Source organism: Durio zibethinus, chromosome 13, assembly GCF_047325235.1.
Source record: "Durio zibethinus cultivar Kanyao isolate XHJ-2024 chromosome 13, ASM4732523v1, whole genome shotgun sequence".
Taxonomy (NCBI): Eukaryota; Viridiplantae; Streptophyta; class Magnoliopsida; order Malvales; family Malvaceae; genus Durio; species Durio zibethinus.
Genome location: NC_143174.1, coordinates 5,237,391 through 5,368,117, shown reverse-complemented (window position 1 = coordinate 5,368,117; position 130,727 = coordinate 5,237,391). Strand labels below are relative to the sequence as shown.

Sequence of the window (130,727 nt, the reverse complement as noted above, 5' to 3'; positions counted from 1 at the left end):
TTTTGCTAAAATTTTAAATCTTGTTTTTTTTCTTGTCTTTTTTCATATCTTGCTATCAATTCGTATTTAAAATTGTCAAATTTTGTCATTGACTTGCCATGAAGTTCTTTAGTACTGGTCTTTTTTGTTATCATTAATGAGAAAAATATTTACACCAATGAATTGTTATCTCATTGATATTGAAGTTAGCTTCAAAATTAAAAGTGTTGAGTTCGAACTAGGATCACAACTTAAAAGTTAAAAAAAAATTTAATTTAGAAATGGAATTATGTTCTTAAATTTGATGGGGGAATATAAACAATTCAATATCATCAGTTATTTGGTATAGTAATGAATTCTTAATTTCAATAATTAAAATTCAATTCATGAAAATATCAAATATTAAAAATTATTATAACTATGAAAATTTTTTATTAATAATTGGAATATTGTTTTAGAACAAATAACTACTTGTATCAATACTATTATATTAAAGCTATCCTTATTGAATCTAAAGCTTTCATTTGGATTTTTTAGCTTTAATTTTTAAACAAATAACATTTGTCATGAATAATGATTTGAAGGTTAAGTAAGGTACAAAATTATATGAGTTGAGTTGAATTTGACTATGTTATTATCTTTATGTTTTTTTGTTTTTTTTATAGATATTTAATTTTGTCTGGGTATGTTCTAGCCAATTGTGATACTTTTAAGGTTGAGCTCAGTCCATATCCAATATTTCTTAAAGATTTAGGAATTTTAAAATTGAATTTTAGCTTAAGATGACCAAAATGCACTATGGTCAAACATGGTCAAAAGAGGTCAAACAATGTCAAATTTAGTCGAATTTGGGTCAACCCTCAAAATTCATAATTGAATAGGAATATTAAGGCTTGAGATTAATAAAATTATGATTTAGATTCTTAATAATCTTGATTGCACCTCATGAGGGTAAAATGCCCTTTAAGGATATTTTCTTTATTTGATTATCTCAAGATTAGTTTTTTACGAAAAGCTCCAGATCAAGCTTTAATATTATTCCATGAATTTTTATGCATTAAAAGCCTTGATTGCACCTTTGAAATAGTAAAATTATCAAAATGCCCTTTAAGGATATTTTTATAATTTGACTTTTTTTAGATTGATTTTTCGTAAAAAGCTTTAGATCATCCTTTGATATTACTCCATGAATTTTTATACATTAAAATTTTTTATTGCACCTCAAAAATAATGAAATTACTTAAATACCCTTTAAAAGTATTTTCGTAATTTGGCCTTTTCGAAGTAGTTTTGTACAAAAAACTTTAAATCATAGTTAGGTATTATTTTATCATTTTTAGTCCATTAAAATCATGAAAATAAATATTGAATCATAAGATTTTAAGAAAATCATGAAAAAGCTTAAAAACACGAATAAAGGTAAAATGGTCTTTTCTCATTATAATAGCTGCATTATAGGCTAAGATGGATGCTGTATTTTTTCAAAGCCATTAATCTTAAAAGGTTTACATCCTATGGTCAAGATTGCTTTCCTTGGTCACCAAGCTTAAACAAAAAAAAAGATAAAATAACTATAACTTTTAGATGAAATTGATTCAAGGGTTAAGAAAAAGGGTCTTGGTCCTTAAAATGTCATATAAGGCTAAAAAAAGGGAGAGGCAGCTAGAAGTGGGTGAAAAAACTAAAAAAAAAGGGAAAAATAAAAAAAAATTTGGAAAAGCTTTGTAAGATAGTCATTTTCTCACCCTTATCATGCATTTTTCATCTTCATTCAATGTAGTTCTTAGTTATTCTCCATATAGTTCTTCATTCCAAGAACCTCATCCAACTTTTTAATGATTTACATGCTTTGATTTATATTTAGATGTGCTTTTAATGATTTGGTCTTGTGATTATCTTGTTTGCATGGTTTGATTATATATTTCTGTTTAGTCTTCTTGAATACAAATGTTAGATTGTTGATTTACCTTTTGTTAGTTTTTTAAGTGTTTGATAAAAGTTTCATTTGAATAAATAATGGTTCTTTAATTGCTTGATGTGTGCTTGATATGTGTTAGTTTTGGATTTGTTTTCAATGCTTATAATATTTGTTAGGTGTTTGAATAAATTTACAAAGTTAGAAAGCTTTTGTTCATGGTGTATTAAAATTGTCAAATAAATAAAAATGTAAGTTTTCAATAGTTTTTCAAGTGTTTGATTAAATGGCTACGTGACATTTTTTAGTCTTTGATCATTTGCTTATACCATGCATCATGCATTAAGCATTTGTCATCTATTACTTACATATTAAAATCTTAATTAGAGAATAAAATTATGGTTTTTTGGCTTGTTTCGAAAGTCTACCTAGAAATTAAAAATTTTTGAAGAAATTCATAAAAACTATGGAAACTCTAAAAGCCAACCCTAGACCCATTCTTATGCATTTGCATTTCATTTCAATAAATTGTTTCATGCATTAGCATTCTTGAATTGTTTTAATATTACAAATCACATTTTAATATTATTTCATCAATTTTGATGCATTGAAAACCTGATTGCACATTCAAAAGGTTAAAATTATTGAAATGCCTTTTAGAGACTATCTTAAAGTCAGTTTTTCATGAAAAACTCTAAATCAAATATTAATATTATTTTATAAATTTTGATGCATTAAAAACCTTGAGTGCACCTCCGAAAGAATGAAATTATCAAAATACCTTTTAAAAGTATTTTTGTAATTTAATCTTTTTATATTGATTTTTTACAAAAAGCTCTAGATCATGCTTTTATATTTCTCCGTGAATTTTTATGCATTAAAAATTTTTATTGCACCTCAAAAAGAGTGAAATTACCTAAATGCCCTTTAGGTGTATTTCATAATTTAAACTTTTCGAGGTCTATCTTTCACAAAAAGCTCAAAATCATAGTTGTCATAACGTATAGATCCGTAAACCTACTGCTAGACATGGTTTAATGGGAGTCACCATCAATTTTTTTTATTTAGGTGTGATTAGCCACTTGATCAAATTTGTCCCTTTTAAAAAAAAGCTCCAAGATTGATTTAGGTATTTTTAAATAGTATATTTTGATCCACGAAACTAAATTTTAAGTTTCAGAGTACAGTTTACGTATGAAAAAAGTTATAGCACCCTCATAATGCCCATCAAAAGATGGTACCAGTTTGATTTCAAATTATCTAAGCCTTAAACATGTTTGCAATTTACTAAAATATTTAATATCAAAAATTAGTCTTAAAATTACCCCAATAGTTTAGTAGCAATTTAAGATAATTCTCTCACCTCATGAGTATTTTATGAAAATTAGTCTCACACCCTAAAAAGGCTCCGTTGTCAAATTTATTACTATATTTTATTCAAAAAAATTAGTAATGTCCTCCAATAGTTTGGTAGGATTTACTTTGAGGCATATTTCTTAATAGTTTGGTGAAATTTTATTTGAAAATATTTATAAAGATTTTATTCTTTTAAGAAAGTTCATTAAATTTTCTAATAGTTTGGTAAGACCTAGTTTAGTAAACAATCCTTCAATAGTTTAGACGATAAAAAAAAAATTAAAATTTTTTTTTATGAAATTTTTCAATAGTTTACTGGATTTCATTAAATTTAAATCCATAAAAATCCCTCAATAGTTTGATAAGATTCATAAACTTATTTGAAAAGATTTTTTTTATTATTTTTTTATTTTCTAGAAAAAAAAAGAATTTTTTTGTGAAATATTTAATAATAAGTTAATCAATAAAAGTCAGTAAAATGAATAAAATTAAAAAATTAAAAATAAAATGAAAACTCAAAGTATAAAATAAATAAAAATAAAATAAAATAAAAACCTACGATCAGGTCGGGTCAAAGCGCGAATCCGCAAGCAGGTCAAAGAGTCTATGTACAGGTCTGGAACCTTCAAAACGGTATCATTTTAGCACTGTATAAAAGCCACACCCCTTAGTTTTTTTTCAGAAGTTTCATGCTCTCTCTCTAGCCCCGATTCTCTCTCTCTTGTCTCTAAAATGTTTCAAGAACACCAACCAAAAACTAAAAATCTTCATCGATTTATGAAAAAGTCACCTAAAACTCGTCAAAAAATTTAAACCCTAATAGAAAACTTGTCAAAAAATTTAAATATTCAACCCAAAAAACCTAGATTTTCCAAAAAATTTTCAAAAATTTTAGAAATTTTCAAAATTTAAATTCCAGTCCCCGAATCAAAATCTTCAACACTTCCAAACTAAACCAGAAACTTCTAACTAAATTTAGAATCTATAAATCCAAAACCTTCAAACCTAGAAACTAAACCAAAGTATTTTCAAAAATTTCACAGAGCCTTTTCTTCCTCGCCAAAATTCACAGTTTTATTCCTCTGGTCCTTTGTTCAATATATAGGCATCCTTAGAAGATATTTTTGGGATCGAATAGAACTAACCTAGGCTTGAATTCTGAGATTGAATTTTGTTTGAACTTGATTTTAGATCTGCATTCTTGTTGATTTTTTTGGAGTGAACAAAAATCCTTTGATTTGGTTTTGATTGACTCTTTGACCAAGTAGATTGAATTCCTTTGATTCAATCAATTTCAAATTTCAGTTTCCTAATTCTATGATCATAGATTGAAAAAAATAAAGGAAAGAAAAAATAAAATAAAAACAAATAATAATAATATAATAAATATATTATATTATATTATATTATAATATTATACTATACTAATATAATATACTATAATAATAAAAATAATAATATAATATAATATAATCACACTATAATATAATATACTATACTATAGTAATATAATACCAGTAACAAAAAATAAAATTGGCCCGATTGACTTCGAACGCAAATGGGTGTTTACAATAGTTAGGTATTATTTTATGATTTTAGTCCATTAAAATCATGAAAATAAATATTGAATCATAAGATTTTAGGAAAATCATGAAAAAGTTTAAAAAAACACTAATAAGGGTAAAATGATCTTTTTTTATTATGATAGCTGCACTAGGCCAAGATGGATGTTGCATTTTTTCAAAGCCATTAATCTTGAAAGGTTTGCATCCTATGGTCAAGATTTCTTTCCTTGGTCACCAAGCTTAAAAGAAAAAGACAAAATAACTACAACCCTTATATGAAATTAATCAAAGGGCTAAGAAAAAGGGCATTGGTCTTTAAACATATCATATAAGGCTAGAAAAGGGGAGAGAAAGCTAGAAGTGGGGGAAAAAACCACAAAAGAAAAGGAAAAATCAAAAAAAAAATTGAAAAAGCTTTGCAAGGTAGTCATTTTCTCACGCTTATCATGCATTTTTCATCTCCATTCCATGTAATTCTTAGTTTTTCTTCATGTAGTTCTTCATTCCAAGAGCCTTTTCCAAAATTTTAATGATTTAAATGCTTTGATATATATTTATATGTGTTTTTAATGATTTGGTCTTGTGATTATCTTGTTTGCATGGTTTGATTATATATTTTTGTTTAGTCTTCTTGAATATATGTTAGATTGTTGATTTGTCTTTTGTTAGTTTTCTAAGTGTTTGATAAAAGTTTTATTTTGAACAAATGATGGTTCTTTAATTGCATGATGTGTGCTTGATATGTATTAGTTTTTGGATTTGTTTTCGATGTTTATAATGTTTGTTAGGGGTTTGAATAAATTTATAAAGTTAGAAAGTTTTTGTTCATGGTGTATTAAAATTGTCGAATAAATAAAATGTAAGATTTCAATAGTTTTTCAAGTGTTTGATGAAAGGGCTATGTGACATTTTTTAGTGTTTGATCATTTGCCCATACAATGCATTATGCATTAAGCATTTGTCATACATTACTTTCATATTAAACCCTTAATTAGAGAATAAAATCATAGCTTTTTGATTTGTTTCAAAAGTTCATTTAGATATTAAGGATTTTTAAATAAATTCATAAAAATCATGAAAACTCTAAAAGCTAAACCTAAACCCATTCTCATGCATTTGTATTTCATTTCAATATATTGTTCCATGCATTAGCATTCTTGAATTTTCATTTTCATCCATGCATTTATATTTGTCATTCACATTTTAATTGTCATCTATATATTATAATTAGTTACACTCATACATTTCATTCATATGTTTTTAAAATAATTTTTTTTAAAAGGGAAAAGAAATTTAAAAAATTAGGTGATATTTTAAGTAAAAATAATTCTTGAGATCTAGCCTAAATATAAGGAAATTTTCAATAATTATCATTTATGAGAAATATTATCTTAGTTTTATAGGACATTATGAAAAGTTTTAAAGTAAAGCGATATTTTGAGAATTCCACTTAAATAGAGGAGAATGAAAAAAAAATGTTTTAATGCTAAATATTTTTCATCTAAATCCAAAATAATTAGATTTGGTTTTAAATTTTCAAAAATAAAATAATTTGTTTTCAAAATATAAAATTCAAAATGATTTGATTTCAGAAAAAATGATTTTTGAGGGAATAAATCTTCAAATATTAATGTTAGGACCATTTTTATTAAAACTTAAAGATAACATATAATCAAGTGATATTGATTTTGATGAATGTTGTAGTGGTGCTAAATTTTTCCTTACACATAACCAACTCTGAACCCATCACTATTTTCATAAACTAAAATATCTTTTTAATAAATCTTAAACTCATTTTATTATTTTATTAAAAGATAAACTTTTATTGGTGGCGAACCTCCCTATTTTGAAACTTTTAATATTTAAGTCTAGTGGTCCTCAAAACTGTTATAAGATTTCTTATATTAGAAATTAAAAAAAAAAGAAAGAATTTTATGAAAAAATTATTATTATGCAATCGTATTTATTATGTAATTTATAATAATTAATTAATTTGCATAAATAATGAAATTTAATTATATTAATAATATATATTAAAAATAAAAAATTAACAATTAACATTTAATTTGATTTAATTTAAAATTATTTTTAAAATACTAATTAAACAAATAAATATTTAAAAAAAATCCTCGACAAAGTGAGGGCTATATTCTAGTTTAAATTAAACAAGATAATAAGGTCATGTCTTAATGACAAAGAAAAATTTTGAAATTTTTAAACCATAGGTTCAAGCATAGTTTCATCATGTTTTGTCCAATTACATATTAGTTTTGTTGGTTATTTTGTTGAGCTTGTTCATTGACTTTTTCTTTTTGACATATACTAAAGTTCATTTGATTATAATTATAATTTTTAATAATACATGTAATTTTATAAATAAAAAAAAGACCAATAATTAGCATATCTTTTATTCAAACAAAGAGTCTAATTTGTTCAAACAATAAAAAAATTTCATGTAATATAAGTTTGGAAGATTATCTGTCATATCATGTAGGATTTACTGTCAATTTAAATAATTTAGCAGATGAAAAGACCATATTGATATAAGTTTGGATAATTGAGGACTTGATTAAAATTTTTTAAAATTTAAAGATTAATATAAAATATTATCTATAGTTTAGGAACCATGTGTACTATTAACTTATGTAAAAATAAAAATTTTAGTTGTTCAAATATATATATATATATAATTTAAGACATCCTAAAGAAAGAGAGACAAAGAAAATGAAAAGAAAAAAGTATAAATTAAAGCATTGAACCAAATTTAAAAGATAATATTTCATAAATCTATGATTTAAATTTTAATATTTATAATTTTTTCTTATTTTCATCCTCAAACTGCATTTTTTTTTTTGTAAATAAAAAGGCAATAATATTTGTTTAAAAAAATCACTAATATTTATTTGCTTGTTATGTATTATGGTTTGTTTGCATGATTTTTAAATTTTTATTTATACATGGGGAGATGATTAGCTTAGTACATCTCTCTCTAAAATTTAATTTTAGATCTCCAAAATGAAATTTTAAGTTTCAATAGTTAATATAACTAAAAAATGTTTCAATTGTTGAAATACCCCCTTTAGAACTAATTAATTTAAATTATATTGTAATGATGTTGAGATAGATTTATTGCAAACTAACTAACTAAAAAAGAAATATTAAGATTTTACAAGATAAATGATAGGGGTATTTTTAAGATTAAAGGGTAAAATTATCTTTTTTTTCATTAGAGATAGTTAATAAAACAATCAAAAGTATTTATGATTTTTAAAAAAATTTGATATGTCAAATTGATTTGATATCTATATTATTACATCAAATCGACTATCTCACCAACCTATCCAAAATATTTTTTTTTATGTTGACTTATCACTTCTTGAATGAATGATTGACATTCACATCAACCTGTTTATTAAGTCATTTGATTACAGGGTTAACTATGGACAGTTCAACTTATCCTAAAACTCTTTATCCTCAATTATAAAAAGTATTTTTCAAATATTATTTAGAAATCATATACTTTTCTATTTTTTTATTCTCCTTCTTATTTTGTTTTATGTCTGATTTTGATTTGAATATCATACTATAAATATTAAAAAAGCTTTTGATTTTTATTTTTAATCATTCTTTTTTTTATGTTATATTTTTAAAATTTTACCTCTCCGATCGTATTTCTCGACACCAACAATAAAATTTATGATTCTAATTGTTAGTAGTTACGTTAATATAATTCTATTATCATTGTAATAAATAGGGTAAACTACAATGGAAAGTATCTCTCTACTTAATTAAATAAACCTATTATTTGACCTTTTTATTTTTTATTATAAATTTACCATCAACTAACTGTTTTTACTTTTAATTAAAATTTTATATTTATATAAAAAATCACTATCGAGTTCAATTATACTTTATTTGGTTAAAATTATTAACCATCTTTGCCAGCTCAGATAAGATTGTTCTGTAGTATGAATGATGTGACATAAACAATCAAAAGAGTAAAAAAGTAAAACTCACGTGCGTGAAATTAAATTTTTAAACGACGCCTTTATTTTTTTGTCTAGTCAAAGTCAACTCATACTCAAAACAGCTAGCCAAATTGTACAGTCGAGAGCATGCAATCCAAACTGACAGCAAATTGTAAGGTCCAGATCGATTTCTCAGTCCCCACCGTATCTAATAATATCGCGAGTGACGAGATATTGGAGTTTGGTGAGCTTTATGTATCGGCTTAGTCACGTGAACACGTGGGGCTTCAATTAATGGTATTTTCTCTCTCTCCTTCTCTTTTTTTTTTTTTTTTAAAGAAGTTTTAGAGAAAATACGAAGCTTTTGCTATCAATTTTATGTGGGAATGTCTGTTTCTTTAGTGAATGAATTACTTCGAATATAACATTTCTTTAAAAACAATTTCATCCTACTTTTAAAAATATATATTTTAAAATTTTTGAATGATTATATATTTTTATCATATTTATTTTACATTAAATACATATAAAATATATAATTTATTATATTATAATTCTTATTAGTATATAAAATATAAAATATTATTTTATAAAATTTATATGATTATTATTTAAAATTTAAAATTTTTATATATTTTTTATTATATTTAAAATTATCATGTATATTTTTAAATACAAAAAATAAATTATTTTTTTAAAACATAAATAAATGCTTTTTATAATATGAAAATTGGTTTTAAATATTAAAATAAAATCCCTCATTGGTTGACAGCCTTTAATTCTCTGTCTTGTGAAAACAATAAAATAATGAATGACAGCAACGTAAAATTAAATACAAAAGGTTAAAATCGAAAAATGGACGGTACAGAGGACTGGTAACCTTTATTTGTGAGCACAGCTGGAATTACCGGAAGACAGCTGGCATTTTGTACGGAACAAAATTTGCAGCTACCCTCGCCGTTTTTCTCTTTTTTTTTTTTTTTTTTTTGTTTTTCTATGACTGAGGGGCAACCCCACCCTTTTGAATGGTCTCTTTTTCTTTTTCTTCGGGTACTAATTTCAGACAATCAAAATCCAAGGCATCCTTTCATTTTTCATCCCTTTTTTGTGTTTACTGTTTTGCCCTTCTTTTAGTACTTAATGGCAAGTGGGTCCTCTCATATCTATGTGGGATTTTGTCCGACTTTTGATGATTTGGGTGTTTTGTCCTGGTAGATTTGGAGTTTGCCTTTCTTATTATTTTTTTTTTATATTAAGAGAATAAAATTTTAAATAAAATTTTAATAAAATTAAATTTGATTCAAAATTAAATTTTTAATATATTTTCAATCATCTTTAATCATTAAGTCAAAAGCTTGGGACGCCTTTTCCATCTTACTTGAATGCATCGCCCCTTTTTCTTTTTATGGGGAGGAAGAAACCAGAAAGAAAATCTATTGATCCTGAAGTATGAAATTTTTTTTTAAAATAATTATAAATTTTATATGTCTTCTGTTAGTTTACAATCAAACATATTTGAAAAAAATAAATTCAGATAAAATTTGAAAATACTCTAAATGATATTATATATAAAAAATTAATTCAAAAGTTAATTTAATTAATTTATAATATCACTTTTTAAAGAAATAATATTTAATAAATTTAAATTTTAAATGCTAACATTGCAACTGCTTCCTCTATCATTAAATTGTAATTTTTTTTATATAAAAAATAATCAGAAAAAGAGTAATGTATTCAATATGAAAATTTTAAGAATAGGATAATGTTTTGAAATTTCAATTTGAAAATTTTGGGTTATAATTTTATTATATAATATAAGTGGTAAAATTTCATAAACTTTAATAATTTTAATTTCAAAAGAACTTCAATTTTTTCAGTTGAATTGATCACGCAATCTTAGGTGCAAATCAACGTTGGGTGGTAGTTTCTAACCAACAGTATTAGGAGTGCAGTTCATCTTTATTACGACAAATTGCTTTGCACACTTTTGAAATTCAACATGTTTGGCAAAGGACAGGTTGTCCATTGAAAATGGAACACCAGGTTCATAGGAACGACTTGCTTCTTAAAATTGTTCATGATGTCACTTTACTAAAGCTTATTTGCTAACCAAAATTTAAAAATAAAAAAAAACCCTCAAAAATGGGGGATATATAAAATGGTTTGGGACTTGCTTGTGAAATTTTAAAAAATAAATAATTACTTTACTTAATTTTGAATATATTTAAAACTATTTAAATATTAATATAAAATATATTATATATCAATTATAAATATAATTACATGGATGGATGAATGAGTTTAAATTTTAAAGATATCAATTAATTTGATTTATGAACACTCTTTTATATATAATTAATTAAAAATTAATTACTTTTACATTATTTTTTAGGAGAATTTTGAAGTTATACAATAAAAAGTAATTTTTTTTCTTATATTCATTTTATATGTTTGGATATGAAGAAATACCTTAAAAATTATTGTGATAATCATAATAACTGTGCATTGAACATTGCATTTTATGGGTTTTTTGTCCATAAAATATGATTAAGAACTAAGACATATCGTGATGTTTACAAAAACTTGAAACAATTTTGACAACATCAAAATAGATGTGAGTGCCTTCAAATTATTTGCCGTTGAGAAACTTTTTGAAAGGAGAAACTTTCTTTTTTTTTTTTTTTGGTAAGATAAATATGAGGATATTAATCCATCAGATCATACAAAATATGTCGTATTTAATAGCTTAAGATAAGTAATTGTAAGTTTGTATTTGAAATGATCTTAACAAAAAATCACAACAAAACTTGAATCCGAAATCTCTTCGTAAAAAATGACGAATCTTAACAAATTGAGTCAATCACTTGTTAATCTTTTTGAAAGGATTTAGAGAATAAAAAAAGCATACTCTTAGATTCCTGCTAATAATATATATTAATCAAAATTTAAGACTTGGATATATTCTTTTAGAGTTTGAGGTTTGTCTTTGAGAATAATTGTGGATACAGGTATAGTTTAAGATAATTTAATATTAGTAATGAGAGAATTGCACAATGGTTTTATTTGATTAAAGTGGTTTGACAATGACAATTCAATAGTTTTGTATGGTTTGTAACGTTATTTAGTATGCAGGTTTTACAAGCAAGGAGGAAAAATATAGAAGGATTGAGTCCAATTCCAACCTGTTCTTTCCTTTACGCCACAAAATTATTATCGATTTAACCAAAATTGACACTTATCGAAAAAGAAAGGAAAGACAGAGAGTTCAAAGCTACGTGGAAATTACTTCGAGATTTTTCTTTCCTTTACGCCACAAAATTATTGTCGATTTAACCAAAATTGACACTTATCGAAAAAGAAAGGAAAGACAGAGAATTCAAAGCTATGTGGAAATTATTTTGAGATTTAATATTAGTTGGCCAAAAAAAAATTTTATATTTAAGGATATTAAAATTTGAATCTTGATTATTGAGATTTAAAGTATAGGATTCTACCACAAAAAAACTTATTTTACTGCTAAGTAATTTTGCAATATTTGACCTACAAATGGCCATAACTATGTTTTTAACTAAAAAACAAAATGTATTATTACTGTTTGCAAAGTGCAAGATTTTGTAGGTCAACACTGCTCAGTTCTTAGGATGCTGTCACTTCTATTTAAATGTAAATTGCACATCTTAAATAGATTCATGAAAAAGTGATAGTACATAAACTATGAGTATGTTTTTAATACATTGTAAATGGAATTTTTAAATTTTAAATTGAAAAGTACATATATATATATATATTATAACATGCATAATTACTAGATAATAATTATTTATGTGGATGCTTATATGGACAGCTTATTTTTTCAACATGTAAAATAATTTTTAAAATTTCTCGTTATGATAATAGATAAGATATTTATTAATTTTAAATTATTTATAAAAGTATATTTTAAAATTTATTAAATTATCTAAAATTTTAAATTTTAATAAAAAATCAGTTTAAATTTTAATGAAATTTCTTTCTGTTATACATCACTCATCTTAATTTAAAATTAATTTAAAAATAATTTACCTTGTCTAATTTATTTGAAGTTAACATAAGATTTAAATTTATCATAACTTTTAAAAATATTATTTAATATTTTTAATATTTTTTATAAATAATCCTTACATTATCTTCAGCTTTTAAATATATTTCACAAAAAAAATGTGAAAAATATATATATAAATACCAAAACAACTTTAAAAAAGTTTTTTATATACATCACCTTATCTCAATTTAAAACAAATTTTAAAGTAATTTATCTACAATGAACAAATATTTAAATTTATCACAACTTTTAAAATTATTATTTAATATCTTTAATATTTTTTAAAAATAATCCTTACATTACTTCAGTTTTTGAAATATATTTTACAAAGAAAATATGAAAAAATATATAAATACAAAAACAATTTCAAAAAAGTTTCTAATGTACATCAAGTTTTTTTTTTTTTTTGTACATCACCTTATCTTAATTTTAAAGTAATTTATTTTTTTCAATTATTTGCGGTTAACATGAATATTTAAAGTTATCACAACTTTTAAAAATACTTTTAATATCCTTAATATTTTTTTTATAAATAATCTTTATATTATCTTCAACTTTTAAATACATTTCACAAAGAAAACGTGAAAATATATATATAAATACTAGAACAGCTTTAGGAAAACCCTCATTATTAGTAGTTCTTAATTATATAGCTTTCTCAATATCCCACTGAGCTAAACGTATTTTTTTCTTCTATTAATTTAATCTCTCTTTTTATTAATCTATTTTTGCTATAAGAACTAATATGCTTTTTCTATGATAGGTATTATTTCATTAAACATACTATTCACTTCATATGTGAGATGTACTATTTTACTAAACATATTATTCACTCCATCAAGAATGATTTTTTTTTCAAATTAGCTGTAATAATTTTTTAACTGTAATATTTTTTTTTCAAAAACCACAAAAACTACAAAAAACAAATATATTCTCATATTCTTATCGATATTATCTTTAGACCTTTTATTCGCGGATTCTTCGCAATCAGGTAATATGTTTTGTCTTCTAACTGATTATTTATTCAATATTTTTCATTCATATAAAATAAAAATAATGCTTTGATTAATTGATATAATAGAGTTAGGTGCCCTAAATAAAAACTTATGTGCTAGTTATACATTCAAAAAGTGAATAATTTCTCAACTCATATCCCCATTGTGAAACATGTAACATAATTTCAAATCAAGTTATTATTTTTCATAAAAAAAATAAAATTGAAAAGAAATAATTTAAAGATAGTCTCATCGGTAGTATTAATTTCAAGTTCATTTATATCTTAGCTTAAAAAACCTCATAAACATAAAAGATTTCCCTAAAGTTCCTAAAAAAAAGATATAAATCTTATGATAACTCTGCAACTATGGAACAGAAAATTTCTTATAGCTTTCAACATAATTTAAAAAGAAAACCTTATTTTTATTATGATTTAATTTTTAATTATATTGTTTATATGTTACATATATTTTGAATATATAAATAATTTAATAATATTAATTTTTATTTTTATTTAAATTTAAATAAAATAAAAATAATTCATGCATCACATGAATAGCAAACTAGTTTTTTTATTATAAATTACTTAATTTAAAAATAATGATACGGTTTTCAAATAATATAAATTTTAAAAATAAGTATTTAATGTATCATGTTCCCACTATTTAGAGTTTAAACTAATAACTTTATCGAATTCTTTAGTATTTTTCAAGAATAAATCCCTTTAAAAATTAATAATTTCAATAGACATAAGACTATAGTGAAAGAAAATATTCCAATACTATAATAGCCTTTTTCAAGACAATCGGTGAGTAGTGATCCTGATTAGGATGATATTTACCAAAAAAAATTGTAATTAGTGCATTTATTTTCTCTTGATGAAAATAATGCATTAAATACAAAAAAAAAAAATCCTTTTGGAAGGGAATATTGGCTCAATTACATTATGCAACATGTAGAAGTTTAAGTTGGGCATTAATGCATATATTCATCTTGTATATATTTGATTTATGTATTTAATATTACACCCACAAAGCATTTCAAATGATTTTTTTATTTAATTTAAATAGCTTCTTTTGATTAGGAATGGTAGCAAGTGGGGACGGGATGAGTTTTTTTTCACTTCGAACCTAATTCGATTTTATATTCATAATACTTGAACCTAATCTGATAAATTTTTTTTTATTTTTTATATCCGAATTTGACTCGACTCAATATTGTATAAAATTGTATTCAATCTAATCTAATTCGAAATTAATAAAATATTATATTTTAATGTAAATATAAAATTAAAAAAATAATTTTAATATAAATATCAGGTTGGATTGGAATGGGTTACCTAAAATTCAATCTAACTTTTATCACTATTATATGACTCAACCCAAAATTCGATAAAAAAAATTAACTTTATGAAATCAGGTTGAGTAAAAATCCATCAGGGATGAATTGGACTGCTATCTCTACTTTTGATCGATTCAAATAATATTATTTATATCAAATTTAACAAATTCATGAAAAATATATTTAAGACATTAATTAACAAATAACAACCCTTTGTAATAATGATTATTAGTAAGTGTGGTGATGTTTTCAGCTTATGTAGCGCATACCCATGTTTCACTATTCATTCTCTTACATTTTATTGTTTTAGGAATAATGTTGGGCAATTTTGTCTTCTTCCTAACATTTTTGCTTTATGAAATTCTCCTTTTACTCCACATCATCTAATTTTACTTTGTTAAGAAAAATGTGAGAAAAAAATAGAAAAAAATTAGTTTTTGTCATTATGTTTGATACAAAGGACGAAAAATAAAGAGATTATGCATAAAATTGTTTTAATTTGTAAATTTGATCATTCTTATTCTTTTCTTAATGTAATGAACTAATGATTAGTGTGTAATTTATAGGTCTAAAGTCAAAGGATAAGCAATTTTTTTTTTTTTTAATTTAGGATGTCAACTTTAAAATAATAGTAGTATTTTATTGGTTAGCTACTTAACTTTTTAATTCCACTATCATCAAGGTTTAAAATTTTAAATAGGTTTTTGATTAGATTGTTAAATATAAGGTATTCTAAATATGTAGATTGTAAATAGTTTATTAATTTGTGAATTTGCTCCAATTATCAAATAGTTAATTGATAGATTCATAAAGAATTATCATTAGGTTTGGCTATGCAAAAGAAAAAAAAATGAATTTGGAGAACAATTCTAAGTTAGATCCCTTACTATCTTTTTACCAATAAAAAAATAAATCAAATAAAGAATTATCATTAGGTTAAACTACTTTTAATTTTTTTTGGCTAAAAGAATTCCTAAGTTTAATTATGTAAAAATATCATTATTTTTGTTAAAATTCAAAATTCAAACTTACATATGGTAATATGCTATTCACTTATTGTATATAAATCTCATAAACTAAAAATATAAATATAAACCCACTTATAGTAGATGAGGAAACTCCTAATGCTTGTTAATAATATTTACTAGTAATCAGTTAGAAGTTAGATATCAAAACAATGAATAGAACCATGCTAAATGATAAAAAAAAAAAAAAAAAAAAAAACCCACATTTCCGAACAAGTTAATACACACAAAAATTATAAGATTTGGCTTTTTTCATTTACTTTTCTATCCACTATTTTAAGGTATTTTTAATTGGACTCAAACTATAAATTATAGAATTCATTCATAATTAAAATGGTATCCAAAAGTGTTGATTAACCTTTGGATAAATTAATACAAAATTAGAGGCGATGTTTGGAGATGCGTTTTCAAAAAAATTGATGCACGTAATATTTTTTTTAATTAAGTAAATATAACGATAGGGAATTTAAAAGTATATTAAAAATAAAAAAAATGCATTGAGTGGTAATAAATCAAAATTTATAAGCAATGTCACTATTTTTTGGTAGTAAGAAATATAAAAAGAATTGCAAGTATTTGGATTTAATCAATAAATTAGTTTTAAGTTCGTGCAATACACATGTATACAATTATATATTAAAAAATTAATTGTAATATAACTAATAATCTTTATATGAAAATAAAATTTTTGATGTAAAATAAATAAAAAATAAATATTATAGATCAATATGTAACTAAAATAATATTTTAAAAAGATTTTGTAATAAAATTATTTATTATATTTACATGCAGATGTGTGTTAAGTACCATAATTAGTATAAAGTTTATAAAGATAATAAGTCATGATCCCAACTTTATTTAAAATTTTTTTGGTAAGTATGTTCTTTTACTTCTTATATATAAAGAATGCATTATAATCAAAATTTAATAATTTTGATCTTAAAAAAAAAAACTCTCAAAACTATAAAAGCATGAATTGTACATGAAAATAATTTTTTGCTTATGCTTGATTGTATATTTGTATTATTTTAATGAAAAAGAAATTAGATCAATAAAAAATAATTAAGTAATAGATCAAGTTTTGGACAATGTCATGTTAAAAACCAATAAAGTAGCAATAAATGCAATTCATGCTAATTAAACCAATAAAGAAATAGAAACTAATCTAGAAAAGAAAATTAGGATATATATAATTGTAACATTAATCAAGACAAAATTGAACAAAAATGGTAGTTAATTTGAAAATTTTGATTCTTTTTGTAATCAAAATGAAAACATTTATATTATTAAATAAAATCATGATCAATGTGATCATGATTTTAATTCTCTTATAATGGAAAGTGATTTATTAATAATTATTTTTGAAATCACAATGACAGATTATACACATCATGAGATAAGGATTTTTGATATGCTGAATTTGATTTCATCTCGTACATCTTGTAAGTTCATTCATGCCAAAAGAATTGTTTATTTTTTACCACACCACGAAACTAAGATTAAGTACGAGATTAGCAACCAATATACCTCATTGGAATGACTTCCAAGCTTGATTTCTAGACTTATACTTATTGGTGTTAATGAAAGTTATTTTTTTTCCATAAAAAATTGAGTGAATAAAAGAGAAATAATACCAACTACAAAATGTGATAAAAGGAAAGCATTTATGAATCCACAAGCTAAAAAAAATTAACTTGGTGATCAATATTCAACATTGTTATTAGTATAATGAATAGTAATTGATAAACTAAAATAATAATATAACTTGATGAAAATACAACAATGAAAAAAATTAAAATAAAAATAATTCATTGTCATACAAAATTAATATAATTCTATGACAAAAATTTATCTAATCACAAATTGATACATTTGGAAAGTAGCCTTCTAACATTCTTAATTTGTATGATTCTTTATTTACAATAAGAATTATAAAACCTCTTATAAATTAATTAAGAGTAATTTATGCAGAGTAATTATAATGAGTTATTAGAGAATACATTTTGATATAGTAAAATATGTTGATAAATATGTGTGATTGTAATTAATACTTATATAGAAAGAAATATAAAAATTATGTTTGCAATTGATTAGGCCATTTATTTTAGGTTTAAATTTTTAGCATTATATGACTTATATTCATTACATAAAATTTTTTAATTAAATACTAAAATTATGGATATCAAACCGTCAATACTTTTAAAGCATATATTTTTTTATTTATAGTGTTCATGTTTAGTGTTTAAAATTAAGAACTTAATTTATTTGAAAGTGATTTAAGATAATTGAATTGTAACGTAATTATAAGAGGCAATAATATTTGAGATTTGTAAGAAAATAAATATAATTAATTTAGTCAAAATAAATATCTTTTAAATTAATAAAATTATATGAAAACAAATCAAATAATTAATGCATGATATATGATGATTGTTCAAAGCCATCCACATATCAAAATAGTAGATCATCCACATTGAATTTTTTTTCTTTTTTGTTAAAAGCTTTGCTTTTTATATATTTATATAAAATAAGATAAGATTAATTGAAAGGAACTTATGTAGAGTAATTACAATGAGTTATTAGAGAATATATTTTGAAATAGTAAATTATATTGGTAAATATTTGTGATTGTGATTAATGCCTATATAGAAAGAAATATAAAAAAATATGTTTGCAATTAATTAAGCCTTTTATTTTAGGTTTGAGTTCTTAACATTATATGACTTATATATTCATTACATAAACTATTTCTTAATTAATACTAAAATTATGGATATCAAATAGTCAATGCTTTTAAAATATATTTTTTTATTTATAGTATTCATGTTTAGTATTTAAATTTAAAAATTAAATTTATTTGAAAGTGATTTAAGATAATTGAGTTGTAATGTAATTATGAAAAGATAATAATATTTTATATTTATAAGAAGATAAATATACTTAATTTAGTCAAAAAAAATATATTTTAAATTAATAAAATTTATATGAAAACAAATTTAAATAATTAATATGATCATATTATGATTGTTTAAAACCGTTCATATATCAAAAAAATAAATCATCTACATTAGATTTTTTTTTGTTAAAAAATTTTGATTTTTATATATTTATATAAGATTTGTTGAATGTCGATTTTTAAACTTTAAATTTATTAAATATCAATTTATAAAAATACATATGAACCAATTATACTAAATTTCATATTTAACATCATTTTCCATAGTGAACCTAATTTTCAAACTTCCATATATCTTGCTTTTCTTAAACATTGAAAAAAAAAAAAAAAAAGGAAAGAGAATGGTTTATTAATAACTGCCATCGTTTTGCAGTAAAAAATCTCAAATTGAATTCAATGTTTTAAATTCCATATTTGATCTTACCATCTGCATTCAAAAGCAAAATATAAAAAGAATTATACCCAAAGAGGTCCACTAAATTGTGCATGAATTAAAAGTCGCAATAAAAAAAATTAATACAAATTCTAAGCCCATAAGTAACTCTCTTTCTAAAATCTAAACAAGTCAAGAGAGAGAAAATGGTTGAATGAAGAAACGTGTTCAAAATGTCTTAATCAAAAGTAATCAACTACACCTTTCCGACCAACCTAAAACCGTAATTATCACCAACTTTAATGGCAAAATATTTTTGTCAAAAAACAAGACAAAAAGTCAAAATTCCCATTAAATTTAAATCAAATCTTTCATCAAGTAAAATAATTACCCCATTAACAAATCCGTCATTTTGGAAAATCCCCGAGCCCAAACCCGTCATTTTCTCTCATACAAAAGTACCCTTCGCTTTCCAAAGCAACTAATTGCAGAAAAAAGAACATCCATTTTTTTTTCTGCTCTCTTTAAAAAGCTCTCTTTTATGTTTTTTTTTTTTCCAATCAAGTCATCTTCAAGAAAACAAGGGAATTCTTTCCGTCTTCGTGTTTCTTAAAAAGACTTAACCGGCGATTCTCGCCGGAAAAAATCACCCGCAAAAAGACTGTAAATTTAACCATCAAAAGAACACCCCAAAAAGAGGGTTTTTTTGTGGTTCTGATTTCTGGGTTTTTGGTGAAGAAAATTTAAAAGCAAAGAGAGAGAAAAAAGACCCAGATGTTAAAACGTTGGCGTTTCACCGTTAGATTGATCAAAGCTAAAAAAAAAAATTTGTATTTTGATGGAGCAAGGGATGCGAGGGTGGATACTTTAATAGATATATAAAGGTGGGTAGTGATATTGTTAGCGTTGTTAATTGATGGGGAAGGTGGTTTTGGGCGTGGCAGTGGGGGTGGCGGTGGCGGCTTGTGCGGTGGCGGCGTTGGTAGTAGGAAAGAGAGTAAGGAGTAGGAGGAAGTGGAAGAGAGCAGTTGGAGTTTTGAAAGAGTTGGAAGAAAATTGTGAAACCACAGTTGGGAGGTTAAGGCAAGTAGTGGATGCTATGGCTGTTGAGATGCATGCTGGTTTAGCTTCTGAAGGAGGATCCAAGCTCAAAATGTTGCTCACTTTTGTTGATAATCTCCCTTCTGGGTAATCAAAACTCATCTTTTTTATTCTTTTTTTTTTTTAATTTTGTTGCTTTTAATTTAATTGGTTCTTTTTGGTTATTATGGTGAATATAATTTTTAGTTTTTTTGTGAGATTAAAGATATGTTCATATAGGTTCGATTATTGATGCATTGTTCAGATTGGTTTTTGGGATGGCATATGCTTGTTGGAGTGTAGTAACATTGGTGCTTTTGGAATTATATTTTTGTGTGAGATTAAAAATGGTTTTTTATTGGTTTGGTTATTGGTTCACTGTAATGCAGTGTATTGGGTCCGTGTTGTTGATTGAATAGTTCACTCTCTAAATTTATTTATTTGATTTTGTTTGGAAAAATTGATTTACCTTTTTTATATTTATTGGGTTGTCAAAGTTTCCACTCAATAGTTAAATTGAGAAAAGGAAAAAATTGGTTTCTTCAATGATTAGTTCCTATTTATTTTTTTGTTATAACTTATTATTACTTTTTCCTGTTGCATTTGTTTTTGTTTCTCATCTTATGCCAGAGTTTTCCAATTTTAAGACAGTATTCCGTGATAGTCAGTGGTGTTTCCCCTATTTGTTATTTTGGAATGGTGTTTGAGTTTTTGTCTTGTTGCAAGTTGGCCACACTTTCTGTGAGTTGGTTTTGCTTTCTGCCCCCTTACTGAATTTGTCAAGTTAAGTGTTTTCTTTTTTCCACTTAGGTTTGCCTTTTTTTTGGTTTTGATTTGATATTTGTTTGTTCATTTTGATTCTTTCTTTCTGATATAATATGCACTATTTTTGTTGCCTTTTGGCGTGTTTATTTCAGATGGAGTATTAACAATATATGATTTCTGGAATTGGTATCTCTTACAAATGGTTTTTACTTTTGAAGTTCAATAATATTGAGATAGTGTTATCTGTTGTTTTCACATTCAACATTCCACTGCTTTGAGTAGGGAATCTAATTTTGTCTTAAAACTTAATGTTTGTAGCTCATATAATCTTGGGGGCTTCTGCTTCTATTCCTCACTCTTGGCATGTAGGTGTATAAGAACCATTTTAGGTATTATTGGGTATAAACTACATTAGTGGATGGAATCTATTGGTTCCTATATCAAATGTGGTCTGGGGTTGTGTAGATCAAATAAAGGAAATGGATCTGACATTTCTTTTTTTATTAAAATTTGAAACTTCTGATTTAGCTTGGAATTTAGGTGTATGCTATAGGTTGGGTTGATGATAATTTGCCTTTAACGTCTTTATATAGAAGATGTTTGCTCTGTGCTTGCTTTTGTGTTGATTAGTTAGTTAGGCTTGTGAATGATTTTATTGTCTGGTCATGTAATATGTATATTTATTTATTTTTCTTCTTGCATTAGGTATGTTAGTAAATAAGTATATATATTTTTTCATCAGGAGTGAGAAAGGAACTTTTTATGCTCTAGATCTTGGAGATACTAATTTTAGGGTCTTACGGGTTGAACTAGGAGGTCAAAGATCCTCTTTGCATCCAGATGTGGAGCGATTTGTTAGTTAGGCTTGTGAATGATTTTATTGTCTGGTCATGTAATATGTATATTTATTTATTTTTCTTCTTGCATTAGTTATGTTAGTAAATAAGTATATATTTTTTTTCATCAGGAGTGAGAAAGGAACTTTTTATGCTCTAGATCTTGGAGATACTAATTTTAGGGTCTTACGGGTTGAACTAGGAGGTCAAAGATCCTCTTTGCATCCAGATGTGGAGCGATTTGTTAGTTAGGTTTGTGAATGATTTTATTGTCTGGTCATGTAATATGTATATTTATTTATTTTTCTTCTTGCATTAGTTATGTTAGTAAATAAGTATATATTTTTTTTCATCAGGAGTGAGAAAGGAACCTTTTTATGCTCTAGATCTTGGAGATACTAATTTTAGGGTCTTACGGGTTGAACTAGGAGGTCAAAGATCCTCTTTGCATCCAGATGTGGAGCGATTTGTTAGTTAGGCTTGTGAATGATTTTATTGTCTGGTCATGTAATATGTATATTTATTTATTTTTTTTCTTGCATAAGTTATGTTAGTAAATAAGTATATAATTTTTTTCATCAGGAGTGAGAAAGGAACTTTTTATGCTCTAGATCTTGGAGATACTAATTTTAGGGTCTTACGGGTTGAACTAGGAGGTCAAAGATCCTCTTTGCATCCAGATGTGGAGCAACACCCCATTCCTAACCTGTTGATGAGTGGCAGAAGTGAGGTAACAAAGTTTCTGACTCGCCAATCCTTGGCAAACATATGGAATCTTATTATCTATTGATTCAAATTGAAGTTAGTAACATGTTTCACTTTCATGCAGGACCTTTTTGATTTTATAGCTTCATCATTACATCAGTTTATTGAAAAAGGAAATGATTCTGAGCAATCTCCAATTACAAAAGAACTTGGATTTACATTCTCTTTTCCTGTGAATCAGACATCTGTTTCATCAGGCATTTTAATCAAATGGACAAAAGGATTAGCAATCAAAGACATGGTTAGTGTTTTATTTTTGAATACGAGTGCTTTTAAACTGCTGGGATAATAGGCAATGTCACTTAGTAATGCCTGCATATTTATAAAATAATAATTTGAACCCAAAGGCTTGTTTGTTGGAGGATCATATTGCATGCACTATATGAAGGCTTAAATTTTCTCAACTAGCAGTTGTTTATGACTATCATAGAATCTCTATAATTGTTGGAAGCTATGTCTAATTTATTATGACTATCAAAGAATCTCTAGAATTGTTGGAAGCTATGTTTAATTTAAGGCAAGCCTAATATTTTTGTTCAATATGTGGCATGAATGATTGTAGGTTGGAAAAGAGGTTGCTGGCAGTTTACAACAAGCACTGGCTAGGAAAGGTTTAAATATGCAAGTTACTGTGCTGGTGAGCTCTAATTCTTCGTTTAACGTTTAATTTTGTGTTTCTCAATTTAAGGAATCACTTGGATGGAACTTTTGCAACTTGCGCTCATTGTGCAGTTAATTTATTTTAATGGTTTATGTAGTTTGCTGTTGTCAGTGGAAGATTGAATGAAGCAAGAAATAAATGACTAAAGTTTTGTGTCTTTAGTAGTTGTAGTAACATGGTTGTAGGCATGATTTACAGCTTAGTCTTTAGACAGTGGATTTTGCAGTTCATTGTGATGGCTTCTTAGATATTTTTAATGTATTTATGCCAAATTAAAGGAGCTTAATGACTTGGTTACTACCCCATAACTGCATCCCAATAGTGTAAGATGCTAGGATTTAATAAGTTTGTCTAATGATTCATAATTTCACCTACCTGACTAGAAAGTCAGATCTCTACATCTTTTGGGAAAATAATTAATCTTTGTAGCTGTGTTTTTTTCTTCTGCACCTGTCTATCTAGAAGTAAAGTTTTTGTTGCTTCCAGTTGCATAACCGTATGATAACTTTAATCAATATATGTTGAACTCAGATGTCTTCCCTATGTCTTTTGGGAAAATAATTCTAATCATCATAGCTGTGTGCTTTCTGTTGTGCATTTTCTTTCTTGAAGAAAATTTTGTTACGGATAATCACACAAAAGTACATTCATAACTTTTGGGAAAATCTGATGCATCAGCATCAGATTTTTTGTCTGATTCATTTTGTGTCTTGTTTGATAATTTCTGAGGCATGTTTGTAAAGAGGCAGATGTGCCTTCATCATTCAGTAGATATTTTATAATGAATGCTTTGATTACTCATGAGATAAGTAATAAACTGAGAGGGCTTTCCTAATAACCCACATATATATGTATATATCTTCGTACTTAATTTTAGTTACATTATCGGATAAATTTCATGCATTTTTGAAGCAGGTGAATGATACTGTTGGAACATTAGCTCTTGGACATTATCATGATGCAGACACTGTTGCTGCAGTGATAATTGGAACAGGTACAAATGCCTGCTATTGGGAGCGGACAGATGCTATCATTAAGTGTCAAGGACGTCTTACAACTTCTGGAGGCATGGTATATTTTCTTTCTGTTGCCTATGGCTTTTATTTTACTTTATATGAGGAAGGTAGTCAATTGCATATATCTCTGTTCACATTAGTTCATTTGTCTCGTGACTAGGTTGTCAATATGGAGTGGGGAAATTTTTGGTCAGCTCATCTGCCAAGAACTTCATATGATATTGAATTAGATGCTGAGAGTCCAAATCCAAATGATCAGGTAGGATTAGGTTTAACAACACTTTTTCTTCTTAGATGATAATGAAGGACCAGATCTGATTTCTTGTAATTTGCCGTAGGGTTTTGAGAAAATGATATCAGGCATGTATCTTGGTGACATTGTTAGGAGAGTGATACTAAGGATGTGGGAAGAGTCAGATATTTTTGTATCTGTTTCTTCTAAATCATCAATGCCCTTTGCCTTAAGGTATGCATCTATTAATATTTTATGTGTCTGATTTGTTTAATAAAGTTAACCATTTCCATATCCAATTTCAGGATGCCTTCAATGGCTGCAATGCATGCGGATGACTCCCCAGAATTGACAGAAGTAGCAAGAATCTTAAAAGATGATCTCGATGTAATTGAGTACAACATTAACTCCCTCCTTGTTCAGTCTTTGGCCATGAGCTTAGTGGATTATATTAGGCTGACATTTAGCTTTGCAGATTCCAGATGTTCCCTTGAAGGCAAGGAAGCTTGTTGTGAAGGTATGTGATGTGGTAACCTGCAGGGCTGCTAGATTGGCAGCTGCTGGTATTGTTGGGATCTTGAAGAAGATTGGCCGGGATGGAAGTGGTGGCATCACGGGTGGAAGAAGTAGAAGCGATATCAAGATGCGAAGAACGGTGGTGGCAGTTGAGGGAAGTTTATTCACACAATACACAATGTTTAGAGAGTACTTGCAAGGAGCATTGCATGAAATATTGGGAGAAGATGTCGCAAGGCATGTCATTCTTATGGACACAGAAGACGGATCAGGGACTGGAGCAGCGCTCCTTGCGGCTTCATATTAATCCAAAAGTGTCGATAACTTACAGCAGCTATAAATATATATTACTTTATATACATATAGCCCCTGTAAATGTAGAATTCAATTCCATATCTTTCATATATAAAAAGAAAGGTTTGTTCATTACTTTCCACTTTGTCAAAGTTTATCTTCTAAGAGTATCCTTAATCTTCATTTTCCCCTCTCAAGGTTATTGTATATTGATGCTTGGCAATTTGAAAATGATGTCTATTTAGGAAAACAATGTCATGGTTTTTTTGAATTTTTTTAATTTACCCTAGAAATCTTCTGTACTCAATTTACTTGTTTATTTTCGGGAAAGGCATTATGTCTATCAGTATCAAAAGCATTACGTCTTCGTCTCGACTCATGAACGCTTGTTAAGTCCCTTCTCAAGTCTCGAATCATGAGCACCTCTCAAGTGTAGAACCATGAACACCTCACGTGTAGCGGATTATATCTTGAATCGGGATCATGTAAGTGTAGCAACGTTACGTCTTGAATTGCGACTTATTTATTTGTGTTAATGGCATTACACGAAGGCATTATGTCTATCTGCATAAAAAACATTACATCTTGAACCTTAGCTTACTTATTTGCATGAAGAACATTACGCCTTGAAATATGAATATCTATCAAGTGTAACAGATTACATATTGCATTGGAATGACCTTTTTTAATTGTAGTAACATTGCATCTTACAATATAATTGATTATGTTGTGAATTGTGATTACTTTTTTAGGTGTAGCGATACTACGCATACAATTGTGACTTATTTGCTTGTACTATTACATGAATGATATTATATTTCAAATCATAATTATCTCTCAAATATAATAGATTACGTCTCGAACTGTGATCACTTCTTTAAATACTGTAAATCTCATGCTAATCTCAAGATATAATCTCTTGCACTTAGGAGATTGGCATGAGATTTGCAGCATTTAGAGCGGTAAATGGCATTACACCTCATCATGAAGGGCACTATGTCTTAAATCATGATTAATTTATCTACATGAAAAGTATTATGTCTCAAACTGCAATTTATTTACTTGCATGAAGAATATTATGTCTTAAGTCATGAACATCTTTCAAGTACAACAAATTACGTATTAAATCATGATTATCTCTTTTAATTATAATAACATCACATTTTAAACTCTGATTGATTATACATATTTTTTTTAAGTGTAACAATATTACACCTTCAATTATAACATATTTACTTACATCACTGCATGAATGATGTTACATTTCGAATCATGATCACCTCTCAAATGCAATAAATTACATCTCGAACTGTAATCACTTCTCTAAATACAACAAATCTCATGTCAACCTCCTAAATACAAGAAATTACATCTTGAATAGTAATCACGTTTCAAGTGCAGCAAATCTCATATCATTTGAGCCAAACATGGTTGGTGAGAGAATGTCATAACGTTCATTTAAATATCATGATGTAAAGTAGGAAAAAATGCTGCCTTTTTACAAAGGAAAGAGGTTGCTATGGGGACCATGTATCTGTGTGGTCATCCCTTAGTTTATGATTATCTGCAGTTTTCCAGTTAAACCTTTCTTTCTTTGGGCAACTCCATTAATTTTTATTGGTTGGTTTTGCTTTTTAAACCATTCCGCACCATTAGATTTCAGTATAAGAATGCTTTCTTTCACATCAGACCGCCCTAACCATTTGTTTTCACCAACATATGAAATGTCATTTTACTAACATTTTTGTCTTTGTTGTCTTAATCATAGCTGGTTAACCCTTGTTTATTCTAGTTGACCTCCCATCCTCCACCGAGAGTGCTCTCAGATTTTAATTGGCTGAAAGTAAGCTTGGTGAACCTATCTTCCATATTCTCTTTCCAAGAATGTTTCTTTCTTGTGTATTTTGTTTGATTTGATTTGATTGACAATTTTTTCCTATTTATGTATGTCAATTTTCGTTGGTTCGGTGCCATTGCCGAGGTGTTTATTTATACGAGATTTGCACCAATGTGCAACAGAGAAAATATATAGTCATTCCAAAATTATGCATAATGGTAAATATTTATATTGAGCCTAGTAAATTTATGAAAAATTATTTTTATAATTTTTTAACATATTCAAATTCAAACAATTAAGAGAAAAAATAAACTCCTTTTATTATTTAAGACAATATGAAACCATTTAATCAACAAAATTTTTAATATCATAATTATAAAAATACTTGCATTTATATAAATTCAGTAAGTGTATATGCATATAAAGTAGCCAAAATTTGATTTTAAAGTTACAAAGTTTGTATTAATACAAATAATTCGAAATTTGAACTAATTTGGGACATATATTTAAAATTCATAAAATAAAAACTAGTTGTAAAAAGAAAAATCCATCAAGGAGATGCCCAATATACTAATTAAGGCAAACCCAGCCCGATATAACAAATGAAAGAGCTAACATTCGAATCGTGCATGAATATATATATATATATATATATATATATATATTAAATTTTATTAGATGTAATGTCACGTGGTTCCTTGCTAGCACCTAAATAAAAAAAACGTGATGGAAAAGAAATGGAAGATGATAAAAAAACATATAAACCTACTTAGTAAGTTTGACAAAGGGGGTATAGCTATGTAGGAGAAATGACAGCCATCATGGGAGGAAAGACAACTGTTACAATAGCTTGTGAGCAAAGTGAAGGACGTCGGAAGTTGCTTGCTTGGCTTTTTTGCAGCAGTGTGGTTCAGAGCACTTATCTATGCCATCACATAATATCGATTGGCTCAACTTCAATTATCAAGTACACAAAAGTCTGAAAGGTTGAGCCAAACATGCACTTCAAACATGCTAGATAACGCCCATAAAGAAAATGCTATTGTTTACATGTTGCAACAGAATCATATATGTCATTGATAATTGTCATATATGATTAAGCAATTCTAGCTTTGTTATGATTTTGAATATATAAAATCCACATCTCTGACTTATTTTTTTTTTCTATGGACTCTATTCACTAACACAACTCAAAGTCTGCAAGTGATATTCACTAGTTGAAAGGGAAAAAAATAGTGCTATGAGATAAAGGTGTTGGCGAAATATAATCATCTATGAACTTTTACCAAAACTCCTGTAACCCCTTTGATTTCTCAAATTATGCATGAGGAGAGTGGTACAACTTCTCAACCATCTTCCTATATTCTGCAAAATACAAACAAAAAATTTTCAGACCATTTTCATCACAAACAAAGATCTGCGAATAAAAACATTAAGTGAAACAAGATACCTTCTTGATTGCTCCAAAGTTGTGCTGCTTGGGTGTTTAAAGGTGACCTAATGTTTGGTTCTGCATATCAGATTCACCAAATGATAAAAACTATTAAAAAGGGCTTCTCATTGTAGCTCTAGTGTTTAAAAACAAGGGAAAAAAACATTTTTGTACCTCCAACCAGACTCGCGATAGATAGCAGTATGGTTCTTACATCAAAAGAAGATGACCATTTATCCTACACAACAAATAATGCATCATCAAAATCATGTCCAGAGACAGACAATTTTTGTTCTTTTTTACGCAATTTTGGACAGTAAAAAAAAGAAAGATTTTGCCTGAAGAATGTCCAAGCAAATGTTGCCATAGACATCAACATTGGGATGAAAGCAGCCAGTCTCAAACTTAACATTTGGAGGCTTAAAAGGGTAATCATTGGGGAATGCCATAGATAGCCTGTATTCTGTTCCTTCAAACACAGTGTCTTTGCTTCCTGTAACTGTTCCTTTCCAGAAAAATATGTTTTCCTCTTCAGGGAATGCTGATATCCCAAAATCTCCACTCATCTATCATTAATAATTTAAACAGAAAACGTTTATGACAAACCACTAAAAAAGAATGTGCTAATATCTTTGTCCTTGAGAAGCAAAATTATCAAAAACAGTAAAGGCAATAGAGTTTATACCATCAAAGCCATCAATTCAGATTGCAACCTGTTGACAAGAAAAAAAAATAAAAGAGTGAGAGAGATTTAGAAATCCACACATTAAAAAAAAAAAAAAGATATGGATAAATATCAACATAAAAAATAATTCAATTAAGTAATGCTTGAAGGTAACTGTCTAGTTTAACAAAATTAATTTTTTTTGGCCAAAAACAAAATTAATTCAATCCAGACAATTTTAATTATCATTTTTATTTTAACAATTTATTTTCCAGCAGTCCTGTTTTTCTTGGAAGAGTTCAAGTGTAGTCTTGGGTAAATTGTTTTAATTTTAGTGATAAAATTCAATCAGTCACAAGGGGATTCTATTTTTATTTAAAAAATAATAATTAACCAAAAAAAAAAAACTATCGATCCGTTGCAACTTCAAAAAAAAAATTATAGCAGACTAGGCCAAAAAAATAGAAGAAAAGAACCCATCTAGCTATACGTTCCACCTAGTTAAGAAATAAAATCCAATGAAAACGAAAATTACAAAAAGGCAAAAAAAACAAAAAACAAAAATGCGTAGTGAAGAAAAGAGAGAAAAAGAAACCTTTTAAGAACAGATAGAGAATCAACAGTCTTAGCAGTGGGGGGCAGGCTGTTTTTTGCAGTGCTAGTGGCCACTGGTGTGTTTCCTTGATACTCATTAACGGTTGCCATTTCCTTCTTTTTTTTTTTATTATTGATTCAGCCAAAAAAAAAAAAGAAAGGAAGATTTTGAAGCACCTAAATTAAAGGAGTTAATAAGCAAATGTGTATAAGAAGAAGAGATCCAAAAATGGGTTTTCTGACCGTTGCAACGACGGCCTGTGCATTAGATTCCAGCTGCCTTTCTGTCAACCCTAACGGTTAGCTCAAGTTTCTCATTTTTCCCTTTTTTGCCCCTTCTTTCTTATTTTTTCCTTTCCTTTTTTTTTTTTTGGTAAGTACAATGTCCTCCATTACTTTGAAAAACAGCCTTCCACCACTATGAATTTTGATAAAAAAAAAAATACACTCACCCTTTTTTTTAAAAATATGTTAATTACTAAGTTAATTTTAAATGAAAAGACAAACATACCCTTGTTAATTATTAATTAGTTATATTTTCCTTTTCCCTAAGACTTTTTTTAACCACAAAATTAAGATATCTATACTTATATATGACTTAATTAGTTTCTATGAAATTAAATTTCAATTAAGTTATATTATAATTCAAATACATTTATTAATTTTATAGTTAAAATTTTGCATAAAAAATAAAAGAGAAAATTAAATAATTAATAACTAGCAAAAGGCATATTTGTCTGTCCATTTAAAATTAACATGGTGTGTATCTTAGGTGATAAGTGTATATTTTATCAAAACTCAAGAAAGTAAGAGGATGCTTTTTATATTAAAGGGAGTAAATGTATTTTCTATCAAATCTCATGGGCTCTTTGTATATATTTTTTTCATTATTATTATTATTATTATTATTATTATTATTTACCTATAGAATTATTAATTGTTTTCACTAATAATAGAGTTTTTAAACTCCACAAATAAATTTATACAATTGACATATTTTTGTTTAATATTATATACGAATATTTGACTCAATAATATCTGCATATATCCCTTTATTAAAAAAAAGTTAAAATTTTTTTTCTCAAAATCAAATACGTATATGAGTATATATTATCAAGAGATATCAAATTACATATGTATAAGTTTTACTTTTTTTTACTCTTACATCAAAATATTAAGATTAAAAATATTATTTTAATGCAAATTAGTCATGAATTTAACTTTGATCCTAAAATTTTTTAAAAATATAAATTTTACTATTATATCTAAAACTAAATTAATTTCCAACCTTTTCATGCAAGTTTTAAGCTTATTTTCTCAATTTTGTTTTTCCCGCTCTTATCATACATGGATCTTTTATTTGAATTTTTTACGAACCAAAATAATTGACCATCATTGATTAAGATTATTCATTGTTTATGTTTTAAGATCACTACTAAAATTAGAAAATTTTTAAAATTTATGGTTTAAAAAACTTTAGAATACATTTTTAACGTAATTTTTGTTCTTTTTATTTTATAAAATTTATATTTATATTATTCTTTAATTAAAATTTAAATTATTGAATGTAATAAGGTATTATTTTATTTTTAATAATGTACAAAAAAAAGTAATTTTATCTTTCATGAAAGAATGTTGCTCATGGTTAGGTTGGGAAAAGACAAAAAGAAGAGTAATAGAGGAAGAAACATATATATAAAATGCTAAAAAGAAAGCAAAAGCAAAAAACAAAAAAAAAAAGAAATGTTGGTGAAGTATTTTAAATTAAATTAAATTAAATTAAAGTCAAACTAGGACAATTGATAATTAATTTGTAACAACGTTTGGATTGGTTTGATTTGGTTTTAATCGGATTAAAAGTTTTCTTTTTTAGTTCAATTAGTTGATTATTTAATTATTTTCACTTAAAAACAACTTAACACACATACCCTAATTTTATCATTATTCAAATTAATAATATATCTAAGTTGCATTTGGGAAGTTGAATTTTAGAAAGGGATTTGAGTTTTAAATTTAGTATAAATTGTGTGATAAAGCACATGTAAATATGATTTATATGATTATTTTTAAATTCATGAATTTGTTAGATTCTTATTTCGTCAAAAATTTAAAATTTATTTTTTATGTGCTATTAAATATAAAGCACATGAAATTTTAATGAAATTTTATATGTGCTTGTATTTTATTGTTACAATTTATATAATAAATTAAAATTAAAATTAAAATTAAAATTATTCTTTTAAATTTATCTTTTCAAATATAATAATTTAAAAAACAAACTGACACCAAGCACGAATAAATTGCAAGTATTAAAATTAAATATAAGAACTCATTAATTATCGATAGTATTTGAAAAACTAAATCCATAAATAAATATAAAATTTAAATAAACAAATGGAATCATGAAGTCTATACAATTTCCACTACACATGATTCGTGAGCAATTTTATATGCAATTTTTCAAAGATGGTAAGCACAAGGTGCTTCGAGGTTTGAAGTTCGTTTCCTAAAAGGCAAGCAAAGAATATTATTATTTCATATCACTCTTTTGTTACTAAAATAAGAAATTTTTTTTTATCCGAAAATAAGGACATGATATCATATATAAATCGTCCTATTACCATCCAAAACCACATGAAATCCTCAATATTATAAGACTCGAAATTGATGGAACTTATATTCCTTCCTTATTGTCACGCTTACCCTTTAATCATATTTTTGATGTTCAGAAATCATATATATATATATATAGTTATATTCTAGTGACCATGTAAGCAGCATTTTCATACATTGCTTCAAGACAGATAATTATTTGTCAATGGCCATGTCATCGTTCATGTAATATAAGAGGGAGAATTAAGTCAGACATGTAACATTCTCAGTTCTAAATTCTCTTGAATCTTTTATGCTATCTTTTTTTCTCTTTTTTTTTTATTAGAAATTTGATTAATTTAAATGTTGGAATGCATCCCGAAATATTAATTTTGTTGCCCTCTAATCTTCTTCTCTATGATAGGTCCGATATAATTTTTAACTTAATCTCCAACTAATTAATTTTACTATCAACAAATAAGCAATTACATCAAACACATATACACATATATACGAGGGATTCATTTAATAGGAATAAGGATTCAAATCTCATAAAAAATTTGTTTGAGATTAGTTGAATGTTACTTGATGAAAAAAAAAAAAAACTTGTAAAAGAAAAATTTTAAGCGAAGAAAGGATTCTTGATAGGTAAAGTATGCTTATAAATAGTGGCTCTCTCAATAAGGTTATGTATAAGAAAAATATATAAAAGAGTTATTAGGTTTTATTAGATAAATAGACCATAAAATTAAAAGAGATTGAGAGGGTTCATATAGGTTTATATTCGAATGTTTGAGGTAATAATACTTCATAAGATTAGAGGAGACTGATGAAGTGCATGTTTGAATGCTTGGTGTGAAAACATTCTATAAAATTAGAGAAGACAGGATCTATATGGGTATGTGTGTTAATGTTTGGATTGAGATGATTAGAGATAAGATTGAGATTGATTTGATTATATGTTTATAATTTTTCACAACTAATAGATTTTTTCTCCAATCCATGAAGGTAGACAAGTTGAGTGTTGAATTATGTTAAAATTATTATCTCTTGCATGAATGATTTATGATTTGATTATGCTTTCACTTAGATAATTAATTTATTATAGGCTTTGTGCCTAACATTGCCTAATACCAATGTAAATGTTGTATTTTTTATTCTTGGATCAAAATCAAAATAAATATTTTAAATTTTAGTCATTTTTATTCAAAGGTAAAGAATATAACACCTACATTAAGTGAATCTCGATATATATATATATATATATATATGTATATATATATTATAATCTCCATATATACATATATATATATATATTAATTATATATATAATATCTTTCTAGCTAGCAGCAGCTACCCCATTTATGAATCATCTTCATGTAAAATTTTTGGTTAATGATCATTAATATTAAAAAGAAAAGGGCAATATTTGGGCTTTTTAATGATATGATATGTTTTAATTCTCTTACTTTCAAACCGAGTAATGCTATTTGTCACAATACTTTGATTTCAATTATTTATGTTGCCTAACTTGGCAAAAATTCATTAATGAACGCATATGAATCCCAATAAAAGAGGTATAATTTCTTCATGTCTCTTAACTCCAAGTAATTCAATCTTTTTTAAACATATAATAGTTTAGCTATTAGCGTAACTGACTCACTAACTCATGCCTAAAATTAATTATAATAAAAACTCGGAATTTACTCAAAAAGTTATTTTCAATTTAAAAATTATTGGATGAACAGCTTAATTGATTTTTTTTAAATTGATGTTATTAATTATTGAACCATGACCATTAAAATTAAAATTTTGATATTTTTTAACAGATTATATTGTTGTTAGCATAAAATTTTTAAAAATTTTTAATCTACCTTTAATTCTTCTCACTCTTTTAACTTAACTCATATAAAAATATTACGTATTTAAATCTTCTCGAACTTGCAAGCTTTAAGAACTAACTATTATAAGTGTCATTTAAACAAATACTCTATTAAAAACTAATAGTGCAACCTAATTAATAATTGCACATAATTATGAATCATTTTTAAGAATTATGTTATGTCTTATGGGTGTCACAAAATTAAGTGGCCTCCATAAATGGTAGCAATGATCAATAGCCAAACTAATCTAATTAATGCATGTGTACCAAACTAATTAATTTAGTTAGAATGTTTATATTTATATATATATATATAAATTATATTAGTGGACCGATAGTATTCTTTTCTTTATATATAATATTTTATTACTTAATACATTGATAAAATTAAATATAAAAAATATCCCTGGTGAAATTTTTTTCTGTTAAAAATAAAACATAATTTTAGATGCAAAAATGACGTAAACATTACTGTTGACCCCAAAATCACAAGGTTTTCAGATAAAAAACTTTACCAAAAATGTGCGTCTATTTTCTAATATATATTTGGATTTTTTCAACGTAATTATTATGTAGAATTCTAGATAGGGTTGGCATTGGGTCGGCTTCGGGGTAGGTTTTGTTCGCTCCGAACCTGACTTGATTTAATGCTTTAATAAATTCGAATCTGATCTTATTCAAAATTTTTTTTGTTTTTTTATACCCGAACCTGATCAAATCGGACATTATATAAATCGTACCCGATCCGACCCGAAATTAATAAAATATTATTTTTTAAAATATAAAATATTATTTTTTAAATATAAATATTTAAAAATATCATTATATAAATATATATAATTAAAAAAATAAAAAATTATTTATATATATCGGGTCGGGTAGGATCGAGTTTGCCTAAAACTCAACCTTGACCCGACTCTGACTTTGTCTTCATGCTATCCGATCCGACTCGACATCCAATTTTATTTTAAAAAAATTAACCTTAAAAAATTAGATTGGATCAAAACTCATCGAATACGAATTTTTTTACCTTCTCTAATTTTAGATGAGATCCACTTACTAATTAATAACTATAATTAATTTGTGTGAGAGAAAAAAATAAACCGGTAAATTAAGAGAACCATAAACAAAAATTTATAAATGGTACTTGCTTGTCAAATCTCTTAATTTAGCAGCAAACTTTTGACTTTATAAAATTTTTCAAAGTAACGACAAAATGGTTTATTTGTGAATCTGTGCTTAATTTAAATGATTTATTATTTTATTAATTATTTTGAAGATTAAGAGCTTACATTTAGATATTATAGATTTATAAGAGTTTAGATGCATAATATTATTTTTAATTAAATATGTAATAAGATAAAAAGTTTAAGGATAGATTAAAAATTTATTTATTTTTAGAAGGTAAGTTTCTTGCCTAACACTTATAATTTTTAATTTTTTTATCATTCAATATCTTTTATAAAAAAATTGTGATGTTCTCATTGAATCAAAAATTTAATTTAATTGATTAATATAATTATTTTTTAAAAAATAATATTAAAAAATATTTATAAATTAAATTAATTATAAGTTAGATTTATATTTGATACTAATAATTTATATGTTTATTTAAATCTAACCTAATTCGATATTTAAGATTTTAAATTTTTTTAAATCCATTAAAATTAAAAAATAAATGTTAAATTCAATTCTTAAGCTCAATTTATATAATAAAAAATAAATTTTTTTTAAAATAAAATATTAAAATAAAAATTTAAATAAATTTAAAAGTTATATTTAAATTTATTTAATGGATCTTAATTTTTTATATAAATTCTCTCAAAATTTAGGCAAATTTTTAAATTTAAATAAAAATTCAACCTTTAAATAAATCTAATAACATATAATAAATTTAAAAATCAAAATTCAATAGATACATCCCTTTCATCTTTTGTAAATTTTTTTCAAGTTAAAAACAATTTAAAAGCAAAATTCCCAACCTACCCTTTGTTTATCTTAAATGAACTGTTCTGTTCCTGTAGGCTGTAACTGACCTTCTTTGACCAAGGTCACCCCTGACGCCTCTCTCGCATGCACAGCCAAAAACTTCTTTTTCATTATTAATAAATCCCCATTTTTTATTGGCCTTTTAAAAAAAATTAATTATAGGTATTGGCTGACTTAATTATTTAATTATGTATTAATTAGTGATAATTTATAATTTTGATGTGAAACCTATGCAACGGATCCACATGGCTTAGCTGGACAAAAGGCAGATATCTGTAATCTCAAAGGTTATCAAATTAAGAAACATAGAAAAGATTCTCCTTACTGTTAGTAATGGATTATACAAATGAAAATTATATTTATCAAATATATAATGGGGCCAATTGCTTTATTCAAACTCAAGTGTTCAATTTTTTTTTATGTTTATCAAATAAAATTTTTTTCATAGTTCATTTGAAGTTAAATATACTTTAGAGAATATTAACTAAACAAAACTTTCACTTAAAAAGAGATTCTATGCAACTAAGTTCTAGAAAACCAATGAGTGTGTTCCAAGGCAAAGGGTCCCACATGAATGCATGTGGGAAGCGTTTGGTTTCAGAGCTGCCATTATTAATACCCTATATTATTCAGTTATTTATTTTATTTTTCATGCTTTGGTTATCTTTATTGCATTTCTATATAGTAGCAATCATCATCATGGCTTTGAAAAGCTTCAAAGGCAATGAATTATTATCATTTCTATAGGCTATTACCGGAAAAAAAAAGCACACTAAAAAACCTAACTTACTGAAGTCTTTTGTTTTGTTTTGTTTTTTACTTTTGTAAGGTATTGAGTAGTTTTTGGTCCTTTGCTTTCAAACTTTGGAATTTTCTTGGTGTGGGTTTTTATGGGTTTTTAGGGGCTGATAAAAAAATTAGTAGCAGAAAGTTTTATTCATTTGGGCTGGTGAGTTTTTGTTTTGAAAGGCTAAGAATTGGAGGAGTTGACCTAAAAAGCTAACTTCAAATTGCTGTTTGATTAGGGGAGTCTCTGGTTTTAGGCAGGGATTTGAAGGTGTTTTTGAAGTGGGTTTGGGAGCCTTTTTGTGAATGGGATACATTGAACGAATCTGGTGATGAATTTAAAGCAAGTTTCTTTGAAATATTTAGTGGGGTTTTTGTGATCTACATGTTCAAGAAGAAACTACATTTTGATTATTTTCAAGGTTTGACTTTTGAGAAAAAGCTGGTTTGAGCAATTTAGTTGGAGTTTTTTGGTGTGAGGATTGTGGTTTAAGGGGTTAAAGTAAAGCTGGGTTTTCGTTTTAGATTTAGAAAGAGCCCTGTTTTGAGGCCCGTTACTGGTATATCGCCATAAACAAAGAGGTTCTTGAGTTTCCGGTTTTGATACAGGGTTAAAGGATTTGTCGTTGGGATTCTGGAGTAGCCTGTTTGGAGTTCTGCTGCTGAAGGTATTTCTTCCACTGCGAGAAAATGGCTTGCATGAAACTGGGATCCAAAACTGATGCATTTCAAAGGCAAGGGCAGGCGTGGTATGTACCTGGTCTCTTCAATTCAACTACATCTCCATCTCTCTCTGCCTACATATGTTCTTTCATTTACTATTTTAAGATTATTTTTATTATTTTTTCTTTAGCTCTACTGCGTTTTAATCTTCTCGTGGATGTGTGAAGTGTGCTCTTTTTCTCTCATTTTAGCATTTAGTTTTAGTTAAAATTGTTAGAGATACTTCTATGTTTGAATTTGCATGTATATGCATCAAGAGACACACTTATATATGCATGTTTTGGTGCTGATTCGGGCGACTAAGTTAGTTTTGCTTGATAAGGAAAGCTCACCTGCACTTATATTGCTTTTGGTCCACAATTTTGTGTTTCATACTCCTTGTCTGAAAGTCAAGTTTTCATACTAAAATCAATTAATTGTTTAGGACTTCATTAGGTTGGTACAAATACTGTTAAAAAGTTGTTTACTCAACTGAACTTTGTGAAGTTAGTATAAGGTTAATAGACTTCATTAAGCTAATTGGTTTTTTGTTGAAGTAACTTCACTTGATTAATGCTTCAATTTATAGAAGATGAGTAGCTTGCCCATCATCAACAATCTTGTAACTCACGAATAATTTATTTTTGACTCTTTCATGAATGTAACATAGATGATAAGTCTTGTCCTACTAATGCACTCTTTTATTTTTGGGATTTGAGGTTGTCAGAATTTGAACCCTGACCACTGGTACTAAGAGTCTAGCATTCTACCAACTGACCACATTTCTGTTGGCTAATTAAAAAAAGCTACACTTTGTTTCTTAAGCATTTTAACATAAAGTAGTTATGATTGAGGTTGTCATGTGAATGTACTGGGTAAACAATCAACAAAAGGGGGGATGTACATGTGATAGGAGACCTTCATACTTACATTAAACCTTTATCTAATCTTATCCTTTTTGTTTATATTTCCTTACGTTTACATGTAGAATGTTATATTATGCATTTAGTGGAATATAATAGAATAAGTGACTTGGTATGACCACCGGACTAGGCCAGTGTAATACCATGTTTAGGTTAATAGTACCAAGTTTATAAAAGATCATTTACTTTTTTTTTTCTTTATTTTTTCCTTCCTAAAGGACCAGTTTAATATCATGTCTATTTTCAATGTTCATATTCCATTTCAGAAGTAATAGATCTGACATTTTTTATCAATATTGAAAGCTTGCTAACAATAATGGCATCAATCAAAATGAGAATGTTGTATTATTTCTCATCCTGGTGATTGTAAATGTGGCAAGCCCAGCATTTAGATGAGGACACTCTTGAAAAAGTGATTCATTAATGCCCAATAAATTGGGTTATTAGTATCTCATGTGTATGATAGATGGAACCATTTTCATATTACTTTACATTTTTATTAAGGATGAATGATGGATGACTTTTCTCTAATAAGAATATTTTATAATAGGGGACCCAGCTTCTCTAGTTTGATCCTAAGCACCTTGCATCCCTCTGTGCATGTTAGATTCTTATTATATTTCTCTCTATATTGAGCTTAATATACATGTATTTTTTATAGGTTCTGCACAACTGGACTTCCTAGTGATATTGTTGTTGAAGTTGGAGAAATGTCCTTTCACCTTCACAAGGTAATTTTCCCTTATTCATATATATACTGCATTGGTGTGTGCTTGCTGGTCAATTACCCTCTTGTATTTGTTGAAATTCACTGAATTTAGTATGTATAAAATCTTCCCTTTTACTTTACAGCTTCTGCAAAAATAAAGATAAAAATTCTCTTGCCATGCCCTGCACCATCTTTCTGAGACCACATATATTGGTTTCTCATGAGTTGAGATGTCACTTTTCCTCTGTTTCCATGCTTTTCCTTTTAAGGACGAGCACTAAAGTCCTTTGCTTGAACTTGTACCTTTTGCCCTGTGCATGGTGAAATGAAGTTTCTATTGTCAAATAACTGTACATCATTAAGTTCTTACTCATCTTAACTATCATTTGGTGCAGTTCCCATTACTCTCCAGAAGTGGGGTTATGGAAAGATTAATTGCAGAAGCATCTGAACAAGAAGAAGAAAAAAGTTCCATATGCCTTCCTGACATTCCTGGAGGGGCTAAAACTTTTGAACTTGTGGCAAAGTTCTGCTATGGCGTGAAACTTGAACTCACTGCTTCAAATGTTGTGTACCTTCGATGTGCTGCGAAGCATCTAGAAATGACTGAGGAATATGGGGAAGGTAATCTTATTACACAGACTGAAACCTTTCTTAATCAAGTAGTCCTCCGAAATTGGAAAGATTCTCTAGGAGCACTTCAAAAATGTGATGATATTATCGCTTTTGCTGATGAACTGAACATTACAAAAAGGTGCATTGAATCATTAGCCATGAAGGCATCTACTGACCCCAACCTATTTGGGTGGCCTATAATGGAGCATGGTGGTCCTATGCAGAGTCCTGGCGGAAGTGTGTTGTGGAATGGGATAAGTACAGGGGCTAGACCAAAAAATACAAGTTCAGATTGGTGGTATGAGGATGCATCAACTTTAAGTTTACGTCTCTATAAGAGATTGATTGCAGTTATGGAGTCTCGTGGTATCAGACAGGAGATTATTGCTGGGTCTCTTACTTTTTATGGAAAAAAATACCTACCTGGTTTGAACAGGCGTCAGGGTGCTAATGATTCTAATTCTAGTGCCCGTCTTGCACCTCTGGCCTTAGGGGCTTCTCCATCAGAAGAAGAGCAGAAGCTTTTGCTGGAGGAGATTGACAGGTTACTTCCTATTCAGAAGGGCCTTGTCCCAACCAAGTTTCTCTTTGGACTGCTTCGAATAGCCATGATTCTTCGAGCAAGCCCCTCTTGTATGTCTAACTTTGAGAAAAGGATTGGGTTGCAGCTTGATCAAGCAACTCTGGATGATCTACTGATGCCTAATTTCTCTTATTCCATGGAAACACTCTACAATGTTGACTGCATCCAGCGAATTCTTGAGCATTTTCTTTCCATGGACCAGATCACTGGTGAAGCCTCTCCATGTTCGGTTGATGATGGTCAGATTATTGGCTCACCTTCATTAACACCAATTACAATGGTAGCCAAGCTAATTGATGGGTACCTTGCTGAGGTTGCCCCTGACATTAATTTAAAGGTCCCCAAGTTTCAGGCTCTTGCTGCTTCTGTTCCTGACTATGCCAGGCCCTTGGATGATGGTCTATATCGTGCAATAGACATTTATCTGAAGGTACTATCCTTAATGCATATAATTGCTACTAATGTTGTTTTTGTTCTGTTTGATATGCTGCATCTGGTTCACTAATCCAAGAACCCTGCAGCAGTTGTGCTCAAATGCAACATTCATATGTTTTAACCTCCATCCAAGTTGACCTTACAGTCTCTCTTAAGATGTTTTGAGAATGATGTGATAGCTTTAACTTAGGTTAGGATTCCCCATTATTTCAAGAGATAAAAGTTCTCAATGCGAGATGTTTCTATCCTTGGTTCTTTGTCTGGGTAATTTAATTTGGCATTTTAACCTAAGTTGCTTCTATTTGCTTGAAACAAAGTTAATGGGCCAAAAATCCAAACCTTATATGCATGGAATATCCTTGTTCTTAAAATCAATTGTTGTATCTTAGAGAAAGTAATTTTAAAAGAAAAAAAATAACAAAAAAGAATTGCTATAAATTTTGTTAAAACTTGTTAATGTTCCTATGTTTATTAAACTTGCAGTCACATCCATGGTTGTCAGAATCTGACAGAGAACAACTATGTCGTCTGATGGACTGCCAGAAGCTCTCCTTGGAAGCATGTACCCATGCTGCACAGAATGAGAGACTTCCACTAAGAATAATTGTGCAAGTCCTGTTCTTTGAGCAGCTTCAGCTTAAGACTTCAATTGCTGGTTGCTTTTTGGTTTCTGATAATCTTGATGGATCGCGACAGTTAAGAAGCGGGTTTGCAGGGTCTACTGAAGGAGGCTGGGCCTCAGCTGTGAGAGAAAATCAGGTTTTGAAGGTAGGCATGGATAACATGAGAATGCGGGTTTCTGAGCTTGAGAAGGAATGCTCGAACATGAGGCAAGAAATTGAGAAGCTAGGCAGGGTAAAAGGTTCTAGTACTTGGGGAAATGTCTCAAAGAAATTTGGGTTTAAGTTGAAGTCTCAAATGTGCAGTGCTCAAGAGGGTTCTGTCAGCAACCATAATAACGGAAGTGGAAAGGTAGAGAAAGTGAATGACAGGCAAGGAAAGCACAAGAAAAACTCAAGTCCAGATGGGTAACACTATTGGTTTTCTCTTTTATCTCTTGACCCTTTTGTCTCATTGTTTATTGAGTTCTTGTTATTTAGTTGTACTTTTAAACATTGGTAAACTAGCTTCTCACCATTTGATCCCACTTTAACTGCGTGCCATACCCACATTCTCAATTATGTAATGGAGTGTCATGGAAGAAACTCAAGAAAGTGTAATTTAATTTGTTTCATGTAAGAATCCTGAAGAGCCCTCTCTCCCTCTCCAACGTGCTCCAGGCACTTGCCCCACTGTTATATATTTCAGATTAGTAAGCACCATTGAAATTATTCTTTCTGATTATTGGTTGGATTGTTCAATATTTGATGTTGTTCATTAAGAAAACGATGCAATGGTTGTTGCCTGAAGGATATACCCTTATCTGCTAAAAAACAGCATTGGCAGATTGCACCCAGACTAAATTGATCTCAACCTGATTGCAACCAAGGTAGAGCTAAGGCCATGAAGAAGATGAGAGTGGCTGGCTACTGTTTGAAGAGCAATGTAATCCAAGGCATTTTTTGAGATTGAGAAGTGATGGGATTGATCAATTCTACCCTTTTTTGGTAGTGGAGTTTTTAAATTTCACAAATAAAATTAATAAAATAACACATATTTTATAAAATATATTAAAAATATAAAATATGTGTCAATCTCTTAATCATAAACTCTAAAAATAAACGCTTATTTTTTTGGAACATACTTAAATTAATTTGTTTAGAGCACAAACATTTAATGTAAGTTAGGAGAGCAATTTAGTTAAAAAAAATTACACATTTTGCCAAATCAAATAAATAGTTAACTACTAATTACATATAATATATGTAATTTAAGTGATTTTATTAAATTAAATGAAATTTGTACTAAAATTGCTTTGATTTGAGGTTCAACCTTGAAATGCATTTTTAAGTCAAGTAAGTAATTTTCTAATGTTATATTTAAACTTATTAAAAAATAATTTTAATTATCAAATAAAAAATAACAAAAATAGAAAATAGAAAAGAATTTGACTAAGTTCTAGGATATAACTGTCTTCGGCAAACAATATTCACATTACATTGACCAAACCGTATAACTTTTTCTTTTGATCAAGCTTCTTCTTTTTTTTTTTTTTTTTGATAAATTAAAATTAAATTCTAAAAGAATATATTTTAAAATTTGATATTTGAAAAGCTTATTTTAGTATTAAATTTGATTAAAAAAATAATAACTTCTTTCCACATGACAACCCGTATTTATAATTTTATTACAAGTGAAATATCTATATCAAATTTTATGCTTTATTCAAAATTTATTTAGATATATTAAGAGATTATTTTACGAAATATTTTATTTTCATTAGCTTTAATTCAAAAATAATAAAAATGAAAATACAATGGTAAATTTCAATGAAAAATGAAAGTATAGTAACAAAATTCAATGAAATCAAAATAAGAGTGACAAAATTCAATATTAATTATAGTAGTAAGAGTCCGGAGGACTCCATTAAAAATACATAAAAGTTAGAGAAATAAACAGAACATTGAATAAAAGTTTGGAATGGAAAATCCAACTTTTTTGCCAAAAATGTAAAAAGGTACATGTTTTATAAGTATTGAGTACTTGATTATGCAGAAACAGTTTAGTTTACTATCATCATAAACCAATTCAAGAAAGGTAGGCAAACAAGAAAAAAACTTCGGATGATTTCATTGTAATCACTTTCTGCAACAATGAAGAATAATCAGTTTGTTTTATGACAGAACATACAAGGGAAAGATGTTAGAGAACACAAAAATGCAGACAAGATTCAATGAGTTTTCTTGGTCTGATTTTGGCAGGAAACAAAGTATACGGACTCACAATTGAGTTGATTATAAACATCATGAATTGGTGAAAGCTGATAACGCTTCCGAATCATGAACTTTTCAAAGCAGATAATGCTTCCTTTGTTGTAGCTGAGATGACAGCATCTGAAGCATTTGGCAAGTAATAATACTTCCCTAAAAGATCAAAACAATGACAGTATTTTATTACATTCCACATGCATAAAAGAATAGAAGTTTCAGTATGCGCACCTTGAGCTACTCTTGCAATTTCTTTTGCAAAACCAGTTGAAACAAACTTGTTTTCTGTGTCAATGACAAGAAGGGACATTCCTGCTTTGTATATTTTCCCAGCCACTTCAAGAATCTCATCCTGCAATATTTATATACATAAAATGCACGAAGTTCATTTGGTCAAAAACTAGATAACATGCAGAAACCGTAATGTTTGTCTTTCAGCTCATATCACTAATAAATAAGAATAATATATGGTCTTTTCGCTTGTAGGGATGGTCATATATTGCTACCATGTCCAATTAAAGCCTAAAACAGTGGGTATATTATCATTGTAGAAATTATATTTGGCTAAATAGTAGAATATCAGGTTTCTTACCTACAGTCATCATGCTATGTACCTAGTTATAGTGCCATAATTTACCTTCAACTCTTGTGCTGAGGGTCTAGGGGCATCAGAAGCAGCAGCTTCTGGGTCAGTGGATTTTTTCAATGATATATTGGCTCTTCCATCAGTTATTGCAACGATCATTACACGTCCCACATCACCACTTTTCTCTGCATTTAGCCCAACCCTGACAGCCTGACGATATCAAAGTGTATGAAGTAATTAGAAAAGGAAACTGTGAATTTGTATCCAAATATGCACCTAAAAGAATTGCATTGAAAAGCTTAGAAAAACATAGAGTTATCATTCAGAAAAGAAGCATTTCAGAATAAGGAGGCAACAATATTACAACCAGCCATGTTGTAAAAGTCATTAGCTACAAGTAGTAACGACAGATAGCAGATGCAGAATAATAAGGCAAGGGCAGCCATTAAGTATCAATGTATGTCATTAACTACAAGTTACAGAGAATCATTTTGTTAAAATCTGTGCCACAAATTGAGGGATTCACTATAAATACTTACCATGCTTAAACCATGAGCTAGGGGAGAGCCACCACCGCATGGAAGTCTCTCAAGACGTTTTCTTGCCATTGCAATTGATCTGGAAGGAGGCAGAAGGACTTGGGCAGCATCTCCACGGAAAGGTATGATGGAGACCTATTCAACATTACCAATAAATATAAACAAATTACTTACCTGAAATGTACATGATGGTTTCTTTACATCAGCTTTAGTAGTTTTGTTTTTGCAGAACAGTTATGTGCATTAACTGAGCCCTTAATATGAATTAATAACTAGCAAGGTTTGTATGCTTGAAAGTTCAGAACAAATTTGTCTCTAGTTTACCTGATCTCTGCTTGTATAACTCTCAGCCAGCAACTTAAGTGCTGCGCCTTTAGCATTTTGCATTCGGTTCAATGCCATGCTCCCACTTGCATCAACCACAAATATTACCTGAAATGAAATATATTTGTATGAACCCAAGCATAAGAAAACTTCACCAGTACTTCAATGGGGTTTTTTTACTCTCTTTGACAGATCACAGTTAAACCAATTTGCTCAAATAATCATTTCCACATTAATTTTACGCCAATCCTTATGTCTAAACAATTTGCAGGCATTTAGCATCTTAAAAAATGATTCTGTTATGTTTCATGGTATATGGTAAACTTCTGTGTTAATTGATCATGCCAATGGAAGTTCAGAAATTTCTATCATCAAAATTCCTGTAAGAGTATATACTACAATAAATATAACCTGAGGTGAAAAGAACACTCAAATACATAGAACCAATTGAAGGTATTTCTTGATAAATAAATATAATAATATTAACAGATTTAAGCAATAGAAGTAGCTCATCAATACCAATGCTCCCGCTTTTCTTGCCATTCTTTTAGCCCTCATGTCCGTTTTCTCCACAAAAACCTTCCTACTTTTTTGAATGTCTCTCTCCCTACGCAACTTTTGATATGGTGCAGCAGCTCTAAGTGTTGCATCAACAGCTAGTCTCTTCACGGGGCCCTGTGGGAAAAACACCGCAGCTTATTCCAAAAATGAAGTTAAAAGAGGGCAAAATTAGTGTACAAAAGATTGGAAAGAGTGAAGAAGATTGCTAAGTCACCGGCTCATTTTGAGATTTCAATGCCCAACTGACAAAGCAATATATTCAATTGAAAGAGGAAAACACTATACATGAAAAAGGTAGAATTTAACAGGACGTATAGAAATGTAATACACTTCATAGGGGACACAGAATATAATGGAAGTTCAGTTTGCAAAATATAATATCTTGACGGTCATTATATACTTCAAAAATATTTTTAATTATGAATCAGGAGGTTTTGGAAGCTAGTGCCAACTATTCCCTTTATCCAAACTTGCATGGTTCAGGGAAGGACAGGACTAACCTTCGGGAGCATTGGTTTTATATATCGGCCTCTATCCTCTGAGTATATAACATTCTTTGCTCTTCCAGCTTTCCCCCGGTGCCTCCGTGCTTGTTGTGCAAAGAAAAGTAATTTCTCATCCACCAAACCCCCTTCTGCATCAAAGATAAATTCCTCAGGTATTTGCTCCTGTTGTTGCTCATTCTCCTGATCACTGTCATCCTGGTTGAGAACATACTTGAACGTTAAGTAGGCTTAATTCATCAGTAAAATAGTTAATTTTTAAATAGAAGAAAACATGGTGACCAAGTCCTCAATGATAAGGACTTTGGCAGATTTTAGTTGATTATAAATAACAATTCCTGCAAAGGAATAACAAAATTTACTAAGAAACTGCAAAGTTTGGTCCTTAATGTTGAAATGTTAATGTTAACATACCTCTTGATCTTCCTCCTCGTTCTGCTCCTCCCCAGATTCTTCATTTTGTGGAGGGGGAGGTGGAGGTGGAGGCTGTTGGTTTTGTTGATCTGGTGGATTTTCAGTAATGATTGAACGAGGGAGGATGACAAGCTCCACCTGTATTATACAATACATCAACACAAATTTATTTGTATTCTGCTTTCATGATGCAGACAAAAACCAGTAGCTATGTCTAAGGTAGATACTTTTTCCTTTTTAACTTCGATATTTCTCCCCAACCAATCACCAAAAGAATTAATAAAAATAAGTGGAGAACAGGTGGAAGTATATACATTATTCTCCAAAATAAAAGTAATAGAATCAAGCAGATATGTAACCAGTGATTAGCAGATATTTCAACAAAACCTGCAATCATAAATATCATGTCCCTCAATCTGAAACAAAAATATGCTCAAAAGTTGGCTGCGACTAGGAAATGGCAGAAGTAACAAGAACAACATATTCTATAAAATGTAATTAAGCAATCACAGGCAAGATTGATTAAAAAATTTAGACAGCAACAAGAAACATATAAACAGGTCAGGGGTCGAATTGCTGTGACAATTTGTTGCGTATGGTTGCAAAATCATAGTAAGAATACTTAACGGCTTTTTTCAGGTCATCTACATTAACTCTTTCACGTCCTTCCAAAGCAGCCAAGCATTTTGCAACCCGGGCAGCATATAGCTCAGCTCTGTGTCCCTGTAAATTGTTTGAGTATTAATTAATTTTCAATTCCATGATTGCATAATATCTTAAAATCCATCAATGATCTTCAATTAGAAAAAATCAGTGAATTGTGCATTACGCCTTTTCTTTTATGGGGAAGGGAGAATCGGATCCAGCTCTTTGAGTAGGGGATACATGCATTTACCACTGAGCTAAAAGCTCAGGTGCCAAATATCATCCCTCCTTTTTTGCTTAAGAATGGCTTGCATCGGTCACTGAAAGCAACATATGCCCCTTTTTAATGGTTTCTGTTCCAAAAAGATAATCCCCTAGTGAGATAGTCCTCTCCTTATTCTTTGCTAGTCTATGTCAGATGTTTCATTGAGTTGTTTTCTCTTTTTCCATCTTTTGTTCTTGAACATCCTATGTTTGATAACAACCCCCCCCCCCCCACAAATCTCTACCAACAAGAAAATATTTGTGATGTTTGTTTCTCAAAATATGATCACTCCAAAGAATTTCCCAGTGATGCCATGTCAGTTTTGGAAATTTTGAGCTACATAAATTAATATGAAGCAGGAAAGTAGTAGCTTCCATGTCCCTGGTAAGAATTTAAGCAGCAGTATTTATAATCATAAGTAAAATATTACTATCTTGACAAAACTTAAATATATTTGCTCAATAAAATATTACTAAATCCTTGTTCCCAGGATGGAACTGGACAGGAAAGAACTATTTGTCTAAAGCTTTGGGATTGGAGACTTGATGGCTTCAGCTCAGTTAGTTTATAGGCATGTGCGATGCTGATTCCTCATCAAACTCTCAGAATTTTTAGCGTACAGCATAAGAGGATTGATAAGGGACAAATTAAGAGTAATTTTTGTTATCTATAGTGGTTGAAGAATAAAAACCATACACTAATGTTAAAACTAGGATTTCAATCTCAGCACCTGGCAACCACCTCGAAGGGCTTCCATAACCAAGTACTTTAATTGTTCTCGGCTAATTGTAACATCCCTCAAATACTCTCTTGCTAAAATGATCTGCAAATAAATGAACAAGAGAAATAACGTTCATCTTTCTACATAAAAAAGTTTGAGAAGAACAAAAGACAGATACACATTGAATAAATAAAACTTATAATGGAGAAGCAAATTCAACTAGTATCACAGGTTAATGGTAAACATGCAGCTGAACTGCTGAATGGATAAGGTGATATCAAAGTTGTCAAACTTTACTAGCAAAATGAGTTGACATTTCAACCACTTAGAGTACATTTTAGGATGAATTGCCCCATTTCTAAAAAAATTCGAAACCTGACCAGAGGACTTCTAAGGGGTTTGTATTTCACTAGCAACAACTATTTGAACAACAAAAAAGTCAAGCCCACAAATATCATAGAGACTTTCTTAAAATGAATGACAAAGAAATTTATACTCTTCTTTTTCCTCATTTAACTTTTACAAAAAGATCCCTTGAACTCTTTTCTATATAATTATGAGGTCAATGTTTGTCAACATTAAGAAAGGTCGATTTAGTTTTATACAGTGGAAAACAGTGCTTGAATGTTCTTGGGTACTATTTATAATTAAAAGATGATGATCAAGCAAGTGACATTACATCAGCAGAAAACTCTACATCTTAAGCATTTTCTGGTCTATGAACAATATGTTGAATTTAAGCACCATGTTAGGCACACAAGCTTTTTGGGAAGAAATGGAAGAAGTAAATACATCAAAGCAAACGATTTTCTTATGTATAAATTTCATTAAAGTCAACCCTCAAAGTTTATGCATTCATCTCTCATCTTACTGGAAGGTGGGTTTTCAGAAGGCTCATTGTATTTACAAGATTCAAAATCTGACTTATAACACGCCATCTATGCATGGTTACCTGAGTCTTTGCGTACTCTGTTTCTTCCTCAACCATTTTAAAAACTTCATTGCTAGCTTCCTGAAATTTTGTTGCAATTCCAACTGCTGCAACACGATCTTCAAAATTCATTGGAAGATCTGCACTGCAGAGGAAGTGTGCCATTAATAGAATGGGAAAGATGTGTAAAAACTAATAAACTCATTCCATCATCTTAAAACAAGGTCTGTACCTCAAGTTAATTGCAATACGATCTAATAAATGTTCCCGTACAGCACCCTCTTCTGGATTATAAGTGGCAATCAAGAGCGGTTTGCAAGGGTGCTTGAAGCTGATTCCCTCTCTTTCCACAATATTAACTCCTTCGGTCAGTACATTCAGAAGCAAATTACTAATACCTTCATCCAGAAGATTAATTTCATCAACATATAGTACACCTCTATGTGCTTCAGCCAGAAGGCCTGGTTGAAAAACAGTTGTTCCCGCTTTCACAGACTCCTCAACATCAACAGATCCAATGAGTCTGTCTTCTGTGACTCCAAGTGGAATCTGGAACAAAAGCGGACAAGGGTATTTAGACAATAAAAACAAAACTCAATAACAAAGAATTTCTTGAATTAAATGTACCTGAACAAAAGGAGATCTGACAACTTGAGTCTTCACATTACCATCAGAATCATACTCGGCTTGCTGACCTAAACCATCTTCCCACCTTCAGAAATTATGATGACCAGGTCACTATCTTGAAAGGAATAAATGCATAAACTATTGTTGAATCAGTTATTTCACATATCGAAAATCACAAAAATAAAGCAAGCTTTTAGCTTAAGTAAGAAGTTCTAGATTAATCGTTCTAGCCCCACAACACACATTAAGGCTCAAATATGTTCTCAATAGGGACTGCAGCAGCAAAAATTTGGAAAAACAACAAAAAAATTAATATCACTCTTGTTTAGACTTTCCATTCTGTCTCACGCCATGTGTTTTGCTTCATGACCCTAACAATATAACGTACAAATCTATGTTCTATTAGAGGCGAAAAACTCATGCAATTTAGAAAAATCAAAGTACTAATGTAATTATAACAGGTAAGAGTTCACAGTTCATACTCCTCCCGGCAGGCTGGATCTGCATTTGCTATTGAACCAACAACTACATCAATGGGTGGCAAAATTGCATGCAACCCACGTGCCATTACAGTCTTGGCTGTTCCTCGCCTCCCAGAGATAGCAATCCCTCCAATCTCACGATCAATTGCCCCAAGTAAAAGTGCAGTTTTAATGGCATCCTGCGATAACGGTTAATCAAGAATCAGATATGCGTATGCATTTGACATGACGATATTCATTTATTTTGTTCAAACCCATTTCTACTTTTAAGACATTAAAATGAAGAATCAAAGTAATTGAGCCAGATAGTTAACAAATATATACAAAATTAATGACCCATTTTTGTACTACTTCTAAAGCATTTCCTTTCCTTCCATATATAAAAAAGGAGAGAGAGAGAGACCTGGCCAACAACAGCAGCTAAAGGGAAGTACTGTCTTCCATAAGAAGAAGAGTGATGCTCAAAGTCAGAGGCAATGACTGCCCCATTGCTTGAGTCGACGGCAGCATTTGAAGTAGTAAGAACACGACGGAAGCGAGTGGTGGTGTGACTTTGAAACCGTTTCTTTGGGTTCAAACGAGGAGAAGAAGGGAAGAAGGGAAAAGGGTATGGCTTAAATATGAGAGAAGATGATTGAAGCTGAAGCTGAAGCTGAGATAGAGAAAGAGAAGAAGAATTCGTAGCAAAAACTGAAAATGCCATTGATTCCAACATCCAAGCAGTGATTTCTTTTTCTTACTCTGTTTCTTCTTATCTGTTACATAATCTCCTAATAGATTCTTTCTGTTCTATTCTTCCAGTCTCCTTTTTAACTGTTCCCTTGCTGCTACGGCTCTTTCTCTACCACGCGCTATGTTACGCGCGTACCAAGCACATTCCAACCTTTTTATTTTTTCAATAAATAAACATATTGCAACCACAAGTTTTCATATTTCTACGCAGAGCGTGGCAGAAATATTTTCACAAATATACTTTTTATTTAAAATTTGTACTCAGCTAACATGTAATTGAATTTACGATTTAGCTGTACAATAATAGCATTATCATGTAACGAACAAATAATTAAATTAAAATAATAATAATAATAGACGCATGTTTATCTTACTTTAAAAAATTAAATTCAAATTGCTCCTCTCAAATAAGTAAATAAATAATTAGAACCCCAAACTTAATTTAATCTGTTAAGATAATCATCTTAAAAAATAATATTTAACAAACCTAAAATTCAAATTATGGCAAAATTTTTTCTTAAATTTTAATCACATGATTGAATTAGGGATTATATGTATACAGTATCTTTCTCCAAACCAAACCAATGGAAAGGATATTAACATTGAGCTGGAGACAATGGAGCTTCAAATTTAGTAACACCTTTAAACAATGTTTAAGTTAAGATGAAATAAAACGGAAAACAATGTAAAATTTGTGCTACCCTCAGAAATAATATAACAATAACGGTAACTCTGGCTTTTGTTGAACTTTCATTCACTGTCTCAGCTTCCTTCTCTTGAATTAACAGCCCAAAGCATGAACTTCTCTGCCCACCTATTCAAGGAAAAAGAAAAGGAAAAGGAAAAGGAAAACTTTTAACCCATTATTGCATTTCTGAAGTATTGCCTGAATTGTTGATACCTACCTAAGATCAAGGTTGCAATGAAGTCGCTGCAGCCTCATCATGGTAAACTTTATCCGCCTTGGCAATGGCACCTACAAGAAACACAAGATTCAGATTCATACAAGATTTAAGAAAAGCAAAATGCCCAAAGATCCTAGTTTTACCAGAAAAGGAGGGAGATGGAACATAGTGAGGGGCTATAAATCTCTCATGTTCTACATTTTGTCTTCTAAACAACCCCCCCTCCCCTTTTCTTTCTAAAAGAGAAAAAATCTTCCAACTACGCAGTAGGTAATACAAGTTGCAGACAAGATAAAGCTCATTGCTGACTAGTACCGGCCACTAATCAGGCTATCACACATCGGCGGGTTGTTCTTTGCTACAGTGCTAACTTAGGGAACTTATGACACCAGAGAAATCATGCAATAAAAAAAGTAGCCCCTTCCCATAAAAATAAGTACAATAATAACGAATCTAAGGAAATTAAACTAGCTTCTAGGATCTGCATTACTGGTGATAACATAAATAAAATGTTCTACAAGGCAATCAGCTACAACATCAACTACAATCAAATACTAATCATCGTATAACAGAGCAAGATAAAATGACAACTTGAGAGAAGCAAACCTTGCAAGAGAGTTTCTACAAAACTTTAAATTAAAAAAAGAAAAAATGCACCATCACTATCAGCACCTGCAACAACAAACTAAGCCAATTTCCGCTATTTTTGGCCAGTTATAAGGATTATATTGCATGACTGTACTCTATTTAAGACCATACATAGCTAAGTGTACTGCAAGTGAGAGAGAATAAAAAGAGGTACAGCAAAAATTTATAATCAATGATCTGACATTAATCAGAATTCAAAACTAAACATAGAAGACAACAACCAATTAGCAATAATACACCACCAAATGCAGAACTCCTCTTGCAAGACCAAAAATACTGACAATAACAACAATAAGATAAGGAGTTAAAAGGTAACAATCACCTGCATTTTAAGGGCAGGGCAACCTGGCAACCAACCGGTTCTGGAGGAATAAAAGTAAAGTTATCAAGACCGGCCTCTAGATAACCCATCAACTTGCATACTGTGGGGTTGTAAATTGCCAGAAAAGCTGGCCAGGAGCTCTCATAGCCTCTATCAGACATGCCTCCTGTCGCTTTTTTCAACTTTAAATCCAATGCAATAAGTGAAGAAATCTTCATATGGATCAGCGCATTATGATTCATAGGCACAAATAAGCATTTTATTTTTCTGTTGGAAATGAATCATTCCCATGTACTGTTTAAAAATCTTCCATGATTTCAACAACAGAAAATTTACATGTAATTCTAGTCCTACAAACAAATCTAGCCCCTACACTAATCCCAGTCTACTTGCACCAATTAAATGTTAAACTGCAAATCTAACCTAAGTTGTTTTTGCTCCATCATCTCTGGTTGAAACTCAGCCGAGGCTCCAACTGCTACTGAATTTGGAATGTTCGTTGTGTTCACCAGATCATCCTGGGCTCTGTTACGACCCAAGGAAGCCAATTTAGTTTCAAATTAAACCATCAGAACATCATGGGAAGAGCACTCTGCCTCCTCAGCTACAGTTGCAGGAGCATCATGTCCTGAATTGGTTCTACTATTTTCCAACATAACTTTCTCTTCAGATGTTAGTCTGTTCAGTTTCAGTTCATTGTTAGAAATTTGTCGCGCATCTATAATCAGATTCTCTTCAAATATGGTAGTCCCATTTGATTCCAATTTATATCCCAAGATGGGAGCCCAAGTAGTATTCAAACTGGTACCTAATTGCTCCTTATGCAAGCACTCGTCATTAGCCAATGAACCTTGATGAGTTTCACTTGAAGGAGACTCAGTTTTTGAATTTACATGACATGGAGAAAGGAAGGCGCCATTTACTTCCTCAGAAGATTCAGTCCTAACACTATTTTGCATCTCAGCCAATTGAGATTCATCAATTCTTGTAGCCACCATATTAGGACAGACAGGAGGGCTCTTCTTACGGCAGACATGACACCTAAATCCAATAATCTTGCTTTTGTTCTCTGAATTAAGTCCATAAGCATCTCCATGAAACCATTCTGCATAAATTATTCGAAAAGAATATTATGAAAAAATATAAAGAAGGAAATTTTTATGCATCAACAGTCAGTGTTTACAATAATAGGAAGGCTGAAAATTAATTACCTTCACAAATTTCACATGCAACATAGTTTGAATTTGATGCATATCCAGCTTCACAGCAAAGATGACATTTCGGTTGATTGGGGGAGACAGTCATATGTTCAGAAAGGGGAAAAAGCTTTTTTCTTTGAAATTGCATCACCCGTTCATCGTCTGGCTTACTAGACAACCGAAGACCATTAAGCCAGTAACTATGATAAGCCCTTGTTCTCTTCTTCTGCCAAGAAGTACTTTTCTTTGTTTTCTTAGGTGCTTTCTTTGATTTCTGTTTGCCTTTCTTGCACCCGCCAGGCTTTTTCTTTTGGACAGAAATATATTTTATTTTCCTGGGTGAACGACGCAGTGGCACAGCAGCAGCAACCTTTTTATCCTTCTGTGACCGCAGTGATATTCGTACTGCCAGTGACTTTTTATTGTCTTTTGACCGCACTGACTTGCAACTTGTGGAGGCCTTTTTACCTTTTTGTGGAAGTTTTTTTGCACATTTTATGTTGGTCTTCCCCCCCTTTGTGACACCTTTACCTCGTTTTGTGTCATTTCCCCCTCTTTTTGAATTAAAATTAAATTTGCAATCTTGGCATCGATGGCATGTATACGTGCACTCAGCAATGATTGCTCCAGCAGATTTTCTAACATGCCTCTTATGAAAAAATCCTGAAATTATATCAAGCTAGTCAGAAATGTGAAAAATATGAAAAGAATAGCATGTGTGAAGTGAGATGCTTATAAAAGCAATACCATGAAGCACACAGAGAATCACTTTGTAAAAGCAAATCACGCATTTAAGCACAAGACAGATACACTTTATTATAGTAGAGAACCACTTACCTTTACAATACTGACAGCAAACGGCTTCCCTGCCAATTTGATTAAAGAAACACAGTCAAAAACATAGTTAATTCAAAAAATGGTATTCAATGAACAACAACCCATTAATGGTTAGGCCTTTAACTATGAAAATGTATATGCTTCAACATATATTCAAACCAAAAACTGATCTCTAGCTCTGTTCATTAATGACCCTTTTTTGGAAGAAATGACACATTAAATTTTGTTCTATTCTAAAATTGTCCTTTTAGAACTTTTCATACTATTAAGTTCAAGAAAAATCCTAGCAAAATTATTTTAATCGGTCATGTATTCTTAATTACATTACTTATTGCTTTGGTTGAGAGATAGCTTTCACTTTTCATATATTACTATATTGCAATTTTGTATATAAAACACGGATGTCTACAAAGCAATTTTTGGATGAAACGAAACATTAAGTTTTTTTATTCCTAAGTCATCCTTTTATAACATTCAATATCATTGAGCTCAACATAAATCCTAGCAAAATCATTTTAGTTGGTTATCCTAATTACATATTACTTATTGCATCAATTGAGAATCATTAAGATAGTTTTAGTTTATCTTACTTATTCTAGTGCTTTTGTTTTGGAAGATCCACTATTTAATTTAAAGAATTCTCACTGGAAAAGGTTAAAAAAAAAAAAAAAAAAACATAGAATCTCTTCTTGAGAAGAAAGTTAATAATAAATTTAAGAATATAATCCTAAAACATTATATTCTTAAATTTATTATTAAGTCGCTTAAATTTTAAAAATAAAAATGTTCAATTATTTATAATCTAAAAAAAGTGAACGAAAGCAAAAATATTTAGATACGATGCATGCGACTGAATTTTAGACAAACTAGTGCGACATCCTATGACAATTTTACTATTTTCTTCTTTCAAAGATCACATCAACCAATTTGTTTTCAATTTTTACTCATGCTAGCAACAAAGAAATATCAAGATCCCTAAACATTAAAGTTTTCAGTCATTTCTTAATGAAGCGATTATTACTAGTCTTTCCTCAGCATTTCCCTTATTAGTGCTTGAGTAACAAATGGGTCGACTAAATAATTCTATTCCACTAAGGAAAAATACAATCCATCCCAAATTTAATCAGCACCATTATCGTGAAAAAGAATAGAAAAATAATGTTAAAACATCAACTTTTTTAGCATGCTCTACTATCCAACACGACATACTTTTTGAAGTTCTTTTTCCTTTTCAATCTTCTTAATTATCAGCAATTTTGAAAATGACTGAAATTATATTTGGACAGGGAATGTTAGAAATGCATGTTCTGTTATTACTTTCCTCCAATAACATCGAAACTAAGGCACTATTTAAAATGATAAAGAACTCAAAAGTAACAGAATGATTGTTTCTACCTGATGAGGACATCTTTGTTACAGTGCCCACACTGATAATACTTGGACCTTTCAGCTTTAGAGAAGAGATAGGAGAACCCCCTATTATTTGATGACTTCTTTGCCACCCTACTGATCTCAGAAGCTTTTCCAGAAATCATCTTATTAGACTTACGGGCAATTCTCTTCTCTTCAAAACTTTTCAAGAGATGCAAAGGCACATAAGATTCATTCAACCAATATTTCTTTCTTTCACTTGAAGATTCTTCAACCACAGAGCCATATCTCATGACAATGTCAGGAATGATTCTCCTCTTCCCAAAATCAAGAAGATACTTCACCTCATCTCCCTCTATGGATTTTCGGCGCACAACACATTTCTTGAACAGTCTGATTGATTTCTTAAAATCCTTATCTAATGTAGGGAGAGCATGAGTGTTTTCAATGTCATCCCACCTAATGTTCGAATCGAGTTCTCTTACCTGAAAATATAACAAATGAAAAGTGAGCTAGCATTCAAAAGAGTGTTTGGTTCACAAAAATTTTGACAGACTTAATTATAAACATATGACTGAAAATGCAAATAATCAAGGCAAGCACTCAACCATGTAGGGCCAATTGCAAAACATTACAGACTGCCTAGTGTCTACTTATGACATTTATAAATAAATATATATGGCTAAAAGAAAAGAACCGAAACAGATAGGGACTAAATAACGTAAGAACATGCCTTGCATGCATATCCAGTATGGGCAAGAAAAAGTGGAAAAACACAAGCCAGCATCTAAAGTTGAACCTTATTGGACTTCAAGGGAAAAAAGTAACGTCTTAAATAGCCAGACCTTTTCATGCCAACTAATCCTGGCTTCTTGTCAAACCATCATCTAATTGCCTATATGGCTTGACCAGAGATGAAGGATGACAATCTCTTTCATCTAATAAGCAATATATGAATTGGCCTTTCAATGTAACATGATCATCCCCTCTCATTTTTTCAATCTATTGCCCTTGGCCTGTTCAGCTGGTTTCTGGATAAAATATACTAATCTCCATTCTATAGCAAAACTTCAAACTCATTGGGTTCATATCTAATCTTTACTATATAGCCTCATGAGAAGGACATCGATATTTCAATAAAAAATAAAACAAAAAACCTTTAAAGCACATGATATTGTGTCTAGACAGAGTGCAATTAGCTGGGATTAATGAAGAAATGATTGTAAAACTGCATGAAGGTGCAAGTCAATAGCTTATCGCTTGTTTACAATTCAATCAATATACACAGCAGTAAGACTGGCATCAATATTTTCCCTCCACATTTCCAGCAACTGCTCCCTATCACAAATAAGACATGAGGGCCATAAGGAATCATACCTGGAAAGCAAGTTGTTCTACACTAGTTGATGACTCAACAGCAGCTCGCCATGCAACAGATTTGCTTCTCTTTGCAAAATCAGGACTCTCAGGATAAAGTATGCCTGGTAGCTTTTTGCCTCCTGCTGCAGAATTTAAACTTCAAAGAAATTCAGAATCATTGTTTAGTTTAAAAAACAAAATATTAACAACCCCAACCAGAAAACTTAAATGAAAAAGAGGAAAAATGCAGACCTTGCCTAGCAGCCTTAGAAACCAAAGAGCGGGGTAAAACCTTCCAGTTGAACAACTGACGAGAAACCTTACCACCCCTCCACCAACAAATACTTGGTCCAACAACAGGATTAGAAGTAGTGTTACCCTCACCATCATTGCACATGCCCCTTTTTCTTGCAATCCCATGCTTGGCAGATCCACGACTTGAAGCAGTCACAATATGAGAAGCTGAACCCATGGTGACAGCAGAATCAACAGGTTTCATCCAGTCTGATGAGAGTGCAAGGCGATGCAGATTTGCCTCTAACTGCATCATACCCGTTAAAACATGAATAATGTCAGAAACGAGAGACTAAGATCAAAGTGATATATATTAGATTATTGATCAAAGTTATATACATGAAGAAGTTATAGTTGATAGATGACTAGAGTACCTAGTCTCACTGACCCATTCCAAAGAGCTAAGAATGTGAAGCTGAGGTGGTAAAACCTAATATAACCAAAAACAACCCATCTAACCTTCTAAAAAACTATACAGAACCAATCAGAATTCACTAAAAAAGTTAAATGTTCAGAATTGACTCTAACCCAAACTCCAAATTACCAGAACCTTATTACTTTTTGCTTTCACACAATAATGTGGAAAAGTTTACAGAAACCAAAATGACCTGCCCAACCTCACCCAGCCAAATTTAAATCTAAAATATCAATTATCTAAGTGCAAAACTGTCCAAAAAAGTCAAATTCTGAAAATTGTAATAACCCAAGACCTAACCAATTACTGCCCCTAGAAATAACAACTTTGAACAAATATCATTTTCACAGCAACCAGGTTATACATGTGGGTATATTTATTTCAAGAAAATAAATAACAATTTGTGAAAATAGACCATACAAAGAAGAAATTTGAAAGGGATTGAATTGGACTTAGCAGTAACATGTTAAACAGATTATTTGTAGGGTATTAGCTTTAAACATTTAGTTGGTCAGATCTTAGGATGATGCCAAATAAACTGATAAGTTGAATCCTTAAAAACCATAGTGAAAAAAAATTTTAAGTTATGTGGAAAATAAATGGAAAATAAATGGAAAATACTTACCATTAGCAATAAATGTCTAACAGATGCAATATCACATGCCTTAAGAATGCTTTTACGCCAGATATTGATGTATTGTTGATTCAGCCATGGACCCAACAGAAGCCCACGCAAACGACTTTCAATGAAAAGTATATGGCATATGACATGAATAACATGGCCCTCTCTGTTCCACTTTGACTCAAGGTCAACCATCTCACCTTTTGAAACTTCCTGAACACAACCCAAAGTAATTTTAAACAAGCAATCTGTATCATTTGTAGGATATCTACAGGAGAAGCACCACCCACAATTTTCTTTGTGTGCATCTACATATAGATTATGAATATCTGGCCAATGAAACCTGTCGGATTTTTTCAAAATAACCTTCATCTGCATTGCAATTATCTCCTCAACAGAGTTTAGGGAGTCTTCATTTGTCTTTTCTGATGGCTTATGCATTAACTCTCCTACAACTAATGAGGCAGTTTGGGCAAAACTGTAGTAGTTCAAGTAGCCAGTCCCAGGCTGTGTTTCTGATGCATCACCTCTTTTTGCATTTACTGCAAATGGAGTTTGATCTAACTTTGTCTTGCTTTCTTGTTTAGTATCTAAACCATTAGATATTAAAGAACGGTCTTCAAGAGTTGAGGATTTTCCTGGAATCTCAGATTGATTCGAGAACTCAACAGAACCTTGTTTCTGAAAGTTATGAATGACAGAACCCGATTGTATTGTTTCAGCCGGGACTTCAGAACTTATATATGGGATTTCTGTTCCAGCGAACAAATCCAACAAGTTAGCAGACTCTGTAACCTCAATATCAAGATGACCAGAATTTTCAGCAACTTCCTTCTCTTCTGGTTTTCCATCATCAACAGTCTCAATTTTTATCGCACATACTTCTATAGAAGCCACATGTGGCAGCGATGTGTTAACAGTTGGAATTTGCCCCTTGGTAAGTGTCTTTGAACAAACAGAATTCAGAGAGTACAAGTTACTACTAGCACCATTTGAGCCAACAGCAACATCCCACTGCTTGCAAATTGCTTTTATTAAGTCACTATACAAAATATCTGAAGATTTTAGCACATCAAGTACAAGATTAAGGTCATCTCTGTGGTAGTAATTCAATGAGTGCTCAGCATCACATGAATCTAACCTGCAATTTCAACAATACAATGTCAAAGTAACAGCAGAAGCAATAGCATATTGAAAGAGAATTGTTAACCCTGAAATTAGTAATCTTTTCCATTTAAAAATAAATAAATAAATATATATATATATATATACACACATTAAAATACAAATCTTCTATGTTAATACAGAACTGAAAAGTTTAACCAAGAAACAAGAAGTAAACCCATCAGAGCCTAAATAATAGAGAAGATAAAGAATCTGAAGGAAATTCTCATTTTAAACCTTCCAGTTTCCCCAACATTTCTACATGAAGCCTTAATTTATTGATTTGCTATATCTAGTGCCTTGAATTTTCAAATTAATACAATATAAGCCTTTCATCCAGATCTTTGAATAATGGAATGGAAAGTATAATACCTACAAATTTTACCTTAACTATAATTTTCTTACAGAAACCTTATGAGTCAAGCATAAAATAAGAACAGAGCACAATTTCCATAATCATTCCAAAATATTTGGAAGAAGAGCTGAAATTGCCAAAATTTCAAATTTCAAATTTCAAACATGCCAGTTGTGCAAGGGAGAAGATGTTATGTCAGGGGCACCCAACATTTTCATATAATGACAAGGAACAAACATGAAAGGAAATACATGTTTGTATCTTGCTTAAAACACAATGGAGGTTGAGCAAAACGAAGATTGGGAAAATAAATGACAAAACTTTCAGGAATGAAGCAGAAACACAGATAGAAACCATTTCATTTGGTGTAATAAACCAAGGGAACTCAAACTCCACTATATGACCCGATCAAATACTCCTCCATTAAATTAGTTGATTAGAAAGAAATATATTTCATCATGGATGAGGAAAAAAAATCTAACAATAACTGTTTTTTGGACATAATCCCTTGGAGTTGGTGAAAACAATTATTTTACTATAAAAAGTCACAAACTCTTGAAGTTGCCCTCTTCCTGCTGTGTGATTCATAAAAACTTAAAATCTAGGATGAGAAATTAGGTTTTACCTTTTTCTGGATATCTCTCTAATTTAAATTATACAAAAAAAAAAGCTATGTTATTATAATTCAAATAGAACTATACAACAATAATTTTCAGTGAAAATTTGTGCAAATAATATCATTCAAAACAGAATCATGATTAAAATATATAGAAGCATGCTAAGCATCAATCAAAGGATTTTGTTTTGACATCAGCAATTCCGAAAAAGATCATAATCATGTCAAATAAAATAATCCATCTACATGTTGGTGCAACATGAAGTTTTTTGATGAATGGTGGAGATGGATGTTAAAGGCTGTGTAATTGATGTCTCCATATCATGTGCCATAACTAACAAGACCTTTATGAAGATAATGACAGGAAGATTCCACAGTTAAAGAATTAAATTTATAAAAAAAAAAAAAGGTTTTTGCCTTATTCGCAAAATAGGTTTAAAAATTGCTATTAAGTAAATGTTAAAATAATATATGACAAAATAAGGATTTGAAGGGAAATAAATCAGTCAACAAGGGTAAGATGATAAGGAATTTTATGCACTCTTCAACATTCAACCAGAACAGTATTTCCCACACATGCATTCATTAACAATTATATAGTACTAGAAGTCATCAGTTAATAACCCATTTCTACAGGTTGAGCAAAACAAACTTACACTAACAAATAACCACAGCTGTTATAATATAACCGACCATGAGGATCAACGCCCAAAAGCTCTGCTCCTCTAGGTGATTTACGAAGTTTCACCCATGGCTTATGTCTTTCAATTGCACACTCAGGGCAGTACCAGTCACCTTCTGGCAAAAGAGCATTGACAATACCTACACACTTTGAATGGTAAGCAGCAGGACAGCCATCACAGCATATTAAACTTCCATCCATCTTGCAAAGGCAGCAATCATCACTATTCCAGTCTGTAGTGTCATCAACTGTCTCCTCACTTATGCCAGATCCACCTAACACATCCATAGCAGCTTTTCTTTTCTTGTAAACCTCAATGTTCATATTTTGATCAAAATCCATGTCAGTCTCAGATGCCAATGACCTTTTATTAAGTTCAGATCTTATGGCTTCAACCTCAATCATATCATCACACAAACACTTAAGTATCTCAACCTTAACATATGCAGGTTGTTTATAATAGTCAATTCTGAATAGTTTCAAACCACTAAGATAAAAACCACAATTCAATCCTGAACCATGAATGAATAGATACTCGACCATGAAAATTGGCCATGTAATGGAGTCCAAGAAACCCCAATTAAGGCTCCTACATTGTAAGATAACAAGAATATTAAACACTGATAACTGGAAAACAAAAACAATATTGACATGGCAAGGGCAGGAGAGGAAAAAGAATGGAAAGAATAAAAATACCTCAAACATTCAGAAGCAGATTCAGAACCTTCATTAGAAAGGTATTCCAAATGCTTTTTCAGAGTTTGCAAAATGGAAACATGAATACAATCAAATAATGAGCTGGGAGACTGGCACTTCAGTGCAGCCACAAAATCCTCCAACTCAAAGGGACTCAAAAATAATAAAGTACTAAATGACCTCAAACAAGCATAAATAGAAAAAATATCAAGTAGAGCAATCCCGTCCAAGTTCAAGTTCTGGGAAGATGGTGGTAATTGCAGCTTTGGAGGAAGAATAATAGGCTCTTCAAACACTTTACGACTTGACGTAACCGGCTTTCTGCCTGTAACTGCAATAACTGAAGGGGATGTTGACAAATTGCCAACCACACACTTTGTGGGTGGTGGTGTGCTTGATACATGATTTTTAGCTGACCCTCTCCGAGCACTTCTTCTCAACACCCTTTCTCTTGAAGAATCCAAGTCATTTGAAACTTTTCTTCTCTTTCTCCGCCCACTAGCTTGTTTGTATGAACTTCCGATATCGGCTTGGTGCCTATTAATTACTGCAGTCTTGATAACATCTGTATCCATAACACCACCATTCTCAAGGAATCCTTCAATAGATCCTAAGCTTGATCGATCTTCCTTCAAATCCTTGCTAGAAACATCCTCTTCCACATCATTTTGCTCCATTTTCTGTGTTTCTTGAACTATCTCAGCACAAGGGGTAGATTCTCTCACTTGCACATGCCCTCCACAGTTAGCATTAATACCATCCTTGCTAATCTCCTCATCAGCCCCTAAATTCAAATCAAAACCACATTCCCTCCTTTGGGTTTCGCAATTAGCATTAATATTGTCATCCAAATCCCAATTTGCGTCCAAATTCAAATCAATACACCCTATCTTCTTCACACTCTCTCCCCCACCATAACAATTACCATTATCGTTTAAATAATTATAACCATAACAAGTATCATTCAGATTTAAATCAAACCCATAAGAATTCAAATCAATCCCATTTTTCATTTCAATATCCCCATTATTATTGAAATTCAAATTCAAATCTCTTCGAGACCCAATTCCCTTCTCATCTACGATTTCATTCCAATTACCATCAAAACCCTCATTTTCCTTCAAATTCCCACCAAACTGTTCATTCAAATCAACATTTCTAATCAAATTCCCATTCGTATTACTCTCTAGGGTTTCCTTGTCTACATTACCTGGACAAACAAGAATTTTCCTCTCAACACGGCGTCGTTTCCTGGGCCTTCCAACCCTCCGCTTCTCACGGACAACAGCTAACCCCGGGTCGGGCCTGGGCTCGTGGGTTGGGTTAGAATCATCAGCCATGACAAGAGAAGCAACTTGGTCGAAGTTGAGTTCCTCGGAATCGCCGTCGTTGTAAACGATCTCGAAAAACCCAGACGAAGAATTAAAGGAATTAACAGTTCCCGAGAAACAACCAAATCCTTTGAACTTTTTATTCACGGATTTGCCCACAAACTCCATTTCCTCTGTTTTTTTTCTCTATTTCTTTTCGGGTTTTTGAAAATTAAAATATTTGTGAATGCTAAAAGGGGAGAGGACAAAAAAGAAAACCCAGATAGGAAATGTTGATTTAAGCTCAAGAGTAGAAGGTTTGGAGGGGTTTTAGAGAAATTGAAGAAAGAACAAAAAAAGCAATCTGTTGGTTTTTTTCTCTCACACAGAGAAATGCTTTTAAAGTGCAAAGAACTAGAGAATCAAATCAAACATGAATTGACTTTCTCTCTTTTTTTTTCTTTATGAAGAAATGGATCTTGAAAGAGAGAAAAAAGTGGTGAAGTTGGGAAGGAGAGATGTTACGTGCGAATCAGATGCAGGGAAGAAAAAAAAAGTGAAATATTTATAATTTTTTATACCAAAAACCAAAAAAATATATTTTTTTAGATTTTTTTAAGGAATTTTTTCGAGTTCGTACTCCATATTTTATCGTGACTAGTCAAAAGTGCTGGAATTTTGTTTTTTTGTTTTTTGTTTTTCTATTTTTGGGATAGTTTCATGGTTGTATAACTCTGCTACACAGTGGCTCGCAAAGAAGATTTGACACAGAATAGTCAGTTTAGGTCGGTATACGTTATATTTATTTAAATTATATTATATAATTGCATATTTTTAAAAAATTATATATTATAATAATTATTAATAAATTTATTAAAATAAATATTTATCATTTAATTATAATATGATATATAACAAACAGTTAACTTTTTAAAATATAATTATATAATATAATTTAATGAAAATAATACATATTAATATGAAATAATCATTTTATATAAATCTTATATAAATATATAAAAGTAAAAATTTTTAGCATAAAAGAAAATAATCTTATGTGGATAAGTTATATTTTTTACATATGAAATGTCATAAGTAAATGTCACATGTTATATAATTAATGAATTTGATTATATAATTAATTTTAAAATAATTTATTATGGTTAAATTAATTATGTTTAAATATCAATATTCTTACTCCTTATAAATTAGTGATAATTAATTTAATCATTAATTCAAAAAATTTAAATTTAAATAAAAACTAATTAATCATGAATAATTTTGTATATTTACTAATTGTTATTTATGACTATACAAACATATTAATTTGCTAGAATAATCTAACATATATATATATGCACATAAAAGATAACTTCAATATATTAACTTGAAAAAAAAAAAAAACAAAATAAGTGTATATATGTAGGCTAATTTCTTATGCATGAATAATATCTAATGATGTCATGTGTTTAGATTATAATCAACAATTCAAATTTCAAAATTAAAATTACAAACTAATTTAATCTTTAATATTTTTTCAATTATTGTCCAAAAAATATTGTTAACTATTCCATAGCTTTAATTTTAGTTTTTTTTTAATTTAAGTTTGAATATTTCTTTCTAGTTTTTTACAATAAAAGTCTTATTGGCCATGCATTCAATAGTTTTTGTTTTGAATTCTCTAAAATTTTGTATACTTGAACTTCTTTAATTTTGGGTGTTTGATTTCAAAAATAGAAAAAGCTTATATGCCAAATTATGTATTTAAAATTTAAACTATAATAATATGCAATTGGAGGAGATAAATTTTTTTTTTATAATAATTTGTAATTGATTAATAGCTTAATCCTTGATATTCACATTTATAAGTATGTATGTTGTTGATATTGGTAGTTTAAAATGTGATATATCCCACATTTGATAGAAAAATTTAATATTGATGAGTAAAGTTAATTTTTATATTTATTTTATTTATTTTTTTAATAATTATGTTCGAACAAAAATAATTATCATATGATAAATGGTCATAACTATTTGAATATAAATATATTATTATTCATAAAGGTCATAATTATACAAAATATTATAATCATTTGAATAAAAGTTCATGTCTGTTCATTTATTATAAATAAATCTTTCAGTATAACCATTTTTATTATTTCTGATTAAGGAATTTGAGGTTTTGTTATATCCTAAAGACATAATTACTTTTAAGAAAGTATTTTTCAAGCTTCAAAGCCAAATTTTTTTTTATTATTTCTCTTCTCTTATTTATTTTTTCGAACAATTTAAAAAAAATTATATTTCGCACAAAGAAGATACAAGGAAAAGTAATTTGCATAATTTGGAGATCAATATTAGAGAATGCTCAAGGTGTCAAAAGATTAATATTTCCATTGACCAAAATATTAATTTTCATAAAAATCTATATTAAAGATATGTATTTTATTTTTTTGCATAATTACAGATAAGAAGATTAACTGAATGAGATAAATACGTTAATAATTAATTTTATTAGTGTGTAAAGTCAAAACACAATATGCAAAATATTGATTACATTGCATAAGTTTATGCATATACTGAAATTAGCTCCACAATTGGGTTTAATAAATCATATTATATCTATTTGAAAAATTAATACTTATAAAGACTGGCATGAAAAATAGCCTGAAAACATAAAAGAGAAATATATGAATTGATCTACAACCAAAAGAATTATCACTTATTATCAAGTAAGAAATTAAACTGGGTTCTAATGGAATGACTAATTGTTTAATTGTCATGTCTTAGTTATATATAGAATAGGCAAATTGTCCTATAGTTTCCATGAAAATAATAAAAAATAGGTAAAAGAATTTACCATAAAAAAATAGATATAAATAGAGAATATATGCAGAAAAAAAATTTGACTGCAAGATTAGTTTTATTTTTAAATTATGGCACCAAAATTACGATGATAAGTTGAGTCAAGCTATTTGTATGGTTCTATCTTTGTTGGTCATTTATAGATTAAAGGTTGATTTTTTTTTAATTTATTATTGGTCAAATTTTGACTAATGTTCAATTTTCATGAAAATTAATTAAAATTAAATTGATGTATGTGAATAATTATATTAAAATATGGTGTTTCATGGATTAATTGGTGGATAATAAACCAAATACTTATTATTATAAAAAACATAGGCAGTGTAACATGTATTTCATCTATTGGTATATTATACTAGTAGTGATTTTACAAAATAAAATTTTACTATGAACAATCACAAAGAAAAAATCATAAATAGCTGTTAAATAATTATCAATGGTTACACAAAAGTATTGTTGCTTTTCGTATATAGGATATTGATTAAAAGAAAAGGTATGTTATTAAAAAATATTGAAGCATTTGTTGGTTACTAGCATTTTGAAGGATACTCATCAATGTCTAAATTAGTTATGTTTATAAATTAGAAAAAAAATACAAATTTGATGTTCCAAAGGCATCGATACATTCATGTGTTTAATTCTATTTTGTGATGGCATAAAGAACATTGGTACACATTGCCATATATTATGAAAATGAAATGAATGGAATGGAATTTTCTTTCTTATATGTTAAAAAAGATATGGACTATGGAGACAGAATGTCATCATCAAATTAATATTTTATTGGTCAAAGACAATGAGGACATTTTTGCTTTTTGTACTTGGAAAAATGACTTTTGCAGGTTGTTATAATGAAAAATGAACAAGTTTGCAAGATTTTCAATAGTTTCATGACAATGGCAATGATGTGGCTAGTTATACACCAAATTAACATATGGGCTTAGATAATAATATTAGTTTTTCAAAGCCATAAACCTTGAAGTTAGCCAATTAATGATTTAATCAATGCAAATTCATCACGAGTTTTTGCATGAAATATGAGTAAAACTCATATTATAGTTATTTTTTATACTATTTTATGAAAATGATTCTTTGGATTCATGTTTCATGACTTGTGTTGATATGGTGATCTAAATATGAACATATTGATCACAAAATGATTGTGAAAATATTTGAAATTAAAGTTAAATATATTATGGACTCTTATTGTACATAGGCATATTGGTTTTATGAGTAAAGTTTGAATTTATTATACATCCGAAAATGTTATGACTAATTAAAAGTGGTAAATAATAGAAATATATAGGCTACACAATGGTGGAGAAATAAAGTTCTCATAAAATTTTAAAATCAAGTTTAGAGGTTTCAATAGTCATGAACTTGGAATTGGCCATTGGGCAATTAATATATGCATTCAAAACTCCTAATAACATTTCAGATAGTTGGTTTTCACCAAAATTCATCACTATAAATGAGATAACTTCAATAACAAATATACATGATTTGTAGGTATGATGTAGATTATTATGGTTGGCTTAGAATAGCCATAAGTCAAAATTGATGCCACTATCTTAATCACGTTATGGTAATTTTTTATTATGTATATAGTTTAATTCATGGATTGTACAAATGATTTGTCATATATGGTTTTATATAATAAAATTTTAAAATATATTTACTTTGGAAGCCATGAATGATTCAAAGATCTTGTGAATATGAAAACTTTTATAATAGCAAAAAGAATGTTATTTGATCAACTTGGGTGATGGAAATGGCTTTGTTCATGATAATAAGAACTATTAATAGTGTCTATGATGAAATAGATTTATATAAGTATTTATGAATTGACATAAAAAATTTTAAAAAGACACTATAAAAACATGATTATATTTGAAATCTGCTAATTGATATAAACTCTTATATTGAGTTAAAATATAAAAGTTTTTGAACTTTTATAGAAATATGAAGATATTTGCTAGTTATCTTTCACTAAAGGTGGATTTGGAGGCTTTCTATTAAAAAAAATCATTAAATAGTGAAAAGATAAATGAATTGACAACCTGATTAAATATATATGATATCTTAACAATTGAATGAAACATTTTTTAATAAAATAATGCATACTTGCAAATGGTAAGGGTGATAAGAATAAAAAAATTAAAAAAATAAAAATTATCATCATAGTGTTGTAAGATTTTAGTATAATTTTATGAGCAAATTATACAAACTAATAAGTTTAGACACTTATTAAAGTAAAATCATAAAAAGGTCCTTAAAAATATTAAAAGGATTAAAATGGTTTGGTTTATTCATTGAGTTTTTTTAATTGTACTAGAAGTATAATTGTATTAAAGATGTATAAAAGTATGAAAATAGAATGGTTGAAAGTTATGAGTATAGAGTAGTGGCCATAACCAAAACTAACTATTTCTTAAAATGATAAAAATGAGGCAATAATGTCTGGAGCATATAAATAATATGTAAAATAAAAAAGTTTAGACATATTAGCTTGAAGTGATTATATTAGAGATTTAATCTCAAGTATGTATAATTACCATAAAACAAAATTGAATTCCAAGATATTTGCTTAGTAGTACTACAAGTAGAATGGATTTAAACCATTACTATTAGATACCAATAATGAAAATCTAACGTTGAATTAGTAATCTCTAATTAAAGTTTAATGGGTAAAAATAAGTTATTGTTATGTGTTTGTTAAGTACTGTAAAATTCATTCAAAATTTAGAAACTAGTGTGATCCATTGCATGCAGAGGATAAGTTTTTATACTCTTAATGGAGTTTTAAATGTCTAAAGCAATGGAGACATAATTAAAACTCTACACATAAAAACATAGGAGTGGTACCGCTTCAATAAGAAGAATTAGAGTCTCTCTTGTAAATGTTTATGAATAAGATAAGCACATGGTTATAGTAGTGCTAAAAGTGATTATAAACCTCTGATAAAAAATAAATAAGTATTATATGTGTTATATTTTCAATTTTAACATTACGAGTTGAGGTTTGATCTATGAATACCATCAACTTTGTTAGAATTCTAAGATATATATATATATATACTAATTGAATGTTTAAATTGAGAGATACATTCTTATATGTTTAATATTTATTTGTGTGAAATGTTAAAGATTAGTACCAATATTTCAAACTAGTGAGGGATTATTGGTAGTTTAGAATACAATGCATCCCACATTGGATAAAAATATTTAACTATTGATAAGTAAAGTTAATTTTTATATTAATTTTATTCATATTTTTAATAATTATGTTTGAACAAAAATAATTATCATATGACAAATGGTTATAACTATTTGAATATAAATAGATTATTATTCATAAAGGTCATGATTATACAAAAGGTCATAGCCATTTGAATAAAAATTTATGTCTATTTATTCATTATAAATAAATCTTTCAGTATTACCATTTTCACTACTTTTGATTAGAGAGTTTGAGATTTTGTTATATCATTTTATTTATTTATTCTAACAGTTGATATATATAATAATAATATGATGAAGTTGACATATACAACAATTGTTGTCAAAAAAATTTCATTTGTATTCTTTTATTCTTTTTTTCCCTTGATACATTGTTTAAATAATGGTACAACTTTTTGATATTTTACATCAATTTTCTACATTTTATAATAAGCTCTAAAGGAGTGTCTATAACTTTGCGAGTATTATTATTTTTTGTGACATGTTCTTTTATTTTTTTTATCTAGTATTATATTTTTGTAAATATATTTTCCTTGACTATTCAAGTTAGAATTACTAAATTAATCTTAATTATGATTATTTGATTTTTTTTCTTTTTATTTCAATTTTGGTTTAGTGTTCTTGAATATTTTACTATAAAAATTAATTGATAATTATTTTTTTCTTTTCAATTTTACATTGTAAGGTTTTCATATTAAAATAAAAAGTTATAATGTTAAAAAAGAATATGAATAATGATAAATATCTTTTATCAAAAGTTTAATTTTGTTTATAAAGCTCTTTGAATAATTTAATTTGTTCCATTTATATATATTAATTTTTTATTTATTATTAATATTTGTTACTTATGTGTTTCTATCTTTTTTATGAATTTATTATTAAACTTTGAATCAAATCACATACAAAAAAAAAAAGAATAAAATTGTAAATAAAAATAAATGAAGAATAGTCTCTCTATACTCATTACAAATAAAATACTTAATAATCAAATAAAAAATGAGAAAAGTATTTTATTTGATTATTAAGTATTTTATTTGTAATGAGTATAGAGAGACTATTCTTCATTTATTTTTATTTACAATTTTATTCTTTTTTTTTTTTGTATGTGATTCGATACAAAGTTTAACCAATGATATTATTTGAATTTATATTGTGTTTTCAACTCAAAGTTCATATATTTATAATAAATCTTTGGCTTTTTCTTTTGCACACATATATAGTAAGTTTTTATTTCTTTTTTTTCTCAAACATATATAATAAATCTTTGGTTCAGCATATAACTTAGTATATAATTATTCTTTTCCAAAAAACATATCTTACAATATCTTAAATTATTAAAATTTCAAGTTTCAATAGCAATATAATTTTTTTTTAATGATATGATTTTATAACTAAAATATGCATATTCAAATTAATAAAAGGACAAATAATTATTTAAAGGAATCATGCATTTCCTTTAATTGATTTAAAAAGTAAGTGAAATCAAGTTGAAATCCTAAATTAATTAAGGCAATTTTGATCACACCTATAGAAAACTATTTAATTTGATTTTTTTCATTTAATTTTTTTAATTACATACAGTATCTATATGATAATGAATTACTCTTAGATATCATTTGGATATATGCATATGTAAATTTAATTAAGTGTTAAATAATATTATTTATTGAATGTTTGAATATTTTAAAAGTATTGTTTTCTTAGGTATCATTTGGATATATGAATGGTAATATAAAAAAAAAAATCAGTGCATTTCCAAAAAACATATATAATTATATAGTTTTTAAAGGATTTTTTCCATTTAACATTTATTATGAGTGCCTGAAATGCATATATGATAACATGAGCATAAGTTAAATGATGCAAGTAATTATTTTTTTAGTATATTTTTATTCTTGAAAGCAATGGCATTTTTAATGTTAAAAAATATTTATTTTCATTTATTTTTATTTATATATTTTTAATTCCCAATATCTAGGTGGAATTAAAAATAAATTTTTTATTAGTGAAATTCACATTTATATATTTTTAAAAAAACTAAAATAATATTTCTATGCAAAAATAATTATTTGAATTTTCTCCAATTTCTAGGTAGGGAGTCCAAAATCATATTTTTACTTAAAAATATCATCTTGTTTTTTAGTTCCAAAAAAATTGAAATGACTTATATACTTATCAATATCTTAAAAAGGAAATAAAAATACTTGTAAGAATCAATAACATATATCCAAAGCTATAGAAAAAAAATACCTTAATTAGACTTTAAATTAAAGTCCAAAAAATCAAGTGACCTAAACAAATGAAGCTTTAGGGTCAAAAAAATGTCGATCGAGCCTGTGCATAAGTCAGGCTTAAACATAGGTCAAGTCAATTAGTCTAGTAGGTTTGACCCCGTTTATTTTTTTTTTTAGGTTTAACTTTTCAAACTATTTTTTTCTTTATTTCTTTTTCTTTTTTTTTTCTCACTTCTTATTCTCTCATTCTTCTCGTAAACACTGATCGAACCTTTTCCCATCTTTTTTGTTTCTTCCTTTTCTCTTTTTTTTTTTCTTTTTTCTTTTAGTCAAATGACATATCCTTCTTCCTTTTTTTTACTGACATCAAGCTTTTTACATCCCCTTTTTTTTTCCATTCATCTTCTTATTTTTTTTCTTTTTTTCCCTATTTTTTTGTTGCCAAACTAAAACAATTCACCAAAATTTTTTCAATTATCTATTAAGTTTTTCACCGATTAGTGAAGATTATAGTTTGATCCTCTTTTTTTTTTGTGATTTTTCAAAAAAATGAAAGGGATTTTTTTTATTCTTGTGTTGGATTTTCTGTTAAAAAATTTTAGATGATATTCTTTTGGTTTTTCGATTAGTATTGGGATTGTCAATAGGTGATTTTTTTTTACAGAGGTGGTCTGGTGATGAAGGCTTGAGTAGTTAGGTTCTCTATATGCTGGTTGCTTAAAATGATTGTTAGTAGTGTGGGGTTAATGGTAGATTGTTTCTAATGGGATTATAGGGATGGGTTTTCAACAGTGGTTATGATTTTAGATGTAGAGGCAGTATTGTGGATGATGGGTTTAAGGGTGTCTTAGTGGGTAGTGGCATATTGGGTTATAAAGCTAGTGGTCAGGGAAGATTGTGTTGGTGAGAGTGGGGTTTTGGTATATGCAGAATGATAGTGCCAGAAATCGTTGTGTTCTAAGCTATGCTTATGACTACGAAATGGGAGCCTTTTTTTTTTCAATTTCGTGTTTTTTTCTTGAAACCTTCTCTTTTTTGTGAAATTGCCAAGGTTTTATACTGTAAGAATAGCATACTAACTTGGTCTAATTTGAAACTTTTAGAGCTTTATTACTACAATGGTGACTAGTTTTGTCACCTAGTTGTTTTTTTTTTTAGTCGTAGTGTCTTTCCTGAATTTATCTATAAGTCAAAAGTTAAAACTAGTGGTAAAAAAAAGGAATGGCTAGGAATGGTGAGACAAATTAGACGAAAGGAAAGCTGAGTTTGGGAAAGAAGGAAAGTAAAGAAGTTGTTGCTGACAGTTGACCTTATTGTCTGTTTTTCTTTTTTTTTTAAAAAAATGCATTTGAGCTTGTAAAAATAAATGTGGGAATTTATTGGCTTTTGGGCTTCTAAGCCCATATCATGGCTTAAACCAAAATTGAATTGGGCTTCAAGATCAAATTTGGGCTTAGAAATGAACCTTAGGCTTTTATTGGGCCTTAAGCCCAATTGATTCAAAATTGGATTGATCGAGCCTTAACCCACATAAGGAAGTCCTAATATGTAATACGAAATAAAAAATAAACCTAGTAAAATTAAAATATTTGAATCGTTTAAAATTGATATGTTTGATCCAAAATCAAAATCTAACATGATTAAATTATTTTGAACAAAATTAAGTGTCTACAGTTGCTTCTCTTTATATATTATTGAAAATCAAGAATAGGGTAAAGACATAGATAACAATTTTGTCTGGAATCAACAATTCACAGATTTTTCAAAAGTTTGTTTTTAATTTTTTGAACTTTTTAATTTTTTTGAGAATTTTTTGAACTTTTTTTAAATTTTTTGCTTTCTTTTTTTTGTTTTTTGATTTTTTGAAATTTTCTTAACTTTGGTTTTTTTTATTTTCTTAATTTTTGAATTTTTTGGATTTTTTGTCTTGTTTTTTTTTTTTTTTTAATTTTTGAAAAACTCCTCTCATTAAAAACTCCATAACTTTTGAAAATAAATTTAAAAACTCTTCTCATAAGAGGCTCCATAACTTGAAAAAATAGATTTAAAAACTTATCTCATCAGAGATTTCATAACTTTAAAAATGAACCTATAAACTTATCGGAAGCTCCACAACTTTGGAAATGAATTTAAAAACTCTTTTCATTAGAAGCTCCACAATTTTAAAAATAGATCATGATAACTCGAAGACTATACCCGAAGGTTTTATAAATCGAGACATTAAATCAGATTCGGTTACGAAAACTTACAAATCTTGCCTAGAGGACTTGAAAATTATGTCTGGAGGTCTTATAAATCATAATGCTAAAACATACTCTGTTTGAAAGACTTACAAATTTTACTTTGAAGTTTTACAAATCTCATCAGTAAAACAAATTTAACTCGAAAGACTTATAAATCTTACTTGTAAAACTTAAAATTTTCTTATCTAGGAAGTCTTAAAAAAATCCCAACATTTTCATTTAAAAAAAATAATGCTTTTAACTAATACCACATTTATTTTCAAATTTCTTTAACAACTTTTTTGGGATTAAGCTTAGAGGTCTTACAAATCCCAACAGATTTTGCTTGGAAGATTTTTGAATCCTACCTAAAGGACTAAAAAATATCGATACTCAAATAGATTTAGCTTAAAATACTTATGAATCTTACCTAGATAACTTATAGATTATGTCTAAATGTCTTACAAATCTTGACACCTATGAATGCTTCTTTCATTAGAGGCTCCACAACTTTGAATTTACAAATCTCGCACAAAATACTTAGAGATTATACCTAGAGGTCTTATAAATCTTAACACATATGAATTCTTCTTTTATTAAAGATTTCACAATTTTTTTTGCTTAGAAGACTTAAAAATTCATTCTGATTTTTGTCTTAAGGCCTAGTAACAAATTTCTAATCTTGATGCTTAAAGGTCTTAAGGATAACTTTCTCATCTTGATGCTAGGATGTCTTGAAAGGGTAAATTTCTTATTTTTATGCTCGGAAGTTTTCAAAATTTTTTAATCTTGAACATTTTAAAAGTTTTTAACATTTTTCTTTTTTAAAAATGTTATAAATCTTGCCTGAAAGACTTAGATTATACCTAAAGGTCTTATATATCTTGACACTATAAATACTCCTTTAAACAAAGGCTCTACAACTTCTAAAAATCTCATCATTTTTCATTTACCAAATCATCTCATCATCAAGGTCAAAGCCATTTTTTCAAAACGATTCCTTTTTCAGTTTGAAACTCTTTGCATTTCAAAATTCCTATCTCATCAGTTTTATCTCAAGAAATTTTCTTTCAAACCTTTCAATCATCTTAATATTTCATCCCTTAAATTGTTTTTTAATTTTTATTTTTAATCCATTATTTCAAAATTTTCTTTTTTATGATCATTTTAAATTCCAAATAAACATCTTTTCTTTCATTTTTCAGAAAGTTTGCACATTGACAAATGCAGTGATTGATTGCAATTATGCAAATGCAAATCTATAAATGCCTATTTCAATGATGTAAATGCAAATGATCTTATCAAGATACAGATGCAAATACACTTTACAAAAACGTAAATCTAACCATTAAATTTTATGCAAATGCTCATTGGATGATGCAAATGCATGATCTAAAGATGATACAGATGCTTTCTTAATGATGCAAACACAAATATTCTCACCAATGATGAAAATGGTATGCCTCTTACGAATGCAAATGCAAAATTTCTTACCATGGATGCGAATGCTTAAAAAAATCCTTCTTTTCATTTGTAAAATTTTTTTCTTTTTAATCCCTAATCACTCAATTATCAAATCATCTTTAATTTCTTTCCAAAAAATTTTCCTTTCCATTATCTTTCTTTGTTCTCTTTACATATTCACTTTTTATTCACATTTTCAAACCCAATCATACAACATGCATGAGATCAATACCAACTATATATCCTGTGGCAAATTCAAAAAAATAAATTGCCATGTTCTTGCTATTCTTTGAGTGCACTTTGAGGTAACATGTCTTTTCATTTCACAAAAAAATGCTTTTTTTCACATTTCTTTTTACCTCAATATCACACGTACACCCATACACATATTATTGTCCTTTTTATTGGAAAATGATCTCATTTATTCTCACCAAAGTTGATTTTTCCTTTTTTTAAAAAAAAAAATTCAATTTTTTCAAAAAGATTGATTTTTCAGTAAAAAATATTTTATTTCATAAATCAAAACTCTTACCACGAGTAATTTCTTTTTTACACCAAAATTGAGCTCTTTATTATTTATAGAAACGCCTAACAATTGACACAAAATTGACCACCAAAATTGCCTCACATAACTAAATCTCATGATCAAATAAAATGAAATATTTCAAAAAAAGATTTTCAAGTCTCTCGAGAATTGGCATTCACTATTATGGATGAAAGAGGTGACAATTTCCATTTTTAAATAGATTGATTGTTTATCACATCATGATTTTCAGTTCATTTAATAAGACTTCACCACTTAAAGGGAATAAAATATATGTATACTTTTCCATTTAGACTCATAAATGAAATCTAAATTTTTTAAAAAAACATGAATCCTTTAAAAACAAACATGTTTAACACTCTTTTTAATATCTAGATACGACATTTTGATAAATGTCAAGGGCAGTTGTGATTGACTAAAAATTTTGAAAGGGTATTTAAAAATGAGAGAAAATGGCACAAATTTTCAAAATCAATCATTTTAACAGTTTTCAAACTTTTAAGGCCTTGTATTCTTGGATTTTTCAAAGGTCTGAGTTGCTTCTTATTGACCTTTATTATTTTGCTTGGCATTAGGAGTAGCTTTAAAGTTTTTCAAGTTTGCTCTAAACTACCTATTTTTAGGGTTTTCACCTTAGAGCCATATCCTTTTTTTCTTTTTTACTTTTTTTTCTCTTTTTGATTATTACACCATGCACTTAAAAATTTAAACTTATCCAAAATGAGTTAATGGTCTAAATGGTAATTAGGTAATAAAGAAAGATAAAAAAGTTCATAGGTTTTTGGTTGTTCCTTAAAAAGAAGCTCCTTAATTTAAGCATCTATGATTAATCCAAATAAAGCTTTTTAAAGACGTAACGTAGGTCAAGGTTCGAGGTTTTTGAAGAAAATGATAAATGTTTAGGGTAATTAAATCAAAGATCATTCTTTCTCATTTGAAGAATTCACTTTGCGGCATATGTCCTTTCATTTTCACATACTTTTTGCTCAATCATTTTATGTCTTTTTTTTCCCTTTTATTTCCTTATATTCTTTTGTTCTTTTTTATTTTCTTTTTCATTTCTTATTTTCTCATTCTTTCGCTTTTTCTTTTCATTTTCTTTGAGTGGATTCATAATTTTTTATAACTTTTTATTAGACATATGCCCCAACCTATAAGGTTTCTTTTTGGATTTCACCATATTGAACCCTTAAATACACTTTTTTTTGCTCCCCAATGAAGAGAGTGATCCTTGATCATGGTTTATCTAGAAAAATTTTATTAGGCTTAAAGGGGTAGCAAGGGATAAAGTTCTTTATTTATGAAAGGATGATAAAATATGGCTATTTGTCATCTTAAACACAATCACTTAAGCTAAAGAGTAATAAAAGATGGCAATTTGTCATATTAAACATAATCACTTAAACTAAAGGGTAATCCTTTAGGTTAAAAAAAGTTTTTCAAAATTTTCCTTTTTTATTTTGGATTTTGCTGTTTTCCTAACTTTACTTTACCTTTTGAGTTATATGGTTTTTTTTTTGTCTAGTTTCTTTAAAAATTTTAGGCTTTTTCAGATTTTTCAAGTTTTTGTTTGAACTTATTTGAAATTTTCAAAATGTATGATTTCTTTTTTTTTTTTCACATGCTTTCATAACTTATACTTTAATTTGCTTCACCAAGATCACCATGCATGGAAAATGTTCACATTTTAACATGCCACCTCTAATGAACTCGTTTAGGATCTCAACTTTTTGTTTCACTCCATAAATGAAAACGATTGATCAAAACTTAAGTTATTTTAAAGGTAATAAACGATCTTATTTTTTAGTCAATGTATCATAAGACATAGAGCTACGGTAATTTCTGGTAAAGAATTGAATAACTGATGTGTTTAAACTCATTTGAAAAAATTCGAGTGGGTGGCTATCACAATTAAAGTTCTAGAATAATCTTGATAGATATTAAATTACCAGCATTTAGAACTTAAAAAAGTTAAGTTTACTTAATTTTCAAAAAATCCATCAGGAAAAATCTCAAAATAATTGCTTTAATTGTTCATTGCCTAGGTAAAAATGATCATTCTTTTTGTTATGGTATAATCAAATGAAGGCATAGTTTTGGGAATATAAATGTATATTCCTTGAAATATTAAGGATCTAAGTGATTTTCATTCACATGGGCTTGGCCATGAAATAGTTGAAGGAAAAGTGAGATTGGTCTATAATGATTACCAATTCTTTTGAGACTTCTTTTATTATTTAAAAAAATTTTCATTTTTCATTTTTTTTCATTTTTTTTGTAACTCTTTTATTTTGTGAATTCATCATGTGGGGTTTTATTATGAACAATTGCATAAAAATAAATTTCATAAAAAAATTCCAAAGTATTCATTTTTTAAAAAATAAAGTCCAACAATATTAATTCAAATATCTCTTGATAACACCATATGCATGGCATGCACAAAATAAAAGTTTAAAGGTTTAGAACAAAATTATCCTCTTTTGATCATTCAAAACTTGAAACTCTTTCTTATATCTCAGTTTCTCAAATTTCATGATTGAACAAATTCAACTTTCATTGTTTCATAAGTTTTAGAGTCAAAATACCGCTCTTAATGAAATCCCCAACTCTTTTTTTCAACTACTTGTATTTTTTGATCGAATGGTCAATTGTCCCCAAATGATAATCACACTTATTATTAAGATCACAACTCCTTGTTAATGGATTTGAAGTTATTTTCAAAGGCATAAGAGTGAGGTACTAGCCCTTTATTAGAAAAAGCAAAAGATAAGAAATAGGGATTAAAAGTTTTTATTGGCCATTTCTTGATCTTATTTGGCTTATTGTTGGTTAGGTGTAGGCCCCGGTGTAGGAATAGGATAGCAAGTGGCCATTGGAGGATAGAGATTTACTTGAAAGCCTAACTGCTTTGTCGGTTGACAAAAATATAAACTTTGAGAGATATTCCCTATGATCAAAAAATAAGGTTAATGAAAAAGATTAAGATTGTATGGGATAAAGTTATTGATAAATGCCCTTCAAATGTGGCTGCTTGCATCTCCCCTTCATTCTTTTTTGATGTGCTACCTTTTTCAACATCAATTACATTTTTCATTTCAAGCCTACCATTCTTGATTGTATTTTTTATTATTTTCTCAAAGATCACCATATCAACAAAATTTTTAGTGACATTCCCAATCATTTTTTCATAATAGAAAGAATTTAAAATGCTGATAAAAAGAACAATGATTTTTTTCTCTATAAGAGGTGATTATACTTGAGTAGCCATGTCTTTTCATGTTTGGTGTACTTTTTAAAGCTTACATTGGCTCTCTTTCTCATGTTTTGTAAAGATAATTTATCAAGAGCCAAGTCAACCATATGTTTGTACTAAACAATAAAAGCCCGTGCAAAAGTCATCCATAAACATATTTAACTTTTATCTAATTAGGTATACCATTTAGCTACTGCTTGTTAGGCTGTCTTATAATCAGTGAATCAGAAGCTATCATCGTAGGTATAACCTATTATCTTTTGGTAAAATATCATGAAATGAGTGAACGAGCACTTAGTTTCATCATCTTTTTTAAAATATGACACTTTGAATTTTACAAAAAAGATCAGGTCGGGGACTAAACTGAGCTGATTTGCTTCAACATTCCTAAAAATATTTTTTTTACTCGAAGTTTTTCATCTAGTAGTTCATACTTGTTTTGTATTTTCATGTTCTCAACTGGCTTCAGCATGTTTTCAACTTCTCTTATTCCCTAGAATCATCTAAGTTTGATATTAAGATAAGATCAACAAAATTAGATCCTGGGTTAGTGTGTCCATGAATCGGTGGTTGATTAGCAAAAAGACCCTTATAGGTATAAGGCTACCCTTTTATTGGCTATTGGTATATGCCTTAGAAAACTTATACATAGGGAATAGTGAATTTTGGTCGGTATAATAGTTCTTTAACATTGACATATTCTTTTGGTTTGGATGTATCAATGACTTTACCTTTCGACGAGCCTAATAATAGTCATTTTAGTTCCATCATTTGTTTATGCACACTCTCTTGCATCTCATCCATTCTTTTTCTAATATCCTCCCGAGCTTTTTTATCCTTTTAATTCTAGCCCTTTGATTGCCCATGTTGTGAACATAACTCCTTTCAAAATATTTAACAAAAAATTAACATTATTGAACCCTTATTATTGAAAAATACGAGATTAAATCTATTTTACATGATGGTTAATGTGCATGATATGATCATGGATATATGAGTGGTGCAAAATGCAATTGAGGCGCATGATGCTTGAAAGATGAATATTTACATACATATGATGCCTAAATGATAAAAAATCATACCACTTATGTAAATATGTATGCATGAGACACAATATCATGTTACAATGGTGGTGAGATGTGTTTACATAAAATGTAATTTGTACAATGTATATTTTATTAGAATCATATCATTTGTGAATTTACACGATTAAAACATAATGCCATACTTCATGAATAATGAGATGTATACATATAATGATGAAACATATTTAAATGAAATGTACTAATATATTATATGCATGACAAAATGTATTTACAAAAAGTGCAATGCATGTACTATGCAGATTTAATGAAACAGAGACTATTATTCAAGTGTGTGTGAAAAGAAGTATGTGTACAACCTTATTATTTTCAAATATGAAAAATGATGAAAATGACCATAAAAAGGATCAAATGATATACAATGAGCAAAATGACACTCAAAGTTGAAAATTTCTTTTCTTTTGTCTTTTTCTTAAAATAAAAATTCATGAAAATTTTTCTTATGGAAAAACAAGCACATAAAATGACCAAAATCTAAAGATTTTTTAATTCATATTTCATGCTTCTACTTCTTATTTAATCAATAATTAAATAATTAAAAAACCCCCTTTTTTGAAAAATTTTGTTTTTGTTTGTTGGAACATACAAAGAAAAAATCACTTTTTAAAAAAAAAAACATTTTTTAAAGATGTAACTTTTGAACAACACTAGACAAATCGAACTGCATGTCAAGAAAATTTATTAAAAGAATATTTTTCATTTATTCATCTTTTTTCTCTTTTTTTTTTTTCAAAATCTTAGTTTTATTTGCACTAATATTATACTTAAATACAGATTGTATCAAAGTGTTTTTCACATGTCCTAATTTGGGTAATTTCTATGAAAATGTCGACATGGCTCTACCTAAGGATGGTCTTTTAAGGTTCACTATATGCTAGGTTGAGATTTATATGTGTAAAAGTTCTTAAATTATTTTTCACATCATCGTCCATTACAAACTAGTAAGGCATCTTGATCCTCACCCATGATAAATTACAAATGAAAAAAGTTTAATCTAAGTGGGAGTATTTTGCTAGCCATTACAGAGGTATTCATCATAGGAGAACATAAGTACTTCACTCTTTCCTTAAAAGGTAAGAGATCGGGTATAGAGCTCATGCATACACTGTTGATGTGATTATATGCAAAGAAACATGTCAACACTTTATAACATTACAACCTTATCCTAAAAGCCCAAATATTTATTAAAAACAGTATATAAAAACATAATAAAAAATATAAATAAATTATGTAATCAAATTATAGATGCAATGTAAAACATTTTTTTTAGAAAATCAAAATTAAAGAAACCAAATTTAAATATTAACTAAGACCATTAAATCAAAACTTAAGATAAAATATGATCATTTTCTGGCCTGACTCTCTAAAAAAAATGACAATTTTTTAGTAGAGTCGTCAAGCTATCATAATGGTTTTGGAGACTACTAGATAAAAATTTTAAAATTTTCAAACTTTCAGGGGGAGTCACAATCAATCTTTTTTGGCTAGATATAATTGATCACTTAAAAAACTTATCTTTTTAATAAAAGTTTAAAGTTAATTAAAACTTATTAAAAAGATATGTTTTTTGTCTACGAAAAATAAAAATCGAGTTTAGGAATACGATTATGTATGGAGAAGGATTACAGTGCCCATTTAAAAAAAATGTTACAGACTAATCATGTGTTATCCTTAATATTTATAAAAATGGTCTTAATTTTAATATTCAAAATAATTTCACTTAAAATTTATTTTTTGCAAAAATCTTTTCTTTTAAACATTTGTTTAGGAATAAAATGAAAATCTTTAATTTCGAAGAAAATTTTTTAAATTCCCCAATAGTTAGATGAAATTTCAAAAAATACTTCTCCACTTGAATTCTCATAATAATCCTTAAAATCTAACTTAATATTACTTTGTAAAAAGTAATTATTGAGAAGTCTTTCAATATCTAGGTAAGGTCCTAAAATTATCTTTATTTAGGAATATTAGTTTTTTATTTGAAACAAATTTTCAAAATCTCCATTTATATATTTTCAAAAATAATAAAATGTAAATGATGTAACATAAAGCGACTGAATGATGCAAGTACAAAATAAAATGCATATGATCAATTTGATCTCACTTAATTTTATTTTGTTTATTTTTCATCATTTATTTTAAAAACTTTTAGTGATAAAAGAAAAATTATTTATCATTATTGTTATGTTAGAAAAATCTCTTTAATTCTCCAGGTAGAATTTAAAAAAATTAATCATTCGCTTAAGAAATGTTCACAATTAATTTTTAATAAAATTGATAATGATACTTCTAAGAAAAAAATTATTCGAATTCCTTCTAATATTTAGACAAGGTGTTCAAAATCCTTTTTTCTTTAGGTATTTTATTCTATATATTTTTTAAAGAAATTTTGCCATTTCACAATTATTATAAATGCTTGAAATGCATATGTGATAATATGAGCATAAATTAAATTATATATGTAATTATTTTTTTAGTAGATTTTTATTCATAAAAGCAATGGCATTTTTAATCTTAAAACATATTTATTTTTATTTATATATTTTTAGTTTTTCAATAATTAGGTGGCATTAAAAAATAAAATTTTTATTGGTGAAATTCGTATTTATATATTTTAAAAAATAAGATAATATTTCTTTGAAAAAATAATTATTTGAATTTCCTACAATATCTAAGTAGGGAGTCCAAAATCATATTTTTACTTAAAAATATCATCTTATTTTTTATTTTCAAAAAAATTATGTGACTTCTATACTCACCAATATCTTAAAAATGAAAGAAAAATATATGCAATAATTGATAACATATATCTTTAGCTATAGAAGAAGGGGGAAAAAAAAACCTTAATTTGACTTTAAATTGAAGTCCAAAAAATCAAGTGGCCTAAACAAGGAAAGCTTCTGGGTCAAGAGGATGTGGATCGAACATAGGTCTAGTCAATTAGTCAAGTCAGTTTGATTTGTCAGTCTTTTTTTCAGGTTAGACTTTTCAAACTATTTTTTCTTTTTTTTTTCTTTTTCTCTTTCTTTTGTTCTTTTTTTCTTTGTCCCTTCTTCTCTCAAACACTGACTGAACCTCTTCCCCTTTTTTTTCTTTTTTTTTCTTATTCTTCTTCTTTTTTCTTTTCCTTTCTCTTTACCAAACGACTTCTTTTTCTCTTTTTTTTTTGTTAATGCCAAGCCTTTCATAACCTCATTTCTTTTTTGTTTTCTTTTTCTTTTTCCCTTTATTTATTCTTCTTTTTTCACTCATTCTTCCTATTTGGTTGTTGAATCAAAATAATTCATCAAATTTTTTCAATTTTTTACTAGATTTAATTTTTTTTATGATTTTCAAAAAAAATGAAAAAGGATTTTTTTTCTGAGGTTAGATTTTCGATTAAAGATTTTTAAGTGATATTCTTTTAGTTTTTTGATTATGTTGGGGCTATGAATAGGTGATTTTTTTTACACAAGTGATGTGGTGATGAAGGCTCGAGTAGTTAGGTTTTCTGTGTGCTTGCGGCTTAGGAGGATTATTGGTAGCGTGGTGTTGGTGGTAGACAATTTATGGTGGGATTGTAGAGATAGGATTAGGCAATTATGGTGATTTTGAATGTAAAAACAGTATTTTGGATGATAGGCTTGAGGGTGTATTGATGGTTAGTGGTAGATTGGGTTGTAAGGTTGGTGGTGAGGGAAGACTATGTTGGTAAGAGTGGGGTTTTGGTGTATGCAAAGTGATAGTGCAAGGAATTGTTGTGTTCTAGGCTATGCTAGTGAATACAGAATGAGAACTTTTTTTATTATTTTCAATTTCGTGTCATTTTCTCCGAAACTTCCCTTTTTTTGTGAAATTGTCAAGGTTTTTATACTATAAGAATAGTATATTGACTTGGTCTGATTTGAAGCTTTTAAAGTTTTGTTGTTATAATGATGCTAGCTTTGTTGTTTGGCATTTTTGGTCATAATGTTTTTCCTAAATTTGTGTATAAGTCTAAAGGTAAAAACAATGGTAAAAGGAAAGAATGGTTGGGAATGGTAAGACAAATTAAAGGTAGGGAAAGCTAAGTTTAGGAAAGAGGGAAAGGGGGAAGGCTGTTACTGACAGCTAACCTTGTTATCTGTTCTCTCTTTTTTTTTATTTATTTTTTTAAAAATGCATTTGAGCTTGCAAAATAAATGTAGGCATTTGTTGGCTTTTGGGCTTCTAAGTCCATATCATTAGCTTAAACCAAAATTAAATTGGGCTTAGAAATGAACTTTGGGCTTTTGTTAGGCTCTAAGCCCAATTGACTCAAAATTGAATTGATTGGACCTTAACCCATATAAGGTAACCCCAAATATTTAATATGAAATAAAAAATAAGCCCAATAAAATTAAAACATTTGAATTGTTTGAAATTGATACATTCGTTCTAAAATCAAAATTGAACACGATCAAATTATTTTGGATAAAATTAGGTGTTTATAATAATTTCATTAAAACTGTGGGAAAATAATCTTATATCCCTTTTCAGACATAGTTAGAACATACATGTTCAAAGTTACATTGTACAACATTAAACAATATTTAATTTTTTCAATGGAAATAACTATCTATGTAGTATGTAAAATAGCAAACACTTAATAAGAGATGTTAGCCTTACAGTGGTGATAGAGATGTCTAAGCTAAATTATTGTAAGTTCTTTGTATAAAAAAAAAAGAAAAACACAAAACATTCATAAAGTCAGTTGAAATGTAGTTGCCAAAACATATTTATCAGCATTTTCAAATGGTTCACTTTACAAATAAACTAAAAGCTTTTATTAGTTTTAAGATTTTCTTTCTTCACATGGACTAACCATATTGATTACATTAAAAAAAATGTGCCCTGTATAAGGGCAGAACAAAAAAAAAAAATGAAATACAATGTTAGAACAATGGATCGAAAAGCAAGAAGTTTACACATACTTATCATCTTTTTTCATTTCGTTGCATTTTTCTCAATTCCTTAAAGTGAGTTTTGTACTGTATAATAATGGGCCTATAAAAAATACATAAAAACACAATATTGTAAAATTAAACTCAAATGCAATATAGATCGAAAGCATAATAAACAATCTCGACATGGTTATGATTAAAAAGTTCTTCTTATAACAACTATCATGTACTATTGTTCTTCAGAACGAAAAAAAATGTTAGGTCAAACAATCCAAGCATTTCATTTTGATACAGCAGACAACTCTTTACATATTTTAAAAAATTATTAATCACCAAACAAACAAAAAAAGATGTTGGGTATATACCTAGAATGGTGTGTGGCTAGTAAGTATTTTTGCAAAACAAACATAGAAATCCTTGTCAAAAAGTATTTTTAAAAATTTCACCTATTTGTAAAATAGGTTTCACAACCTATAAGTTTTTAGATAGGTTGTGATTGATTATTTTGGTCAAAGTTGTGACTAAATGGAAGGAAATAAAGATAAACAAACTTTTAAAAATGAAATATAGGCTTTTCACCTTCGATTGCAAGTGGAAGGAAGATAATTTCATGAACAAAAATAAAGTTAGAAGCTTGATTTTGTCTAGTATTTAAGAAAATTGACCATCCATGTTTAGGGAACTATAAATGCTTGGATATGGCTTATAGAAAGAGATATTCAAGAAGGGAATCCATGGGGTGAAACGATTTGAAATGTTTCATTTTTTGGTCTTTTAGGAAAATTTAAGAAATAGGTGGTGAACATTGTTAGGTATTTAATGAATATGAAAAACGAAAAGATTTAATTAATTATAAGGAGTTTGAAAAAATTAGATTATAACAAATATTAGCAAACTAAATGCAATTCCTAAACAAAATTGAATGAATAAAGTAGAACATGAGGTATTCTTAAAAGATAAAGGGTACTTATCATTTATGGTTCCGTTTATTTATTAGAAAATAATTTTTGAAAAATAATTTTTACATTTTCAGATATTTGTTTAGCAAAAAATTAATTAGTTAACAGAAAATGACTTACTAATAAAAAAAATGACGTAATTTTTTTGAAAATTGTCTTCCTTTTTTGAAAAGGGGAAGATAATTTTATGAAAAAAACTATTTATGAGTAAAATTACTTATCAATGTGTTTGAGCATAATTTTACTTAAATCGGATTTGTACATAATTTTTTTAAGCTCAAACTTAATTTAACTAAATCCAAAATATTATTATATTCATAAATAATATTTTTATTTAATTTTACTTAAAAATTTAAAATATTAATATTAAAAGTATTTTAATATTTTAATTTAAAATATTTTTATAATTCTACTCAAGTAAAACTTTTAACATAATATTTTACGCTCGAACTTGATTTGATTCGACTTAAAATATTATTATATTGATAAAAATATTTTATTTAATTTTAAATAAAAAATGAAAATATTAACATTAAAAGTCTTTTGATATTTCAATTTTAAATATTTTTATTTTGTATATTATTAAACATAAAATATTTTTAATATTTCAATAATAAATAGTATTATATTATTTTTATAATAAATATTAACATATATAATAATATTTTTATTATTTTAATAATGAATATTAAATAAACTAATATTATTATTTTCTTAATTTGAATATTTTTAATAAATTCTTAATTTTTTAATTTAAAATATATAATTTTATATTTTTATTTATTAAGGTATTTATATTACTAGTTTAATAATAATATAAATAAAAAATATTTTTGTTATGATTTAATAATAGATACTTTCAATATAAAATAGAAATATTTCAATATTAAATATTACAATTTTAATTTTAATTAAATAATATTTTAAGAATAATAATACTATTTTAAATATTTTAAATATCAGTATAAAGAATAATAAATAATTTTATTTTAAGTATTTTATATTTAATATAATATTATAATATTAAATAATATTGTTAAAATATAATTTCTTAAATATTAATAATTTTAATAATAAATAATTTCAATATACTTTAATAATAAATATTTTTAATATTTTAATAATCATATTAATATTATTTAAAAAAACAAAATTTTCAAAAGTTAATCAAACAACAAAAAATATTTTTTATTATCTCATCTAAATAATTGAAAATCTTTACTTTTTTAAAAAGAGGTAAAAATTTTTAAAAAATATTTTTTAAAAGTTAATTTCTACAAAACAAACGAAACTAAAAAATAATAATAGATGTATGTTATATAAATTATTGTTAGAATCAAGCCTCATTCATGCTTCTAAATTTTTGTCATGTGTCGACAAAATAGGTACTGAAGATAAAAATGATAGAATGTTAGATTTCTGCTAAATAAGTACTAGCAAAAAGTACTTTTTTTTAACTTATGATTGCGGTTAATAGTAAGAAATTAGTTTGATTTTGAATAAAACAATTCTTAGGGCTATGCATTTGTCAGTTCTAATTGAAAAAAAAAAAAAAAACAGTTCAATTCAATTAAATCGGGTCGATTTTTTTTCAGTTTAATAGGGTAAATCGGTTAAGTTGTCGGTTTAAGCAATTGCAATGATCAATTTTCGGTTTAAAATTTCTAAACTTAAACTAATGAAAAAAATAAAAAAATTAAATATTTAAAATAAATAAAAAATATATTTTTTCTTTTTAGTTTTTACCATAAATCTTCAATCTCATCCCATTTTCCTTGTTGTTTAACGCTGAACTTCTTTACATTATGGCCGTTCAGCCTATCCTTTCCAATCTAGTCTCCACAAATCTAATAGTACAATACATTTCATAACTCATGTAACGAGACACCACCAGACGCCAATCCTCTCACTTCACAAATCACAATAGATCTCACAATCGTTTCATCTGTCATTTTCTTTTTTGGACGCTCAAAACTTAACCACCATCTATGGTTGAAACCCAAGCGATAGTCTAACCAGTGACGGCTAATCCATCGATGGTCAAAAGTTTTGTTTGACCTTTTCTTTCATCCTTTTCTTTTCAATCTTTGACAATCAAAATTTAGATGAAGGTTTGTTTTGCTTCTCACACAGTTACATTTTACCTTTCTGTCTTTAAGAGCTTTTTAGTATGAACTTTCTCTCACTTGAACATTCATGTTTGAATATAATGTAGTACAATATGGTTTGATTTTTTTTTTTTTTTTGTTTCAAAATGGGATTTGCAGTCTCTATAAGATAGGATTTGTCTTTTTTATTTGTTTTGTTTGTTTCTAACTTCCATTAATTGATGATTTAGGCATATTTGAAATTTACTTTATATGTAATACTAATTTAAAAAAGAAAATGGATTAATATTTGCTTTGATATGCTTAAATTACATTTTAATTATTGGGTTCTTTTGTGCTCAATTGATCTTGAGTTTTTCGGTTTCTCCTGATTTTGTTTGAAAGGATAATAATATTTTGTTTAATTAAAAATCGACGAAATTAATTAAATTGATCGACTTAATTTGGTTAATTTAAATTTTCATCCTATTAATCGATTGGTTTGATTTTTCAATAAATGAAGTTATTTTAATTAGTTTTTTAATTTTTATATTCAAATTAATTAAATTAATCGTTTGTTTTGTATTATTCAAATTTGCTCTTTGAAATAAGCAAGATAACCGAACGTGATATTAAAAATATTTTCAAAATTTTAGAAACATCAATTTTTGTGATTTCAACGAATTTTAAAATATTATCTTTTTAATTATAAAAAATAAAAACATATTTTATTTTAGTTTTAAAAAAATCAAAATAAAATATAACACAAAATATCCCAAACAACCCCTACATGAATCGCTTTATATACTTGGGTCTTGGGCTCAACAAATATTGAAATTGGCAATCAATTTCAAACCTTCAAGCCCAAATTTGAATGGTCCAGAATCAATTTCTCTTCTGTCCTGGTAGGGTTTTTGAAGATCAAGATGGAGAAAGAGGATGTGGAAGAAGTGAATCTGCAACAGAAAAGAAGCATAAAGGGAAACATGACAAGCCAAAGCCATGGGACGAAGACCCAAACATCGATCGTTGGAAGATTGACAAGTTCGACCCTTCTTGGAACCCCGATGGTATGCTCGAAGTCAGCTCTTTTTCCACTATCTTCCCTCGCTACAGAGGTAATTAACTCACTTTTTATCTACTTTTCTTAATAATTGGGTAATTTTACTTATGTTTGGTCCCATTTTTTGTCTTAATGAAGAAAAATACTTGCAAGAAGCTTGGCCAAAGGTTAAATCTGCTCTCAAAGAATATGGTATTTCTGCTGAGCTCAACTTGGTAAGTTTCAAATTCTATCAAATGTTTTAATGTTTTAATCTACTGATCTTTTGTATTGTAGATTTTAGGTTAGTTAAGTCAAACATTTTATTTTCGAAACCCTCTGAACTGTGACACTATGGTTGGGTGAATTGATCCCTTTTTTCGATGTTCTAAAATGTGAGTAGAAACAAAAAAGAGGGATATAGCAGTCATCATGTTTGCTTGAGTTGTGGAAAGAAAGGAAAGAGATATAGTTTAGTTGATTTTTTCTACAATTTTGCATTTATTTGTAAACATATATGCAAACATGCAAAATAAAAGGTTTATGTAATTTCAAGTATATCAATATAATAATTCATAAAATTGGGTTTTAAATGTTTTAGAGGGATAACATCTTCACTCCATCTTGTTCCCTATAAGAAAAGGGACTACTCCTTTCACTTCATTTCATTTTCGTTTGTTATTCTTGATACAAACATAGTCTGGTGTCTTAAAGCCCCAACTTCTGTCTCGGTCATAATTTGATATTATTTCATATAAAAAAGATTGCATTCTTCAAAGATTGGGGGATCATCTTTCTTGGAATACTTAGTAAAAGCTCTACTGCCAATGGTTTTGTTTTCCTTGTTTCTTTTAATCTTTTATATCGATTACTGGCACTATCTATCATTGTCTTCATATTTGCATACGCTTGTTTATTATCTGATGCATTTAATTGCTGATCAGGTTGAAGGGTCTATGACAGTTTCAACAACAAGAAAAACTAGGGACCCATATATTATCATCAAAGCCAGGGATCTCATCAAGCTTCTATCAAGAAGTGTTCCTGCACCTCAGGTAGACTTGTCAGTTAGTCTTGCACTTTTCATCATTGACAAACTAGTTAAATGCTAGCTTACTTCACATGAGATTTTTCAACCATTTCATTGTAATAGTGTTTGCTTAGTACTTGAAACCATCCTAGGAAGGTTTTTTTCATAGTGTAGATTTTTGAGCTCTCGAGTCTAATAGTTGTTTGAATATAGTTCTTACCATTTCTTTTAATGTTAGGCAATTAAAATACTCAATGATGAAATGCAATGTGACATTATCAAAATTGGGAACTTGGTGCGCAATAAGGTATTTGTTTCTTAAATTTCTTCATTTATTTGTTTAAAACTTTAGCCATTTTACTCTTGGAAATCTGGTAGGATGTTGCTATTGGCATTCATGGAGATGCTTGAGAAATTGGCTGGAATTTCCTGTCTAGCTTCAAGCGTTTCTTCGTTGTCACTTGTAATGAGCCTTCCATGGCTGATCAATGGAACTTATATCTTTGGAACCGCCTGAACTTTCTTGTAGCATTATGCACCGCCAACTATGATGCATCACATTAATAGAAAGACATGTTGATAACATGATGCCCAATCAAATTTGGATAAAAAATCAGATGCCTTAATGTTTATTCTTGAAGCTAATTATGCGCAAACATCTAGTATGTAGTTTTACTATTTTAGTTTGATACGTGCTATATATCTTAACTAAAATTGATGTAAGATCATTTTTTTTGTCATGTTTTTATCTTTTGATGGCTGTCTGGGCAATCAATCCACTGTATAGTTGTTATATTCCAATCTGGATCCTATGATCTCAAGATTATGATCTGAAACTTTTTGTAATTTTATCTATCCATCTTTGTTTCACTTATTCACTAGTTGTTATGACATACACACATGTTTGTATGTAAAGTGTACAAGTACATATATATATATATATGCCTTTTTACCATCACCTGTGTACTAGACTCAATTGGATTATCTTTGATACAACTATTTTGAACTGCTTTTTAGCAGCATACTGAAAGCTGAAACTACTAATTACATTCCATGGACATAATTTGTTTATGCATTCTGAACATCTATTTCTCATTCAAACTAGCCTGGGCATGAAAATGGTATTAAGTGAGGCTGTTTGTTCAAAGTGAAGCATTTATAATTACTTATATGTTAGTGCTACCTAATCATTAGTAGAGCATATCTGAAAAGACAAGCTTTTTTGAACAACATCCTTTTTAGTTTTTATGTTTCAATTTAGAAGTTATTTCCTACACCAAGGAGACAGTTTTTGATCTTTTCTTTTTCTTTGGTTACTTGGTAAATCTATTTGTTATTTTAATAGATAGTACAATATTACATTTTTGTGATTCAATCCTAAGGCCCCTAAACTATCCTAAAAATGTATCCTGATTTTAACCACTTTGGTCTACCCAGAAATCCTTGAAAAATAAGCAACTATTAAGAAATGTTTGTAACGTCATTATGGTGTCTAAAATTCTTTTTACAGGAACGATTTGTTAAAAGAAGGCAGCGTCTTGTGGGGCCTAACTCTTCGACTTTGAAGGTGTGTATGTATCCATTCTTAATTGATGTCTTAACAATCTTCTGAAATAATCCCATGAAGGAAAGGTGACACTTATGTTGAGGCATGAGTATATGCTATGACAATGAGATGAAGTGCTTTTAGAAACTTCTGCACTTGTTTTCACTGTCTTACTCCTCCCTTTCATTACTGGATGCAGGCACTTGAAATATTGACAGGCTGCTACATTCTTGTTCAGGTAATTTCTAACCCTCTTTCTTTTGGTTGTTAAACTGTATTTCTTGCTCTATGTTGAAATGGAGAACCACTAATTGAAAATATTTTTCACTTTGCTCATGGTGGAATAGGGAAACACTGTCGCTGCTATGGGTTCATTCAAAGGTTTAAAACAAGTCAGAAGGATTGTGGAGGACTGCATAGAAAATAAAATGCATCCTGTATACCATATCAAGGTGCCATAAACTTGACTTCCAGTTTTGGTTTTACTGCTGTTGCTTAAAATTATGTCAATATAGATGTATTTTGAAATTCTATGAACTTTCAGTACTGACTCCCATCTCTTTTCCTTTCATGTCTTACCACATCTTATTTTCTCCTCCCTTCCTTTCCAAAATCTAGATTCTCATGATGAAGAAAGAACTTGAGAAGGATCCAGCACTTAAAGATGAAAACTGGGACAGGTTTCTTCCAAAGTTTAAGAAGTAAGATATCTATTCTGTATGTTTTTAACATTTTAATTCATTTTCATTCTTTGTTCTGTTACATGTTCATTTAACTAAACAATGTTTCGCAGGAAAAATGTTCAAACAAAGAAAATTAAGAGTAAAGAGAAGAAACCATATACACCCTTCCCTCCTCCTCAGCAACCTAGTAAGGTAAGATAGCTGCTACTTGTTTCTTAGGGTTTCCTGTGGTTAATTTATTGCTTTTTGTCTCTCTGATTATATTCAAACCAGATATTTCCTTGTTTTTATAATAAGGTTATTTTCCAACACATTGTTATCCATTTCTAGCTTTTATTTTTAACTTGTTTCTGTTTTAGATAGACAAGAGTAGTTATCTGTAGTATAACCTGTTTGGCTTAGCTGAATATATCTGCTTAAAGAACTAGTGATCAAAATCTTAATTTATCAGTCAAATGATCTAGAAGCTGATTCTATCTCCAGTTGCTTTAAGTGTAAGGAGTTTTCAGCATAGGCAAGTGGAAGAGAATTCCAAAAGCAATTTTGTAAAAGCCTTGGGTTTTGAAGATGGCATTTAGCTGGTTCTGTTTTCAGAATGAACTAAAATGTTTTCTTTAGCTTGTTGGATCTTTAGTCAATTATTTAGTTGATTCCTATGAGAGGTTTTAGCATGAGCTAGCGGGGAGAGAATCCAAAGCATTCTTATCTGTGCAAGCCATTGGTTGGCATGAGAGCATTTAGCTGGTTACATTTTCAAAATTGATTAAATCTTATCCATAGCTTTTTGGTTGATCAAATTTGGTCAAACTTATTTAGGTGTGTTTAACTAGTATACATTGGAATTGGAAATTTATTTTATCTGGAGGGTGAATTTGGATTCAACAATGAGTGGTTGGTTGTTTGCTTTTAGTGTTAATTATGTCTAAGTTATTTTTTCTCCTTTTCCCTCTCTGATAAAAAAAGGAAAATAAGCTATTCTTTCTCTTGGGTGCATAAAGATATTTGAAGCAAAAACTCTTCGCACCCCTCTCAGGCCATCTTTTTCCTTTAAATTAACATACTGATTACTCACTGTATGTCAGAATTTTAGAATGTATACAGTATTGCAATTTCTTTGTTTAGTTAAATGTGTGGAATGTACTCATTATTATTATTATTAACTTTTTGGATGTTTGTGGAAAACAAACTTACATTGGTATGTGTGATGTTTGGTGTTATCTTCCAGATTGATCAAGAGCTGGAATCTGGAGAATACTTCTTGAGTGAGAAAAAGAAATTAGCTAAGAAGTGGCAAGAGAAGCAGGAGAAGCAGGCACAGAAAACAGCAGAAAACAAAAGAAAAAGAGAAGAAGCATTTGTTCCACCCAAGGTTCTATTTTGAAGCCTATACAGGCACACACTGACACGTACAAGCACCCATATCCATCTCTTCTATTATGTTATATTTGTTTATTTTTAACAATGTTATGTACCTGCTGCAGGAACCTGTGAAGCAAGATTCTAACAAGGCAGAGAATGACAAGGAAGATGTCGCTGCTCTTACCATGTCATTGAAGGTAATTTTAATCATAAGATCACTTTTGTTCTATGATATTTGTCAAAAATTAGGCATAGTTATAGGGAAACTTTTTCTAACAAGCCCCTCCTTGGTTTCCACTGCAGCAAAAGGCCAAGGAGTTTGGGAAGAAAAAATCTATTCAAAATGTCAATGCTGAAGAATATATTGCAGCCCCCACCACAAAACAACCTTAAAAAGAAAAAGAAATCCAAGCATACATAGTATAGGCAAACATGAATGTTAGACTAGACAAGTACATGGATGATAAAGTTTGCTAAATATATGGTGGCTTTGCTCAATCCCATGGCGTGGATTTGCTATTGTTGGGAAACAGGCTGATATTGCACTCTTCAAGGTCTGCACTCCGCATAGACTAGTCAAAAAACTCATATTGAAATTGGTTCTTATTTTGTTGGTATGTGAAGCAGCTTGGTTTCTTGGTTTCTCTTTTTTCCTTTTTGTTTCTCTTACAGTGGATTAAATGGAGAGAATGCATGGTCAAAAAGAGAATATGGGATCTAGGTTAAATTAGAAAAATCTCTGTGAAGTTAAACCTATTGCTAATTTCCCTGAGATATAGTATAATAGTACTTTCGCTATAAGTAGTTACTTATTCATAATATATCATCCAAGCTAGTAATTACTATAGTGTTTCCAAGGCCTAATGAATGGAGAATATCATCCCAATGTATTAATTATGGTTCCCAAAGCCTTGGCCAAGAAACTCACGCATAACGCAATCCTAAAAGAAGCTCCTGCTTCTCCCTTGTGCTTATGTGTATGCTTTCGTATTTCAGTATAGCTATAACTTACACTCTTTGTTTCGTTTCAGCTTTTTAGATCTTACGATTTTGTTTCACAAAAGTTTTTTCATAAGTTGAAAGTGATATAAACATTTATATCTCAATATTAATTCTAATATACGGGATTAATAGTTTCTCTCTTACTATGACACCAATCAAGTGAAATAAGCACGTGAAATATAAAATTTGTTGAAAGGAGAAGGAAAGAAACATGAATTCGAGAGTCTTCTATAAAACAATGCTACTTCTTGTTTGAGCCAATTTGATGCTTAAAATATGACAAAAAAGAAACATAAATGAAATAGAGCATAATACAGTAAGTAAAATATCTAATACGGGATCTGGAAAGCTTAAACAGGGGAAGCAAATTAGGGAAACATTTTTTTTACAGACTACCCTGAAGCAGTTGGTAGAAGAAAAGGTAATTACATGGATAGCAGGTTCATCAAATCCTGGAAGGGATCATAGGGATATTATTCTGCAGGTATGCACAGGCAGCAGCAACGCCACTTCCAAGCTTAACTGGATATCCAACATCTTTGAGTATCATCTCCACGCCAGCCAGACAACCCAACAGTTGCAACTGAAAGTAGATGAAACAACAAAAATAAGATAAACTGTTTTAGCTAATGCTTCTAATAAGTTACTATTTGTTTTTGAAGTGAAAATACATGGGAATCAAGAGAAACAAAAAAAAGTATGTTATGTTGGTGATAGAGCTTGCTGTAAAGATCATTAATAAAGAAGTACTTTGAGATCATTCAGAACAAAAAGTTAAGAAATGGAATCCTTATTATAGTAATTCCAGGGGTTAATATTATGATTGCCCGTTAAATTATAATAAAATATTTAATATGATATTTGAATTTTAAAAATTTTTGATGTTATATTTAAATTATAAATCTGTTAATTAATATGTTATTTATAAAATTATTTATTCATCATATGTTATTATTTAAAATTAATCATATTATATTAATTAATAATTTATAATTTAAATATCAAATTAAAAATATTTTAAATTTAATTATTATATTAAATATTTTATTATAATTTAGAAATCGTAACTCTACCTTAATTAAAATATTAATCCTATGAATTAAGAAGCAAGCAAGGACATTACCTCGTTTAGGTTTCCAAGATGTCCTATTCTGAATACTTTTCCAGCCACTTTGTTAAGGCCAAGACCTAAGCTCAAATTGTATCTCTTCCATGCGCTTCTGACAATTTCTGTACTATCAATATATGGGGGAACAAGAACAGCAGTCACAGTGTCACTGAACCATTCCTCCTTTTGTGTGCAGTTCTTCAAGCCCCAAGCCTCCACAGCAAGCCTGTTTTAAGATTGTGCAACCAATCAAATCAACCGCTACAATGTTCCCAAAAGAGTAAAGTAAAAGTGACATACAAGAACTCAAACAAGAACATCGTTGGGTTGTCTTAAAACTTCAGTCATTAACAAAATTCCGACATAGAAGAAAGAAAAGCAAGGTTCACCTTGTTGCTTTGCCCAAGCGGCTATGCCTTGAAATCACATTGTCAAGTCCTTCCTCAAAAATAAGATCCAGAGCTGCTCTGAGCCCGTACAATAGTTGGATTGAAGGAGTGTATGGCCAAAATGTTCCCAGTTTGTAGAACTTCAGGTAGTCGTTCCAGTCAAAGAAAACTCTGACAGATTTTGCACTTTTGGATGCCTCTAGAGCTTTAGCGCTAGCACAAACTAAACCAATTCCTGTGGGAAGAGAAAGTGCCTTCTGAGAGCCAGTTAAGGCCACGTCGACTCCCCATTCATCCATACGGAAATCAAGGGCACAAATTGAGGAAACTCCGTCAACAAGAAGTAGTGCTGGGTGCCCATAGTGATCTGAGAACAAACATAAAGCATAAGAAACATGTTTGAAAGTTAAAATGATTTCTATAATATAAACTTACCAAGCAATTTTCTCACTCTAGACAGGTTGTTGGTGACTCCAGTTGCAGTCTCATTGTGAACAATGCAAATGGCCTTGATTGTGTGCGTGTGATCAGCAGCAAGTTTTTCTGCCAGAATGTCAAGGTTAGCACCTTGACCCCAGTCACTTTCAACTACATCAACATTGAACTTGAGGCGCTGCTGCTGATCGATCCAGAGCAGACTGAATTGTCCAATAAGGAAAGATACAATTCGATCTCCGGGGGACAGGGTATTGGTAAGGGCACTCTCCCATGCACCAGTTCCTGAATACAAACACCAAAATTAAATTCACAAACAAACTGAAACAAGTAAGATACTACTATTAAAAACATACTAATTCAACATACGTTTTAGTTTTCAAGCTGGTAATCTTAAGTATTAACCTGAGATGGATGACTAAAAACTTGATAGCATAGTAGAAACCATGAATACCTGTAGTAGGGATCATAAAAGGAGTTCCGGTAGTAGTCTTGAAAATCTTCTTGACATCCTCAAGAAGAGTTTTTGTCATTGCAGGAATGGCAGGGGAACGGTAATCCTCATTGTTCCTGTTCATGGCCCGAATAACGGGTTCTGGGATGTTAACTGGCCCTGGAACAAAGAGATGGTTCCTTCCTGGTCCATACACATAGTCCATCTTTTCTCCCTCTGAGAAATGTCACTGCTAACTTAGATACTACTTCCTGAGCTTCTCAGCGTCAAAACTTATCTGTTACAATGGAAAAAAATATCAGAAATAAGTAGTAAATTAATCTCCGATCTCATCCTTCAAATCATGCAAACACATGGATTCTAATGCCCATTTACTAGGTTGATTGGATACTAAAATCACTCTATCACTCTCAATTTCATTTGATGACATGTAGTTTTCTCTAAAAATTGTAGTTTCTGTATAACTTGAAGCCAAAAAAAAATCACTTGAATTATTATGTCTATCAAGGAAACGTACTAGCATAGAGGGAAAACCAAATGGACAAAGAGCAAAAGCAGAGAAACAACTTCCATTAGGATACTAAAAAGCTGGTTTCTATTAATCAGAATAGTCCTATGATAATTGTTACCATTATTTTTTATTAGTATTATCTATTGCAGGGTCAAACTATTATTTTAAAATTTTAAGGCTGTAAATCACAAATAATAGAATCAAAACTTTGGAATTCTAGAGACTTCCAAACAACTCGTTTGAGGTACTTGTTTAACAGGTTTAATTAGAAGGTGTTAAGTCTCAACATACATACTTACATATTATGAGAAAAGTTTTGCTTAAGGAAATGACTTTGATACTTATGAAGAAGATAATCCTTCATGAACTGATTATTTCCCTTTAAATCAAATAGATATAATAAGAAGGAAAAGTTTCATTACACTAACGTAGTATTAGTAGTGTTTGATTGGTTAAACAACTGTGCTCATTTATTCTTCTTCATTTTTCCATCTTTTGCATATTTCCCCATAATTTTCTTAATTTCTAAGTATAGAAACACCAAGCCTTTTGTGATGAACCTTTATAAAGATTAACCTTTATTGTTGTGTCTTATATATATATATATATCCTTCATGATCAATTTGGTGCTTCCAAGAACTTTTCAGAAACAGAAACAAAACTGTCAGAAGAAAAAAAACTGGGAAACAATAAAAAGGAGGCCACACCCAACACTGTAAAAGTCCAACAACATATGTGGGTAAAGTGCCATACCTCTAAAGATAATCTTTCTATGAAATTGTATGAAGTCTGTTTTGGCAGAGAGAAGAGAAGGATTGCAGTCTGTAGCTGCCTTTGTAATATATAAAAAGCCAAAGATGGCTTTGAGTTTTCTAATAGCACGAGAGAACCATTCAACATAAATGTAAACGTGGCAGATAAGAGAGAAACCAATTTGGAATCATGCGACTATGAACCACTGACTTGGAATACAACCACTTCTTTCATTGGATTTGCACTCACTCAAATGTTTTTTTTTTTTTTTTAATGTTTGTTTGTTTCATTTATTTGTTGTTTTCTCTTTGCTTTTTGCATCTACGGTCCTTTTATTTTTGTTGAATTTCCTTCCAATCCCATAGAGCTCTTAATCTTATGCATGTTAGCCCCTATCACATATTTTTATTTATATGTTAACCATCTACAATGTAAATATAGATAATTAACCTTTCACATATTTTTGATGCCATAGCTTCAAATATTATCATATGCGAATTTTATTCGATTTTAGGTCAAATTTTTTATTTATATGCCTGTTGATTGATTTATTTGAAGTATTTATCTTAATCTTTTTTTTTAATGAAAAGGAATGTAAGTTTTATATTTTTTTTATTATTAGATTAAATGGCTAAAATTAAAAATAGTATTCGTAGTTTAAGGAACATACCAAAATGTAAGGACCCCGACAGAAAGAAATCCAAAAAACCGGTGGAAAAGAAAATTTGGAGTTATGAATATGAGGTTGAGAAAGCAACGTCAAAAGATAAAAGTGATAAAAGCTGACAACCACACTCTTTCCTGTCGGAACCAACACCACACACGCCCTTTTTTTCAATCCTGTTTCCTCTTCATCTTGTTTCTATTCTCAGTTTTGTTCTTTTATCCCCTATTTTGAGGCTGCCTGTCAAACTCGTCAGCTGCACTTTTATTCTCGTTTTCTCCGATTTGTCCTAAGATTCTAACCATAGAAGATGTGAAGATACAAAAGAAAACCATCATGTAGATAAAACTACTAGACCTTATGAAGTAGAAATGAGAGAAAAACACCAAACAGAAAAAAAAGATAAACAAAGATTCACGTAAGAGAACTGAAAATCTTACCTCCCAATGAATCCCAAGAAACTTGCACTTTTGCCACTATTAACATTTGCAACTTTCCCAGAGCTCAGAACGACAAAACCAGAAACCAGTTCAGATTATAACAAGAAGATCCACTTTTTCACTATCATCATCAACGAGGCTGTTTTACAGGAACACACTGGATTCAGAGTGCCAACCTTAATAAGATCCACCCTAACTAGGGATCCCATTTTCCTATCAAACAAAAAATATAATAAAATATTAAATATTAAATCATCTTATGACCTGTTCAGTCCCTTACTGTGAAACTTGAAAGAAATTCTGAGTCTAAATCGTGTTATCAAATTCAGATTTCCCTGAAGCTACTGTCACTCGAATAAAAACACACTGGCTCAACTCTATCAGAAGAAAATTTATACCAATATTATTGCTAACAAAATTTGCACCTTGTTAATGCAAAAATTCGAAACTGATAATGTACACTTCTTGCTGGGCATGGTACACATCTCGTGCATGTATGTTTGAAATTGAATTGAGATTTTTTTTTTCCTGCTATTCTTGTTCTATATACGTAAACAAATTACTGGACTCGCTTCCAAAAGCAAAAAGAAAAACAAAAAATTGTCGCAGAGGTCCCTTCATGCCCTGCCCATGTTAGTCGATCTTTGGATTTCCTTCCTACTCAGCCGTCCCTTTACATGGATACAACTCCCATCTGGTGCATAACTTCATTGATCCAGCCATTAGCAGTCAGAATCAAATAGCAATTTTTTATTCCCATGGTGAAAATGGAATCCCAGAGAATATTCATGGCAGAAGCAGTCAATGCCACATGGCCAAAGCCAATCAGCATAACTCATCTATCAACTATCATCCAGCACAGCATTAAAAGCTTATTTGATGCCGGAGGGAAAACCTTGCCTTTGTGGGAATCCAGTTTGACGCATTCGATATGGTCGCTCATTACTAACAAGCCGTTTATCAGATGGTCCTGCCCCAAGAATCCCCAAGGAGTTTGGATCTATTACACGGGTACCATTGTTCATAGTTTGAGTTGGTGGCTGAAGTTGGGGATGAATATCTGCTTCAGCTCTCCGCCGTCGTTTCCAAGCTTCAAACTTTGCGGCATCAATGCCTTTGTGAAATGGTTGTGATGTTTGATATGCCATCACATTCTTGTACCCTCTCTTCTTCTCAATGGAACGTGAGAAAGGAGGGAAGTAATTAGGATCACCATCTCTATCAACATGGCCGGGCACAGAACCGTTGATATAGGAGGGTCCTACCCCTCCATCCTCCTGCCGCTCCTGCTTAAGCTTAGAATAAATCTGATGAAGCCTCTCACCAGAAAGATTTGAAAATGTAGAAACATAGTTCCATAAACGCATAGTCATCCCTGCAATGAGAATTGAAATTAAAAAAAAGAAATTATCAAAACATCCAGATTCTTTAAACTTCTAAAATGTGAATGTGCAAATGAGACCAAATGCATAGATAAAAAGGTGATTAAACTAATAAACTAAAACTTAATTAAACAGCGTGAAGAACAACATACTATCTTGTCTATAGAGCTCATCTTCATGTTCCAAGACAATTTGATCTATCCTCCTTCCAAGAAGCTGCAAATAATTCCGAATTTTTGAAAGCACCTGGAAGAAAATAGAAGACCTTATGAACACAACTCCAGCTCACAAAACAATAACAAATACAAAGAAATGTAAAAACAGAAATAGCTAAACCTTCTCCTTGGGAAGATCAGCACTGGTAGTCTGCAATCTTTGGAGACGATGAAGGGTTTTTATTTCATCAATCATAACATCTTCACACCACTCCATCCACTTCACTTCCTTAAACTGCTCATATACTTCCTCATTGTCTGACATTTCACCTTCCTCTTTAACTAAAGGTTCAACTTTCTGAGGCCTCTCAGGTCTGTCCCTACTCATTTTAAAACTGACCTTAGGAGAACCTGGTTTTCCTTTCTTGTCTCTGCCACGAGACATTGATATGTTTAAAGGATTCTGCTTTTCCATCTTTGAAGACTTACGACCAACTTTGATACCAGTATTCTTACCACCAACAGCTGCAACTTCCTGTGAAGAAAGGTCCCAGTCGGTTTATATTATGGATGATGAGGACAAATATGAAGTCTAACTCATGCACGAAGCTTAGAAGCCCAGCACAAAAGCATGCAAAAAACACACGGATGCAAAGGTGATAAAACCATCAAAGAAATATCAGTTGTAAACTTTGGATACTTTAGCAACAAAAATCCAAAACTTTCCAATCATTTAATTCACTGTTAATAAAAACCAATTATGAGGTCAAAGAAGAAAAACAGTCTGTCAATTCTCTACAAAGACAAAAGCAAGAAGTTTCCATGCGAGTAAATATAGCAAGAATTTTCCAACAGAACCAAAACTGTAACAAAACCACTAGATTTCCTATTTTATCAAAAAAAATTAAAATATCTTTTTAAAGAAAAAACATGAATTCGTTTTTTATTAAACAGTAAGAATTAATCTCCATATTATATTGACATTGCAAGTATGAGCAATACCATTTCCAAGAGTGCATTAGCACGTTCCTTCAAATTTGGGGCACGTGGCAGAAAGGTTTCATGGTGCTGAAGTTCCACAGGAGCAATCTTCTTTGTAAGGCCAAGCTGTTCATCTAACCTTATCTTTTCCCAATTCCCAAATCCATGGTAGTGTATTCCCAGAAGCAATCTTGCATCATCAACTAATTATGATAACAGGATAAAATAGGATAAGTCCATAGCAATTTTCTTTTAATTACATTCCTGTAACAGAGAATATAAATAGGATATACATACTCTGATTCCACCCACATCCTTTAGACCAATTAGAGGGTTTAAGGTACATCAATACACGGAACTGTTTTATGGGATCCTCATATCGACTTATTCGCTTTGCTAAGAGCTGAAGTTCTTGGACACGATTGAACAGATCATTTGCCTTAACAGGGACGCCAAAGAAGTCCAATAGCGGTCCCTGAAAGTAATTACCAAATAAAATACCAGAGTTACAGAAGGCTATAGAATTATAACGGATAAAGGATACCAGTGTAGAATTGGAAAACCAAATACAATTCATAATTCCTTGAACGAACCTTAGGTTCTGCATTTCCTACTTCAACTGCTTCTCTGCATCCTTCAACCAAAGCTTTGAAAAGCTCAATCTGTGCGTCAAGTGGAGCTGCTGCAATAGCACCACCAACTTCCTCTGCTATCAAAGGGGTTTGGCTTTCATTCCCAAATTTCATAACCTAATTTTTAGAACAATAAAGAAATTGCCAAAACACAGAAAATTGGTTAACACTACCTATAATAATTGAAGAGGCAAATGCAACAAATTTGAGAAGAAATGCATAAGGATAGAACAGATGCCATCTCTAATTGGGAGGAATGGGCTGATGAAACAAGAATGTGTACAAGAGGCTCAAAAGGAAATTTAAGTGGTTAGAAGGGAATTAGTTATCCAGCAAAAGTAAAAAAGACATTGTTCAGCTATCCAGCACTACCCTCCCGTGCAGCCAAAGTTATTAGAAAGCAAAATCAAGAGAGGAAAAAAAGTAACTGACATAAAGCTGCACTCATAAAGAGGGCAACTAGTTTCCAGGATCTGAATGATAGGACAGATGTATATTAAAACAAAAGATAAAATCAGAATGAGTCATTTCCATTAAGTTGCAAGTTGCAATGTTTAAGAATAATTTAGGCCAAGACCCAGGCCACAAGATGTACCAACAGTTCCAAAATAATAAACACAAAATTCAAACATGTCCGTACCCACACTAGATATGTAGTTAACTTATCATAGGATTTATAGTAGCAGTCATACATGATATTGGTGTAAAACAAGGAAATAAGGCTTAGTGTGAAAACTGATAAATGATTATAGTTCATTAGTGGAAAGCAGTTAGAACCTGTTAAGCTTGCTCCTAGCGTAAATAAATTAAGGCTCAGTCAGGATATCGACTCCCACTTTTGACAATGGCAAATTATTTTCCAAAATTTAATCCTAATGTTCTTTTCCCCATGAAAATAATTTCCATCCAGTAATTTTCTTATATTGCACAATACCAGCAAAAAAATGCAGAAAATATGGTCTCATAAGTAATTCAAAGAAAAAACTGAAGGGGTAGGTATTTGCTTTACATATTCTGCAGGCCTCAGTGTCCAATAGACCTAAGGAACACAATAAAATCAAACAAAAGATACAAAAGAGGCCAAAACATGATTACAACAAAAGAACAGCTATCCATAAGGAAAGATGGTCTAATGTTTAAGAATGTCTTAATAACCTGTAACTAAGAATAATAAAAAGTATGCTATGCTTTAATTAACTAATACATTATGTTACTACCTACTGCTTGGAAGCATATGTAAAAATTAATTCACTTTAAAGAACTTTCATGGTAAATGGGTTGCACTAAATAGAGAAAATTTGCCGCAGATAATATTTTAAGTAGCAATATAAAAACATGCTGCAAGATTGTTTAGAAAATATAAATGGAGGAATATGCTTTTATATGCCACACAAATTCCAGAAGACTAGCAACTATACCGCTCGAGAAAAACGCAATGCATCTCTTTTAGAAAGATTCCCATAAGACCATCCTCTCACTTGAGCAGTTGCTCCCTCAATCATTGGTGTCAATGGGGCAGAGTATTCTGCTTTACGGCGCTTTTGTACTCTCTCCTGAAGCTCCTGAGGATCAGAGCCTTTCTTCTTTCTTTTGTTACTTCTCTCAGGTTGACTTGTCTCAGCATAACTCTTGGTATTTCTTGCAGCACGAGGAGCTAGAGCATCCTAATGCAAGAAGAATAACTTGGACAGATGGATCCAACTAATTATCTAATATGAACATAGAACTTAAAAATGTAAAAGCCAAATTCAAGAAACTTTTGATAGAATAAGATTGATAAAAGATATCAGGATCATACTTCGGCTTGCGCAATGGCATCTGGTTTTATCCAACGACTCCAGAAAGTCCCATCATCTTCAGCACTACAGAAATTTGCAACCTGAGCATGATAAAAGAAACAGAAACCCATTTACATAAGAGTTGAACGAATCTATAAACATATTATAACAAAACTCCACCACTATATCAAAGTATTAGTTGCTTGCCTTAAAAGCACTCAATAATTCATTCCCTTCTTCTTCACCCTCTTTCTCCTCAACCTTCTCTGCCCTTTCAAGAATTTCATCGATATCCATACTTAACAACCTTTTTTTGCTTTCTTCATCATTTTTGTCCTCCTTGAACAATTCCTCAGCCCCAAATCTCAAAATTGCTGATAACTCATTCTAGAATGGTAAAAAAATATAGAATTGTGTTAAGAATAAAAAAGTACTAAAAATTTACATAGCAACACCACACAATATTGGCATCCAGGAAAGAAGTGGTCAATCATTGTGGTTCCAACAACCATAAGCCAGATATACAACGTATTAAAGACTACAGACTCGAATAATTACTTCAAGACATATCCTTACCTTATCAAAGTAACTCCCTTTCTTTGTTTCTTTTCTCTCCAGTCTACCCTCTGCATTTAATTTTTGGATCACCAAATGGTCAAGCACCTGCAGAAAGCATGACACAAGAAAACACGTAAAATTACTCACTTTAAAAGCAGAACAGGAAAATTAAATTAGGCTCTTTTCACATGCACATATAATTTACACTAATATGTGAATAATGTATGCATATGAACAAATTCATGCTGGTTAAGGTGAATGACCATCTTCTTCTTAGCTCGCTCCAGGATGTCTTCCTCAACACTTTTGCTTGTCACAAATCTGTAAATGTTGACAACTTCTTGTTGCCCAATTCTATGAGCTCTACTCATTGCCTGAAGCAAAATAAAAAAGTAAGCACAAATAACACAATTAAAATTTCACTGGAAACATAGAAAATGATGCTGGTAAAAACATAATGTCAAGTTTGAGACCTGTAAGTCATTCTGGGGATTCCAGTCAGAATCAAATATTATAACAGTGTCTGCAGTTGCAAGGTTGATACCAAGGCCACCAGCCCGAGTAGAAAGAAGGAAGCAGAAATCATCACTTCCAGGTGCATTGAAATGATCCATAGCCTGCTGTCGCAACTCTGCCTTTGTACTACCATCAAGCCTCTGGAATTGGAATCCTCTGAGCGACATGTACTCGGCTAGTATATCCAGCATTCTAACCATCTGAAAATTTTTACCATTTTAGTAGAACATGAACATGTAAAACACCAGATCGCATAACTTAATCAAATTTATCCTCCATTAAAAACATAAACACCGACTAGCTTAGGTTCTAATATCCATAGGACAACTGTCAAACACCCCATCCATGATGGGATTAGAAATATAGAATAAAGAAAAAAATGTAAAAAGAAGAAAATTAATTAAACCACAAAACATACAGACAACACTTTTTGTTTATTCAGTTGCCCTCTTTTCCTGAAGAATTCGGATTGGATAATTGCCATAAACCTAATGACCTGGCTGACCTATGTCACAAATACAATAATGTCATTTCTTACCCCCACCCCAAACAAACACATAACATCAGTCCTAAGCTTTGTTGGATTAAAAGGAGGGGAAGGAAAGTGAAGGGATGCAGGGAGACAGCAAAACTTTTCCTTAATTAGGATTAGTGAAGGGGAAGGGACTAGGAGAGAGTACAGCCAAACCACCATTATCTACAATTCCTCCAAGCTGAGAGCATTTGAAAGGGAGCTATTGCCTACATTAAAAGTTTTTGCTAGAGAAAAAAAAAATTAACCTTAGGTTTGTTTTCTTTTTAACTCAAAGGATGCAACCATAAAAGTATATTAAAAGTAATCATCTCATTTCCTTTCCACTCCTTAACCAAACAAGTTGTGTAACATTAACCCTCTTTCTCTTGCCTTCCATTATATTTACCAAACCAAAAAAAAAAGGAACCATAACCTCTCATACTCCCTCTTCTCCTCCCCTTCAATTTCCTACCCTCTAAGTTCCCAAACATAGCATAAAAGATTGAAGTGAACAAGTGGCTGAGAAGTATGTAAAGGAATCCAATACGAACCTGGGAGAAGATTAGAACACGATGCTTTGTTTCATGCAACCTCATAAGCAACTTGTCAAGTATAACTAGCTTCCCACTGCTTAATATAATTCTCTCCAGTTTACTAATATCATTCATGCTAGTGTCCCCACCATAACCATGATCAGCGCTTTCAAACAGAAAAGGATGATTGCAGCATTTCTTCAACTCTACTACTATATTTAAAAGTGAGACCTGCAATTTAAAAGAAAAGACCTGCCTCAACTTTCTATAATTGGTAGCACTGCTTGACAATAACAGAAAGCGAAGAAAAACTCTGTAAACTGGTTTTACAGCAATACATACTTCATCTATATGCTGCATACTTTATCAGTAATAAAAATAAGTAAGATCAGAGAAAAAGAAGACAAGCACCACAAAGGCACTGCAGAGATAAAATCTCCAAGCAGCAAAATAATAAGAGATACTAACCTGATTGCCACGAACACCTTTATTTAGGTCATGGAAGTTGCGTTCCAAAATCCACTTATAGTACCTGCATAAATACAAATGGTATCCCATGTTTATGCAATAGAAAACAAGAAAAACTTATTCACAAGAAATTTATAACTCTTACTGTCTCTGAAGTGGGGACATCTCAACCCTAAGGATACGCTCAATTTTCGGAGGCAAAGACTTCTCTACATCCTTTATAACTCTTCTAAGAATGTGAGGCCTCAATTCCATGTGAAGATTAGCAAGCTATGTTGCAAATTCAATACAGGTTTTGGTTTTAGATCAAGTCAAATAAATAACTTAACAACCTAAGAAACATGATAAAAAGATCTAATGACTAATGGCATACCTCAATTTCATTAAACAAGCTAAGGTTCTTGTAATTTTGAACAAACTCATCCTTACTTTTGAACTTGTCAGGATCAAGGAAATGAAGCAGAGCCCTGTCAAAACATTTTTCAGGGATGTAAATAATGGAATATACTAGCTGAAGAAGCAAGCAAGATTTATTCATCAGTCCATGAAAAAGGAATTGCAAGTCTATTTGCCATGCTATATTACAATTTTGAAATGAATAGAATTATGGATTCCAGAAAGATGGAGAGTGTTGTTATCATAAAATGATTTAGTCAGCAAACTCAGCTATCCAGGAACATTTCACATGAGAGACAAAAGACACATATAAAAGCATATCAGGCAGTCAACAAGAAAGAGTGGGAAAACAGTCACATAAAAAGCAGTTATGGTGAATGCAATTAGCTCACATCAACATCATTATCATTAGAGTTGCTAACAGATGAACCAAGCAGATATTCTTGAAAGGTTCATGTACTAACATAGAGCAGCATGGAATCAGTGATTAGGAAAAGATAATTAACACAATAATTTCTTATGCTCAGCTCCTTCATTTGTTTTAAAAACTCAAATGCAGAATTATTCAAGCATAAGAAGTCACTTCATTTAACTTTTGGTAAATATAGATTGAACTAAACCCCATATATATATATAGGGATCAACTTACACCAAAAAGTTTTACACTTTTTTCTAACTATTGATTTTAATAGATCCAAGAAATGAGATTAACCCATTTTTTCTCTTTATCACTTGACTTCCTCATCCCTAGGATCTATTGAAATCAATGGTTAAGAAAAGTGTAAAAGCTTTTAGTTTTACACTTGTATAAGTTGATCCCTTCCCTACATACATATATATATGCATGCATGCATGTATGTATGGATGTACGTACGTATGCATGCATGCAGGCATGTATGTATGTATGTATGTATATATTATGTATATATCACTCCTGATTTCTAAATAAGAGAAGGCAGACATGTCTTAAGTACATCTAGACAAATAAAAGTACCAATATTAATAAAATTAAATTTTGGAAGAAGAATTTTATTCTCAAGAAACTTACTATAGTTATAAAATATGATGAAAAGCAGGCAAAGAAACTTAGCAATGTCTGAACGCAATCATAATGTTGATATCAGAAAAAAAAAATTCAGCTTTGACAAAATCATTTTTAGGAATGTATCTAAAAAACTGGAAGATAAAAGTCTGCTCCTAATGTTAGCACAACCTCCAATATTCGTACTAATACAAGAAAAAGAAAATAATACCATAGCTCCTCAACACTGTTTTGTAACGGAGTTCCCGTAATTAGCAACTTGTTCTTAGTGCTGAATTCCTGACCAAACAGAAAGAATCACCCAATATTAATCAAATTAACAAACCAATACAATGATGCAGGGCAGAAATTTGAAGTTATTGAATAGGCCATACTGAAAGCGTTGTGTACAACTGTGCCTCGCTATTCTTCAACCTATGAGCTTCATCAACCATCAAATAGTTCCACCTTATCTTAGACAGTACTGCCTTATCCTTCAGAACTACTTCATAAGTAGTTAGAAGGGTGTTAAATTTTATAGGTCTGCCAATTTTCTTGTCATTGTAAAATTCATATTGCTGACAAACCTGCCAACAAAAAAAGAAAAGAAACTGTAACAAGTAGGATGGGGAAGGGTTAAAATTATATGAACTACCACCCACCTATGTAAGATACACAAGTGACCAGGAACAAGGTCTAACAGAAAATTAAAACTTCACTAGGCACATAAAGATTAACAAAAAAGAGCTATACACCAAACAAATATTTGGGTGGAGACAAAATTGTAACCTATAAAATAAAGTCAAGCAACTGCAAAAGTTTAATCTACTTGCATAAAGGAGCATACATACAAGAAAAACATGACTCACCTCTCGGCTTGCACGAGTACCTACATAAACAATAACATTCATATCTGGAAGCCACTTCCTAAATTCTTTAGCCCAGTTTGATAAGGTGGATAATGGTACAACCACAAGAAATGGGCCAGGTATTTGTTGAGCATTCTGAAAAAATAAAAAATATCAACGAAAACTCCTCAACTTCAAAATAATAAGACAGCTCTTCTTAAAGGACAGTGGTGCACCTGTAAGAAACCAAGCATAGATACTGACTGAACAGTTTTACCAAGACCCATTTCATCAGCTAAGATGACATTAGTATCATTTCTCCAACTGTTATGTGAATATGAAAAAGGGGCATTAATGGATGTATCAGAATGCTCTGGATTAAGACAAACATTTAAGTAAAATAAAATGCTAACCTAAAGCAACGGAGACAAGCATATACCTGTTAACAAGAAAATTCAAACCCTCCAGCTGATAATCACGAAGCTTTCCTCCCCTTAACCACTCTGGCTGTTCTTCGAGTTTCCGCAAAATTGCTTAAGATGAAAAATGTAACCCAGTTCAATGATCCATTTACATGACTAATTGTGAAACTATAACAATAAATCTAGCAGAAACTAAGACCTTCAAAAGGGGGCATAAGGGTCAGGGACTGTATGATGCAAAACTTTAATTATACACACATACGGAGTAAAATTTTTGTAGCGTATACCTCTGCCCTTCTTACGCTGGTGATCTACCATTTTCCCCTGCTCAGCCATTGCAGCTTCACGAGCCTGTTTACAGAATGAGAAATACATGTGTTGAATTGGTATTACAATATGAGATAATATTTTATTTATTTATCTGAGCATATTAAAAATAATTAAAACAATGCATAGAACAGGAAACTCCAGTGACTGGACTGGACAAGGTAATAACAGATAATGTGTTAGAATGAGCATTACAACTTTCAACTTCTCATGCCCGATTTCAGTTCGAACCCGATGCCTGCTCATGGCTTATATGTTTAATAACCAAAACCAGCATGTAATGTGATAAGATATACAACCTAATGTTCAATTCGTCAATTGCCTTGACTAACTCAGCCCACATTAATCTTCTAGAATATTTAACAAGTTACAGACTGCTTTAATTTCCTGGAAATGAAGATATGTCAAATAAAGTCAAAAATTAAAAAAAAAACCTGGTTTACATTCTTTTGGGATATTTAAAAAAGAAAATAAGGAGAGTTAAATTTGTAATTTAGTTGGTATACTACCTATTTTTCAAACACTGAAGTTAACTATCGTGACCCATTTTAACATGCAATGACAAAAGAGACCAATATCTCTGCACAATTAACACACCCTGTGTTCCATAAAACTAGCTTGCATTCATTTGCTTTAACCTACTTAAAGATCAAATTTAATACATTACTGCAATATGTCTAATATGGCAACATGGGCCCATGTCAGCAATACCTGCTGCAACGACATATTATGCAGAAAGGAAAAGATAGGTCATAAAAACGTCAGTCTGAATACTTTGCCTCACTTGCCTAGGGGGCGTAGTGTCCACAATGCACACACGTCCAGGCGGACAACATTATGAACACCACCATGGTAGCTATTACAAACAAATGTAATAATAATATAAAAACACAAAGACAAAATTTGCAGGATGTGTTACCTTATATTCATCAATAGCATCTTGAGCAAATGTAATATCTATATCCTTTTCCCTGGTACAACAAATGTAACCATAATCATAAATACTGCAGCTGTGTTAAGCAGGACATGCAAATAGAAGAAAAAGAAAGAGAACACAGTAGACAATAGCACCACAGGATAATAGAAACTTAGTTGGAGGCATAGAGACACTAATTTTAAATTTATTGAACTATCAATGTAGACCATTACCAGGTTGCTTCCGCATAAGACAACCCCTGCCACTTGACTAAATACTCTGACATTACATTCCCAAAGTCATCTTTACTTATACGATCAACAATTACTCTCTCCACCTGAAAACAAAAATGGTGAACCAATTACAATTAACTTAAGGAGCACAACACAGAAAACCAAGCATAACAATGAAAGAAACAAAGAATTGATAGAAACCAACCTGATTATTTTGCTTGATTAGATCCAAGTCCATTTCCTTACTTACATCATTGACCTCAATCTAAAATTTAATAGAGAAAAAAAATTAGAAATGAGTTACTACAGCAAAAAGGTTTATCTTAGAATCTGTCTAATGCAAGTGTATATAACTTTTTCATTTTACTCTCCCTGCCAAGGCAGGAAGAACTTGTTTCACATATTCCAGGCTCCACAATAAATGTGCAATTTACCTTAAGATCAATGAGATCAACAATATACCTCATGAAGTGATGAGGATAATTTTGAAAAGGTTACAAAACCAAAAAAGAAACGGTATTGATAATAGTATACACTGCTGCTATCAGCATACGCTAGATACGCAAATTATTTATGAAATAAACACAATAAAAGTATGCAACAAATCCAGTCTCCCAACAGGAAAAAAGGATATAGATAATGACCAAAAACCAACAAAGACTTAATAGGTTACCCCTCATCTAGTGAATTTACAAAAATATATAAAATAAAATTTTAAAAAATGGACTAGCTCAAACATCTTGGTGAAGTGACAGTCCGCCTTCGAGAAGAGATGAACAGAATCCTAACTTGTCCCACAATGTTTTTTTTTTTTTTCGTTTTCCCAACAAGCTTGATCTTTCAAATAGTTAATCTTCAAGGAACTAAATGCGGTGCTATACAACTATTTCCTCTTCATTTACCATGACAATGATCAATGAAATTGCCACACAGCAAAATATATAGTGTATGAATTTTTGTTCAAAAGAATTTAGATAAGTAATAAATTCAGTAACTCCCAAAGTGTTTCAGTTGTTTATCAACAAGTTGAAATGAGAATTTCAGAAACAAAAGTTTATAAATGCAAAAGTACCTCCTCACGTGAGAGTGCCTTCCTGTATCTCACATCCTCCATTACCTTTTTTGTGTAATTTAGAACCTTCTTAAAACCACTAAGCTGCAAACTCACATATAAAAGCACAAAGAACCAGTCATTAGAGAAAGAAGACAGAGAAACCCGGGGCACTAGAAATAAACCTCCACAAAATAATGCTCTTAAAAGACACATGCACTAATATAAATAATATAAAGAATAAAATCATACATTCTGTAGCTCAAAAAATGATTTCCACTGACAATGAAGATGCGACTGGCCCTTCCATTTTATCAGGAATTCCATTTCATTCCAATCTGGTTCAGAATCAAACAAGTGGCTTAACAAAACAGGTTCTGCCGATCTATTGTTTCTAATTGCATCTTCAGCCATGCCCTTCGGTTGATGCCATAACACCTTTTCAATTGAGTCACCATCTTGCTCTTCAGCTTCATCCTAAGCAAACAATATAAATTTTTAAAAAAGAATAATATCTCTCAAAGAGCATCATAAGATTTAGATGTTTCAAGATAGTATATTGAAATTCACAAAAAAGGATGCACATTTACATAAACTGAACAAATTCAATAAATGTCAAAAAAACAACAGGGCCTCACAAGGCTGCCTCATTATCTTACATTCAAGTATGCAAGTCCATGTGTCACGGGCCGAGACTCAAGCTCCAAACTCGCACGGCTCCAAGACATGACGCGGAAGAGTCCATTCCCGTGACCTGGAGCCTGACACTCAGCCCATGACACATGCACCTCCCATCCCATTCATGCAAGTTCAAAGTTCAAGGCTTATCCCATGTAACCAAAACAAAGGACAAACACATATAAAAACAAACAGAAGTAGGGCCAACATCAACAATTGAATTGGAAAGTCAACACCTTTTAAACCAGGGATCTTTGGTAACAGTAACTTGAAGTAAGCTAAAAGGACAAGGGCAAACAAAATACTTGGATTGAGCAGAAGTGCCATGGTATTTACTTCAACCCAAGTTTAGAAATTATAAATCGCCCAGGTATAAATACTATTAGGAAATGTTATGACCCTAGCCATGCAACTGTGATTAATACAGGTTCAGAAAAATGGATAGAGACAAGCAACTCAAATGCTGATTAGAGTCAATATAACATTTTATCAGCCAAATACATAAATACCAACTTGAATAATTACATCTCACAAGTCCATTTTACTATCAAATAATTGTATCAATATGAAAGATCCAACTAATCTTCTAAAAATATAATGTAGGAAATTATAACCATGAGTTAAAGGTAACAAAAATGTTATGGTCCTAGCCTTGCAACTGTTAACCAAGAACAAATTAGACAGGTTCAAACAACATGGATATAGAGAAAGGCATGCAACTGAAATGCTGAAGTCAATATTACATTTTATCTGCAAAATTCATAAATACCAACTTGTATAATCTACATCACAAAATTCCAATTTACAAGCACACAATTACATCAAATGTAAAAGATCAAACACACCTAATAAAAACATAAAGTAGGAAATAATAACCATAAAAAGATATGCAGACTTCACCTTTAGTGACTTTTTCTTCTTGCCTTCATCAATTTCTTCACTTTCTTCACTCTCAACATATGATACTTTCCGAACAGACCTACTAGAAGTACGAACCTCACTGTTTCTTCCCATGCTCGTCGACATATTAGAACGAGCATTATTTTTACGGTGATTTCCACCTCTCCTTGCATTGCTCTTGAAATCCCCATTACTTTCACTGTCAGAATCCTCAGCTGAGTATTCATCCTCCTCAAAAGATGATCTCCCTCTTCTTTGTCGATTGGAGGATTTACGTTCTCTAGTGAGTTTTACATTACGACCAACTTTAACCTGTTGCGTACCCTTAGGTTTCTTTCTATAATAAGAATCATCTTCATCTGAGATGTCTACATCACCATCACTATTGTCTTCTTCCTCAGAATCTTCACCATCCCAGTCTTTATCCTGTTAAATAAGAACTAAATTAGTGGGGAGAAGAATCAGGCAGATGATAAGGCATAAGCAACACAGCCAACATGAAACAAACTTAATGACCAATGCAGAACATATTTTTCATCAAAGAACATATATCCTCCCAAAAGCCCCTCCATTATTCCCCCAAGAACCTTTGAAACTAATTTTACCAGTCTGAAGTGAAATAATAAGTGAACATCATGTCATGAAGTACATGCATGGAGAAGAAGGTTATAAAACACAAAAAAATAAAAATAAAATCAACACAAATGCTCAAAATCTCAATCTATTGTGTAAAATCCATTTAGTCTCATTCTTAACATTCTGATGCCAATACAAATTCACTCAAGGGGTGTGAGCTTTAACTTTACTAGAATACACCATAAAACAACCGCGCCTAAACTTCTGGAAATTATCATACTTAATGTTTTAATGTCTTCTATCCATGCCTAACCTCTGAATTTTCACTTTTCAGTCAAAAAAAAAAAGTCATTAGAAAAATTTAAAGCATAAATCATATTTAAATTGAACAAAACTTTGGTTGGACATGCAAGGGGATAGATCAATTAAGACAATCTACCAAAGCATAAAAGGTTCATACTCAACTCTGGAGAAAACCCAAAAAAAAAAAGGTCCTTCAGAATACATGAGTATGAAGAACCTAAGTAGACCTTAACAAGCAGAATTATTTTCAAACCATAGTTTGTTTTGAAGCCAAACAATAAGACCTTAAATTCATAATTTAAATAATCTGTACATATAAGCTGGGCTCCTGCCCTCATCAAAGAGATAACTTTGAATGCAATCCCGCAAAAACTACCAACTTTAGTTGCAGTTCCCCTAAATTCACTCTTACTAGAAACGCAATTGAATCTTTTTTCCTCATATATTAAATTTTCCCTAAAACTCATCAATGGTCTCAGCCCAACAAATAAAGACCTATATCAACAGTCACTCCATTATATAGTCACATTGCAAAATCTAAAGCAGCCCCATTCCAATCCTACAAATAGCAATCCACAGACTTCCATCCGAACTTTCTCCCTTCCAAGGCCACCAAAAAATTCTATCCTACATAGCCACTGGTTAAATAATGGGAAATCATTCATCATTTAGATAGCAATAAAAAGCTTTTTCAGGTGACTAGATACACTTTCAAAAACCAATAACAATAATTATCTACCCTAATTGCTCAGCTAACCAAGTTTGACTCCCCTAAAGTCCATTAGAGACTCCACTCCATCCATAGATGCCAGGGTAGGTGTATGATGTGTCCTTCATTAAGATGGACTGGAGTCTCCAGAGCAATAAAGAGGATCAAATCTGTCCAACCCAATTAACCACATGCAGCTTTAATTCTGCCACACATGCCACAGCTCAAGCAGCCCAACAAGAAAGAGTTGGCAAGCATTAACAGATAACCTAAACCAATATGCCCTACATTTCACTCAAATTTAGGCCTTTTTATTACCTATCTCCAAGCACCACCATATGCTAAACATAAAAACAATAAACGCCTATGAACATCTTTCACTAATTTACCATGGATAATCTTAATTCTGGCCCTATAATTGAATATTATAGCATGTACCTTCAAAACCCAGATTACAGTTTACAGGTTAGCATGATGATTAAAAAGTATGAAAGTTTTAGTAGTATTCATCACCATTTCCATCGGAGCAAAGAGAAACACTAGTGAAACCCTATTTTTCTACATTCTAAAAGAGCTATAAATTTCGTAGCATCCAACACCAGTATAATAAGGAACGTGTTCTCATCCCCTGTGCAGTGATACACAATTCATGGCATTAAACAACTTCATCTTCAAATGGCCAGAAAATTTTCCTTTTTTACCAGAAGGTCCAGGGCGGCTAAAATTTGAATGCAACATTTTACTCCATAGCCAACCATCTTTTAAACCCTAGAGAAAAGGATGGACAGGAATCTAAAATATGTTACACGGACTCTTCACTTTACTCTAACATACCTAGGGGTGTAATCGAGCCGAGTCAAGCCGAATAGTGAGAAGCTCGAGCTCGACTCACAATTCGGGGCTCGGTACTCTGCTCGAGCTCGATCGAGTTTTATTTTTCAAGCTCGAGCTTGATTCGTGATTGAATTCGAGCTACTCGAGCTCGCTCGATTAAGCTCAATTAATATGTAAAAATAAGCTCAATTCGTATACTCGACAAGAGTTCGATTATTCATGCTCGAACTCGAACTCGGACTCGAAATATTTTATTAATTAAAATAATAAAAATATATTTAAATATAAAAGCTCGATTAGGCTCGCGAGCTACTCAAATCGGATATAAGAATACTCGAATTCGGCTCGATTGATAAGTCGAGCTACTCGAGCTCGAGCTCGACTCGATAATAATCGAACCGAATTCGAGTTTTCTTCGAATCGAACCCAAGTAGCTTGCGAGTACTAATGTATCATTTACACCCCTAAACATACCCATGTCCAACACTTTTAGGACACTTCACAAATCATATAGGTATAACACTTTCATCCTTAAAAATAATGTAAAAAATTGTCAAAAACATAATTTACCCTTGTTAGACACGTAGCTAGCATTAACAACCTATCCCTAGTACAAGTGACATCAACCGACATGCTTCTAGTCCTACAATTAAATAGAGCAGCTTATTAACATTCTCCTTTCTTCCTGGTTATCTTTCTACTTGGGCCAAGGAAGGGTTGGGACAAGATATGCCTCTAGAAAACTACAAATGTGAAGGCATATAAAATAAAAATCGTAAAGTTTAAACCAAAACAAAAGAAGGTGAGAAATAAATCTAATTTAATAACCTTATTCCCTGTATGAGCACTTGCAACACCATAGTCAGGCTCAAAATCAGCATCATCAGGGTCATCCTCTGCAAATAAGACAGCAAAAGCTTCGCATCTCAAAATCAAGAGTAATACAAAATTGTTCTATAGTTCAAAGAATACGATTATATATCATCCATCAAATTCAATGCACTGGTTTATTCAACGTTAGTGACTCATTGTGGAACAATGTAATAAGAAATAAGGCAGAAAATGAAGATAAGAAGGGAAGATATAGCTTACCATCTTCTTCTTCCTCCTCTTCATAATCTGCATCAACATCATCGTTGTTGTCGTCATCATCCTCATCATCATAGTTACGGTTATTTAAAGTTCTTGAGCTCCTGGACATAGTGGTACTGACAGAAACAGGCTTTGGTTGTGGCCTAGTATTTAACCCAACAGAATTGCTAAAGCCTCTGTAATGCATCATATCACTTTGCTCTTCCCCATCCTGTTCATAGTATTCATCAGATAACATCTCATCTGCAGGTACATCAGAATGACCCCTTTGAGCCTTGCCCAATTCTTTCTCTGCCTCATCATCTTCCGATTCTAACCTATCATCCCTGTCATCTGATGAATTATATACTGAACCTTCCAAATTCTTGTGGTCAGATTTTGACTCCTGCCCAGAATCAGATCCAACCCTGCAGTCCGTAGGCTGGCAGTCCTTCCAAAAAGTTGAACCCCATTTCCCAGGAGCTGTTCTTCTTCCTGCTGGCTGAAAAATGGAATTCGAAACACCAGCCCCATTATCAGTAGGCACCTCATGATTCAGCCTAAGAGCATCATCTGCCTCCCCATCACTTTGACACTGTGTATCCATGTTAATATCAAATTCTCTTTCACTATAAGTCCCATCTATGTCCTCATTCCGTACTGAACTGTGAATCCTACCAATGCTTTGTCCCTGGCTTTTCTCTTCCAAGACACCGTGCGAGACCATGTCATTTGAATAGTTCCTAAAAAACGCCATCTTCTCACATGGAAATCCTATGCAAATAACTCCCGTCTTCAACAACTATGTCTATGCAAAAAGATTGAGGAAATACAAAGAAGCTTCACAATCTTTGCTGAGAACCTGAATAGTAATCAGCCAAACTCTTTAGTCCTTCTGAGATAAACCCAGAGCACACAACTGACAAAGAGGAATACAAAGTGAAGAAAAAAATAGGTATTGCTCACAAAACTCTCTTACAAAGAATCTGGAGACAAAAGAATATAATCTTCATTAAAGAATACAATTTACTTTAAAAAAAAAAAAGACAATCATCGCCTAGCTGAATAATCAAAAATTCAATATTCAACGTTAAAACTCTTTAAGTTTAGCTACATTTGCTGAGCAAGCAAAGAGTTCAATGAGAAGAACATAGCCAAATGCAAATTCAAAGTCATTATTGAAGTTGCAAGGATGAAACATCGTATGAGAACTTCACAAATCGATACATAAAACTGCATAATTGAATAACAATTACTTCGTTGGATCAAATACAATCCTAAAAAACTAAGAAACAAGAAAGTGTTGAAGTCAACCATAAAACCAAACAAATTCAAATTCACACACTTGCCAAGTGAATTCAAGCACAAAAAAGATCAAAATTCTAACCAAAGCAATCCAAACAATGACAAACTCCACCCCGAAAAGGCAGAAGAAAAACACGAATCGAACAATGCAAACGACAGATCCATCACTCCAAACACGAAAACGAAAAAAATCAAACACTAGAAACTCCTATTAACAAACCCTAAAATTAAACATAGAAAGCAACAATTAACAATCCAAAACCCTAAATTCATAGCCTCATGGAAAATTGAGTAATAAATTACAAAACGACCGCCAAAAAATAGCCGATTATTGTTCAAAAGAAAAGAGCCTTTATGAAAATAAAGAAGAGTTTTTATGGGTAATAAGGAGAAGAAATTTATTGGGTATAAATGGAAAGGATGCGCAGGTTAATAATCATGCGCACCTTTTAAGTAGCCCGGAAATTGAAACACAACCGGAGCCAAATTTTTTTGAAAACAAAGAGACCGTTTTCACTCGGGTCTCTCCCGGGTTTACGGATTCAGGGTGGTTCGGTTCTTTTTAATCGGCGCCGGTGGCTAAGATGCGCAGAGTGGAAGGTGAAAGGTCCGATTCGAAAGGAGGAAGACGATGCGTTTTTTTGGATTAATCGTCAGAAAAGAAACATATGGAGAGCGTGAGTTTTTTTCTAGAGAGAGAAACAAAATCAAAGGAAAATAAAAGTTTTAAGATGTGAAATAAGGGAGGGGATTAATTTCGTTAGGAGAAACGTGTTTATAGAAAATAAAAACTCTCTCCCTATTCTAAAACCTAAATATAAAATTAAAAAATTCTTTATTTTTTTTTAGTAGTAGTATTTTAGACCTTTTTTTTTATTGTTTCTCTAATTTCGTTTTTTATTTACTTGATGCGAATGCAAGAGGCCACGTGGCGATGGTTTGTGTCGGGAGATTTGGACGATTAATCGTACGTGCACGCGGTTATGGTGGTGGGTTGACAAAATTTTGATGAGGGGTTCTTCGAGTTCGGTAGTGGAAGAGGATAAAACAATGAAATGACTAGGATGTCCTTTACGCAGAATTGTTAAATATTTTTCGGGGGCTTAAAATTTTCTTGTAATTAAATTATGTCAAATTTTCATGATAATATATAAAATCAAACCTCATGTTAATACATGAAAAATGACTAATTTAAAATATAAATTACAATAATAATTTTTTAAAAATTTATTTAATAAAATTTAACTTATAATAATACAAATAGAGATGTTATGGATAGGGTATAAATAAAGTAAAATATTCTCGATTTCTAATTTTGAATTTTTATATTATATCAATATCGATATTTATATTCAACGGATATTTTAAATTTATTTTTATTTTTATTCTTATGAGAATTTAATGGATATGAGTAATTCTTATACATATAACTTTTATAAAAAAAATAATATTTTATTTTTTTATTTTTATATTATATATTTAGATTTTTTATAAATATATATTAATATATTTTTTAATAAAAATATATTAATTTTAATTAATTTAAAATAATAATTTATATTATTTAATAAAAATATATTTACTAAATATATAAATATATATATATAAAGTATGAATATAGGACAGGTACTAAATTACCTGTTCTCATCCCATATCCAATAAAATTTAAAATCATACATATTTTTATCATATACCAACAATATAAAATCAATTTTCATTCAGATATAAAATCAAAATTTTCATCAGATATAGGTAAAATTGACATCCCTAAACATAACAAACTATTTTTAAATTTAAATTTTGATCATATCATTATCAAAAGGACTAAATGTTTAATTTAAAACTTAATATTTAAAAAGGACTAGTTTTAAACCTGACGCACCAAAGTATATTTATTTATTAATAAATTTATATATAATATTTTTTTAAAAATTATAAGATAAGCTTTTATGTTTATGAACAATTCAAAATTTATAAATTTTGAGTTGTGTAATATTAAACATGACAAAACAATATATAATATTGATTTTGAACATAACATAAACCTTAAAAACTTTAACATATAAAAAAAATTAAAATATTAAAATAAACTCTCAATATTTTATATTAAGTTGCATAAAAAACAATTAACATATACATGAAGAGATAGGCCTTAAAACAAATATATATATATATATGTTAGAAGTATAGAAAATATGGAGAAAACGATTAAATTTCATAATAATTTTATTGTTTGAGATTTTTTTTTTCTATATCGGAGGATTTGAGAGAATCAATTCCAACCCATATGTTAATAACAACGTGATAGTTCTTCTAGTGAACCATGACTAATTATTATTATTTCTTTTGGTTGAACCCCTATTAGATAGTTTATACCCTACTATTAATTTGGGACTATGAACGTTCAATTAACATTTGACAAATTAAGTTATGTAATTGGATGACACGTGTATTTAATTTTGATGTTTAAGTGTGTATGCTAATGACAGCGTGATAGTTCTTTTAGTGGAGCATGAGTAAGTATTATTTTTTTTGGCTGAACTTCTATTCGATAATCTGTACCGTACTATTATTTTAGGATCCCGAACGTTCGATTGACATTTGAGAAGTTAAGTTATGTGATTAGATGACACGTATATTTGATTTTGATGTTTAAGTGGGCTATTTAGTATTTGGGTCAAATGGGTTCCGTGTTACTATATTTGACTTTTCGCTTATCATTCGGAACAACAATGGAAGCAACCTTCATTACGATTTCATTATGATTTCATAGTCCTAGGAACTGAACTCAAGGAATGCATCATCAACCGTATTTTTTCTGTTAATAGATTGAAGGTCTTCTTTTTCTTTTATTTTACTTTGCTACAAAATCTTTTCAATTATATAGTGGTTTTATTTGTTTTCTTAAATTTTTTTTTTATACTAGATCTTTCTTCTCATAGGTCTAAACGGATGCCTGTTAGATTTTAAGTGAAGAGACGACTACTTCCTTCAATCCAATTTTTTTTTCCATTTTCGTGCCAGTTAGATTTTGTTTTTTCCAAACCCATGAAGGTGCCTATTTCGTTCAAATTGAATGAAAGTGAAGAGACGATTATTCCCTCAACCATAGAAAATCCTTTCTTCCTTGTAATTACTATTTCCAAATTTTTTAGGATTTTTGGTATCATTTTTTTTTTGTTTAATATGTTTTTGTCTTATGACTCTCTATTTTCCATTGAAATATTGATGTACTATCTCCACTTTCCGCTTCTTATTGATTATACTGGTGTTGTTTTTATGGATTTCTCATTTATATTTTTGTAGAAAAATATCATGGCATGAAAGAAACTTCTAATTCTTTTCATGGTAATTTTTTTTGCTTTTAATTTTCATCTATTTATTTTATTTCCTTGCAATTAAATCAGCAACATGATTGATCAACAATTTGAACTTTGATATGGATCACGAGATCATTGATTTGCTGCTACTTTCCAATGATATGCATGTGATTATACTGAAGTACATTGCAAATTGATTGTTAAGTGACTTCCACAAACTATAACCCTTCTAATTTATCAGTCTAATCAATGTAGTCCATGTTTTAAATTCCCATTTTGTTTTTATATTTTAGATTCGTCCACTCCACTATTGCTTCTTTTGTAAGTGTTCAGTCTTTCGTTTCATTCTTTAGTTTTTATTTTTTATTTTTTATTTTTACTCTTATTGTATTATAGTTATTTGATTACCTATATAATTTCTTTTGCTTGCTTGGTTCGAGAGTCTTTCTTGCTTATTTCCCCTTTTTAGGGTTGTATGATTAACATATTATTGTACGATTTATAGATATATTTTTATTAACTGTTTTTTAATCTTGGGTAAGCATATATTATGGTTTTCTCCTTTGAATTATACTTATTAGATATTTGTGTTTATTGGTCTCCTTTTTTATTGGTCTTTTTCTGTTAGATATTCTTTATTTGTCAATATGCCTCTTTAAATCTTCATGGAATTATATAGTTTTATTCTTTAACAGAATGTATGATTTTAGTAGGTTCTCTAATCATTAATTTTCAAAATACACATATTTTTCATAGTTGACAAGAATTTGGGTTATTAAATTTTAGCAAGTTAAATGCCATATGGATTAACAATTATTTTTTTACTTTATTGCTTATAAGCATTAGTAGTCTAGACTGGTTACACTTTCCAGCAAAACTTTTGATTCAGGAGGAGCTTGATGGTTTTTTCATGATCGTATGGGTTCTCCATGGAGTGCAAGAAAAGCTAAAATCAAGAGCAAGCTAAAGTAGGATTTGAAGATGATAATAAAAAGAGATCACTCCTTCTTTAAAGATTTTAAATAGGCTTAACGAGCTTTCACTTGCACAAGAAAGCAAAGGTAAGGTTAAATAGATACCTTCTCCTACATTTTAAAGTTTGATGATGCATTGAACATTAATCAAAAATATGGAGTAATAGGTATCATCATTAGGGACCACCAGGACAAGTAGTGGTAATAGCAGCCATCAAAGCTCCAAGGATTATAGTTTATGCTTTTCATTTGAGAATATCTGAACCATTTTAAATGTTTCTATATATGTTCTTTAACAACTCATTATTAGTTTAAAGTTATATGATGAAGTTTGATGAAGAGTGAAGACCCATTCCAAGTACAATTTTCCAACTGTATTATGTTATGTCAATATAATGTTAGACATGTGTAAAACACGTGTAAAATACAGTCTCCTTAGGGTTTCCTATGGAAGAGTGGGAGTCTTGTCCTAGGTGCAACAATGTCCGTCTCAAGGCTGCTACGTGCTTTGGCATTCATTTAAGAACAGTAGTTAGAGTTTTATAGATCAGGAACAATTTCAGACGTAGTGGACAATGGATGATATGATGGAATCAATATGGAAAAACCTAAAATTAATTGAGGATGAGAAAGACCAGGTGGTGTCAGGGGCAGATGGGAATAGAAGATGAATAGAAATGGGTAAAGCATGGCTCGTTGCTACGTTACTTATAAAGAGGCCTTATAATAGAGAAGCGATGAAATAAACCTTAAGTCTTCTATGGCGATTAGTCAAACAAGCCAAAATAGTAGATCTGGAAGGCAACATATTCTTGTTTAAGTTTGCTACGATGGTGGATAGGAGGAGGGTACTGAAGGGTGCACCACGGTCTTTTGATAAGCAAATAATACTTTTCAAAGAGTATGATGGAAATTTAAGGCTAGAGGATTATACATTTGACACTGCATTATCCTGGGTCAAGGTTTACAGTTTGCCATTGGGGATGAGGAATCATGAACATGCCACAAGAATTGGAGCAAAATTGAAGAATTGAAAAAAATTACTATGACCACGACAAAGAATGGTGGTCAAGATTTATTAGGCTCAGAGTAGAAATAGATATTACGAAGTCGCTATGGAGAGCCGTACTGCACGAAAGGGGGTTTAAACTAGGTGTGGGAAAGGTTGAGCTATGAAAAACTCCCGAGCTCCTGTTACGAGTGTGGTAGACTAGGGAACAAAAAAAATGATTGCGAAGAAGCCCCACAAACGGAGTATGGTCCAACTGGTAGAAAACAATATGGGGCATAGCTTAGAGCATCACCGTTAAAGCACAAGAAGACAGAATGGTAAAAGAGAAATAAGGGAACCAAAGTGGGTATAAGCTAAGGAACAGCAAGGAGGAAGAGCACCGATGGGAGATGGTGGCGGAACAATATGGAGATTAAAAATGGATTGCGTAAGGGATAAGGGATTCAGATACAGTGCAGGGAAAGCAGACTGAATCCCAGAATAAAGGCAAGAATCATACAGGAGATAATGGTTATGCACGGAAAGGCAGAAATTTGAATTATGGGGACCAACAGGGTTATGACGCACGTGGGAGTCTAGAAGAAACCACAAATATGCAAGCAAGAAATAGGGACCACAATTCACACGACACTGAAGAACACATAGGAGCTGGCCTTCTTTTTGATGTGGGGTCGAATTCTGATGGGACAATGGTCTTAGGGGATGATAAAAAGCTGGAACAACAGGGCCAAAAGACAACGACAAACTTTTATGGACCAAGTTTCAACAAACTGCAACTAACCCATGAAACAGAGGCACTTATTAACAATTCAAACAGCCATGCATTGGGAGATATAAGAACTCTAAATATCACGACTGGGGAAGAGATTGGACGTAAGAAGAAATATCTATGCAATGTAAATGAAAGCCAAACCAGTGAACAAGGTGGAAAAAGATGGCACGAGGAACCAGAGAAGAAATACATTCAAGCCGAATAGAGGTATGAAAACATAAATATGAGTTTGAGGGAGCCCAAAATATGGAGGTTGATGTAGCTAAGAAGAAAAGACAGAATACACCAAGCTGAGGAGTTATTTGAGCTAGTGGAAACACTAGATCAACAGCGAAAACTGGATTCCACTCCCGCCGAGAGCCATGAGATGCATAACATGAACTGTCATAGACTTGGGAACCCACATGCAGTTCGAGCTCTTCAAAAAATGTTGAGAAGGAAAGATCCCAAAGTAGTTTTCTTAAGCAAAACCATCTCTCATATGAATAAATTGGATATCATTCGAAGAAAATGCAAATGAGGGGTTTAGTTAGAGTTGATGCGAATGAGAAAAGCGGCGGCCTGGCTTTGTTGTGGAAAGAGGGGGTGCAGGTGAACATGCAAAGTTACTCGAAGTGTCATATAGATATGGTGATTGAAAATGATAAAGAAAGGGAATGACGGCTTACTTGCTTTTATGGAGACCTAAACACAATAGCTAAAACTGAGGCATGGAGTACACTAAAGATGTTGAGTAATAACAATCATTGGACTTGGCTTGCTTCAGAGATTTTAACGAAATTCAATGAGAAAGTGAGAAAGAAGGTGATGCAAACCGGCTAGCATGGCAGATGGCAGACTTTAGGAACATGTTGGATGAGACAGGGTTGAATGATCTGGGTTTCATGGGGACACCCTTTACATAGAGCAAAGGGACCACGGTAGCAAACAGGGTTTGTGAAATATTGGATAGGCTGTAATTGACAATACATGGTGTGAAATGTTTCTGGCCTATACAGTCAGCCACCTGACAAACACAATCTCGGATCATTGCCCGATAATGGTTAACACTATGGGACTAGAGCTAGGTAGTTAAAGAGCAAGAGAGCAAGGATGAGGCATTTCAAAGCTTGGTGGGTTAAGGAAACGGATTGTATGCAGATGGTGGAGGAATGTTGGCAAAAGGATGAAGGGATCGGGATAAAACAAAAAATGAGACTGTTAATAGGGGGTTTGACCAAATGGACTAAGGGGAAATTTGGTAATTTGCACGCGGATATTAAGAAAATGAATAAAGAGCTGCAAGAACTCCAATGTCAGAAGGGTGGGGACGAGGCTATTTGAAATAGAGAAGAAGCAACTTAATTGCCTCATGGAAAAGGAAAAAATGCTTTGGCAACAGCGGGCTAGGGTCAACTGGCTTCGAGCAGAGGATAAGAATACTAGTTTTTTCCACGCCCAAGCTTCACGTAGAAGGATGAAAAATCGAATAAATGGTTTGGATGATGATAACAGGGACTAGTATGAAGGAGAACAGGAAATGAAAAAAGTTGCATTGAGATATTTCGAGGGGATCTTTAAGTCTTAAGGTAGCCATAATATAGAAAGGATATTGAGTGCACTTAAGCGATGTATAATGAAGGAGATGAACAACTCTTTACTAAGTGTTTTTACCGAAGAAGAGATATACGAGGCAACCAATCAAATCCACCCTAGGCACTTGGGCCAAATGGTTTGCTAGCTTTGTTCTTTCACAAATTCTGGCATATAATAGTACGGATGTCTTAAATTCTGTTTATCAATTTTAAATAGGAAAAAGGGGTTGGAATAAATAAATGATACACACATTATTCTTATTCCAAAACTTGGTAACCCAAGGAAAATGACCCAGTACAGGCTAATTAGCCTTTACAATGTGCTTTACAAGATTGTGGCCAAAAACTATAGCTAATAGATTAAAGAAGGTATTACCTTCCTGTATTAGTGAGAATCAGAACCCTTTTGTACCAGGTAAATTGATTACGAACAATATTGTTGTGGCTTATGAACTATTGCATACATTAAGGCATAGGGAAAAAAGGAAATGAGGAATGGGGTGCCTTGAAACTTGACATGAGCAAGGTATATGACAGGGTCAAATGGGGATCTGTGAAAGCAATGATGGGAAAAATTAGGTTTCAACTCATGTTGGATATCCTTGATAATGTAATGTGTAAAAACTGTACGGTACAATATAAGGATCAATGAGAATGTGACTGATTCTTTTTATCCTGAAAGGGGACTCGGACAGGGGGATTCTCTGTTACCTTATTTGTTTTTGATCTGTACAGAAGGGTTATCAGTACTATTTGCTAAAGCCTAGAGGGATGGCTTGATGGGAGGAGTAAAGTCTAGAATTGCTAGGGCCCGAATCACTCACCTTTTATTCGCAGACGACAGCCTCATGTTCATTCGAGCAAATAAGGCAGAAGGCAAAATGGTGAAATACTTGCTAAAGGTGTATGAAGATGGATCTGGGCAGAAGATCAAATATGACAAGTCATGTCTGTTTTTCAGCAATAACACTAGCAACAACCTAAGGGATCTTGTGAAAGGATTGTTTGGCATCCAAGACACACACACAACCCTGAAAAATATTTAGGCCTACCAATGACAATGGGGAAGGGGAAGAAAAGAGCTTTCACAGAAATTGCGAACAGAATGCAGTAGAGGATACAGAACTGGAGTCAAAGGTAGATTTCTAACAGAGGTAAGGAGATTTTTATTAAAGCTGTTGCAATCATCTTATCACATGCAATGCCATGCTTTCTCTTACCAAAAGGACTGAATCATGAGCTTCACATGATATCGAGTAACTACTAGTGGAATAGAGATAAGGAGGGGAAGAGTATACATTTACTGTCGTGTAAAAAACTAAATAGGAGCAAAGCCAAAGGTGGTATGGGTTTTAAAGATATGGACCTGTTGAACAGAGCTTTTTTAGCTAAGCAAGGTTGGAGACTAGTGCAGAACAATGCTTTTTTAGCCTGTAAAGTGCTAAAGGGAATGTATTTTCCCAGGACATCGGTTCTGGATGCAGAAATGGACAATAATCCTTCGTACATTTGGAGGAGTTTATGCATAGGTCGAGATCTACTGTGAATAAGCTTAAGGTGGAGGGTGGGTAATTGGGAGAAGGTTCGAATATGTACTGACCCATAGGTAAGTACAGGGTCAACCCCGTAAGCTTATGGCCTATGAACTTACTCATGCAGAAACAAAACAATGGGACGTGGGAAAGGTGGACAGCTTGTTTTCGCAAGAAATGACGGGTAATATTGTATCAATTCATATTAGCAAAATAGGGGGACAAGATGAGTTTATTTGGCACTAGAACAATAAAAGGGAGTATATTGTGAGGGGGTGGGTACAAATTATTGATGTCTTTGGAGGGTCAAGATCAAACAGAACAACCAGCAGTCAATAAATGGAGGGAAAATGATGGTCGCTCGGATGTGTGGGCAAAAATATGGAAAAAAAATGTTCCAAACAAGGTCAAGGTATTTGGATGGCGGGTGTATGAGGATACATTACTTGTATATGCCAATCTGAAACATAGGAAGATCATAGATGTAGGAATGTGTCTCAAATGTGGCCAAGCAAACGAAACTGTGTTATTCGCCCTTATTACATGCATGCAAGCAACTGAGGTTTGAAGGGAGGCCTAGCTTACTAAATTTGTGGCTGGACATGATTGGTAAAACATGAAAGAATGGATGACCACAACAACCTCATAAGCAAGCCTAGAAAAGAAAGACAAACTTATGATATTTACATGGGCAATCTGGTATAGCCGGAATGAATCAATGATCAATAATACACAGAAGAGTTATCAACACGACCAGATTTGCACTTTATCTACGTTAAAGAATACCAGCAAGCACAGGATAGACAACTGATAAGGGTACAAAGACAACAGATGAACTGGAAGGCACCATGTTAAAGTGCTATAAAGATGAACTTTGACGGGGCCTTAGATAAGAGATGAAGAATAAGAGGAATAGGGGTGGTGGCACGCAACTGGTTGGGAGTGATCATGGGGCCCGCTTGCAAACAAGTCAAGGGATGTAGTGATGCAAGTATGATTGAAGCTTCTGTAGCTACAGCAGTTGTGCAGTTAGTGGTGGAAATGGGCTTCCAAGCTATTGAATTGGAATGAGACACCTTTTTTGTGATAAGCCAGACTTTGCTCAAGGAAAAGAATTTGGCTCCTACAGGGACTATTATAGATGAAGCAAAAGTGATGCTGAATACGCCCAATAGGTGGAACTGTTAACATATCAACAGAGGCAAACAAGGTCGCTCACAAGCTAGCGAAGATGGCATTGGTTCAAAATGGGGATAGGTAGTAAGTGGAGGAAATACCACCGAAAATTATTGCACTAGTTGAAACTGACAAAAGTTATATTGTTTAATGAAATATCTATATTAAAAATATATATATAATGTTAGTTTTGTTTCTGATATTAAAATGGAACAATTCCCTTTTTCGTTCGCCATGATGTTTTAGATGTTCAAAAGATACAAAACTGAAATGTAGAGCTTTTCTTATATATTTGTTTTTTTGCTCCATATATTTTTGGGTAGGAATGCAAAATGACTAATGAAATTGGTTTGGATTTGACTAATCAAATTGGAGCTTTCAAAAACAAGTATCAACAAAATTTGAGTCACCGTATAAAATTATTCAATATTCAAAATTTTAACTATAATAATTAAGATTAGATGATAATTTTTGTTAGCGTATTATGTATAATATTGTATTTATATCATATTTTACA

At 30.2% G+C, this 130,727-nt stretch overlaps 8 protein-coding genes and 1 pseudogene across 17 annotated transcripts in view; 4 read left to right on the top strand and 5 right to left on the bottom strand.

Moving 5' to 3' along the window:
* The first annotated feature begins 19,919 nt into the window (after window positions 1-19,919).
* Window positions 19,920-25,855, top strand: LOC111303941 (hexokinase-3-like). Of its 2 annotated transcripts, none has more exons than XM_022900479.2 (9): window positions 19,920-20,743; window positions 22,819-22,966; window positions 23,066-23,242; window positions 23,564-23,638; window positions 24,578-24,733; window positions 24,839-24,937; window positions 25,017-25,144; window positions 25,216-25,297; window positions 25,386-25,855. In XM_022900479.2, the coding sequence occupies exons 1-9, from the start codon at window positions 20,472-20,474 to the stop codon at window positions 25,731-25,733; spliced, it is 1,485 nt and encodes a 494-aa protein (XP_022756214.2). In that variant the 5' UTR covers window positions 19,920-20,471; the 3' UTR covers window positions 25,734-25,855. The 2 variants fall into 2 exon arrangements, with proteins under 2 accessions (XP_022756214.2, XP_089598924.1); XM_089742798.1 differs by having other exon boundaries at window positions 20,039-20,743; window positions 24,575-24,733.
* A 2,730-nt stretch (window positions 25,856-28,585) lies between these two features.
* LOC149515268 (ubiquitin-conjugating enzyme E2 20-like) lies at window positions 28,586-30,588 on the bottom strand. The gene is made up of 6 exons (XM_089742461.1): window positions 30,249-30,588; window positions 29,675-29,702; window positions 29,328-29,555; window positions 29,164-29,227; window positions 29,008-29,067; window positions 28,586-28,922 (listed from the first exon to the last, which is right to left on the bottom strand). Exons 1-6 carry the CDS (start codon window positions 30,356-30,358, stop codon window positions 28,876-28,878), a joined length of 537 nt encoding a protein of 178 aa, XP_089598587.1. The 5' UTR covers window positions 30,359-30,588; the 3' UTR covers window positions 28,586-28,875.
* Window positions 30,589-37,363: 6,775 nt separating this feature from the next.
* Window positions 37,364-42,807, top strand: LOC111303940 (BTB/POZ domain-containing protein At1g30440-like). The gene is made up of 4 exons (XM_022900478.2): window positions 37,364-38,245; window positions 39,783-39,852; window positions 40,226-41,458; window positions 41,947-42,807. Exons 1-4 carry the CDS (start codon window positions 38,187-38,189, stop codon window positions 42,493-42,495), a joined length of 1,911 nt encoding a protein of 636 aa, XP_022756213.2. The 5' UTR covers window positions 37,364-38,186; the 3' UTR covers window positions 42,496-42,807.
* Window positions 42,808-44,161: 1,354 nt separating this feature from the next.
* ALB1 (ALBINA 1) lies at window positions 44,162-51,731 on the bottom strand. Of its 3 annotated transcripts, XR_016327099.1 has the most exons (16): window positions 51,332-51,731; window positions 50,929-51,107; window positions 50,447-50,531; window positions 50,052-50,368; window positions 49,841-49,964; window positions 48,898-48,990; window positions 47,885-47,980; window positions 47,258-47,395; window positions 46,841-47,041; window positions 46,299-46,454; window positions 45,780-45,887; window positions 45,456-45,590; window positions 44,968-45,126; window positions 44,562-44,682; window positions 44,347-44,486; window positions 44,162-44,208 (listed from the first exon to the last, which is right to left on the bottom strand). XR_016327099.1 is itself a non-coding variant. In XM_022900476.2 (15 exons), the coding sequence occupies exons 1-15, from the start codon at window positions 51,641-51,643 to the stop codon at window positions 44,401-44,403; spliced, it is 2,310 nt and encodes a 769-aa protein (XP_022756211.1). In that variant the 5' UTR covers window positions 51,644-51,730; the 3' UTR covers window positions 44,162-44,400. The 3 variants fall into 3 exon arrangements, 2 of the variants coding, with proteins under 2 accessions (XP_022756211.1, XP_089598923.1); XM_022900476.2 differs by having other exon boundaries at window positions 44,162-44,486; window positions 51,332-51,730; XM_089742797.1 differs by lacking the exon at window positions 47,885-47,980 and having other exon boundaries at window positions 44,162-44,486; window positions 51,332-51,730.
* Window positions 51,732-53,776: 2,045 nt separating this feature from the next.
* Window positions 53,777-64,995, bottom strand: LOC111303937 (DDT domain-containing protein PTM-like). Of its 3 annotated transcripts, none has more exons than XM_022900474.2 (9): window positions 63,146-64,995; window positions 62,424-63,038; window positions 59,636-60,773; window positions 58,554-58,842; window positions 58,320-58,444; window positions 56,967-57,427; window positions 55,572-55,600; window positions 54,747-55,397; window positions 53,777-54,640 (listed from the first exon to the last, which is right to left on the bottom strand). In XM_022900474.2, the coding sequence occupies exons 1-9, from the start codon at window positions 64,642-64,644 to the stop codon at window positions 54,096-54,098; spliced, it is 5,352 nt and encodes a 1,783-aa protein (XP_022756209.2). In that variant the 5' UTR covers window positions 64,645-64,995; the 3' UTR covers window positions 53,777-54,095. The 3 variants fall into 3 exon arrangements, with proteins under 3 accessions (XP_022756209.2, XP_089598921.1, XP_089598922.1); XM_089742795.1 differs by having other exon boundaries at window positions 58,320-58,441; window positions 63,146-64,978; XM_089742796.1 differs by lacking the exons at window positions 53,777-54,640; window positions 55,572-55,600 and having other exon boundaries at window positions 55,237-55,397; window positions 63,146-64,978.
* Window positions 64,996-90,153: 25,158 nt separating this feature from the next.
* On the top strand, window positions 90,154-95,630 carry LOC111303936 (KRR1 small subunit processome component-like; annotated as a pseudogene). The gene is made up of 12 exons (XR_016327098.1): window positions 90,154-90,445; window positions 90,529-90,605; window positions 91,314-91,424; window positions 91,638-91,706; window positions 92,910-92,966; window positions 93,145-93,183; window positions 93,293-93,397; window positions 93,564-93,646; window positions 93,739-93,820; window positions 94,854-94,997; window positions 95,110-95,184; window positions 95,291-95,630. The product of XR_016327098.1 is annotated as a KRR1 small subunit processome component-like (transcript).
* Window positions 95,631-96,215: 585 nt separating this feature from the next.
* On the bottom strand, window positions 96,216-100,881 carry LOC111303935 (serine--glyoxylate aminotransferase-like). Of its 3 annotated transcripts, none has more exons than XM_089742793.1 (6): window positions 100,744-100,881; window positions 98,376-98,652; window positions 97,922-98,206; window positions 97,487-97,853; window positions 97,113-97,323; window positions 96,216-96,572 (listed from the first exon to the last, which is right to left on the bottom strand). In XM_089742793.1, the coding sequence occupies exons 2-6, from the start codon at window positions 98,578-98,580 to the stop codon at window positions 96,435-96,437; spliced, it is 1,206 nt and encodes a 401-aa protein (XP_089598919.1). In that variant the 5' UTR covers window positions 98,581-98,652; window positions 100,744-100,881; the 3' UTR covers window positions 96,216-96,434. The 3 variants fall into 3 exon arrangements, with proteins under 3 accessions (XP_089598919.1, XP_089598920.1, XP_022756205.1); XM_089742794.1 differs by lacking the exon at window positions 100,744-100,881 and adding an exon at window positions 100,310-100,436; XM_022900470.2 differs by lacking the exon at window positions 100,744-100,881 and adding an exon at window positions 99,640-99,765.
* A 242-nt stretch (window positions 100,882-101,123) lies between these two features.
* Window positions 101,124-120,559, bottom strand: LOC111303934 (protein CHROMATIN REMODELING 5-like). 2 transcript variants are annotated; one of them, XM_022900469.2, is made up of 31 exons: window positions 120,297-120,559; window positions 118,567-119,407; window positions 118,303-118,370; window positions 115,053-115,478; window positions 113,727-113,951; window positions 113,496-113,579; window positions 112,629-112,688; window positions 112,424-112,527; window positions 112,194-112,245; window positions 111,235-111,298; window positions 110,965-111,058; window positions 110,762-110,849; window positions 110,547-110,681; window positions 110,073-110,264; window positions 109,910-109,977; window positions 108,634-108,727; window positions 108,406-108,530; window positions 108,261-108,324; window positions 107,811-108,023; window positions 106,703-106,945; window positions 106,493-106,603; window positions 106,248-106,334; window positions 105,879-106,058; window positions 105,692-105,772; window positions 105,312-105,557; window positions 103,855-104,010; window positions 103,559-103,736; window positions 103,283-103,464; window positions 102,462-102,815; window positions 102,278-102,371; window positions 101,124-102,118 (listed from the first exon to the last, which is right to left on the bottom strand). In XM_022900469.2, the coding sequence occupies exons 2-31, from the start codon at window positions 119,300-119,302 to the stop codon at window positions 101,616-101,618; spliced, it is 5,307 nt and encodes a 1,768-aa protein (XP_022756204.2). In that variant the 5' UTR covers window positions 119,303-119,407; window positions 120,297-120,559; the 3' UTR covers window positions 101,124-101,615. The 2 variants fall into 2 exon arrangements, with proteins under 2 accessions (XP_022756204.2, XP_089598918.1); XM_089742792.1 differs by lacking the exon at window positions 118,303-118,370.
* A 9,423-nt stretch (window positions 120,560-129,982) lies between these two features.
* The window catches only part of LOC149515267 (uncharacterized), an 11,213-nt gene continuing 10,468 nt past the window's right edge, over window positions 129,983-130,727 (top strand). Inside the window, exon 1 of the mRNA XM_089742404.1 lies at window positions 129,983-130,062. Within this exon, the coding sequence (XP_089598530.1) occupies window positions 129,983-130,062 (80 nt within the window). The remainder of the gene's footprint in view (window positions 130,063-130,727) is intronic.

What these genes read in the sequence shown, in the direction of transcription:
- LOC111303935 (XM_089742793.1), bottom strand. Translation starts at nt 98,580, where the DNA reads ATGGACTATGTGTATGGACCAGGAAGGAACCATCTCTTTGTTCCAGGG. An exon ending in TTTTATGATCCCTACTACAG is followed by an intron (nt 98,207 to 98,375) that starts GTATTCATGGTT and finishes GTTTGTATTCAG; the next exon opens with GAACTGGTGCATGGGAGAGT. An exon ending in TAGAGTGAGAAAATTGCTTG is followed by an intron (nt 97,854 to 97,921) that starts GTAAGTTTATAT and finishes GTTTGTTCTCAG; the next exon opens with ATCACTATGGGCACCCAGCA.
- LOC149515268 (XM_089742461.1), bottom strand. Translation starts at nt 30,358, where the DNA reads ATGGCAACCGTTAATGAGTATCAAGGAAACACACCAGTGGCCACTAGC. An exon ending in TCTCTATCTGTTCTTAAAAG is followed by an intron (nt 29,703 to 30,248) that starts GTTTCTTTTTCT and finishes TCTTGTCAACAG; the next exon opens with GTTGCAATCTGAATTGATGG. An exon ending in ACTTTGGAGCAATCAAGAAG is followed by an intron (nt 28,923 to 29,007) that starts GTATCTTGTTTC and finishes TGTATTTTGCAG; the next exon opens with AATATAGGAAGATGGTTGAG.
- LOC111303937 (XM_022900474.2), bottom strand. Translation starts at nt 64,644, where the DNA reads ATGGAGTTTGTGGGCAAATCCGTGAATAAAAAGTTCAAAGGATTTGGT. An exon ending in TTCTAAGGCTGCTAGGCAAG is followed by an intron (nt 58,445 to 58,553) that starts GTCTGCATTTTT and finishes TAAATTCTGCAG; the next exon opens with CAGGAGGCAAAAAGCTACCA. An exon ending in TGCATGTGAAATTTGTGAAG is followed by an intron (nt 54,641 to 54,746) that starts GTAATTAATTTT and finishes TAATTTATGCAG; the next exon opens with AATGGTTTCATGGAGATGCT.
- LOC111303934 (XM_022900469.2), bottom strand. Translation starts at nt 119,302, where the DNA reads ATGGCGTTTTTTAGGAACTATTCAAATGACATGGTCTCGCACGGTGTC. An exon ending in AAGGTGTTCGTGGCAATCAG is followed by an intron (nt 108,024 to 108,260) that starts GTTAGTATCTCT and finishes TTTAAATTGCAG; the next exon opens with GTCTCACTTTTAAATATAGT. An exon ending in AAGGGAGTTACTTTGATAAG is followed by an intron (nt 106,059 to 106,247) that starts GTAAGGATATGT and finishes TTACCATTCTAG; the next exon opens with AATGAGTTATCAGCAATTTT.
- LOC111303941 (XM_089742798.1), top strand. Translation starts at nt 20,472, where the DNA reads ATGGGGAAGGTGGTTTTGGGCGTGGCAGTGGGGGTGGCGGTGGCGGCT. An exon ending in ATATGCAAGTTACTGTGCTG is followed by an intron (nt 23,639 to 24,574) that starts GTGAGCTCTAAT and finishes GCATTTTTGAAG; the next exon opens with CAGGTGAATGATACTGTTGG. An exon ending in TCTTAAAAGATGATCTCGAT is followed by an intron (nt 25,298 to 25,385) that starts GTAATTGAGTAC and finishes TTAGCTTTGCAG; the next exon opens with ATTCCAGATGTTCCCTTGAA.
- LOC111303940 (XM_022900478.2), top strand. Translation starts at nt 38,187, where the DNA reads ATGGCTTGCATGAAACTGGGATCCAAAACTGATGCATTTCAAAGGCAA. An exon ending in TGTCCTTTCACCTTCACAAG is followed by an intron (nt 39,853 to 40,225) that starts GTAATTTTCCCT and finishes CATTTGGTGCAG; the next exon opens with TTCCCATTACTCTCCAGAAG. An exon ending in CAATAGACATTTATCTGAAG is followed by an intron (nt 41,459 to 41,946) that starts GTACTATCCTTA and finishes TTAAACTTGCAG; the next exon opens with TCACATCCATGGTTGTCAGA.
- ALB1 (XM_022900476.2), bottom strand. Translation starts at nt 51,643, where the DNA reads ATGTTGGAATCAATGGCATTTTCAGTTTTTGCTACGAATTCTTCTTCT. An exon ending in CGTATTGCAATTAACTTGAG is followed by an intron (nt 49,965 to 50,051) that starts GTACAGACCTTG and finishes CTTCCTCTGCAG; the next exon opens with TGCAGATCTTCCAATGAATT. An exon ending in ACGAGGAGGAAGATCAAGAG is followed by an intron (nt 47,042 to 47,257) that starts GTATGTTAACAT and finishes GTTCTCAACCAG; the next exon opens with GATGACAGTGATCAGGAGAA.